The sequence below is a fragment of the Fukomys damarensis genome, unplaced genomic scaffold (genome assembly GCF_012274545.1).
Source record: "Fukomys damarensis isolate Sample0158 unplaced genomic scaffold, DMR_v1.0_HiC HiC_scaffold_9, whole genome shotgun sequence".
Taxonomy (NCBI): Eukaryota; Metazoa; Chordata; class Mammalia; order Rodentia; family Bathyergidae; genus Fukomys; species Fukomys damarensis.
The window spans coordinates 49,127,680-49,232,084 of NW_022900921.1; the positions used below are offsets into that span (position 1 = coordinate 49,127,680).

The 104,405-nt window shown below is 39.9% G+C and overlaps 2 long non-coding RNA genes across 2 annotated transcripts; both read right to left on the reverse strand.

Annotated features, from left to right (window-relative positions):
- Window positions 1–38,054: 38,054 nt before the first annotated feature.
- Window positions 38,055–63,145, reverse strand: LOC104847809. Its single transcript, XR_776235.1, has 3 exons — window positions 62,967–63,145; window positions 41,791–41,883; window positions 38,055–38,263 (listed from the first exon to the last, which is right to left on the reverse strand). It is a non-coding gene; the product is annotated as an uncharacterized LOC104847809 (long non-coding RNA).
- Window positions 63,146–63,893: 748 nt separating this feature from the next.
- Window positions 63,894–92,538, reverse strand: LOC104847808. The gene is made up of 4 exons (XR_776234.1): window positions 92,509–92,538; window positions 84,356–84,405; window positions 80,179–80,299; window positions 63,894–64,133 (listed from the first exon to the last, which is right to left on the reverse strand). It is a non-coding gene; the product is annotated as an uncharacterized LOC104847808 (long non-coding RNA).
- Between the last annotated feature and the right edge of the window lie 11,867 nt (window positions 92,539–104,405).

Here is a 104,405-nt window from a genome sequence, read left to right on the forward strand (position 1 = left end):
TTTTTTTTTTTTTTTTTTTTCCTTTGTTAGATGGATTCCTAGATATTTCATTTTCTGGATGCTATCGTGAAAGGGATTGTTTTCCCAATTTCACTCTCGGTGAGTCTGTTATTTGTGTACAAGAAAGCTGTTGGTTTTTGAGTGTTACCTTGTATTCAGCTACTTTATTGAATGTGTCAATTAAGTCTAGAAGTCTTTTGGTGGAGTTGTTCAGGTGTTCTATGTAGAGTGTCATATCATCAGCAAATAATGACAAGTTCACTTCTTCCTTTCCTATCTTTATTGCTCTTATTTCTTTCTCTTGTCTAATTGTTGTGGCTAATGTTTCTAAAACTATATTGAACAAGAGTGGTGATCGTAGACATCCTTGTCTTATTCCTGATTTTAGCATGAAGTTTTTCATTTTTTGACCATTTAATATTATGTTAGCCATTGGCTTTTCATAGATAGCCATTATCAAGTTGAGATAAAGACCATCTATTCTAATTTTCTGCAGTTTTTTTAATCATGAATGGGTGCTGAATTTAGACTCAAGCTTTTTCTGCATCTATTGAGATGAACAAATGGGTTTTATCCTTGATTCTGTTAATACAGTGTGTTCCATTTATTTATTTAAGTATGTTGAACTATCCTTGCATTCCTTGGATAAATCCGACTTGGTCAAGATGTATGATCTTCTTAATGACCCTCTGTATCCTGTTTGCCATTATCTTACTGAGGAATTCTTCATCTATGTTCGTTAGGGAGATTGGCCTGTAGTTCTCTTCTTTAGTTTGGTCTTTCCTTGATTTTGGAATAAAGGAACACTTGCTTCCATAAATGAATTTTGGAAGTATTGCTTCTCTTTCAATTTCATTGAAAAGTTTAAAGAGTAGTGGCAATAGTTCTTCCCTAAATGTCTTGTGAATTCAGCAGTTAAGCCATCAGGACCTTGGCTTTTCTTTGTTCATAAATTTTTAATTACATTTTGAATTTCACTGATTGTAATTGGTGTGTTTAGAATTTTTATATCTTATTCATTCAACTTTGGTAATCCATATCTATCTAGAAATCTGTCCATTTCTTCTATGTTCTCCATTTTATTAGAGTGCAGGTTCTCCAAGTAAGGATTGATGATCCTCTGGATTTCTGCTGGCTCTGTTGTAACTTCACATTTTTTTGAAAAACCAACTCTTGGGTTCATTGATTTTTGGGGGGTACCATTCTAATAGTCTCCAATGCATTGATTTATGTTCTGATCTTTATAATTTCCTCCCTTGTATGCACTTTGGGATTCTCTTGTTCTTCTTTTTCTAGGAGCTCAAGATTCACAATTAGGTTGTTTATTTGAGCTTGCTCTGTTTTTCCAGTGTGGGCATTCACTGCTATGAATTTGCAACATAAAACTCCTTTCATTTTATCCTTTAGATTCCTGTATGTTGTTCTGGCATTGTCATTAAATTGTAAAAACTATCTAATTTGTTCTTTACTTTCTGCTGTGACCCATTGGTTGTTCAGGGGAGTGTTTTTCAGTTTCCATGTGTTTATGAAGTTCTTGTGGTTTCTTATGCTATTGATCTCCAGTTTGATTGCACTATGGTCTGATAACATACATGGGATAACTTCAATTCCTTTGCACTTATTTAAACATGGTTAAGTTTTTTTCCTGGGTTCCCCTCACATGGAGAACTGTTTTCCATCCTTTTACTTTCAGTCTATGACTTTCTTTTTCCAGTAGTTATGTTTCTTGCATGCAGCATATTGTTGGATTTTGCTTTTTAATCCATTCTGCCAGTCTATGTCTTTTGATTGGTGAATTGAGGCCATCAACATTGTGGTTATAACTGATATGTATTCACTTATCCTGTAGTTGGTTCTTTTTTATTCTTCTCCCTCTCCCTTTAAATTTTTGCCTGTTGGATTTGCTCTCTGGGCTTCATGGAGTTGTTATCTTCCTTGTCTTTTTCTAAGATAGTTTTAAAAATTATTTGCCGTGCTGGTTTGGTATTTATGAAGTTTCTCATGTGTTCTTGTTATGAAAGTATCTTTATTCTCCATTAATTTTGAAAGACAGTTTTACAGGGTACATCAGCCTAGGTTGGAGGTTGTTTTCTTTTAAAGCTTGAAATACCTCACTCCAGGCTTTGTTTGACTTGAGAGTTTGTGTTGAAAAGTCTGTTGTGATTATGATGGGCTTTCCTTTGCAAGTAATTTGTTTCTTTTCTCTATCTGCTTGTAGTATTTTGTAATGCCATTGGGTTTCTGATATCTTGGTTATATTATGTCTAGGTGTAGATTTTTTTCAGCATAAGTAGTTGGAGTCCTATATGCCTCACTTATCTGTATGTCAAGTTCTTGTGCTCTGTTTCAGAAGTTTTCTATTATTAATTCTGTGAAAATTATTTTATGTTTCTTGTGCTTTCTCCCACTTTTTAGTGGACTCCTATTAATCATATTATTCTTCTTTGTATGATCTAGCAGCTTTTTAATTGATTTCTCATGGTCCTTGAATATTTTTAAGAAATCTCTCTTTTCATGGTCACTGACCACCATCCTCTCTTTTATATCTGATATTCTGTCTTCAGATTGCTTTAGTCTGCTATGTATACTTTTAATAGAGATTTAAACTCCTTCATATCAGTTTGAGTCTGTTTCATGGATTCCATTTCTTTCTTATGTTGGGCCTTCATGGTTTCATATCTTTCCTATGCTGAGCATTCCTAGCTTCCATCACGGTCCTGAATGCATCCCTTTTTCATTTTTTTTTAACCTGATTCTGTTCTAAAGTTTCTAATCATGTTTTTTATAAGGGAAATTATTTCTATTTTGAATATTTCTACAGCCTCATTGACCTTTTTTTTTTTTTTAACTTCCTATGCTATCAGTTGAAATTGTCCAGGTGGTTGATTATCAGACATTTCTTTCTCATTTCCCACAGAATTTTCCTTTGGTAAGCTGGAAGACTGTGTCTTATTTAAATGACTTTTCATTTCTATTCTTTTTGTTAGTATAGTTCTTAGTTTAAATCCTGAGTTCATACTTCAATAATATTACTTATTATAAGTATCTCTGTTTCTTGTATTTAGAACCCTTATGGAATGATTGCTTCTCAGAGTTGTCTTCCAGATATAGTGGTCTTTAGGATTTGAGTCTCTTAATAACTCTGGGGCAATCTCACTTTCATAATACCGGGAAAGATAACTGATTATATCAATCACAACACTACCCCAAGTTATATAATCAACAACAACAATAGAATCAAACACAGTTTAGAAAATGACAATTTGTGGTAGTTAGTAATTTATCACCTTAAATTGTGTGATTAAAATAAAACCAAAGACTAGATCAATATAGTAACTTTACTCTTTAGGATGGGGATCTAGAAGTAGTAAGGCCCTGTTAGTATTATTCACTTCTGTTCCAGCTCAAAGCAATGGCCTTTAAGACCTCCTGTGTCTCTGAAATATAGATGAGGAACAGGCATAGCCAGGAAAGCAGAAGCTGATGGGGGGGTGGTTTGGGTTGGGTTGCTTGAAGCACCCCTGCAGCCCTGATCCTCACTGGTCTGCTGGTGGTGGGGAGGCTGGTCTGTTGGTCCATGTTTTCCATTTCTTCCTGATTTATTGAGTTAACTTTTGGAAAACTATCATGTTTGTTTCATTTCTTTCCTTCTTTCTGCATGTGGCTGTAAAGCTCTTCTGGAGTCATTTTTGAAGTTCCCTTCCTCTCCTTGGTCTGCCTTGCTCCTTCTCAGACCCTGAGGGTAGTATCTGTGGGCAGGTTTCAATTCCCAGGGAGCCAAAGCCCTTTCTTCCATGACACAGTGACTTTCCAGTGGGGCCTCAGTCTGTGTTATAAGACACGACACTGCAGAGGGATTGTGCCACTGCCCCACTGGGCTGGCTGTCCTCCTTTCCCCTGCCCTGTTAGATGTGCAGCAGCCTTAGCATCTGAGCTCCTGGAAAAGGTGACCAGTTCATCTTTCAAGGTAGAGAATACAGCTCTGACCTTTCCTCCAGGTCAGGAAGTTTCCATGGAAGTCCTGAATTCTAGCGTTTCAGGAAATGTTGCCAGCTCTGTGTTTACCAAAGCTGCCGCTAAGTCAGAGGCCAGAGAGCATCCTGTCTTTCCTGGAAAGCTGCCCAAATCTGGTGCTGTGCATGTATCTGGGCTTCCAAGTGGGCTGACTACAAATGCTACAAATGAGCAGAGTCTGGGAGGAGGTGTGACTACTGGGGTGCAGCCCCCAGACCAGAGCTCTCCTATCCACCATGGAGAGGCCTCAAGGGTAGGGTGGCAGGTCAGTGCTGGTGTTTCCTTCATGACTCAGTCTAGCCAGTGTCCACAGGCTACCTGCCACCACTTCTGAGTGACACCTAATCTAGAAAGAAAATAGAGTCTGGGACCTTCTTTCAGGCCACTGTGGTTAAAGGCTCAGGTGTATCTGCAAATGTTTTTGAAGAAGAGCCTGCATAAGTGAATGTTTGTGATGCTCTGAAAGGGCAGAGGTGACAAGGAATCAAGCCTGGGCTCATGAGACAAGCATTGGCCCAGCCTAGTCCAGTTCCCCCTAAAGACACTGCCTCTGCCCATAAGGTCACTGCCACTTGTGTACTGTGTGGCAAGCTTCTGGCTGCATTTTTTTTCCTATTCAAGGAGGCCTGTTCATCTGCACTACAGGGTGCTTGGGTCGCTGCCTTCGTGTGAGACTCCATCCCTGTGCCCCATGCTTGGTGAGCAGCTGTGAGGGGCCAACCTCTGTGGAAAAGGTGTTTGCATATTGTGGGGAGTGCTGGGACCAGGCTGCAGCTCAGGTGAAGCTGTCTTAATGCAGTGTGGTGGCCTCTCAGAAAGAGTAAAGATGGCATGACAGCATTCAGTCTCAGAACACACAGGCATGCACGGGTGTGCACTTGCACACACACACACACACACAGTTTGACTGAATTTATTTATTTTTTAAAGCGTTATTGCTTCTATGCTTAGGAGGAATATTGGTCTCTCATCTTCTTTCATTATGGTCTCTGTCTAGATTTGGCATCTAGACAATACTGGTCTTGTAAATTGAGACAAACAAATGCTTCTTCTCCTCTTACCTTCCATAAATGCAGTCCTATAAAGTTAGTATTATTTCTTCCTTAAGTACTTGGTAGAATTCACCGGTAAAACCATGGATAGTTCTTTCTAGGAATAATTCTACCTATAAAGGCAATTTCTTTACAAAAGGTTTTCAAATTATCTATTTTTTCTTTGTTAACTTTTGGAATATATATATATATATTTCAACCATATGTTCACTTCATTTAAGTTGTGAAACATTAAATTTCATAATACCCTTTATTATCTGCTAAAAGTCTGTAAAACGAGTAGTGATGTCTTCTCTTTTATTTCTGATATGAGAGAATTATGTTTTTAACTTGTTTTCCTGATTATGCTAGCTAGATGTTTTCATTTTTACAATGGAGACCTGAAATTCATAGGGGTTACATTCCCAGAGCACCTGCAAACTGTGAAGAACTTCGAATTTCAGATGTGGTAAAAAAAAATGCCTGTTTTTATAGTTTAACCTCTAAATATGCTAAGACCCCACAGTTATGAAATTCAATTTGATAAAATACTGTATTAATAAAACCTTAGTAGGTGCAAGGTGTTTTGGTAGCATCTTAGAGATCTTAGGGCTTTAAGGAGAGCAAAGCTGAGAATACTGGAGATGGCTACATGATGTACAACAACTTGTTATGATGTGGGAATGCTGGTGCATCTGCCAGAGAGGGATTACAGAAGAGCAGCCAATCAGCAGCAAGGAGAACTGAATAATGCTCTCAGATTGGATACTTGCAAGCTTCTCTCAAAAAAAAAAAGTTGCAGAGGTTATTTGTGGCTTCCATGAAATTTTGGAGATTTCCACAAAGAATTAGTAGGGAAAATCCTTGAATAACTGAGGCTGCAAACTAAACTTTTCTGTGAGAAAGCTTTAATTTCCTTTCCTTTCTGGAAGATATTTCTTATTAAGAATGCAGTCCTAGCTTGACCTCATTTGGGTTTTTCTTTCAGAGCATTAAAGACATTTTCCCACTGCCTCTGACTTGATTTTGTTTCCCAATCAGAAATGGACATTTTATGTTTGTTTCTCAGCACATTTAAGGTTTTGTCATTGTGCTCTTTAGATTTTTCCTTTATTAATACTTTTTAAGCAATTTTCTTATATGGAGACTTGGTGGAGATTTTTTTATATTCCTCTTACTTGGAGGTGGGTGATGACCATGGGTCATAGGTGTCTTAGTCCATTCTTACCTCTGTAACAGAATAATTATCAGTTAGGTGGAAATATATTTGTCACAATTCCTAATAAAATCCCAAGAAATGCCATTCCCCATATCTGTTGACATTCTGTGTGATCTATGGATCCGCCTATATGTTCTTCCCCACCATTAGTTGGTGTAAATAGTTTCAGGAAGGGACCATAGTGGGCTGGGGTAAATGGCACATACAGGCTGCACCAAGTGACTGATCCAAACCAAAAGGGATACATATGTGGGTTAAGGTGGAGCCAAATCACTTGTAATGGCAATTCCATCAGAATAACAGCAGATTTCTTGATAAAAACTCTAAAGGCCAGGAGGGTATGAAGGAGTATATTTCAAACCCTGAAAGACACTAACTGCTAATATAGGTACAATGGTCAGTAAAGTTATCCTTCAGAATTAAAAGAGAAATATTTTGCAAGATAAGTAGAAACTAAAGGACATTATGAACAGTAAGCCAGTACCAGAGGAGATCCCTAAAGGAATATGACACAATGAAGAAGAGAAGACAAATAATAGAGTGTTAGAAAGAAATCAAACAGAAAACCAACAAAATAACAGGAAATAGCACATATCTCTCAGTAATAATCTCTCAATAATAATCCTGAATTATTATTATTAATTATTATTATTGTTAATAATAATTATTATTATTATTATGGTTTTAATTCTCCAATTAAAAGACACTGGTAGACTGGATTAAAAAACAAGAGGATATCAGAAAATGGAAAGCCATTCCCTTGTTCCTGGATAGGAAAAATCAACATCGTGAAAATGGTCATGCTTCCAAAACTGCTATGCAGATTCAACCCAATCCCAATTGAAATCCCAACAGTATATTTCATGGAACTAGACATAGCAATACAAATATTCATTTGGAACCAGAAGAGACCTAGACTAGTAAAAGAATTCTAGGCAACACAAACATGACAGGGGGTATTTCACTCCCCAACTTGAAACTATACTACAAAGCTACTGTGTTTAAAAACAGCATGGTTCTGGCAAAGGAACAGACCCGAGGATCAGTGAAACAGATTGGAACATGCAGAAAAATCTCCTGACATACTCAGCTACCTCACCTTTGACAAAGGAGCCAAACACTCTCACTGGAGGAAAGACAGCTTCTTTAATAAATGGTGGTGGAAAAACTGGAGTTCACTTTGTCAAAGATTAAAACCAGACCCTTATCCTTCACCATGCCCTAAACTCAAATCCAAGTGGATAAAAGACACAAATATTAAAACAGAAGCACCAAACTTGCTGGAAGATAAGTTAGGTAGAACTCTTGAGAATGCTGGAATAGGAAAAGACTTTATGTACAAATTCTCAGTAGCACAGGAACTCACACAAAGAATCAAAATTGGGATCTCATTTTTTAAAAAGTCTCTGCAATGCCATAGAAATCACAAGCAGAGCTAAGAGACAACACACCATGTGGGAAAACAAAATTTACCAGCTCTTCCTCAGACAAAGTTCCAGTATCTAGAATATATAGAGAACTCAAAAAAATCACCCCCCCCCAGTTTTAAAGACACATTTCAAAAATGGGCATCAGAAGTGAACAGACATTTCTCAGACAAAGAGTTAAAAGCAGCAAAGAATCATGAAAAAAATGTTTAGCATCCCTGGTCATTCAAGAGATGTAGATGAAGATGACACTGAGATTCCAGCTCACCCCAGAAAGAATGGCTCATATCAAGAAATCAGCCAATGAATGACAAATGTTAGAGGAGTTGTGGGGAGATAGGAACCCTTCTTCATTGTTGGTGGGAGTACAGCCTGGTGCAACCACTGTAGAAATCAATATGGAGATGCCTCAAAGAACTAAGATTAGAGGTTCCATTTGACCCAGCTATTTCCCTGCTGAGTATCTTTCCAAAAGAATTAAAAGAATCATACCACAGTGATATATGCACACCCATGTTTGTAATAGCAGCATACTTTGTATTAGCTAAAATTTGGAAACAGCCTAATTGCTCATCAACTGGAGACTGGATAAAGAAGATGTGTTTTTTAATAAAATGGAGCACTCTTCAGCCATAAAGAATGAGAAGCTAGACAGATTTATAGCTTAGTGGATGCATATTGAGTTCATACTTTTTAAGTGAAAGTAATATGTCACACATGTGTAAATACCAAATAGTTTCTCTGGTGTGAAAACTAAATGTGTAAATAAGGATCAAAATGTATAATTGATATTGTGTAATAAGAAGACTGGTCTAAAAGAGTAGAGGAAGTGTGAGGGGTAGGGAAAGGTTAAAAAGGGAGTGGAAAAATATGTAAAAAGGAAAAACATGGAAACAATGTCTTTGTAAACAGAGAGGGGTGGAGGGGTGAAGGGAAGGTTGGAACCAAGTTAAGTCTTATAAAGGTACAAGATCCCAATGATGAATGCAACTGCATTATATACCTAAAATTTACCAATAAACTTAATAAATATTTTTAAAATAGTAGTTAAAAATGGATAAAAATAACCTGGTTTGGCCTCTAGTTATTGTTTGTGTAAATACTGAAGCTTTCTTTGTTTGTTCATTGGCAATGTTGAAGATTAAATTCAGAGGCTTATGCCTACTAGGCAAGAGCTCAGGCATTTTTATACCTCCACTTTCTAATTACCAACATTTGAAAACAAGCTTTCTATTTCTTGAATTTTTTGGCACATTATTTGAAAAATCAAGTGACTGTAAACATTTGTGTCTATTTCTGTAAACATTCTGTGTCTATACCATTGACTTGTTTAAAAACCCTCATGGCTGAATCTCATTACCTTGATTAATGTGGCTTTGTGTTAGTTTTTGAAATTAGCTAGCATTGGTTCTCTAGCTTAGTTCTTCCTTATTTAGTATATATATATTGGTACACATTAATTGTAAAATTTATATATATATATTAATTTCTATTCATTTTCTTTGGGTATTAAAACCGTTTATTGATCTCCATGAACATATGGTTGAATTAAGCTTGCATGCAATTAATGTAATAAATCAATTTAGCCAGAATTAACAATCTGACTGTATTGATTCTTTCAAATAGTGAACACAATGTACTTCTTCATTTACTTAGATCTCCCTTAAGTTATTAAAACCAATTTTTCCCAGTGTTGAATTCTCATTTATTTGTTATAAAATGTATTCCTAAATATATGTTTACCTATCAACTATTAAAATTGGAATTTAAAGATTGTATTTTCAATTATCTGCTGATAAAATACAGAAACATATTTACTGATTCACTTGGTGTCAGGCATCAACCTCAACCTCTACTTGATTGAATATATAGATATATAAGAATGCTTAGACACAGATAATACATATGTAGGCATGCCTAGTTGTAGATATATATAGGTATATCTAGATATAAATATAGAGGTATGTTAGATGTAAATATAAAGTATGTTGAGATGTAGATATATAGGTATGCCTGGATGGAGATATGGAGATATACTTAGATATAGGTATAGATATATAAATATGCTTAGATGTAGATATACAGGTATGTCTATAGGAAGATATATAAGTATGCCTAGTTGGAGATATACAGGTAGGCTTAGATGTAGATATGTAAGTATGATTTAATCAGCTTAGTTTTTGATGTTCCTATTATAGTTTCCTGTCACCCATTTTATCTAAAGTCTATACATTTTACAATAACCACTTGAATTTATTTAGGATAGGGCTAGAATCATTCTTGGTCCCCTGCTCCTCATCATGTTTTGTTTCACTCCTTCCCTTCAACCCACTTTACATTAATTTATGCTCTAGCTTATGTCCTATTTACCTTACTTCTCTGGAACTACTTGAAGACACAATACCTACAAGCCCATTTTTTTACATGTGAGTACTATGGGTAGTGTTTTTAATATAATAGAGACTTGATAAACATTTGGAGAAGGACAGAGGAAAGTGCAAAAGAAATATTATTTTTACAATAATGGTTTCCAAGTTAAATATGTTTTCTCCAGCTATATCTTATACCTGAAAATATGGTTAAATGTTTCTGCGTAGCAATTCCTTCAAAATTTTCTGTAAGGTTTATGTTTTGCCAAGTCACACAGCCCATGAAAAATCATTTGATAAACCAGGAAGACAATAACAGTACTATGCACAACATGAGAATTAGAGCCAAGGAATATCCAAAGGGAGCTCACCAGCTCCAGCGACCCTACTGACATAAAGTCAGGGAGCAACATGGGAGAACCAGGTGAGAAGTCCTAGTTAGGGACAGCACTTCTGTGAACCAGGACAGGAGAGGGGAGGACAGGAGAAGGGAGGACAGGAACCATCATATTCAAGTTAGTCCCTCTTGTCATGGTGACCATTTTATGGGTCTTTTCTTGGCTTAGTGAGCTGCTAATGGCAAGCCATTTCTGCCCCCCAAAATTAATAAAATTAAATGCACAGTGCACTTTATACATCTCCTGTGATGTATGAAGTAGCGTGCTAAAAGATAGCAAACTTCAAAGCAAAAACGCACACTTTTTAACCTTGCTAGCTATTGGGTACAGTTCTCTGTAAATACTTTCACAAAAGAAATGCAAAAAACATAATAATATGGGGACACCAAGTTTCAAGCTGATTTAACAACTAAATAAGAAGAACAAAAAAGGGTCTAAGCAAAAACATCAACAAAAGTACTAAAGTAAGCTAGCAAAGTACACGCATGAAATGACCGTGTGCCTTACCACCTAAAACAAAATCCAGCTGCAACAACAACAAAAACTGATCTATACCTATATAGAATGATTTATACCTATATTTTCTATTAAATAAAGATCAAAACTGTGTGATAAGGTAGTTATTTCATTGAGCTTTTATATTTTTATTTTTACCATAAAATTTTGGGGCTGAGTGAGGATGTAGCTCAGTGGTAAGCACCTGCTTATTTTCTAGCCTAGGTCCTATCTCTTCCCTGCCCCCCTCAAAATGGATAATATCTAACACCAAACACTGTAGTATTTTAAACTACATTTTATTTTATTTTATTTTATCTCATTCTCTCCTCAAGTCCCTCCCCTCCCTATAGACAAAAGCTTTGTTTCCTTTTTTTTCTTCTATTTTCACTTTCTTCTCATTTCCTTCCTTTCTCCCTCTCTCCTCCCTTGTTTCCTTCCCCTTTGGACACTTTCTTCTCATTTCCAAATATGAATTATGTATCTCAGACCTTTTCCACATTCATTTTCTCACACCAGACAATGTGGTATTTAAGTGTATGTGTCCAATTTATTTCACTCAAGGGTATGGTCTCAAGGTCCATCCATTTAGTTATAAATGTCTGAAGCTCATCCTTCTTTATGGCAGAGTAGCATTCCATTGTATGAAAAAAACACACATCTTCTTTATCTACTCATCAGTTAATAGGTATATAGGCTGTTTCCAAGATTTACCTATTACAAACTGCTGCTACAAACATGGGTGCTCATATATCTCTGTAGTATGATTTTTTTTTTTTGGAACCAGGGATCAAACTTGGGACCTTGCACTTACAAAGCAGGTGGTAGAACCACTGAGCTAAATCCCAGCCCCCACCCAACATTTTTGGTACCAGGGATCAAACTCTGGACCTTGCACTTGCAATGCATGCAATGATGTTTTTAATTCTTTCAGAAAGACACCAAAAAGAGGTATAGCGGTCAAAAGGAACCTCTAGGTTTAATTCTTTAAGAAATCTCCACACTGATTTCCACAGTGGTTGCACCAGTCTGTACTCCCACCAGTAGTAGAAAAGGATTCCTTTTTCCCCACAGCCCCTCCAGGGTTTTTTTTTCTTTTATTGAGTTTATTGGTACATTTTAGGTATACAGTACAGTTACATTCATTATTGGGATTTGTACCTTTACATGACAGGTCTTGGTTCTCATTTTTTCCCTTTGTCCATGTCCTCCCTTCACCCCCTTCTCTCCTCCCCATTTATAAGCACTTTATTTCCATTTTTTCATTTTCTCATATTTTTTTCTTTTCCCTTATTAACTTTCCTCTACCCTTCCCACTTTCCCTACACCTTTAGCCCTTTTCTTCCTATTTCACATTGTCAATTATTTCATTAGGACTTATGTACTATTATAGCTTTTCATAACAGAGAAACTATTCAGTATTTACACATGTATGACTTATTTCACTTAGGAGTATATCCTCAATATGAATTCATTTTCCTATGAATGAATCTAATTTCTCATTCTTTATGGCTGAGTAGTATTCCATTTTATAGAAAAACCACATCTTCTTTATCCAGTTTCCAACTGAGGGGCAAATGGGCTGTTTCCAAGTTTTAGCTATTACAAACTGTACTGCTATAAACTTTGGTGAGCATATATCACTGTGGTATGATTATTTTAATTCTTTTGGAAAGATACCCAGCAGAGGGATGGCTGTGTCAAATGGAACCTCCAGTCCCAGCTCTTTGAGGTATCTCCGTATTGCCTCCAGGGTTTTTTATTGTTATTCATTCTCTTAGTCTCAGCTACATTAAATTCTGCTTTGATTTTCTAATTTCCTCCCTTGTATGAGCTTTGGGCTTGATTTGCTCTTCTTTTTCTAGAAGCTTGAGGTTCAACATTAGGTTGTTCAAGCCCACCCTATTTTCCTGATGTGGGAATTCATCACTAGACATTTCTCTCATAGGACTGCTTTCATTGAGCCCCATAAGTTCTAATATGTTGTATTGTCATTATTATTTAATTGTAGAAATTGTCTGATTTCTTTGATTTCATCTGTGACCCATTGGTTGTTCTGGAGGCTGTTATTTAATTTCCATGTGTTTATAAAGTTCTTCTGATTTCTTTTTTTATTATTCAGCTTATTGGTGCATTTTAGGTATACAATATGATGACGTTCATCATTGGGAATTTGTACTTTATATGATTTATCTTGGTTCTTATCTTCCCCATTCTTGTGCCCTCCCTTCAATGCCTCCACTCGTCCCTATTTACAAATACTTTGTTTCCCTTTTTTACATTTACACTTTCAGTTTCTCAAACAATCAAAACTATTCTATGTTTACACATGTGCATCCTATTTATTTCACTTGAGTATGGCCTCAAGGTGCATCTATTTAGCTATAAATGTCTTTAGTTTCTCATTCTTTATAGCTGAGTATATTCCTTTTTAAAAAAAAAAAAAAAGCCACATCTTCTGTATCCAGTCTCCAGTTGATGGGCATCTGGGCTATTTCCAGGTTTTAGCTATTACAAACTTTGCTGCTATAAATATGGGTAAGCATATGTGTATGTCCTATGATTCTTTTAATTATTTTGGAAAGATACCCAGCAGGGGAAGAGCTGGGTCAAATGGGACCTTTAACCCTAGTTTTCTGAGATATCTCCATATTGATTTCTACCCTGGTTACACCAGGGTAGTCTGCATTCCCACCAACAGTGAAGAGGGGTTACTTTCTCCCCACAACCCCACCAGTAGTTTTTTGTTGGTTGATTTGATAGAAGGCATTCTTTCTGGAGTAAGGTGGATCTCAGTGTTGTTTAACAACCACTGATGTTGAACATTTTTCATGTTTATTTTCTACTATGACTTCTCTGTCTGAGAAATGTCTGTTCATTTCAGATGCCCTTTGAATTGGGTCTTTAAAATTAGGGGGTCTGATTATTTTAAGTTCTTTATATATTCTAGATAACAGACTATGTCTGATGAACAACTGTTAATTTTTTCCCCATGTTGTAGGTTGTCTCTGAGCTCTGTTGGTTGTTTCTCCTGCAGAGCAGAAGGTTTTTCATAGATGAGATCTCAGTTGTTTCTTTGTATGAGTTCCCATTCTACTGAGGTTTTGTTCATAAAGTCTTTTCCTATTCCAGTGTCCTCAAGAGTTCTACCTAACCTATTTTCCAGAAAGTTTAGCGTTCCTGTTTTAATATTTATATCTTTGATTGGCTTCATTTTAGTTTACTAAATGTGGAAAATGTGGGTCTAGTTTTAGGATTTAGCAGGTTTAAATCTGGGGGTTTTTTTCCATTTATTAAAGAGTCTACCTTTCCTCCAGTGTGGATGGTTTACTCCTTTGTCAAAGATGAGGTGGTTGAGTGTGTCTGGAGTTGTTTATTCATCTTCTAACCTGTTCAACTAATCCTTGGATCTGTTTCTTTGCCAGTACTCTATTGTTTTTCTCACAGTAACTTTGTATGGTTTCAAGTTGGGGATTGTGATTCCTCTACTTTGTCTGTGTTCTCTAGAATTATCTTTGCTATTCTATGTCTCTTCTGGTTCCAAATGAATTTTTAAATTATTTTGTTAAGTTTGGGAAGCATGCTGTTGGAATTTCAACTGGGATTGCACTGAATCTAGATAGCAGCTTTGGAAATATGGCCATTTTCACTACATTGGTTCTTCCTGCCCAGGAGCAAGGGCTCTCTTTCCATTTTCTTATATACTCTTTAATCTCTTTTTTCAGAGTGCTAAAATTTTCAAAGCATGGTCTTTGATTTCTTTCATTAGGTTTATTCCTAGGTTTGTTTGTTTGTTTGTTTTTTGGATGCTATTGTGATAGGATTTTTGTTCCAGTTCCTTTTTCAGTGAGTCTGTTGTTCATGTACAGGAAAGCTATTAGTTTTTGTATGTTGACCTTCTTTCCAGAAACTCTGCTGAATTTGGTTATTAAGTCTAGAAGACTTTTGGTGAAGTTTTTGATGTCCTCTATATATACCATCACATCATTTGCAAATAATGAAAATTTAACTTCATTTCCTGTCTTTATTCTTTTTATTTCTTTGTCTTGTCTAATTACTGTGGTTAATGTTTTCAGAACTATATTAAACAGGAGGTGGTGATAGTGAACATCCTTGTCTTGCTCCTGGTTTTACCATAAAAGATTTTAGTTTCTCATCATTTAGTATGATGTTGGCTGTTGGGTTTTCATAGATAGCCTTTATCAGGTTGAGATAAAGACCATGTATTTAAATTTTCTGCAGAGTTTTTATCATGAATATGTGTTGCATTTTGTCCAAGACCTTTTCTCCATTTATTGAGATAATCATGTGGTTTTGTCCTTGACTCTGTTAATGTAGTGTATTTTTTTTAAATTTATGTACATTGAACCATCCTTGCATCCCTGGGAGAAATCCAACTTAGTCAGGATCTTCTTGATGACCCTCTGTATTCTGTTTGCCATTATCTTATTGAGGATTTTTGTATTTATGTTCATTAAGCAGATTGGACTATAGTTCTCTTTTTTGGTTTGGTCTTTCTCTGCTTTTGGAACCAAAGTAATACTTGCTTCCAGGAAGGAATTTGGGAGGATTGCTTCCCTTTCAATTTCATTAAAATGTTTGAGAAGTAGTGACATCAGTTCTTCACTAAATGTCTTGTAGAATTCAGCAGTAAAGCCATCAGGGCCTGGGCTTTGGTTTGTTAATAAATTTTTTAATTACATTTTCAATTTCACTGATTAAAAGTATTTATGATTTTATATCTTCTTCATTCAACTTTGGTAATTTATGTGCATCTTAAAATCTGTCCTTTTCTTCTGTGTTTTCTATTTTATTGGAGTGCAGTTTCTCAAAGTAGTAATTGATGATTCTGTGGATTTTCTGGCAGATCTATTGTGATTTCACCCTGTTCATTCCTAATTGCATAGGTTTAAGCCTTTATTTTTCTTTTCGTGATAAGGTTGGCTAACTGTCCTTTTTATTTATTCTTTTAAAGAATCAACTCTTTGATTCATTGATTTTTCTGAATCATTCTCTTAGTCTTTGCTGAATTGATTACTACTCTGATCTTTATAACTTCCTCCCTTGTTCAAGCTTTGGGCTTGTCTTGCTCTTCTTTTTCTAGGAGTTTGAGGTTCAGCATTGGTTTATTCATTTGAGCTCATTTGGTTTTCCTAGTATGGGCATTCACTGCTATGAATTGCCCTCATAGAACTTTCACTGTGTACCATAGATTCCTATATATTTTATTGGCATTATCATGTAATTGTAGAAACTGTCTAATTTCTCTTTTAATGTCCTTTGTGACCTCTTGGTTATTCAGGAGAGTGTTATTCAGTTTCCATGTGTTTATGAAGTTCTCATGGTTTCTTATGCTATTAATCTCCAATTTAATTTTACTATGGTCCAATACTATACAGGGGATAATTTCAATTCCTTTGCATTTACTTAAACATGTTCTATGAGTAGTATGTTGTCTATTTTGAAAAATGACCCATGTGCTGCTGGACATCTACTAAATCCATTTGTTCATAAGTTTGATACATTTCTAGTGTTTCACTGTTAATTTTATAGTGTTTCCTTGTTAATTTTCTATCTAAATTATCTCTCTATTTACAACAGTGGGTTATTGAGGTCCTCCACTACAATTGTATTAGTGCTTATTTGGTTTTTTTTGTGTCCATTAACATTTGTTTTGTATAGTTGGGGGAATTAGTATTTGGTGCATATATATTTTAATGACATCTCTTCCTTTTGGATTGTTCCCTTTGCATGGATGTAGTTACCTTCTTTGTCTTTCTTAATTAGTTTTGGTTTATAATCTACTTTGTTTACAAATAATATAGCTACCTCTGCTATTTTTTGGGTTCCTCTTGCATGGAGAACTGTTTTCCTTCCTTTTACTTTCAGCCTATGAATTTCTTTTTGCATTATGTATGTTTTTTCTAAGAGCATATTGTTGGATTTTGCTTCTTAATCCATTCTACTAGTTTATTTCTTTTGACTGGTGAATTGAAGCCATTAACATGGATGGTTATGACTTATATATATTGACTTATCCTTGTCATGATATTTTCCTATTGTTGGCTCTTATGGCTGTTACCCCCCACCCCCCAGTTTCCTTTCATTTATTGCCTTGCCTGATGGCTTCTCTCTGTTGGGCCTCATGGAGTTGTGATGCCCATTGTTTCTTTTCAACAGTATTGTTTAGAATTGTTTGGAATGCTGGCTGGTATTCGTGAAGTTTCTCAAGTGTTCTTTGCCTTGGAAGTTTCTTGTTTCCCCATCAATTTTCAAAGGTAGTTTTGCAGGAAAAATCAGCCTAGGTTGGAGGTAGTTTTCTTTTAAAGCTTGAAATACCTCACTCCAGGATCTCCTTGATTTGAGGGTTTGTGTTGAAAACTCTGCTGTGATTCTGATCAGCTTTCTTTGTATGTGATTTCTTTCTTTTCTCTGACTGTTGATAGTATTTTGTTCTTCTGCTACTTTTCTAGGATCTTTACTATTATATATCTAGGTGTAGAATTTTTTATGGCTAGTTGGAATCCTATATGTCTTATTTATCTGTATGTCAAATTATTTTCCTTTGCTTGGGAGTTTTCTGCCTTTACTTCTGTGAACAATTTTTTTATGTCATTTGTAATTTTTCCTTTTTTTCATGGACTCCTATCAGTCTTATGTTATTCATCTTATGTTAACTAGCAGCTTCTGGATCAATTTCCCTTGGTCCCTTACTATTTTCAAGAGGTGTCTTTTCATGTTCACTAACCATAATCCTGTCTTCTATATCTGATAGTCTGTCTGATGGATTCCATTTCTTTCATATGTTGAGCATTCATGGTTTCCATTTCTTTTCTATGCAGGGCATTCATGGCTTCCATCATGGTCCTGAACTCATCTATTTTTTAATCTGTTTCTGTTCTATAGTCTCTAATCATGTCTTGCATTCTGTTTGCTGCATCTGTAGTTATCTGGGAAATTATTTCTGTTTTGAATTTTTCTAGAGCCTCACTCATCTCTTTGGTTACTTTCCATGTGCTCAGTTCAGGGTATCCAGGTGGTTGATTATCAGATTTTTCCCACTCATTGTCCCAAGAATTCGCTTTTGGTGAGCTGGGAGTCTGGCTTTGCTCCTAGTGTAGGTGTCTTCTCATTTCTATTTTTGTTGGTGGTGCCATTTTTGGTCTAATTCCTGGGTTGATACTTCAATGTTGTTTATTGTGAGTATCTTTATTGCTTGCATTTAGAACCCTTATGGAATGATTGTTTCCCAGAGGTGTCTTCCAGGAATAGATTTTTAGGCTTTGGGTCTCTAATGACTCTTAGCAATCTCCTTTTCATTATATCAAAAAGGACAGCTGATTAGATCAATCAAGACACCTTAGACCCCAGCAACAGCAAACCAGGTGAGATCCAGAGAAAGCAACTCGGAGGGGACATCACAACTCCCTCCAGCCACCTGGACCCAGCCCACTGGTCCCAGTAGCCATGCCATTTGTTGCGGGTGCCACCATCACTGCCCCAGTGCCAGCCAACAAGGTGAGACCTGGAGAAAGTGGCTCGGCGGGGACATGGCATCACCTTCCACCCACCTGGATCCAGCCCACAGGTCCGGGTAGCCATGCCCTTTGTTGCAGGCACCAACATCGCTGCCCCAGCCCCAGGAGGGTAGCTGTGTGGGCGCTGCTAAGCAACCTCTCCCCACTGCTCTCAGATCCACTAACTGTGCCAGTCCTTGGATCTAAACTGCAGAGACATGCCTGGTTATAAAGGGTGATTTTCTGAGCTCCCAAATTCAAACATCTGTAAAGAAAGGGAAGGGAAAACCTGTGATAGAACTGTCTGGAGTTCAACTCTGTAGGAGGTCAGGGAGCTCAAGTTGGTCCTTGTGGCCTGAGGTCAGTCTGAGTCACAGGATTCTGCCTTATACTAGATGAGATAGGGGAATATGGTTCTGCACATGGATGCACATGATGTGTATTATGACAGCAGAGATATAGTCTGAAAGAGGCCCTTCAAAGTCATTGTTTTGTTCTTTTCTTTCTGTTCCTCATTCCACTCTGTAAATTCCTTTTTCTGTCCTCTTTCAACAACTAAGTCTCTTCCTCCACCATATAGGTCCTCATCTCCTTTTCTTTTCCTGCTCCTGCCCTAATTCAGAATTCTTCTTTTACCTTTTTTTTTTTTTTTTTTTTTTTGAATGTTTTTTTTTTTCCATCATTGAGCCTCACTCAAAGGTCAGTAGTTTCAAGGGAAAGTGAGCCCCTATAGCTGTTAAGGGGATATATTCTTGTCCTTATACTTGTACTCTGTCTATCCCTTTTGATTTTTACAGTTTCCTAAAGATCGTGTCGTCATTCTATAACCTCTGGCTTCACTTGAAACCTTCTCCAGTTCTTTTAATTGTTTACTCTTCTCATCCTAATTAGGTCTAGGCCCCATCCTAAATAGTAAGTATACCATGTTGAGGAGTTTGTCCACTGCAAACATGTTTTGGGCTGCTTCTTGATTTTAATTCAGTTCGCATGGTTGGGGGGTGATGGATTGATTACCACCACAAGTGGTCACTTTGCAGGAGGTGATTGATCCTGTTGTGTTGCTGATTATATCAATTGGGATAAGGGATAGGGATTGATTGGATGAGTTGTTTTCTCTGATATTGTGAAAGTTAGAATGTCTATGAGTCATAAGAGAGTCAGGGGCTGAAGTGCAATGATATCAGGAAGATTTAATAACCCAGAGATTGAATCAAGGACAACCCAAAAGCAAAAATAAAAATGAGAAAACACTTAACCAAGACACAAAGACAAACTACCAGTTCACCAATGGCAGACAGTATGGCAAAGCAGGATGAAAAGTCTGATAGTGAACCACCAGGACACTCAGAACTCACAGCACAGGAAGTAACAAAACAGGTCGATCAGGCTCTAGAAAAATTCAAAACAGAAATAATTTCTCAGATAACCATAGAGATGGTGAGCAAAATGAAAGTCATGATTCGAGACTCTAGAACAGAAGCTGACAAAAAAAATAGATGACCTCAGGACCATAGTAGAAGTCATGAAGGCCCAGCATAAAAAAAGAAATGGAAACAATGAATGTCCAACATAGGAAGAAAATGGAATCCATAAAACATATTCAAACAGATATCCAGGAGATTTAAAAACTCTATTGAAAGTGTACACAACAGAATAAAAGATTACAAAGATATAATATCAGATATAGAAAATAGGATAGCAGTCAGTGGCCATGAAAAGAGAGGTCTCTTAAAAACAGTAAAGGATCATGAGACATTGATCCATCAACTCCTAGATGATACAAAGAAGAATAACATAAGACTGATAGAAATACTTGAAGTACCAGGAAAAAATGAACATGACTTTAAAAAGCTGTTCACAGAATTAATGACAGAAAACTTCCCAAACAGAGAGGAAGAATTTGACATGCAGATAAGTGAGGCATATAGGACCCCAACTAGCCACAATCAAAAAAAATCTACACCTAGACATATAATAATCAAGATTTCAGAAACACAACAGAAGAACAAAATACTACCAGCAGTAAGAGAAAAGAAACAAATCACATGCAAAGGAAAGCCCATCAGAATTACAGCAGACTATTCAACACAAACCCTCAGGTCAAGGAGAGCCTGGAGTGAGGTATTTCAAGTCCTAAAAGAAAACAACCTACAACCAAGACTGATGTATCCTGCAAAACTCTCTTTCAAAATGGATAGTGAAATAAGATACTTCCATGACAAAGAACACCTGAGAAAATTCATGAATACCAAACCAGCACTACAAGGAATTCTAAACAATATCCTAGAAAAAGACAACAAAGATCACAAAATCATGAGGACCAACAGAGCAAACAAAAGAGTCAAGGCAAGAAACTAAAAGGGGAAGACAAAAAATTAAAAAGAGTCAACAAAAAGGCCATAACAGGACAATAAAAAGTCAGTACATATCAGTTATAACCATCAATGTCAATGGCCTCAACTCCCCAATCAAGAGAAATAGACTGGTAGATTGGATTAAGAAGCTAAATCCAGAAATATGTTTTATACAAGAAAAACACCTAATGCAAAAAGAAGCCCATAGACTTAAAGTGAAAGGGTGGAAACAATTCTCCATGTGACAGGAGCCCAGAAAAAAGCAGGGGTAGAAAAGTTACTCAAACACAAAGTAAATTTCAAGTCAAAACTGATCAAGAGAGTCAAAGAAGGCCACTACATTCTTGTAAAGGGAATAATTCAAGAGGATGACAATCACAAACATATATGCACCAAATATAAATGCCCCCAACTACACAAAACAAATATTAAGTAACATGAAAAACCAAATAAGCACTAATAAAATTGTAGTGAGGGATCTAAATGCCCCACCATCACAAATAGACAGATCATCTAGGCAAAAAATCAACAATGAAATACTAGAACTGAACCAAGCTTTTGAATTCAAGGACTTATTAGACATCTATAGAGTGTTCCACCCCACAAAATCAGAATATACATTCTTTTCAGATGCACATGGGTCATTCTCCAAGATAGATAACATACTAGCTCACAAAACAGGATTTAATAAATGCAAAATAATCAAAGTTATCCCCTGTACATTACCAGATCACAGTGCAAGAAAGATGGAGGTCAATAGCATAAGAGACTGTAGGAACTTCACAAACACAAGGAAATTGAACAACACTCTCCTGAACATCACTGGATCACAGAGGAAATTAAAAAAGAAATCAGACAGTTTTTAAAAATAAATGAAAATGCCAATACAACACACAGGAATTTATGGGACAAAATGAAAGCAGTTCTACATGGAAAATTCATAGCACTGAATGCTCATTCTAGGAAAATAGAACAAGTTAAAATAAACAAGCTAACAATGAATCATAGACTCCTAGAAGAACAAGAGCAAGAAAAACGCACAGCTCAAACAAGAGAGGAAATTATAAAGAATAGAGCAGAAATCAATGCAATGGAAACTAAGAAAATTATACAAAAAGTAAATGAATAGAACAGTTGGTATTTTGAAAGAATAGATAAAATTGATAAACCCTTAGCAAACCTTATCAAAAGAAGGAAAGAAAAGGCTCAGATCCATGCAATCAGAAATGAAAAAGGCAAAGTCATAACAGATCCAACAGAAATCCAGAGGATCATTAATACCTACTTTGAGAACCTGTACTCTAATAAAATGGAAAACACAGAAGAAATGGACTGATTTCTAGATACTTATGAATTACCATAGTTGAACAAAGAAGATAAAAACATTTTAAACACTCTAATTACAGTCAGTGAAATTGAACATGTAATTAAAAACTTACCAATAAAGAAAAGCCAAGGTCCTGATGGATTCACTGCTGAATTTTACAAGACATTTAGAGAAGAACTAATGCCATTAATCTTCAAATTTTTCAATGAAATTGAAAGGGAAGCAATACTTCCAAATTCATTCCAGGAAGCAAATATCACTTTGATTCCCAAACCGGGGAAAGACGCAAATAAAAAACAGAACTACAGGCCAATCTCCTTAACGAACATAGATGCAAAAATCCTTAATAAGATATTACCAAACAGAATACAAAGAATCTTCAAGAAGATCATACATCCTGACCAAGTCGGATTTATTCCAGGGATGCAAGGATGATACAACATAGGTAAATCAATAAATGTAATACACTATATTAACAAAGTCAAAGACAAAAAAACACATGATCTTCTCAACAGATGCAGAAAAAGCATTTGACAAAATTCAACACCCATTCATGATAAAAACCCTACAAAAAATTAGAATAGATGGTCTATATCTCAATTTAATAAAGGCTATCTATGAAAAACTAAAAGCCAACATCATTTTAAATGGCGAAAAACTGAAAAACTTCACATTAAAATCAGGAACAAGACAAGGATGCCCACTATCACCACTCCTCTTTGATAAAGTTCTGGAAACATTAGCCATAGTAATTAGACAAGAAAAAGAAATTAAAGCAATAAAGATAGGAAAGGAAGACGTTAAACTGTCATTATTGGCTGATGATATGATACTCTACATTGAAGTCCCAAAAAACTTCACCAAAAGACTTCTAGGCTTAATTGACACTTTTAGCAGAGTAGCAGGATACAAGGTCAACACACAAAAAACAATAGCCTTCTTGTACACAAATGACAGATTCACTGAGAGAGAAATTAGTGAAACAATTCCTTTCAAAATAGCAGCCAAAAAAAGAAAGTATCTGGGAATCAACCTAACAAAAGAAGCAAAAGACTTCTACACTGAAAACTACAGCACTCTGAAAAAAGAGTTCAAAGAGGATATAAGAAAATGGAAAGACATCCCCTGCTCTTGGGCAGGAAGAATCAACATAGTGAAAATGGCCATAATACCAAAGCTGCTATACAGATTCAATGCAATGCCAATTGAAATCCCAATACTGTACTTCACAGAACTAGAAAAAGAATCCAAAAATTCATTTGGAGCTATAAGAGACCTAGAATAGCACAGACCATTCTAGGCAGCAGACACATGGCAGGGAGTATAACAATTCCCAATTTGAAATTATACTACAAAGCCACTGTGATAAAAAAAAAGCATGGTACTGGCAAAGAAATAGATCTGAGGATCAGTGGCACAGACTGGAAGACACAAAATCAACTCCAGGTGTACTCAGCTATCTCATCTTTGACAAAGGGGTTGACTGTCCCCACTGGAGGAAAGATAGCCTCTTTAATAATTGGTGTTGTAAAAACTGGATCTCAACTTGCCAAAGATTAAAATTAAACCCTTATCTTTCACCATGAATTAAATTAAAGTCCAAGTGGATTAAAGATTTAAATATAAAAACAAAAACACTAAACTTGCTGAAAGATAAGTGAGGAAGAACTCTGGAAGACATTGGCATAGAAAAAGACTATGAACAAATCCTCAGTAGCACTGGATCTAGCAGAAAGAATCAACAAGTGGGATCTCATATTATTAAAAAGCTTCTGCACTACAAAAGAAACCATCAACAGAACTAAAATACAACCTACAATGCGGGAAAAACTTTTTACCAGCTGCTCCTCAAAGGACTATTATCTAGAATGTATAAAGAACTCAAAATAATCAGCTCCCCCAAATATAAAGACCTAATTAAAAAATGGGCATCTGAAATGAACAGACATTTCTCAGACAAAGAAGTAATGCAGCAAGTAAATATATGAAAAAATGTTCCACATCAGTGGTCATTCTAGAGATGCAGATGAATACAACACTGAGATTCCACCTCACCCCACAAAGAATTGCTGCTATCAAGAAATCACACAATAACTAATGTTGGTGGGGTTGCGGGGAGAAAGGAACCCTTCTCTATTGTTGGTTGGAGTGCAGACTGGTGCAACCACTATGGAAATCAATATGGAGATACCTCAAAGAGGTAGGACTAGAGGTTCAATTTGACCCAGCCATCCCTCTGCAGGGTATATTTCCAAAGGAATTAAAAGAACCATATCACAGTGACATATGCACACCTATGTTTATAGCAGCACAGTTTGTAATAGCTAAAACTTTGAAACAGCCCATTTGCCCATCAGTTGGAAACTGGATAAAGAATATGTGATTTTTCTATAAAATGAAATACTACTCAGCCATAAAGAATGAGAAAGTAAATTCATTCATAGGAATATGGATACATTTTGAGGACATACTCCTAAGTGAAATAAATAAGTCAAACATGTGTAAATACCAAATAGTTTCTCTGGAGTTGAAAACTAAAATAGTACTCAAGATCCTAATGGGATAATCAGCAATGTAAAATAGGAAGAAAAGGGCTAAAGGTGTAGGGACAGTTAGAAGGGTAGGGGAAGGGGACTAAGGGAAAGGAAAAAATGTGAGAAAATGTAAAGATGGAATTAAAGTGTTTGTAGGTGGGGAAGGGAGGAGGGGGTGAATGGAGGGTGGAGACAAGGGGAAAAAATGAGAACCAAGACCTGTCATGTAAAGGTACAAGATCCCAGTAATGAATGTAACTGTACTGTCTACCTAGAATGTACCTATAAATTCAATTAAAAAAAAAGACTCCTTAGCCCAAGTTATACAATCAGCATCAACAATAGCATCAAACAAAGCTTAGGAAATGACAATTTTTTGTAGTTATTCATCTGTCACCTTTAACTGCATGAACTAGATCAAAATCATGGGCAAGCCCAAAACGTGCTTGTAATAAATAAAACCTTCAACTTAGCAAATTTACCCTTTAGAATGAGGAAGTAGAAGGAGTTGGGGAGTAGGAATAGAGAGGTAGCAGAAAAGGGAAAGGTTAGATGTGAGGCTAGAGGACACAGGAAGATCACACAACCTTTGGGAAATTGTTGAAGACAAGAGGAAAAGACAGAGTGAAGAAAGAACAATGACAAGGACAGAATAAACTACTAGCAATAGGGAAGCTAGAGGCTGTATTCACCTTAATGACAATTGAAAGAAAGAATAAATCTGAAATAGGACAGGAACAAGAGCAAAAAGGGAGAGAAATGAAGAACAAGAAGGGAGAGAGAGAGAAAAAGGAAAAGAAAGGGGGAAAAATCTCCCTTCAGAGTATGACTCTGGGGCCAGAATAGTAAATGTGGGGAGCAGTGTGCAGATATGTCAATTAGTCTCAGCAAGCCAGCTGTAGTCCAATGAGATTCATGCTGATTTCTGACTGCAAGGCCCAAGTTGAGCTTCCTGACCTCCTGCAGGATTGAACTCTGCAAGGTTCTACTGCAGGTTTCAGGTGCCCTTCCCCCAACATGAGTCTGGGATCTGATGCAAGATGCTGATCACACCAGTTTACCAATCTTGGTGGTCCAGTGTGTCTTTACTGCAAATATTTTATTCACTTTTCCAGTGAGCTTCAGTTTTCATCGAGGAGCATCAGAGAGACCCTCTCCATTGTCCACTTCTGCTCTATCTTCTGGAGCTCATAACCATGGCCTTTACGGCCCTGGGAACCTCTTTAGTGCAGATTAAGATACTGGCACAGCTGTTGTCGTAGTCCAGGGAAAGAATTCCCCACATGACAGTGAGGTGGTGGTGGTCCTGGGCCTCTGCATGATGATTCCTGGTGCCAGGGCAGTCTCTTGTGGTTTTCATTGATGTTATTTCCAATTTCATTGCAGTATGGTCTGATAATATGCATGGGGTTATTTCAATTCCTTTGCATTTACTTAAATGTGTTCTATGAGCTAGTATATGGTCTATTTTGGAGAATGACCCATGTGCAATTGAGAAGAATGTATATTCTGATGTTATGGGGTGGAATGCTTTGTAGACATCTACTAAGTCCATTTGTTCAAAAGTTTGACTAAATTCTAAAATTTCATTGTTGATTTTTGTCTAGTTTATTCATCTATTTGTGAGAGTGGGGTACTAAAGTTCCCTGTTACAACTGTATTAGTATTTATATGATTTTACATGTCTGTTAATATTCCTTTTGTATATTTGGTGTGCTGCTATTTGATGCATATATATTTAGGATTGTTATCTCTCCCTCTTGGGTTATTCCCTTTACCAGGATGTCGTAATCTTCTTTGTCTCTCTTAATCAGTCTTGGCTTCAAGTTCACTTTGTCTGCAAACAGAAAAGCTACCCCTTTTTCTGGTTTTCTGTCACATGGAATATTGTTTTCACCTGTTGAATTTCAGTCTGTAAATTTGTTTTTCAATTAAATGCATTTTTGTATGCAGCATATAGTTGGATCTTGCTTCTTTATCCATTCTGCTAGTCTGTTTCTTTTGATTGGTGAATAAATGTATATATTTATACCTGATTTTTATTGTCTTATCTTTGTTGTGTTATTTTCCTGCTGTTGGCTTCCTTCTTTCATTTTCTGTTTAACTTCTTGCCTTCCCTAGTGGGCTCATTCTTTTGGCATTAATGGAGTTGTGATCCTTATTGTCGCACTCTACAATACCCTTCAGAACACTTTGGAGTACTGGTTTGGTGATCATAAATTTTTTCAGGTGTTCTTTGTCATGGAAGTATATTTTTAAGGATAGTTTTGCAAGGTACATCAATCTAAGCTAGAGCTTTTTTCCTTTAAGGCTTGAAATACTTCACTCCAAGCTCTCCTTGACTTGAGAGTTTGTATTAAGAAGTCTGCTGTCATTCTGACAGGCCTTCCTTTTTAGGCAATTTGTTTCTTTTCTCTAAGAGCTTTTAATATTCTGTCCTTGTGTTGAATTTTTGGAATCCTGAATATTATTTGCTGAGGGGGTCACACTGTAGACATGTTTTCCTTCCAGTCCATTCCTCATAAAATCATCAAAGCATGATTTTCTGCACACCTTAGCTATTTTCCTGGTTCTGGTTACAGGCCAGCCCCTTTCACCTCCCCCTGCACTTCCCTTATCATTACCACTATAAATAAATATGTCAGAGTTCCTAGGAAGATCTTTTCTCCCATCAGGGGGAAGAATCCACCTGGCCTCAGCTTTTTTTTTTTTTTAATCTTTTTGTGCTGCCTTTTCTTTATCCCCCACCATTCTCTTTCCATGGACCCTTCAGCAGTGCAGGCCTTGGCAATTATATGCCTTGGGAAGATTTTTTTTTTTTTGTCATGATGAATTAAAGTTCTATATGCCTCACTTATCTGTATGTCACATTCTTCTTCCATGTTTAGGAAGTTTTCTCCCATTACTTCTGAGAAGAGGTGCTTTATGTCATTTGCCCTATCTCGTTTATTCATTGATTCCAATCAATCTTTTGTTATTATTCTTTGCATCATCTAGCAGCTGCTGGATTGATTTTTCATGGTACCTTACTATTTTGGAGAAATTTCTCTTTTCATGATTGCTAACTGCAATCCTGTCTTCTATTTCTGTTATTCTGTCCTCATGTTAGCTCATTCTGCAGAGTATATCTTCAGTGGAGTTTTTAACCTCCTAGATATCTACTTGAATCTGTTTCATGGATTCCATTTCTCTTCTGTACTGGGCACTTGTGGCTTCCATCACATTCCTGAGCTCTGCTATTTCTTTTATCTGTATCTGTTATTCTTGTCACCATCTCTGTAGTTATCTGGGAAATTATTTCTGCTTTGATTTTTTTTCTAGAGCCTCGTTCATCTGCTTTGTTAATTCTTCTGCTACCACTTTAGAAAGTCCAGGTGAGTGGCTTTTGGATTGTTTCACTTCATTGCCCTCCAGGTTTGTTTCTGGTGAGCTGAAAGTCTGTGTGGTTTGCATCTTGTTTAAGTGTCTTCTCATTTTCTTTTTAAAAAGGTTGACACCTGAGTTGATGCTTGTAAATTTCTTAGGGCAAGTAGCTTTATTGCAACTATTAGAACCCTGAGCAAATGACTATTTCTCAGAAGCAACTTCCAGGTGTAACTTTTGGGTTTTGATTCTATTTGCAAGATCTTACCTCTTCAATTTATTAGGGATGAGAAGTTTCTTCCATTCTTGGCCGTTTCCAGTTCTTTGGCACTGGCCTGTAGGGTTTTTTTTACAAGACCCTTAGGCAATCTCAGTCATCATATAATGTAATCAGTCCAAGAGGAACAACTGATTAGCACAATCATGTCACCTTGGTTAAAGTAGTACAATCAATGATAACAATAGCGTTAAATGCAACCTAGAAAATGACAAATTATAGCCTTTAATATGGCTTTTTTACCCTGAGGGGACAATATTTTAAATGGTTTAGGGGTAGAAAACATAAATAAAAGAAGAGGAAGAAGTCAGAAGCAAGGCTGGAGGACAAACTTTAGGAAACTGGTGAAGACAGGTGGGAAAGAGAAAGGGAAAAATAAAAACAAGAACAGAATAGAACAACAAGAAACTAGAAACTGTATTCAATCAAGAAAAAACTAAACAAAAAAAGAACTAGAAAGAAGGAAAAAAGACAGAGAAAAGAAAAAAAGATAAACTCAAAAATGTCCAATTCAAGATGTGTCTCTGCTGTCACTGTCAGGCAATGTGGGCAAACAGAGTCCAGAGCCAAATTGATTAATCCCAGTGGGCTAGCTGCAGCTTCACAGTGGGATAGTGAATAGTCCCAGCCAGCCAGCCTGCCCCTTTAGTTCCTCTGAATTTCAGGCTAGTTTCTAGCTATGAGGCTGGAACTGGATTCTTTGAGCCTATAATAGTTTATATGTCGCCTGCTGGCTTAAACTCTGCTCCCTGACCACTTGCTGACTTGAACTTGGCACCCTCACCAAGGCACCAGAAGTCAGCAGATAGGGTCAGCCCACAGATGTTCTGAGTTCCAAGCTCAATTGGCTCCTCTCCAAGATGGCTACTAGCCAATCACTCTCTTCTGGGTGAGGTCCAAATCCAGATAACTCACCAGCTGCTGCAGGCCATTTCATCCACTGCCCCATTCCACTGGTGTGTTTCTCTGTGGAGGCCTCTGGATCATCAGTAGTCATTGTGCATCTGCAGTTTTAGTCCAACATTCCCTCTCAGAGAGTCCAGGCTCTGGGAGAGAGTGCTTCTTGTTACCTCCCTCCTCTTTGTTAAAACCTCTCTCTTCACTCTTCCTGTAGACTTCAAGTCTCACCTCAGATCCCTCCTGGGTTCCAGGCATCCACTTCCTTCCTCCTTCTGCTCCTCACACTGCTATATTCCAGTGTCAGGCCACCAAATCTCAGAGAAGCTCTTTCTCTGCTGCTCACCACTCCACCATCTTGTTTGTAAGTATTATCTTTTTTTCTCATTCACTGGCTTGCTTTTTATTTATTTATGGTTATAGACATGAACAACATTATAGAAAAATACAATGAATAATAAATTTCAGCTGTTTATATTGTTCTATAAATTTCAGTTGAATGCCTATTAATTTGTTTTCCTTTCTCTGATTACTGTTTTGAATTCATATTTCTTTTTTAATTAATTTTATTGGTACATTTAATTTATACAATATCACATTCATTGTTGGAAATTTGTACCTTTGCATAATTAATCTTGGTTTTTAGTTTTTGTCTATTTGTCCTCCCTTCAACCCCTCCCTCCATCACTATCTACAAAGACTTTGTTTCCATTATTTTTCATTTTCTCATATTAATTCCATTCCCTTTCCTCCTTTTCCCTACTCCTCCCATTTCCTCTTCCCCTTTGTTCCTTTTCTTCCTATTTTACATAGGACACATATGTGTAAATACCAAATAGTTTCTCTAGTGTGAGAATCTGCAAGTGTATGTGAGTATTATCTTTCAAATTTTACAAGAATTTCTTTGGTCTGTTTCCTTCTCTTCATGTTTTTATTGTCAAATATCATTATCAGATAGAAATTATTTTCTATGGTTTTGAAATAGCAAAATATATTTGTTAATAAATGAACCACTCATTTATTATGTACATATACATATATTTACATAAACACACGTCATTTTTTAAAGAAAGCATATAAAACCTCTAATGAAATTCTATCATACCAACATAGTATGATGTTGAGTTGTATAGTCACTTGTTATGTTAAAAGCAGAGAAAATGTTATCAAAAGTGGAGAGTAATTTTAATATAAGGAATTCCTATGAATTATGGTAATTTTAATTGCTTTTCCCTGAATCCTCAAATTTAAATTTAGACATTTGGAAATACTAACTGTAATTGTTGAATCACCTTTTATGTTTCCAAAATTATTTAGTTGTAGACTCCTCTGAGACTAAAGTCTAGTTTATCCATTTTTTTGAGCCATTCCTTTGGGGTTCTATCAATCACAAAAGCAACAAAGACCATACACAACATACGTTGGTTCTGAGCTATCACTTTATCCCCATTGAATTGTTCTAAGTTAGTAACTTATAAGATTCTGTCTTTAGAGCTTGCTGTGTACAGAAGTCACTCAGGCTGAATGGCTGCTCTATACAGTGCTAGTGCAAGGCACTCACTTAACAAGACAGTGATGGAATTCCACAGCCAAGTCTGAAAACAATGGAGGTGAGTTAGTTGTTTCATAATTTTTTTCTTCTTTATTAATACATGATTGCAGTACAAGTAGTTTACAATCATCTTGGGGAGTGGGTATATGTTCATAACATAGCTTGGTTCTTTAAAAAAAAAACTTTCCTTCCCTCCTCCTCTAAGTCTTCTTTATCCATTTTATTTTTTCCTTTTTCCATTAAGTTTATTGGTACATGTAAGGTATACATTATGATCACATTCACCATTAGGAAGTTGTACCTGTCATGATATATCTTGTTTCTTATTTTTTCCCCATTCCCCTTCCTTCTCCTATACCCCTCCCTTTTATCCAGTCATCTGTTGATAGGTATGCAGGCTGTTTCCAGAATTTAGCTTTTATAAATTATGTTGCTATAAACACTGGTATACATCTAACACAGTAGTATGATGTATTCAGCTCATTGGGAAAGATACCTAGAAAGGGAATATCTGAGTCACACGCAATTTCCCATTTTAGATCTTTGAGAAAATGCCATACTGATTTTCATTATGATTATACTAGTTTACATTCTCATCAACAATGTAGGAAGGTTCCTTTTCACCACAACCACACCAGCATTTGTTATTTTGATGTCTTGATGATTTCCATTATTTCCTGAGTAAGTTGGAATCTTAGGGTTGATTTAATTTGCATTTTCCTAATAGTCAAAAATGTTGACCATTTTTTCATGTATTTATTGGTCATTTGTATTTCTTCCTCTATGAAGGGTCTGGGTTTTTTTTTTGCCCATTTCTAGACTGGGTCTTTAATTGTAGGTGGTCTAATTCTTTTTTAGTTCTTTATATATCCTAGATATTAGTCCTCTGTCTGAGGGTAGCTCATAATTTTTCCCTATTCTGTAGTTTGTCACTTCACTCTACTATTTGATTCTTTTGCTGTACAGAAACTGTCCAATATAATCCCATTTGTTGATTGTTGCTGTTATTTCTTGTGCAATTGAAGTTCTGTTTAGAAAATCCTTTCCTATGCCTATGGCTTCTTTTTACCTGTCTTATCTTACAGTAGCCTTAATGTTTCTGTTTCAAAGTTTAGATCTTTGATCTATTCTAATTTTAATTTAGTACATGTGAAAGATATGAGTCCAATTTCAATCTTTTGCAAACAGACAACCAGTTTTCCCAGAGCCATGTGTTAAATAGGCTATCTTTCCTTCAACATATGCTTTTGGCCCATTTGTTGAGGCCCAAATAGCAGAACATATCTGGGAATGTTTCTATGTCCTCTATTCTGTTCTATTGATCTACATATCTGTTTTTATTCTAATATCATGCCCTTTTATCACTATCGCTTAATTTTAATAACAGTTGTGCTTCTTTCCTTACAATAGATCCCTTTTAAATTACCATCTTGGCACATGCTTCATTCTCAGTCACATGTACACAATCAATGACTATCGTTAAAAGTATAGCTTTGAATGTAAATATAAGTGGACCAAGATAGTCTGAGATTATGCATTAATAGCTGCAATACTTATTTCATCTTTAGTTTGTCTTTGGTGCAACTCTATTTCCTGCCTTGCCTTTAAGGGAGTCCACATATTTTAAGTAATGTTGTTCATAGCTGATACTTCTGGAGTCCTGTGGAGAGTGAGGAGACAGATGAGATGGGAAAGAGAAGGATATGAAGTTTAGGAAAGCAGAACAAGAAGCAACTTGCAAATAATGGAACCATGATGAAAAGAATGTATTTCCAGAAAGACAAAGTGGTCAACAATGCCCATCATCTGGAGTGGTGTTGGATCAAGGACTGAGAAGAAACTCTTTGGTGGCCCAAATGGCAGTGCCCTGGGAACTTGAGTTCCAGGGGATGATGGCAGTGGATGAGCAGCTGCCACAGGCTGATCACTGATGGAGCAGGCTTGAGGAGGTGAACACAGTACACATGGGGTTGGCTAGGAAGGGAGGTAACAGGGCTTTTAGAAGAGTGGAGAAGGCTCTGGCAATGCCCCAATCCTGCACACCCTCACCTAGAGATACATTGTTAGGATCACATTCTCCACATGGTTTCTATGGGAAAAGAGTGCGACAATCCTTTTATCCTCTTTACTCCAATATTCTTTTACATAGCAAGCACTTAATAAATATGAAATATTATTATCCTGAATTTTTAACAGTGTGGGTATGAAAAGTACCATTTTATTACTTTTTACATGGTTTGTGTCTTTGGTTATTAATTTACTATTGGTTTGTTGGCCTTTCAGGTTGCTTCTTTGAAGTGAGTTCATACCATCTGCCAGCACTTTCTGTTGTTTTCCTTTTGCCTATTACCTTAAAACATTTTAGAAATATGTTTGTCTCCTCCTTTGTGTCTCCTGCTGCAGGACACTATTTTTGGCATGCTTTTACCTTTCCTCCCAACTTCACTACCACCTGTGCTTTCTTAAAATAAAATGGAATTTTAGTTCCAGATGATAATTATTTTTACATTAGGCTTCCAAGTACTTAGAAATAATTTTTTAGCAACCAAGAGATTTTGTAATCCTATTATCCACCACACATTAGACTGTAGAAGTGAAAAATTCATCAGTATGCCCACACCCTGTTGTCCCTTCCATTCTTAAGGTAAAATTACTACCTTTATGCTGGGCTATGTCCTTTCTAAAACATTTCCCCACTAACTCCACTTTTTGTATGTCTCTCATCACCCCCATTGTAGAACTCTCATTAGATGGGTGTTAGAACACCTAGATTTGATTTCAATATTCTTCTTTTAATAATCATCTTTTGTTTCCTTCACCTGTTTCTACCTGAAATTATATTATCACTAAGAATCTCAATTATTCTTCACACCTAATGCTTGATTTTCAGTTTCTACACAGTAGTTTAGAACTTTTGAGTTTCCTTTCCTGTTGTTGACTTCCTCTCCGTAACTCTCTTTCTTTCCTTTCCTTCCTCCACATTTTGCTTCTGCTCTTTCCCATCCTCCCCCTCTTCTTCCACTTCTTTTTAAATAGGTTAGATTTCAATTCTTGATGAGAATTGTTTCTTTCAAGGTTTTCCTTTATTCCACTCTATTAACCATTTTTCAAAGTAATCCTTGGAAAGACCAGAAGCTTCACAGTGAGAATACTCCATCTGGTGACTGGAGGAGCCCAGGGCAATGCAAATTAAGCTGCAATTCACAGATAGTCCATCTTCTAGCTTTGTATCCCCATCACTTCCCTAGTGCTATCTCTGGCCAGGCAGCCTCATCCAGATTTCCTGCTTTCAAGAGCTGAGAGCAAACACTGATTTGGGCAAGCGATCTTCCTAGTGTCTGTGATGCTGGAGACTGACTCAATTCTCTGCCTATGAGACAGGGGAACCAGAGTGAGCACCCAGATGAGAGACACACTATAGCAACACAAGCGGTGTGATGATCTCAGATAGAACACAAGGATACAGACCTGTAGCTGGAGCAAGAGTGTGTGCATGTGTTTGGGGCAGGGGAAGAAAGGCTGTGCAGGGAGAGTGTGTGGGTGGAACCCATGAGATACATTGCTGGGCCAAAGAGAAACTTAACAGGAACAGAAAATGGAAAGTCCTTCTATTAAGATAAAGGAATCAGGAGAAAACTGGTGATCATGGTGGACACAGAGAAAGAATGGTCATAAAATGAGTGGAAAGTGGGTTACCCATCTGGAGGCTATACATGCAGGAATGGAGGACTCTGAGTAAGTGACATTTGACCTTTCAAACACCAGCTGAAAACAAAACCTGAATTACAATATAGAAATATTTGACTCTCTGCTTCCAACATAGGCACATTCTGTCTTAGCTTTAGGATTCCTGTTCTTTAAGAATTTGTTCCTCTCACCTTTGGTGTAAATTTAATCTTTCTTGTGTGAAGAAGGACCAACAAAATAAGTAAACCTATGGTTGGTAAATACATGCTGAGTTACCCAGTGCTTGCTAGAGAAACATATTTAATGCAAGATATACAAATACATAAGAATGTACAAGACAGGCTTATAACTGCAGCCCACAGAATCAGGTTTGGAAGAGTACAAAAGGCTGTCTGCATGCCTGTTGGCTGGAGCTAAAGGATCCAGTCAAAGGTCAGAGGTCTGGAGCACACTGTACTGTCCTGTGCAAATCTGTACTGGGAGACTGTAGGGGCTCTGCTGGAAGCCAGGAGATGATGTCTGAGGTGAAAAGAAGACTGGAGCTTCTCCAAAGAAGCAGAAATGAGACAACCTTCTTTCCCTTTACACCATTCAGTCAGAAGCCTATTGGTTGGTGCCATTCATAGCCAGGGTGCATTTTCTTTCTTCAGTAAATTCCCTCAGCCATACCCAGAACTATGCTGATTAAACTTAGTTGGGTATTTCTTACTCAAGTTGACAGTCAGTTAACTATCACACCTGGGACACTTGTTTTCATCACAAGAAAATAGAAGAGTCTAAATACTGTGAGCATTTGGTAGATACTCAGATAAACAAAGGTACTCAAATCCTTCATCAAGATTAGAATGAGCACAGACAGCATTAGAGGTGTCAGAAGCTTGTGTTGTGAGCAGGGAAGTGTCTTGTTCTTATTGTAATGAGAACCAAAGATTTAAGGTGGAAATACAATGCGGAATATTGAGTGAAACATAGATACAATAAGGAAAACCACAAAGATACACTGAAGTCAAAACAAGGGGTGAGGAAGGTGACATCAAGACAGATAGTAATGATGACAGAAAATGTGCAAGACCAGGGAAAAACAGATCTATGATTGAAAAGCCCTGTGCATAAAATAAATAATGCAAGATTCTTTTCTTAACAGCTAGATATTTCTGTTTATTTTGAGTTATGGAACATTTGATCTTCTCTGAAAGACCCTGCCTCTGGCTCATAGTTTCTTTCTGAAGCTCAGTAAATCCTACCATGATCTGAAAGACAAACAACATACAAAAATGATGACACCATTATTCTTCCCTTCCTTATTTGTGAAGATGCCTTAGTTATCTAATTCAACCATAGGCAAACTTAAATTTCATCTTGGCAGATTAATTTCAATGCATGGAAAATCCATCCCAGAGCTGAAAATTGTGTGATGTAGGAAGCAGTATTTTTTCCTCCAGAGTTTCTCCCAGCAATCCCTGGTTTTCTCATTCACCTCTGCTCCTCTGTCCTCCATTGGGCCTCCAGACCATGAGGCCAAGGAAGACACAGGGTCATGACCAGCAGCCAGCAAAAGAGGAAGGTGGTGCTGCTCTGCCCTTGCCTTTTTTTCCAGATTAATTTCCTCCCAGGGATTCAGGGAGAGCTGGGAAGGAGTTCTCATCAAAAATAAAATTAACCTTTGCTAAGACCTCACCTGGTAAGAGGTTGGGATATTAATCCACCCAGGAGCTGCTTCAGGTTCAAAGCATGGATGGATAGAGTACATGTTTATGACATGCTCTTGAAATATTCTGTTGGCAGAACCTTGCTCTCTGCCCTCTCACCTCAGCTGACAGATATGTGCTTTCTACAGCAAGCCAAGGGCTTTCCCTTTAAAGACCATAACACTGAAAACTATGAGTTTTGTTTGTTTGTCTGTGTGTGTGTGTGCACATGTGTGTGTGCATGTGTGATGTATGTATTTAGGAGTCATTTTGTTTTATTTTCAAAGAAACTACAACCACACATTTAGCCCTGAATATTAAACTCAGCTCCATTAGAATGCTTTTTAGGAAAAGTCCTACCTGTTCTCATCTTGGGCGTTTCTTTTCTCTCTGCTGTTTGTTAGCTCCTTGGCTGAATTCCTAGCACCTTTTGAGCTTTGTGCCTTAAATATCTGAGACCTTCAATTCCTCCTGAGGGTATTTTCTCTGCTCTGCCTTGCGTTTGGTCTTCAGATGCAGTGATCCTGGTCAACTCTTCTGAGGGATCTGATTCCCATGGCTGAGGGCATATCCTCGAACTAGTGCACCTGCTCAACTCCTGTTTCTCCAACCTCCTGCCTTTCTACCAGAATAGAATTTCTACTACCCTTCTCATTAACATTGACTAGAAGTCAGCTTAGGTCACCCTTCAAAAGATGTGACTACATTGCTTCTCTCTGTTGTTTCTTGAGTGAAGTTCTGGTGGGCCTTGTCCCCCTCTACACCCTAAACACCTCACACTTACCAGTCAAAGCCCATGGCCTGGCTTCGGGTCCCACCTCTCTGGTCAAAGCAGCCTAGTCCCCCTGCTGTGCCTGTTCCCACTGGAATGTCCACCACTCCTGCCACCCCTTCTCCCTTATTCCTCCTCCAGAGGGACCTCCTCACCTCCTTCACAGGCTGCTCCTTACATCTACACTCCCAGCACCAAATGTTCCACACTTCCTCTCTTCCTTACATCGTTCTTATTTTAAGATGCTTTCTCTCAGTCTCCTGTCTATAGATGGTGTTTATATACCAGCATCTCTTAAGTCTGTGTCCACAGCCTGAAACTTATGCCTCAAATTGCCTGTATATGCTCTCTGTGTGACTCCAGTAAAAATCTCCAAATTAGTATTAATAAGTGGTCCGATGTTATTGTAGTATTAAACACTGGATGTTGTAATCTGTCACACTTCAGGAGCAGACACACCAACATGGTTCCCAGCCAGCACCTCAGGATTTGGTCCCCGCCCTGTTTTGAGGATGCTCCAGCTATTGGTTAGCCCGTTAGCTCTTAGCAAGGTCATTCCTGCCTCAGCAGGGCGGGTGGGAAGCCCTGGAAATTCTCCCTGTTGGGGTTGAAGACAAAATAAGGAAACAATAACAAAAATAGCCTGGTAGATATTTTTTTAAAGTTCTGGGACTACACTCTAATTCATTTTCATCATGACTCTCATCCTTCCTCCTATTATGCACTACTCATACACACACCTACACCCACATTCAGCTGGTGGTCACACCCACACTGATGTCCAATCCACAGTCACACTCACACTGTGGTCACGAACACCTCACCTGCACTTCAGCAGTGCCCACTCACTGAGGGCAGTTGGTACCTCTGACTCATGTCCAATACAAACAATAAAGTGAAAAGGGTCTCCGCGGTTCCATTTTTCTTTCTCTTTAATATCATTTCTGCCCACAGAGATGTCAGTCATCTTTCTGTTTAATTGTCTTTCTCTCATTTTAACTCACAGTTCCAGTGGGTTCAATCTAGGGCTGATCAGCTCTGTGGCTCAGGGTATGGATAGAATGCATCACATGCAGTATGTGAGAGAGAATCTATTCACTTCTTGTCTGAGTGTGAGATGGCAGGGAGATGAAGAGAGATGGGTCCCACCACCTCCAACCACCACAACCCCAAACATACACAGGTACCTTTTGGGTCCTCCATCTTAAAGGCTCCACCACATCTCAGCAATACCAGGCTTAAGACAGTCTTGCAATCATGGGCCAGGGGCCACATCCCAGACCCAAGTTACAGCAGGTGGCCAGTAGCTGCAGTCTTTTCTTCAAAGGTATAATCTTTAGTGCTGTTCGTGATATGGACAGTGGTATTAGGAAAGTGTCCCATTTTCCATAGGCAAAGACATTGTCTGACACCACTGGCTCATCTCTAATTTAATCTAGCATCAATAAAAATATTACTGATGAACCCAGAATGAAAAGTTTCAGGAAACTGTCAGATAACAAAAGGTATTTGTCATGTATTTCATTTTGACAAAACAGAATATTGAATACTGTGTTTTATTACTGTCAGGACAAAATATTCTTGCCAAGGACCAGGACCCCTGGATCCCAAAATGGGGCAATGCTGCTGAGTGTCTACCCTTTTGCAGTGATCAATGTGACAGCAAAGTGCTAAAGGATCTGAATCTCATCTTCCTGGAGAGACAGAAACAATGCTCTGTGGGAAGCAATTCCATATCTGGAAGCTCCGTATTTACTACCTTTCACAGGGATGTAATGAGCACAAAGGGATGATGACAGCAGTTATCCTGAGTGGAAGGTTGTACTGGATAGCACCCCAAGGGAGCATAGCTGGTTCCCAGGCAAGCAAGTGACTGCACAAACTGTCCCTGCCCTACAGCACACTGTAGTGCTAATGTCCCCATCATCCAGCCAGCTCCAGGTTTCCTAGGACATCAAGAAGGGCACAAGCATTTGAGGCTGGGATGTCAAGTAAAGTAAATCAGACACACAAGCTTAGCTATTTCATGATTCTCTTATAGGAGAAAACCACAGTATAAATACATGAAAGAGCAAAATAAAAGATAATAGGAAAGAGAAAGGTAGATCTTGTGCAAATGGAAAAGAGACCAAGCGATGAAGGGAGATGGAAGGAAGGAAGAGTAAGGGAATGGAGAAAAAAGTAAATATGTTATGTGTGTGTGTGTGCTAACTCTACACAATGAATGTGATCATTGTGTACTACAAACATAGACTAGAAAAACTAAAGTGATGCTTTTTATTATCAAAGCACAGAGACCTAATAGGTTTAAAGATAAATTACTATCTGATTTTCATGGACAACATGACCCCAACTCTCGGGAGCTAAGCCAGCTCTGTACCAGACAATAGCCCATACTAAAGACCTGGAAATAGATGCTGCTTGCAAGGAGAGCTACCACTAGGCAGACCCACATATGCAAAGGCAGTCAAGGCCACCTCTCAGTTGCTAAAGAACTTTAATCAGTTTGACGGGGTACAGAAAACAAAAAGTACTGTAGCAGTGTAGATGCTTTTCTCTTCTATGGGTCTGGAAAAGTAATTATTTGTTACTGGCTGAGCTGACCACCTGTAAATTAATTTCAACTTATTTCTTGTATAGAAATGAAGTGGAGCTAGGGTCTATCTGGGACGTCACTATTAAAAACCTGTGGCCTGGGAATTGAGTTGCATCTGTTGATGTCATTTAAAAGATGCTTAGCAACTTCCACCTTTTTCTTTTCAAAGTCTAGTGCCCAAAGCTTTTCAGGCATGTACCTGCTTCTGAGGCATTTCCACAACTGAGGCAAGGACAAAACTCCAGCAGGAACCATATTTGCATGTTCTTGTTAGCCAGTAACTTACCTCAGCTGGCCTGAAATGGCACACACTATTTCAGCAAAGTCAAGAAAAGGAAATCACTTGAAATAGCACTTGGCTGGGCATTGCTTGAAGCTGCTTGGGGTCTGGTTCCCAGGTGTCCATTGCTCTCTGTTTCCCTAAACAGGGGTATTGTGCATCACTTGCTCAACAACTCAGGCAATTTCTTGAAATGTCTGCTAACAAAAATAAAACTACCAGAATTTTACTTTTCTCTTACAGAATACAGAATGGAGCTTAACATATAGCAGATGTTTTATAAGTTTTCATTTTAAAAATTTAATGAACAGATGTGGGATTATTAGAGAATTGTTGCTCTTTTATACTCCAATGTTAGGTTTTATCTCCCCAGTGTTCTAGTGAGGACCTGTTTTAACTGCATTTGGAGAGGAGCTACAGCAGGAGACAGACCTCTGACTGTGTGCTATTTGGGGAATGAGATGAATTCCAAAGAGTTCTCCTCAGAGTTTAAATTGGCCACATTTGTGAATTTGAATGTGGGGAGATACGAAATTATTTTGACTGGGTGGCCTGATTCCTGCAAAAGTTCAGTTTCATAGCAGCTCTCCATATTAATAGAGGAATGCATCACACAATGGATTGGCCATGGCTGTGACATGACTGGGAGGAACACTGCCTCTCTCCTTCCTCTTCCACTGCCTGTGATTTGTCTTCTCCAGGACTAGAAGGCTCCTCCCTTCCTGCAGGGTGATGTCATCACTGTCTCTACTGGTGGCCCTGCATTCCTGTGACTTCCCATGGCCTCCACTTAGAAGGTGAGCTGTAATGGCTTCAGGGGAGCAGGGCCAGGTTTTCACATCAACCTCCTCATGACCCCTGCATCCTCTGGACACACAGATGTGAGGTACTTAACTTACCCACAGACTGCCACATGTGTGACCTCACAGAACTGCTGTCTACTGCCTGCAACAAACCTACAGATGAGGATCCAGACAGGAAGGCTTCTGGATGCCACCCTGGAGACCAAGAAAGGTGCCACCCGAAGGACTGTTGCTCTGTGCTTCCACCTACAGGAGAAGTGTGTGTGTCTGGGACAACTTTACCTTTCCTTCAGCCTTGCAAGGTGTGCCCCTCTTTCATGCCAGTGTTGACGTTTCATGCTTTAATCTATCAGGCTGACTCAAGAGAGGGAACCTGACCTGAGAATCCACTTGTGACTGTGAGCTTCTTTTACCTCATTTAGGGTTTTGAATTTTGAATTTACTTTACATGCCCTGTCAGAGCCTGCCCTGGACTGAGAGACACTGCACCCCGTCTCACACTGAGATCCCACATACAGAGGCCAGATATGGTGATATTTCGTTCTGTCACATGTAAACACACACACACACACACACACACACACACACACACACACTCAAAAAGGAAACACCACAGGACTAAGGAAAGAAATAGCAGCAGTGCCTGAGGAGTTCCATCTTTGGAATTGCAAAGATATTACAAAAAAGTACTATGTATTTATTCATTTCTGTATCTAAACTGACAGACTCAATTGCTTCTTGAAGTATTCTCTGTCTAAATAAAATTTGAATTAAGATGCTGTCTAGCTCCCATGATGAATTAATTTTCTTGAATTATGTATTTTATTTTTAAAACTTTTTAAAATTAAACTTTTTGATTAATAATACAAACTTACAAGTTGTGTTAACTAGTGAGTACCATGTGGTTTTCATACATACATATATTGTATAATGTTTAAATCATATTGAACATATCTGTCACCTCAAATGTCTATTATTTCTTTAGCACAAAAACACTCAAACTCCTTTCTTCTAGCCTTTTTGGAATGCACAGTATATTTTCATTTTCAATAATCACCTAAGAGCACCCCATGATGACTTTAAGTCATCCCTAGGTTACCTCATGAAATGTAAATGCTATATAAATAGTTGCTATATTATGTTATTTGGGGAATACTAAGGAAAAAGTCTGTACATAGTAGTACACATACAATTTTTCTTAAAGATTTTTGTCTGATGTTGGTTGAATCTGCAGATGTAGGTAGAATCCTCAAATACAGCAATCATTCACATGCCTTAAATGCCTATTGTGAGAAAAAAACACGTTAAACATTAACACATTAAAAAAGAGTGAGATGGTAAGTTCAAAGAGGGCAGAAGAAATGTCAGTAGAGATTAATGCTATAAAATTCATTTATACTACAGAAGATTGACATGACCAAATGTTTTTTTCTTAAAAATTAGTAAAATAGATGCCTACATTTATAGTAAAAATAGAAATCATGTTGAAGAAGGCTTTCAATCACTGGGATAGCAATGGATTCCTCAAATAAATCATGGAATTGACTAAACACATAGAAAGAAAATTATATCATGATCTCTACAAGGCTGGTAGACAGCAGAGGGGAATGTTGCTATGACTTTAGCACACCAGAGGGTATCATAAATAAGATGTGGTGAAAACAATCAACGAAATGTTGATAAATTCAAGCTGCTTTCTTTAAAACTCGTGTGTCAGAAAAGATCATAAATATAGTAGAAATATAATAAACCACAAATAGCTTATGCATCCATCAATAATAAAAAGGATAAATAAAATATATCTATAAATTGAACACTGTACAAAAATAAAGCAACATACAGAAAAACCCAGCAATCATGAATTTTAAAAATATTGTGCAAGTTTCAGAAACTTATACAGCCATATATATAATTTCATATATGTGAAGTTCAAAATGCATCAAATGTATATAAATATATGCTCATTTATGAATGAGAAGCTCTTGTAACTTGCAAACATGGCAAAGTTCCTCTGCTCCCATGAAGAAAGAGTATACATTTACGCCTTATAAATATCAGTCTGGACATGCATCACAATGGATATGGGGGTAATATCATACATGGTGGGCATAGAGGCTGGGAACAGTGCAGAGAGCCAGGCTGTGTTTTTTTCCTGAAACTAGGTCTGTCAGCTGGATGGACTGGCGGAGATCATTAAGGAAGACTTTTGACCCAGCTGACAGGAGGTCCCCCAGACCCTGGCCCATGCAGTCATGCCATTGAGGCCTCTCCTGCTCCTCCAGCCCCAGCCAGGCTTCTCTGTGGGGAATGATAATTCAGCCTGCTGCACAGAATCACCCATAGACCACAGAAATTTGAGCTCCATCAATTGCTCTTGCCCTCAAGGCATTAAGTTTTGAGATGACTTGTTATTTGGCAAAAGATAATTGATGCAGTCACATATCCACATAACTTCTAAGGCACTGGTGATATTTTATGTCTTCTCTCAGATAACAATTGTATGCATTCATTTTATTACTGTCCTTCAAGTTGCACATGACTACTTTGTACAGTTTAGTGCATGATATACATTACTATAAAGTTTTTCTAAAAAGAAAAAGTTGTTGAATGTTATGTCCACTTTAAGAAAGTCACAAACTGATTAAATAGTTCTTGGTAAATAAATGTTTTTGGCCAAATAAATATTGAGTTAATCACAAGATTCTTACTAAAACCTATTCTTCAAGCATAAGAATTTCCTAAATGGAAATTTTCTGATACACAAAGAAAGGAGAGCAAAGTAATTGAAGATAAATATGAAATATCTTTGAATGTATAAAAGAATAATAGTAACCTCTCAGATTTAAAAATAAACAAAATAGTGTACCAATAGGCAACTCAATCAATTGTATTCTATATGCTAGCAATGCATACTCAGAAACTAAAATTCAAAACAGATTTGTAATAAAACAAAATAATCAAATATTTAAGGATAAATTTAACACATATATCCAAAATTTATCACCAAAAAATCATAAAACACTGCTGAGAGAAATGTTAAAAGATCCTAGCAAATATGGTAATATACAATTTTTATATATTAGAAAAAGGAATATTGTTAAAATCTAAGTTTTTCCAAATTGATTCTGAAACACAATTTCAGTCAAAATCATAGAAAAAAGTGCTTAGAAATTATAAAAATGATTCTAAAGTTTACATGAAAAATAAAAATATACAAAATCTTTAGTAAAGAGCAAGGAGAAATACCAATACCTGACTTAGAATCATGTTATGCAGCTAAGGAGAAAAGTGGATAGCTGGTGTTAGGGGGAAAGTAGAACAGAGCCCAGAGTCAGAGAAGGGCTTCCCTGTTCCATCAACTTCTGGGATAGGGACCAAATGACCCCATGAGAAGGGCATCTTCCCATGTCCCTGGAACTGTTGCATTTCCACATAAATAATAAACACAAACCTTGTTTTTACTTTGCACCATGTGCTAACTGGGAAGGGATCATACACATAAACATAAAAGCTATACTTCCATAAACTTAGAAAAAAATGTGCAAATCTTAGTGACTCTGGGATGCATAAAAACTTCAAAGACAAACAGCAAAATTCATTAGAAAAAATAAAATTGCTTTACCAAATTTCAACATTTACTCCTTAAAAAATTCCATGTTTTTTAAAAAAATCACAGATTGGGAAATATATTTGCAAAGCATAGTATTTCATAAAGGATATACAATGCACTCTTTCAACTCAACTATTTAAAAATTCCAAAGACTTGAACATTCAAACAGAATATTAAATAAACTCATGAATATAAGTGTAATGTCACTAATCAGTAGGGGAAATTCAAATATAAATCACAGTCTGATATCTTGTATATACTCATTAGAGTAGCAAAAATTAAAGTAAAAAAATATTGAAACTTCCAAGTGTGAACAAATATATGAACAATTATAACTCTCATGCATTGGTGGAGGAAATACAAAAGAACACAGTCATTTTGGAAACCAGCCTAGCAGCTTTTATTAAGTTAACCACAGACTGAGAATATGGCCCGCAACTAGCTTTTACCCAAGAGAAAGAGAAACATTTCCGTATGAATGGTTACTGCAGCCTTATGAAATAGTAGTCCCAAACTGGAAACAACTCAAACACTCATCATAGCTGAGTCCAACACTATGACTTATTTCAGTGTAACTCTACAATGTCACCAAGCTTGCATCGTTCTTTCAAATGTAAAGTTTCTCTTCTTGGCTGGTGCAAGCTAGTTCCAGAACACCCAAGGGTATATTAATGTATACATGAAAGTCAATTTATTGTTTCATATTTGTTCTATGCTTTCTGTTCATGTCATTTTACACAGATTTGCTGCAATATGGGGCATTTTTCCCTTATATCCCCCTCTTTAATTGCTTGCTTTGCCTGGTGAATTAATTCTGTTAGGATTCATGAAGTTGTAGTCTTTTTTATCTCTTTCTAGAATATTCTTCAGAATATTTTGGAGTGTTGGTTTGGCGGTCATAATTTTCTTCAAGTGTTTTTTATCATGGAAGTACCTTATTTCTCCATCAATTAGAAAAGATAGTTTTACAAGGTACATCAGTCTGGCTTGGAGGTTGTTTTCTTTTAGGGCTTGAAATACTTTGCTCTAAGCTTTTCTTGACTTGAGGGCTTGTGTTGAGAAGTCTGCTGTGATTCTGATGAGCTTTCCTTTATAGGTTATTTGCTTCTTTTCTCTAACAGCTTTCAATAGTCAGTTCTTGTGTCTTGTCTGGAATATTGAATATTATATGCCTTGATTGTAGATCACAATTAATTGGAGTTCTATATGCCTTACTCATCTGTATTATCAAATTCTCTTAACCTGCATGAGAAGTTTTCTTCCATTACTTCTGCAAACATGTTTTTCATGTCATTTTGTGCTATGCTATCTCCTGATTTTACATTGACTCTGATCAATCTTATATTATTATTCTTTGTATCAACAACTCTTGGATTTTTTTTTATTCCCTTGCTATTTTTTATTCATTAAGTATATTAGTACATTTTAGGCATACAATAGTATGACATTCATCACTGGGGATTTGTACCTTTACATAATATATCTTGATTGCATTTTTCCCCCATTCCTCTGCCTCCCATTTCCTCCACCCCTCCCCATTTATAAATACTTTGCTTCTGTTTTTCCTTATCTCATATTTATTCCTTTTCCTTGTTTTCTTTCACCTTCCTGTTCCAATTCCCCTCTCCTCTTGGACCTTTACCTTCTATTTCACCTTATCTATCATACATTTTGATCCTTATTTACACTTTCAGTTTCTCACACTACAGAAACTATTCAGTATCTACACATGTTTGTCCTATTTAATTCACTTAAGAGTATCACCTCAATATGCATCCATTTAGCTATAAATATCTCTAGTTTCTCATTCTTTATGGCTAAGTAGTACTCCACTTTATTTTTTTAAAATGTTTTCATTACCTAGTCTTCAGTGGTTGAGTAATTGGGCTATTTCCAACTTTTAGCTATTACAAACTGTGCAACTTACGTAAGCATAGGTGCACATATATCTCTGTGGTATGATTCTCTTAATTGTTTCGGGAAGATACCCATCAGGGAAATAGCTGGGTCAAATGAGACCTCTAAACCTAGATTTCCACAGTGATTGCACCAGTCTACACTACCATCAACAGTGGAGAAGGGTTCCTTTATCCCCATAACCCCACCAGCATTTGTGATTGGTTGACTTCATAATAGTATCCTTTCTTTCTGGAGTGAGGTGGAATCTCAGCATTGTTTTCACTCACATCTCTCCGTGATGTTGAACATTTTTTCATGTATTTGTTTGTTGCTTTTACTTCTTTGTCTGAGAAATGTCTGTTCATTTCAGATGCCCAATTTTGCATTGGGTCTTTAAATTTGAGACATCTGATTTTAAATTCTTTATATATTCTAGATAGTCGACCTTTGTCTGAGGAATAACTGGTAAAAAAATTTTTCCCACATTGTGCTCTTCATTCTCTTGGTAATTTCTCTTGCTGTGCAGAAGAGATCTCAGTTGTTGATTATGTGTGCTAGTTTACATGTGACTGAGGTTTTGTTCATGAAATCTTTTCCTACAACAATGTCTTGAAGAATTTTACCTAACCTCTCTTCCAGCCAGTTTAGTGTTTCTGTTTTAATATGCAGATCTTTGATCCATTTCAATTTTAGTTTAGTGCATGATGAGAGATATAGGTCTAGTTTTAATCTTTGGCAAGTTGAAACCCAATTTGTCCAGCACCATTTATTAAAGAGATTATCTTTCCTCCAGTGAGGGTGTTTGTCTCCTTTGTCAAAGATGAGGTAGTTGAGTATGTCTGGAGTTGTTTCTGCATCTTCTAATCTGTTCTACTGATCCTTGGGGCTGTTTCTTTGGCATTATCATGCTGTTTTTTATCATAGTACCTTTGTATTATATTTTCAAGTTGGGGATTGTAATATTCCCTACCTTGTCTTTGTTGCCTAGAATTGCTTTGGCTATTCTTGATCTCTTCCAGTTCCAAATGAATTTTTGGATTGTTTTCTCAAATTCTATGAAGTATACTCTTCAGTTGGGATTGCACTGAATCTATGTAGCAGTTTTGGAAGTATGGCCATTTTCACAATATTTGTTCTTCTTACCCAGGAGGAAGGGGTGTCTTTCCACATCCCCTTTAATCTCTTTTTTCAGAGTGCTGTAATTTTCAGAGTAGAAGTCTTTTATTTCTTTCATTAGGTTAATTCCTAGGATTTAATTTTTTGGATGATATTGTGAAAGGAGTTGTTTCTCCAGTTCCTCTCTCAGTGAGTCTATTGTTCATGACAGAAAGTCTATTGATTTTTGTGTGTTAATTGTGTATCCAGCTATGGTTCCTTGCTATTTTTAAAAAAATATTTATTTTCATGATTGCTAACTACAATTCTGTCTTCTATATCTGATATTCTGTCCACACATTGGCTCATTCTGCTATATACACCTACAGTGGAGGTGTTAGTCTATTTGAACCTTATTGTGAATTCCATTTCTTTCCTATGTTGAGTGCTCCATCATTTTCCTAAGCTCTTCTATTTTATCTATATCTGTTCTAGAGTCAGTAACCATGTCTTTCATAATGGTCACCCTCTCTGTAGTTATATGAAAAACTATTTCTGATTTGATTTTTTTCTAGACCCTCAGATAGCTTTCTTGTTACTTCCATTTTTACCACTTCAGAAACTCCAGGTGGGTGGGTTTCAATTGTTCCACTTAGTCACCCCTTGGATTTGCCTTTGGTGAGCTGGATGTTTGGGGCCACGTCTTGCTTAACTGTCTTCTCAATTTTTTTTAGTTTAATTCCTGGGTTGATGCTCGTAAATTGTGTATAACAAGTAGCTTTGTTGCCAGTGTTTAAAATGCTTAATAAATGACTACTTCTCAGAGATGTCTTCCAGGTATAGCTCGCTTTTGGGTTTTGAGTCTGTTACAAGTTTCTTCCTCTTTGATTTATTGGGAATGAGAAGTTGCTGCCTATTTGTCCTAACCCCTAGTTCTTTGGCAATGGCCTATAGTATTGTTTATGACCCTTAAGCAGTCTCAATCTTGGCTTACCAAGAAGAACAACTGACTAGAACAATTATGTCACCTTGGCCAAAGCAGTACAATCATCAATAACAGTAGCATCAAACACACTGTAGAAAATAAATAACCATGGTAAATATTAATTTGCAAACTTTAACTATATTAATTAGATTTCTGCTTATATAACAAAATCTAAAACAAACCAGAAAAGTGTATACAGTAAATATCCCCTTAGCATGGTGATTTTACTCTAAGAGAAAAAAATTTAAAAGGGGTTAGAGGAAAAAATAAAGAAATAGAAAAAGAGAAAAGGATTAGAAGCAAAGATATAGCACAAAGGACAATAGAAAACTTTGGGAAACTGGTGAAGACAGGCAAGAAAGAGAGAAGGAAGAAATAGAAAGAACAAAACAACCACAAAAAAACTAGAAACAATGTTCACACATTAAAAAAGAACAAACTAGAAAACAAAACAAAAAAAAAACAAGAAAAGAAATAAGAAAAAAAATGCATTTCAAGGTGTATCTCTGCTGTCACTAGTAGACAAAGTGGGCAGACAGAGACCAGATCTGTGTTGATTAATCCCAATAAAATAGCCCTAGATTTGTAGTGGAGTAGTGGATAATCCCAGCAAGCCTGCATCTTTATTTCTGAAGTTCAGGCTTGTTTCTGGTTGTGAAACTGGAACCCATTTTTTTCAGCCTGCAACATTCTGTGTTACCGCTGCTGGCTTGAACTTGGCTCCTTGACCTCCTGAAGACTTGAACCTGGTTCCATCTTACCATGATGGAGCCAGCTGCCCTGAATTCCAACCTCAGTTGGCCCCTTTCCAAGATGGTAATGCTGAGTTCATTGTTTCATTGCACTAGTGGAGGCCTCTCTGTGAAGGCCTCTGTATAGTCTCCATTCATCTGAAGGTCTGAGACACCCTTCCCACAAAGTGAGTCAGGGCTCAGGGAGAAAGTGCTGCTTTCCACCTCCTTCTTCTTCATTGAAGTCTGTCTCTTTGCTCTCCTTGTGGGCTTCAATTCTCCCTTCAGATCCTTGCTGAGTCCTGAGGACCCATTTCCCTCCTTCTCTTCCTCACATTGCTATATTCCAGTGTCTGCACACCAAATGTCACAGAAGCTGTTCCTCTGTTGTTCATGACTCTATCATTTTCCCAGGAGTCTCTAGATGGGCTATTTTTATTTGTTGACAAATGAGGCAATTAAAACTCAGAGAGTATAATGACATGTATCAGAAAAGATGACCTTGACAGTCAAAAAACTCTTTACCTAAACTGACTTAAACATAAGGAATCTGATATTTTCCATGGTTGGGAGGTCTTGGGAAGACAAGGTTTCAAAAATGTTTATGTGGCTGGTGCTTCATTTCATTCCTCGTGTCTTCCCCCTCTGTGTTCTGGTATTCTTATTGTTTGCTGGGTTCTCAGCCTGGATTTCCAAGCATCCTAGGTACACTTGACAGTGTCTGGTGCTGAGGCAGAGATTCTCTTCCCCCAGGACCCACAACTTGGACTCTAAAACCTTCCCCAGACTGACCTCCTTTCTTTCTAGCCCACCTGAGGCAGCTTGCTCATGGCTAGAGCACTGCAGAGTCAGAGGACAAGATGTGTCACCAGACTTACTACCTGGGACTGGGGGTCTGTCACACTTCTTTAAGATGCTAGAAGAAATGTGGACTTCCATACACATTTTATACTCCACTGGAGAGGAAGTGATGGTGTGGAGACAAACTGGCCATGTATGTGATCCTGTCAAGACACAGACTAACCATGAGAAGTCAATCTTTACAACCAGGGACCCCACCTACTCAAAGGTGAGCCAGCTCCTCCAAAAATATGTTGGCAAAAATCATGGTGCTCCTCTTGGTACTGCTAAAAGAGTTCCTACCCTTGAACTGTTATTATCTTTGTCTGTTTATTAGTTCAACAAGATTGTATAGGTTCACAGCTGCATCTCTGGTTCTACTTATAGAGGATTCATACTTTACACTGTCACAATGGTTTTCATGGAAAAGGAGTAAACTCAATCTTATGTATATTTCATACACACAAGAAGAGTCTGCTGTGGATTGTATGTGCCCCCAAATTCATATGCTGTGAACTTCTTTCTCAGGGTCACAGTGTTGGGCCACCTCTCTGCCATTTGGACAAGATCCAGGTAACCAGTGTTGAGGCTCTAGAGCTTCATATGAAGGGATGAGATCTCATGGCTTCTCAGCCTTCTCTGGCTCTCTGGTCTCTTATCCTATTCCAGCTCCCATGGGATGATAAGGCATAAAGTTTCCTGCCAGGTGCTAGCACCTCGACATTGAGATTCCCAGCCTCCAAATCAGAAATAAATCCCTTTTCTTTGTGAGTTACCTAGGATGCTAATCTGTTAAAGCAACATGAAACAATTGTAAAAGAAAACTAATTTTTTAGGCTTTCCCTTTACTGGAATTTTTGAACTGTATTTCCTCAGACTTTCAGTATTATTCACAAACAATAGAGACAGACTTTAAGAGTTAGAGGCCTAAATGAAAATTTTCCTGAAGAGTATTGCAAGCAATAGAAAATAAAGAGTTTCAGCCTAAAATTTGTTTCAGTTGTAACTCTAGTGTTCACTGCCATGATTACTATAATATGCCATGTGGCACAATTACTGTTGCCATGGGAACAATAAATTTGATTTTCTGGGGTTTTGTGCCCATGAAATCTCAACTAAAATGCTGCCTTCATATACTGTCTTTTTCATCTGCTATACATGTACTTGAGTCGAAAGTAGGCTGCCTGAACTGAAGACAGAAATGTTGGTTACTTTCTTTAAAAATGTCTCATACCTCAGTGGTATCAGAATTAATTCTGAAAATGAGTGTATAAAAATCATTTTTGATCTTACTTCAAACACAATAGATTGATCTCTTCCAACCCGTCACACCATTGCTTGGAATTAAAATCCCTTCTATAATTTCAAATTTTGATCTATCCACTTTTAAAATATTTGTTTGAGTTGGTGCTATTCAATGTGGATGGCAAATTATTGATGTTTTGTTTGGTTACCTTTTGTTTTCTAATCAATACTTTATACAGTCTCTCTAAGCAGCTTTATTACTGCCTCCGGTCTTTTAATAGAACAATACTCATCTGGTTTCCTGAATAAAACACATTAGTTAATGTCCATGACACACAAACCCCAGTTATGTCAACAATTGACCTCTTCTGTTCCTTCTTTCTGTTTCCATGTGAGTTTAAAACATGTCTTTGTGACTTCAATGAGAAGAAAGTGTGAATCGCTATGGTTATCACATTCTGGTAGACTCTAGACTTAGTCTTTACTCCCTGTTACAGATCTGTCTTAATATAGCAGAAATGTTAACCTTCTCATTCACTATAGTAACCCACAAAGAAGTCTAAGTCAGTTTGGCTCCAGTGAATCACAGGATTGCTTTCGTTTGTTTTTCCTTTTGCCCTGCTTTGGCATGGGTAACAGCAGCAGCTCAGGGGATCAAGCTGTTTCTTCCACATCTCATGTTATGCTTAAGGAATGTGCACACCTGTTTGCTCTTAAACCATAGACAGTATGTCATTTTGCCTTAAAGACTTTCATTGTTAGTACACAAAATCTAAATTCTACCACTCTCTAGAGAGCCCTAGGGTTTTTGAAAAAAAACTTTGCTTGATGAAAAGTCTTTGTGAATATAACTGTTGGAATAAAGCTTAGAAAGGAGTATGATAGCTCCAATTCTGCCTGTTTCAACAAGGAATTAGCATGTGGTGTGAGACATTGTGCTAACTACAACCACATCAGAACTCAGAGTTGGGATGCATATTTAAAAGGCTCAGCTGTTCCATAATGATACCCTGACAACTTAACACCAGCCAGTGAAGGAGAAAGAGATGGCAGGGCACCCACAGGTCTGTGGGCAGTTTAGGTCCCAGATGGCCTCAGATTTCTCCAAACTGCACGTGTAATGCACCTGATAGTCTTCAGAGGCTGAGTGCTACAGACATGTTTAAAGCTCTCATTTTTAAACAAAGAGCAGAAGAAAGAAGATTTAAATTAAGCACATCCATAATACCAGACCTTTACTCTTTTTTTTTTGATTGGGATATCCAGCAAACACTCACTGGTGAGCTTTCGGAGAGCTGCACACCATATGAGTAGCAAATGTCCTTGACATTTGAGCAGAGTGACCTCATCAACATATAATGACATGGACAGTGAGGATTGGCCCTGTGAAATGGCCTGAGCATAGGCTGAGTGGTTGAAAGATCCAAGAGAGGGGAGCCAGGTGCTAAGCCAGGCTAAGGGTAATGAGAGGCCACCACCAAAGCACACTACATCCTGGTCAGGGGTAAAACGTACTTCTATGCATGAAAAGAAAAATCACCTCAATAGCAGTTGCTCATTTAATTCTCATCAAATGTTGTGTATCAGTTAGGGTCCACTACTGGAACAAATACATGAAGGATTTACTAAGTAATCTCACAGTGGCTGTTTGTGGAGTCAGGGGTGGAAGAATGCAAATCTTCATGTTGTAGAGCTGCAGAATCCAGTCAAAAGTCTGGAGCTAACTACAAAGTCCAGTGGAAGTCTATGTGAGAAAGCCAAAGGGTTTGTGTTGGAAAGATGAAGAGTCTACATTGGAGGTCTGAAGGATTGGAGACCAATATCAATGGTGATGGCAAAGACCAGATCTCTTCCAAATAATAGAACCACTTCCCTCTTCTTTCCCATCTAGGCCACACATTTATTGGTTGGTTCCTCTCATATCCAGGGCAGATCTCCCCCTGCTCAGTGTCCAGCCTATGCATCAATCATCCAGACACACCCAGAGGTCTATTCTACTAATCTGCTAGGCATTTTTTAATCCAGTCAGGATGATATTGCAATGAAGAATAACAATGAAATGACCTTGTATTCCTATTAGAATGGCTGACTCCTGACACTGACACCATCAGGTGCTAAAGAGAATGTGCAGCCCCATGAGCTCATGTTCCTGGCTGGTGGGGAGCAGGACTACAAGGCCACACTGGAAACTTTCGCAGGTTCTCACAATCCAATCATGGCACTGCCATGTGACCCAGCATGATAATGGCACATGAGCCAGATATTTCATAAACTCAGGACCACACAAAAATCTTTCTGCAAATGTTCATGAATGTAAAAATCAGAGTCTGTCTAAGTTATTCAGTTTTTTTCTAAGTTATTCTATGGACAGGTAGAACCCACATCTTGGAATGTTATTTACCAACAAGAAAAAACAACCTATCAGCATGCATACAAAAATGAAAGAACCAGTCTTGGTGGCACATGCCTGCAACCCTAACACTTGAGAGGCTGAGGCAAGAGAATGAAAGTGAGTTTGAGGCTAACCTGGGCTATATAGTGAGTTCAACACCAGTATGAGCTGCATAGCAAGACCCCATCTCAAAAACAAACAAACATGCAAAAACAAAATGAAACAAAGCAGAAGTTAACACAGAAGCTTATGTCCAGCAGGGCTAAGGTGAAAAACAAAAGTGTGATAAAGCTAAATTTGACTAGCTGTGTGAGATGCTAAAAAAATAAAAATAAATAAAGCAATAGAGCCTGAAAATACATCAACAAAGAGTTAAGAAAATGAAGCACAGGAAATTTTATTTAATAATTTCATTTATTTATTCTCCTAAAAATTTAAAGGTTTTATAATTGGGTAGTTCCTTTAGAAATGGCTTGCCAATTAAAAGTATTACAGGTCCTTCTTGCCTCCAACAAAGAATTGAATGAAACAAGCCAAAAATGGTGCCAAAAGTTTACTAGAAATGTGAGGGGTGACCCTCACTTTGATTTGAAAGTGAGGGGAGAACTACCTTTGCAGAGCAAACCTGGACTAAACAGAGAGGAAAGGATAAAAGCAAAAATAAAAGTGCACTCTAGGAGATGCAAGTGTACTACTGTGAGGAGTCAGGATCAGGAGCTCCTCTGGTATCTCAGCTCTTTTATGCCATCCACATCTCAGAGCCCAAGAGGAGTTCCCCATAACAGAGTCCTAGAAATGATTTAACATTGTCCTGGGATTTTGTAATTGACAGATGCCCCTTATTTTCCCAGCCAGCTTTGCCACATGCAGTTTTAGGCTGCATCAATTTTAGGCTTCACAGAAACTGAAAAGAATATAAGGGGTTTCTACATGCTGATGCCCCATTTCTTTTGTGATTTACACTTTACATGAGTGTGGATACATTGTCACAACTGATGAACCAGTACCAGCCCATTATTATTGACAAAAACTGATGCTTTTGAAGTTTCCTTAGCTGTTACCTCATGTTCTGTTTTTGTCCTGAGATCTGATCTTGGATACCACAGTACCCTAAACACAGCCTCAGGCAGGTGACCAAGGTCATGTCATCTTAACAGTGTACACCCATGATGATGCAATGTGATAATAATAAAAGTTTATCTCTATAGATTTTCTCCCAGACTCCTAAAACAGCCATCTAATCATGAGAAATATATCAACAAAACCCAAAACAGAGAGACACTCCAAAACACCTGACTGGCACTCTGAACTCTGATGTTTACCAAAAACAAGCAGAGTTATAAACTGTCACAGTAGAGTTGGAGGAAGTGGTGTCTGGGGAGGGGAGTCCTGCCCTGAATAGAAGGAAGTCCTAAAATGAGATACTCAAAATCGGAGAAACCATATAGGGCATAAAGGAATATTATACACTGTGGTGCCAACTCGTCTCTAACCTAAAGTGCACTGCAAAAAGAAAGGCTCTATGACTGCCATGATGAACAAGCTTAAGTGTAGAATTATTAACTAAAATGTCCAAAATATATAGATAAATAGAAGAACCAGAATTCAAGCATAAAAATGATATTCTGATCTTAAAGCACTTCTCGTTATAGTATTTTTCAGTATAGCTATACTCAGATATATAAATAGATGGGCATATGGCTAGATAGATGATTAGATAGATAGATAGACAGACAGACAGACAGACAGACAGATAGACAGATAATTTCAGGTACCAAAACAAAAAAAGAAAGCAAGGCCAATTAAATGTACAGGGTACCCATGGCACTCAGACCTACCAGCTGGCTGCTGTTTGGAGTTTGGTGCTGATATGGTGATGTAGGATGGCTCTGATCACAAGACCCCAGCCCCAGAGCAGAGGGATCCACACAAAGCTGGGAGCCTGCAGAGCTGAGCTGCTCTATGAGAGCAGCTAGAGAGGCACCGGCCTTGCCCTAGGCTGCAGGGAAACTTTCCAACTAGCAACAGTCTTAGACCCACCATCCTATAAAGACTCAAAGTTTCCCAAAAGCCCCAAGTTTAATTCTGATCAGTGAATGTTTTATGACTTGAGGTTTTAGATAAGAAAAGGAAAATACAAAACCTCTGCTGATCTGCTGTCAGACTAATGGCCTTCAGCTGACCTGAAGCTGAAGCTGGACTCACCCAGCTATGTCCCATGCTCATAATGACATGCACTAATGGTGATTGGATGGTGAGCTGACAACAGATCTGATGGAATTTGAGTGAGGGAAATGACTGAAAGGTCACTCTGGAAATTCTGATGGGCTAGCGATCTTTTAAATCACTGATTATGGAGTCCCACCTAGGGTTGCTTTGCCAACAAGCTTGGGAGTCAGAAATTTAACCTAGCTTTCTGCCAGATATACCACTGCTCTTTGACTTACAGTGGGTCTACATTCCCAGTAAACCCATTCCAAGTTGCAAATGTCCTCAGCTGAAAGAGCACTGCATACACGTGAACTACTCAGAACCACAGCTCAGCCTCAGCTGAGTTTAAATGTGCTCCAAGGTGACTTTAGCAGAGATTTGGGCAAAGCCATCTAACATAACACCTGTTTCCTCATCACAGGTTGAATGCTTCCTGTAATTTATCGAATACCTGTCTTCAATACCTATATCTTAAATACCTGGATTCAAATCCCTGGCAACCAAGTTGTGCTTGCTGACCTGCCTAGCATTGTGAGAGGATCAACTGCACATCAACCACTATCCAGGAAAAGATACAAGCTCCTGATCTGAAGACCATTTCTACTGAATGGGTAGAATCATCTAGTGTCAGGACAACCACACAAAGACACTGAACACCAGGCAGTGACCAGTGAGTCCTGACTCACTGAGATGAGCAGGGAGTTCTGCAAAAAAAAACCCTCTGCTCCTTAGAGGGCAGGTCACCAGAGTCAGAACATCTCACCTCACAAGGCCCACGCATCTGCATGCCTACAGCAAGCAGGCTCAACCAGACTCTTCCTCTTGCTCAGAGCTCAGGCTCCCTGTGTCCCTGGAAGATGTTGGCTCTGGAGGAATTTCAGTGCTGCTCCTCCTGGAGAGGCTTTTGCCAGCTAGGCTTTGTCCCTCCTGCACCACGCGGATCCTAAGTCAAGGTGCTCAGCGAAAGTGTCTGTCCTGCTGAGGTCGCTCAGCCAAGGATCTCTGCCAAAGTGCTCCTGTTCATATCTGGAGGAGCAGTTGGACCCTGGGCCACTAATGTGCATTTTGGTCACCTCTTATAGAAAGCCTGGACCAGCGGTCGGGGGCCACAGTCAATGATGGGCACCATCTGCCAGGGTCCTCACATTTCAGACCTAGGTGCTTCTGAAAGATGCCCATTTTAACCTGTGCTCCATCCTTGCACCTATGTGATCACCATCCTGGAGACCTCACTGAGCAGAGCTCACTTGAGTTGCTGAGGATGAGGACCAGCTTGCTAGATACCCAGTGATCAGTGGGTCTCATACACAGTGGAAACTTCCCTGGTGGGGAGCCTTCCTGCAGGACCCCAAACCTATGTCCTGTGCCCTCCTAGGCCTCTGTATAAGTATTTAGTCTAGGATCATCTCCCAAAGTCCCCACTCTTCATTCTTTACAATCAGAGAGACAAAATGGCCCCTCTGAAATTTGCCTCAACCTCCACTCAAGGGATTCTGGTGAGTCCTTGTCCTTTCTCTACTTCAGGCCTGCATCCCAGCCTCAGCTTCCAGTTCAGAGCCTAACCATAAGCATTCTTATGGCTCTTTTCTCTATTGCACAGTTTTCAACCTGCAGGAGAGCAGAAAATCACTTGAAGAGCTTGTGTCAGGACACCTCTACTGAATCAAGCTCTAGCGCTGAGACCAAATCCCCCCATGTGACTGTAACTGATGGTCCCCAGAAAGGGACTGCTCTATGTGAGCCTGCACACCTCCCTCCTTTCCATCGCCTTTCCATTTTAATTGTGCACCAACTCAGTGAACCTTCATCTCTGCAGATGGTTTTTAACAACCAAAAAGTCAAAGAACAAGCTTTTGGATGGCTCCATTTCCAAGTGTGAGATGGATTGTGGAATTATACGTGCCACTTTCTTGCCTAAGAGAGAGCTTGTGAGTATGCTGTGCTTAGGTTTATAAAGTACTTTAAACCTTGAATATGAAAAGCGAGTTATGAAATATTGATGACCCATCTGTTTCATAAGCCTTAGCTGTGTTTAGTCAAGAGATTTTCCCCTCTTGATGTTCAAAGACAGTATTATTTCTAGGCAGAAGAATTTGTCTTATGGTAATTATAAACATTCTGAATTTATAAGCAAAATACATACAGCAATTTCTCCAAAAGTTTCCCCAAGTATCTCATCATAAAACAGCAGAACTTGAGAATTCTGCATAGGAAATCTAACCCATCTCTCTAAATCAGCCAGAGCTGTTCCTAAGTCATTTGGGAAGAGATTAATATCCTTTGAATATGTTTTTTGTTCCAGTTAGGAGCAAATTTTTTCTTTACTTATAAAAAGGGCCCAGAGTTGCCACCACATCTTAGAAAATTTGACATCTTTTAGATAATCAGCAAAGGGGAATTAATTTCAAAGGTGGCAAAATGTTTTACACTGATGTTCCAGCAATGAACCCTCATAGCACGGGTTGTCATGGAGCGTGAACATTAAATACAGCAGGGTTCCATGGGACAATCTGGAAAGCATAGGGTTAAATCTATGAAATGAGAATTTTTTTTTTATAAATCAGCCAGAGCTGTTCCTAAGTCATTTGGGAAGAGATTAATATCCTTTGAATATGTTTTTTGCTCCAGTTAGGAGCAAATTTTTTCTTTACTTATAAAAAGGGCCCAGAGTTGCCACCACATCTTAGAAAATTTGACATCTTTTAGATAATCAGCAAAGGGGAATTAATTTCAAAGGTGGCAAAATGTTTTACACTGATGTTCCAGCAATGAACCCTCATAGCACGGGTTGTCATGGAGCGTGAACATTAAATACAGCAGGGTTCCATGGGACAATCTGGAAAGCATAGGGTTAAATCTATGAAATGAGTTTTTTTTTTTGTAAATTCCCCAGAGGCTATAATATTGGACATGTGTGTCCCGATGTCAAATACAAGGTTGTATGTAAATACTGTATGTCAGTGGTCTTGGGAGTCCTCGAGAGAGACGTGATTAGGGTTTGATGGTATCAGGAGGTGCTTTGTCAGAAGCAGCAGAGAACAGAGCTGACATTCTTGCTCTGCCAGGCCATATGATGATGGGGCTGCCCTGGGACTCTGCACTGAGTCCCCCAACACAGAAAAGACCACCAGGTGCGAAGCACACTCCAGTGCCATGTTCTTGGGCTTCCAGAGCCATCAGCTAAACTTCTTTTCTTAACAAGTTACCCAGTTTGTGGTGCTCAGCAATAGCAACAACATACAGACTAAGGCATAGCTCTTTCCCAAACTGTTTTCCCGAGAACACGGCTACATAAGATGTTTCTTGGATAAAGAATTTGGAAAACCTGCCTTGTAACTGATTCAAAAACTTTGCATAATTTGGCAGAAGGTGCTCCTTCCTCAGTGCACCTTGCTAGTGTGCTCCAGGATGATGCCAAAGCCTGTGGTCTGCAGGGCTGTGTGGTGTCTGATGTGCTGGAAATGCCAATGATGCTGCCTTCCATAGCTGCAAAGCAGTCACTTCCTGAATCATGGTTCTGGTCCACAGTGGACAGTGTGAGTCTGAGAATCCTTCTCACAAAACCATCTGTTCCCATATACCCAGTTGCCTAATTCCCGGACTTACTAATGATGAGTCTACTTTTCCATTTTAAATTTGCAGAGACTTGGGAAAATGAGATTTTTTTCCTGGGCCCTTTGGAGAACCTCAACCACCAAAAAAGACATTTGGAAGATGAAACAGTAGAAGCCTTCAAACATAAGCTTGAAGAACAGCAGGTGACCTGCAGGCAAGATCTGATGAGGCACATGTGTCGTCTTCATGAAGTTAGAGGACCCTAGCTGGCTGGCAGAAAACAGATGTAGAAGTGAGTCTCACTTCAGAGACAGGGAGACTGAGAATGTCACAGGGAGAGACAATGGAAAGAGAAGCTGAGAAGATAGCTCAGAGGCAGTGCAACAGGCATGATTGGAAGAGGAGATGGTAGACAGCTTGGTACCACCTGTGTCAGGAACCTGCAGCAGAGGAAATGAGCACTGCCAAGAAACAAAAGACAATCCAAACTCAGCAGTTCCCACAAGCATCCACATCTAGCTCCAACCTCAGAAGCAATATTTACACTGCCCGCGAGCATTACTGGGCTGCAGTGGTAAGTGCCAAGGTGACTTTCTGCCTATGGCCCTGGGAATGTCCAGGTCTGGGGACTTGGGAACGCTATATCCCAGGAAACTCCCCAGAGGCTGGTCACCCTGATTAGCACTAATTCAAAATACACCGTAGCTTGGGGACAACCTACAAGCATCCTCTCCTCATGGTGCCTGAAGTTCTGTACATTTCATTCCTATCTCACAAACCACTTCAGAACTCTCATAACTGACAGTGGCAGCAAGTGCAGTTCTTCCTGCTCAGTAGTCTGTGAGTGAGGCGCAGTACATTAAGACCTAGTCCTGAGTGGATGCAAAGAATGATTCTTCTACATCTACAAAAGGTGAACTTTCTCCCATTTGTTAGTGTACAGGGTGGCCCATTTGAGGGGAAATCAATAAAAAATCTTAAAAGTTTCCATGTTTACAAAGTCTTTATTTTCATTTATGGGCAAATTAATTTGTATAGAAAGGTGCATTTTCTGATAATGCTGCATAAGCAGTGTTGCTAGATGAATATGTAATGTTCAAATGTATTGATATACTTTCCAACCAAACTTTCTAGTTGTGTTTTGAGGTTGAACACTGAGATTGAGTTGCACTCCTTAATCACTTGCTAATTCAGATTTTGCAATGACAGCCTCCACATGTGCTGAGTAATATGGAGAAGCATGGCTAGGTTGACAGCAAGCCACAGAGAGCCCATCACTCATCCCCTGTATCTTAGACCAAGAGAAGATTTAGGCGCAAAGTCTGGCTGTATTCTGCATGCCTACAGCAGCCAGGAGAAAAATAACTCATGGGTGGAAAGAGTGATATTTGCTTCCTGGCCTCAGGCAGGAAGTGCTGCCTCTCCTTTCCAGAAGGAGTAACACTTATATACTTCCTCCTCTGCTATATTCAAGCCTGTGTCACTTAGAAAAGGGAGACATGCCAGGTTGGGGAACAGTCAGAGGCAAAATTCCTACTTCCCGGCCATGTTCTATGCGGGAGATAAAGAGGGGTCAGTGGTGGGTAAGATACATGCACTGCCTAGTTGCAGTTTTAGGGATCCAGATTCCCTCTCTCCTGACCTCCCCAGGGATGGAATACACTGAGCCCCTGAAATCTCCTGCAGACTGTAATCTTCATTTCCTTTCCACTGTCACAGAGCTTTTTTCCAGAGACGGATTTGAGAAAAACAAACAAACAAAAAAACAAGACTCTGGGGGAAATGGCTAGAAGTTTGGAAACTCCTTATCACTCAGAAACCAGCATTTTTGAGAATCTCAGAAAAACACACTCCGATTAACACACTTCTAACTTTCCATGCAAAAGTGATAGTTAATGTCTTTAAGTTAAAATTATGCTCTAAAGCATATTTTAATCAATTATAGGTAGCTCATTTTATAAACAATAAAATTATCCAGTTAAAAACTAGAAAGATGAAAATATAAATCCCACACAGTTTCACCACTCATAAATAGCCAAGTTGTCAATAATAAACGTTCATCAACAGCAGTGAAGACTTCCGTTCTACTGACTGTGTCTTTACAGATTATATAATTACTAGAATGTTGTAGAATATTTAGAGAAAATGGTGAAACAATAAAAACAAAATATAATCACCTAACCCTATCACTCAGATAATTATTTTCAACAATTTGTTTATATTATTTTAGTCAGCACTCTTGAATACACAAACTCTGTCACTTAGTTTTATAAAATTGCAATTATTCTATTCTCTGTAATGAGCTTTTTTGTTATCGACTATTGCACAATTTAGTCTTCTTTGGGAAGTTTGGCAATATGCAAGACTATAATTGGCTTTACGTTTTATTACACTCATATAATAGTCTAAATTGATTCTGAAAATCTTTCCAGAATTAGTAATGCCATAGTGATTTTCAGCCTTGGTGACACTCAAGCAATTCCATTCTTTGGAGCATGTCAGAGGCTGCTCTGGGGTTGGCACCAGCAGACTACAACCAGGAGGCCGAATCAGGAGTGGCTATGAAGCTTGAAACTAGGGAAGGGAATGGACAGGCTGGGGGACAAGGAACCCACGATAGGCCAGGAGAGGGTCCCAGCATCAATGGTGGAAACATAATCTTCAGGGAAACAGAGTAGAACAGAGGATTCTCCCCAACCTGCACTCAAACAAGTTTCTTCAAGCACACTCCCAGTAACTCCTCGTGAGAAGAGGTTCCTGTACTGCTGGGTGGGGCCAGCTCCTAGAATGTCTCCTCAGAGCTGTCTAGAAGAGGGGACAGCATGATCAGATACATATTTTATGAAGAACTCAATGGCAGGAAGGTGGCAAATGCCAGTGCGGAGTGTCGATTATAGGACATAAGTTAGAAGAGTCCTCTGTCGTTGTCTGGCTCTGGGAGAAGCAAAGACTTTGGTTCATCTTGATGACAATTAACTTAGAGCAAGCATCCAGTACACATGGCCTGTGGTTAGCTCTTCGATCTGAGTGACAGTACTGGAGCTGACTGTTTTAATCTGTGCAGGATCTCACCTTGCAGCTCATCTTCCACTCTCTGAGCTCAGTCACTCCAAGTGCACTGGGTGCTTAGAGTGAGTGACATCCTAGAGAACAACTCCTGTCTCCACGAGCCCGCCGTCGCTCCTATTCTTCCTCATGTTGCCTGAGGTGGTAAATCCTCCTGTGTCCACCTTCCCAGGAACACTCAATGGTCTACCAGTCCTCGTTAGAGCAAACAAACAAAGTCCTTCTCAGCACTTTATCCTTGCTCCTTCTGGAGCAGCCAGGGCTCCCTCCTTGTCTCCTCCCCTTCCCCGCTGCATTGGGCTCTCAGGGAGCAGGATCCATTGGGGAACTCCCTCACGGGAGCACAGGCATATCTCCCTAACTCCAGGGGAGAGGCCAGGCCTGTCAGTCCTGCAGTGGATTTCATCACGGACAGTTGCTCTGCACTCTGGAGAGAGACCAGGACAGGTGTATGCTGCAGGGATTGGAGGAGCCTTAACTGGAGAAGCCTGAATAGCACATAGTGTTGGGTGCAGCATCTGAGATGAAAAGGGCAACTTGGCTCTTGCAAGCAGTGATAGCACAGTGGCCTCCACCCTGGCAGTGCTAAGGGTCAGGATGGAAAGGATTGTGTAGGGCAGGCCTAGCTCTCAGAAGTTCTGGCAGCAGGCAGGTGTGGCCAAGTGGCTGTGTACTGTTTCCAGGATGTGTGTGTGTGTGTGCACACCGCACACCCCCACTCCACTGGATATACCTACCCCCTGAGGGCTGCTGTGAGCCATGGTGGCCATGCCAGCAAGGCCAGCATCGCATCCTCCAGCAGCAAGGGGAGATGGATTTCCTGGGCTGCTGTGAACTCTGCTCAGGGTCCTGGGGCTGCCACAGTGCTCATCCAGGCTCTTCTTAGTCCCCTGGCAGTCATCACACAGCATGCTGTAGCTTAGTCCCAGTCTGTGAGAAGGGGAGGACAGAACACGCAGCCTGAGCTGTGAGAACCAACGGGGAATCCATGCCCACACAGGGTCCTTGGGCTCCAAGCCCCAGCAGCCACTTCTGCCTCCTGGGGCAGTGCTGCTGCTGCTGCAACATCACACAGCACTGCTTGTGCCTTAGTCCTTGGAGCTATGGAACAACATGCAGGCTACATCTGGTGGGCAACAGCCCTGCTAGTCAAAAGTGCACCCCCTGTTAGTGCCTGGCAAATGCCCAGCCAGAGCCCCTCTCCCACTGCTGGACCAGCCCTGCCTGCCTCTGCTTCAGGTTCCCTGGCAAGGGCTGCTTTGCCCCAGACTGAGAGAATGAAGAAGGGCAAGGACAAGCCCAGGACCCCTGTCTCAGGTATAGGAGACCCTTCTGTCTCTGGGGGACCCAGGAGGTGCCCAAAGATCTGAGTTCTGGCTGTATCTCCACTGAATCTTTGCCTCAGTGCCCTGGCTGACATCCCTCCAACACTGCATCATCTTCCTCATCCCTGCCAGTGGCTTCTATAGAGCAGAGCCTCTTGAAGAATCCTAGCATGACACAAGATCCAGCTTCCCTTACCACTTCCAGGGCAGCTGCCCCAGGTAGCCAGATGGGAGCCTTATCCAGAGCCTCTGCCCCACCCCTGCCCAGTTCTCTGCCCCAGGCACACTTGGCTGTGTCCCAGGGTCTTCCAGCTGGCTGTGTTCTGCCCACCTGTCGTTTGGGCTCCCTGCTGAAGCTCCACAGCTGAAACCTCCCATGCCAGTGCTGAGCCAGGATGCTGCCTCTGAACTCCTTCAGGCTGGGCCTGAGCCGAGGTCACTGACTGTCGGATCAAAGAACTCTCCCTCCCAGGCCAAACAGGGGTTCATGGAAGCAGGAAACTGCTGAGGATCTGCCGAGAGTCTTCCTAGCTGCTCCGCCCACTGATGAGGAAAGGGCTGGCTGGTCTTTGTCTGAAGCTTGGTGAGGTGGGTAAATCATGCATACAAGTGAGGTGCAGACAGATTTAGGGTTATACATGAGTTGTTTTTCTGAACCCAAAGTGCAGACCAAAGGCAGGTAACGGTAAAATAAAATCAAACTTCACAAATAAATTGAACAAATAAAATAAAACATATAATTTCATAAAACATGATATATATGGATTTATGTGGGTATTAATCAAAAGCTCCATCTCAGCAGCCAATCTCAGTTAAATGGACAGCTTGGTCTGGAAGCCTCTGCAAAGCTTTTGCAAGGTGAACAGAGTGGATGGAAAATACCCAGCGGAGATATTTGCAGAGGGTGGACACTGGAGGAGGAAAGAACCCTGAGTTGGCACTCTTGGCTGCTGCAGGCCCCTCTCCGAGGAGTGGTAGCATCAGAGGCCACACAACGTCAAGGCCATGGGCCAGGATCCAGTTCTGCCAAAGGTGCCAGGGGTCAGGATGGTGTGGTGTTATCCCGAAGCTCCCAGCTCACCTGATATGAAGTCAAAGAACAGTGTGGTTCTGGGGCTTCTTCTGACATGGGCTAACTCCCAGCCCCCCAGCTCCCTGGACCCCAGTGAGTGCCCCATAGTTCCTTAGCACCAAGTGACTACCCAGAGTCAACAGCACCTGGCTCAGCCCAGTGTCCTGGGGCATACCACCCGCTGCCTGCTGATGTGCTCACCAGTCCAGAAACTCCCCAGATCTCAGGCAGTGTTGTTTCTGGTCTCAAGTCCCACTCTCAAGGTTGATGGTCAGGAGGAAACTTCCAACTATCTGAGTCAACCATCTGGAGCCAGCCCGGTCCTGTGGAAGTCTAAAATTTGGGGTTCCCACCCTGAATCACCTCTTTAACAAACACTGGCACAGCTGTCCCCCTCACCTGTGGTCATCAGGGCTCTTTAGGAATGACAACTCCTCTCTCAGGTAATTCCAGGGGCTCTGTGCCAGGACCTAGAATGAAGTCTCTTCCCTGCTCTGTGCACCATCCCTGCAATCTTCCTGCCTTGGCAGGGTGGTCCATGATGGTCAGGGATGGAATGTAGGGGCTTCACCTGAAATATACCTGTCGCCCTGCCTGGGCACCGTCATGTCCTGGGAAGGCCCATAGAAATGGGAACATGATTAAACCAAGGTGTCCTTGTCACTGAATCTCTACCCAGCTTCCTTCCTCTCCTGCCTTGGTCTGTCTATAAGAGCAGCAAGCTCCCAGGCATCCACACACCAGCTTCAGATGAGCCATCCTTGCTACACAACAGGAGTAGGTTGGTGAGTTGAAATAGGGCTTCTTTCTTCATGAACTAGTTGTTGACTTAAAAAGCATGTAGATTATCCACTAATTAAAAGGTCAGCACAGCTGGAGCTGTGCGTGATGTGAAGCAGTCTTTCAGGTTTCTTCCCTTTTCTAGCACAATTGGTAAGGACCCTCCTCCAGTCCAAGGCCCAGGTAAAGCCATGAGAAACATCAGCCAATCAGATCAGGGCAACTGTTTTATTGTGCAGCCCTCAGTATCCTAGTGAGCAAATAGAATAATAATGGGTCCCAGAGTTGCTGGCATAACCCTAAAACCACTCAACAAACACCAGGCAGCATCCTCCTACAGTCATCACTGCTGGGGCCACTCCTGGTCCCCAGGGGCCTCCCTGGAGAGCCCATGGTCTGTGTTGCTCTATAATCACCATGGAGGGATTTGGCTCTGGGCCCGGTGCTGCTCAAGGATGGTGATGCATCACTGTGGCAACAGCTTGCTCCTCACTCCTGTTAAGTGGTCAGCAGCAGCACACTGGGTTGATGACATGGCTCATTTTCTCCAGAACTCTTCAGCCTCACACTTAAAAACCACCCATCTCAGCCAGGTGTCATGGCACATAATCCCAGCATTGTGGGATGTTGAGGCAGGAGAATTGCAAGTTCAAGCCCAACTTGTGCAGCTCAGTGACTTAGAGAGACCCTGAGTCATGATTTCAGAAAGAGGGGGAGACTGGTAATAGCTCAGTGCAAAGGCCCCAGGTTCAATCATCAGTATCAAAAACCAAAATCAAAACCATCACTCATCTCTCTATCAACAATACATAGTCTTCCATTTGATCCATGATGGTTTTAATTTATAATGACATAAGATTCTTCTAAACAGTGACTTTGGCACCTGTGGCATTTCCTTCTGTACTATTGCCTTACTAAAAGCCCTAAGAATGAAGTACGTTCACTTGAAGAGTAAAAATGGAAACAATGGGCAATAACTTTCCTTGGTGACCTCTTCCCACCTAGCAGGAACCTGTCACTGTGCAAAAGCCAATAGTGTCTCTCAGACAAGCAGAGGCATAAGGGTGGCAGGAGAGAAAACAAATATCCATCTCTTAACTGTCTCTGGCACTCCAAGGGACCAGGATGGTGCAGCCCCATCTTGATGACAAAGTTGTAGCCTAAGGTCTCTCCACGGTCATCAGACACCAGCTGGCCCTCAAATTCAGGACAAAGAGGGGAGGGGGAAAGAAGGAGGGAGGGAGAGAGAAAAAGAGGGAGGAGGAGGGAAAGGGACAGAGGAGGGGGTCAGCCCAGGGGTCATGTGAGACAAATCAATGGGCTGGAGGTCCCCAAACCCTGTGCAGTGTGTCTCTGTGAATCTGTGACATGTAGACATGTGTCTTTTCCACTGGGCAGCCAGACACTCAGGTCTGCTACATGCCCCCCACCCTGGTCTGCTCAGCATCCCCTGTGAGGCTCAAGACATGGGAGACAGAAACAGTTCTAGGTGCCTGGTTACGTGTTTCATCCACTTCCTTGGGCTTGGGTTCCTCAGCAGAGTCCCTTTCTCCTTCCTGAGCTCAGCAGGATCATTCAGGTTTCACCCCTCACCTATCAGCTACAATTCTGTTCCAAGTTTTCTGGGTGTCTCATCACTGATCACTGGTTGCATTTTGATCAGATGACATTTCACCCACCCAGGTGGAGAAGAGCTGAAGTCCCTGGAGCCAGTGTTTGGAGAAACCCTTGCCAGAGATCATTTCCTGCTTAGAAACAACTTGCTCCAGCCTGTGCAGTGAACCCCAACTATTACAGTCAGCTCCTCTCCAGGCCAAGGCTCCTCGTGCTGGCATGAACTCTCTTAGCTGAGTTGACAGAACCAAGTGATCAACGGACACATTCTACTCCTGGGACTCCTCTTTTCATCCAAATCTCAATGCCTTAATTGGGGCTGCCTGATTTAGCAAGCAGAAACACCAACGTACCCAGTTACATTTGGTTCAAGCAAATAGCAAAAGAAAGTGATGCTTACACTGTGCCCCTTGCAGTATCTGGGGTACACTGACATTAAACAATCATCTAAAATTTGAAATGTAACTGAACGCCCTGTGCGCTATCTGGTAATGTGTACTGTACTTGTTCTTCATAATACCAAGTGCTCATGTTCCTTCACACTAACCTGGGCCCTACCCCAAAGGAATGGTTTGCTTTCATACCTCCTTCACCTTCCCAGTCACCAGACTGAAAACCATTCCTCACTGGCCCTTCCTTTGCCTCTCATCTGACACTGATACCTGAGTTACCTTTACTCATCTGTAGGCCTAAGAGTGTGAGTTACACAGGGAAGAGCTCATCCTGCTCGACGACTCAATCTCTCTGGCTGGGTGTGGTAAGAAGCAAAAGAGTGTGAGCAGGGAGAGTGGGTGGAGGGACATGCAATGGCATCTGCGGACCAGAAGCAGACAGTCCTCCCCTCCATGCAGGACTCTTCAGGCATGAGCCCTGGGCCAGGCAAATGCACAGCATTTAAGCCTTTCAGGTATACAAAGTTAACTAGCACAATAAGAAAAAAAGACAGGGGATGGCAAGTTTTCCTCCTTGATTTATAATATGTAGCAGCCTGGAATTTACTTCTCATTCACTTGTGTTGAAGTCATTTGCTGTGATCTATTCCCATAGCACACAATTAAGAGTGTTAATATTTAATCAAAGAACTACCTTGTTCTCAAGAAGACAATCTTGAAATATCTTGAAATACTGCGAATGTGAAACAGAAATGGTTCTCATAGATTTGTTTTACTTTCGTGGGGAAGATGTCACCTCAGGAACATTCCAGTGTGGCTCCTAATGCTGCATACTCTATTTTCTGGTATAGGTGAGAGCAGAACTGTCAGATGCCAACAGTCACTATGCCACCAACTCTAACCTCAAGTGGACCACTTAGGGCAGGCATTCATCAGAATGTCCCACAACATGGACAGCATAGGCACAGAATATGCTGCTAAGGTCAAGAAAAACCCAAGATCCTCATTATCAAGGGTCTGTGAAAACATGGGAGGGCAGCTTTATCAGCAAGCAACGGGGCTGCCATGGCTGCATCTGGGCAGAACCTTGTTATGGTATTTTTTCCCCAAAAAATTTAAAAATCAAAACCTTCATGGCTCAGGTATTAGCATTTATCTTGGTTCCTTAAGGAAGCAGAGATGTGCTAATAACAGAACAGAGCAGCATTTGAGAGAGCAGAATCTGAGGACCCAAACCAGCGCGACAGTCCTAAATCCAGGGCAACACCAGGCCCTGACAGACAGGAAGACTTGATAGAAAAAGTACTCCCTCTGCTGTCCTGGAGACACAATCATCCCACTGCACACATTATTAAAACAATAGTGCTATCCCATTCATACCTTGTTGGCAATTCTCCTTTCACAATGAGACCTGATTGCTTAAGGACTGAGGATTCTGGGATAGACAATGAGGGGTCACTCAAGTCTCTTTCTAAGGCTGTGACAAAGAAGAGATGGGCAGCTGACAAGATCTGTGCAGATCAAGAGGGCATCATGGGTTTCCCTGCATTTCTCTGCCCACTCAAACACTGTGCCTAAGCCTACATCATCTCAGAAAATATATACTCCCTGGGGGTGCCAGGCCTTGGCTGATTCGAAAGTCAGGCTCGATGCTGAACAGTCCTGGCCATCAGAAACCTCTCAGAACTGACCACCTGTTGCACATCTGCATGGAGCCCATTTAGGCTTAACTCAGGGAAAGCATTACAAGCTTGTTGAGATCCAGGAGCATCCTGGTGCTGCAAGGACACAGAGGCATGGAAAGGAGAGATGGTGGCACCGGTGTAAGATGACAGGGAAGGCAAACACAGCACAGCATACGACAGGGGATGGGCCATACAGGGTCACTTCTCAAGAGCTTCTTCCAGGCACCGGCTCTCCAGACTTCTGTCCTTGAAGCAGGAGGAGATGCGGTAAAGGCTGAGCACAGCTATCCTGCACACTGAGTGACAGATAGACTGTCACAGTGAATTTGTTCAACCACAGAGGCATAGCGTCCTCTCCTTTGCCCAATGTTTGCACAGGTTAGGAGCCTAATATGATTTTTTTGATGAAATGAATGTGGCCCTCTGATGTCCCATCCCTACCCAGAAAATTAAGTGATGCTGAGGCCTAGGGACCTCAGGATTCCCCTCAGAAAACAGGGTGCCACTGGGGCAGTGCAGGGGAAGAGAGGGGGTGGCCTTGGAGTTTGATAATCTGGTGCACTCTCAGCCTCACACTAGGCTAACTGCATGGGCATTTTATCTCCTCACTGCACATGAGGAAGCAGGAACTCTTGATGTTAAGTAAGTTTCCCTGACCATGGAGCTGATCACAAAAAGTGATCAGAATCCAGGCTTGGGAGTTTTTCTTCCTGTGCAGAAGGGCAGGTGGCCCACTCAGCCTGTGCACAGCACAGCTCTCAGCTCCTCCTTCCATTGGAATGGGCAGCTGTCAGTGAAGAGGGAAGAACAGAGGGTGGAGGGGTAGCTTCCTATCCTTGGGCCTGGGGTTGGGGTTACTCACCTTCCACCGCTCGTGGGTAACCCGAAATTTCACCAGGGAGCGGAGAGGGTTCCATGAGCCCCTTAGACCCAGCATATTTCTGGTAAGATGTTGGTTTCATACTTACTGGCTCTTTCATTTTATGTAGTTAACTTCAGTTCTAACTCTGCTTTTCCTCGTATATTAAATGGATCATAAAACATCTGAGACTTCAGTAAGTATCCACTACACTAGTGTAGGGGGTAAAGATTTATAATATGAAGTGACTTGGAAATGTGACATGTTACTAACAATAATAAGACATTTACCTGAACTAAATGACATCAAAGCCAGGAAGCCTGTCACCACATCAATAGTCTCCTTCCACAGGGCAGCCAGCTTTGTGGGCCCACTACCTGGTAAATCATTTTGAATATGAAAAGGAGTTTCAGAGCAGAAAATGTCTTTGGTCCTACGGAGATGAGCAATGCATGTTCCTGATTCTGAAGGCAAAATATTGTATCACAGCTTCCCCTTTTATGACTCCAACAGCTACCAAACCATGGCCTCTCTCCCAGGTGAGATTCAGTTTCCTTCATTTGTTTGCCTTTTCTCATCTTCCCCTCAAAAATTTCTAAACCTATTTATTCTCGAGACTCAAACTCACTCTGCAGTGGGCACATGGCAACAAGCTCAGCCTGTGTTTGTGACCTTGCATTTTAGCTTAATTATAATTCATGATCCTCACTGCCTCCAAGGGTCCTCTAGCAAGTGGATGAGAAGCAGATTGCATAACTGCCCTGCTGTCGTGCTGCGGGGTAGCTCTTCACAGGAGATGCAATCACTCTGTCTACTTCTGCATTCCATAAAACCATTAATGGAAGTCTCCAGTAATTAGGAAAGAGTAAGAGAAGTAAGTGCCAACCTCAGACTCTCAATGTTTCTCAACATTAAAATTTTCTTGCTATAGACTCTTCAAATAAAACCATCCAATTATGGCTTTAAACCAGTTACTACCTCTGGAAGGTTAGCTTTGACTTAGTTACAATGTCCTTCTTCCTTTTTAGTAGTAGATAGCACCTGTTGATAAAGGTAGAACTCAACATTGATTCCTTGGTAGAGGAGGTGAAAGGGAGAACTGTGTTATTTACTTCAGGTAGGAAATTTTGTTTCTGGATAGTGTTACCAATGACACAGTCTTTTACCTCCTGGGGGGCAAGCCAGGGGCACATGGGGAAAACTGATCACATTCTTTTCTCATCTGCCTACACACAGAGTTGGGGATCCCAAAAGGACTTCCATGTTTAATTGTCAAGGAGGATGATTCTAATGAGCCATTAGATAGATTACATTACATTGATTAAACCGTAGATTTATGGAACCTTAGATTTAGATGTGATTTAGATGAGAATGGAATCAAATTTCCCCATAAACTCAACATTGAACCTAAACATCAGACTCATCTGGTTCTCGTACAACTCTGTTTGGGACCAGAATCTTGCAAAAAATTAAGTTCACGAACTGATGTACCACTGTACTACCTTTACAGGGAGCATTCGCTCACATATTCTGGAGAACACACAAAGCTTTTGCAGCTTAGCAGTGTTTTATAATGCTTAATTAACTAATCTGTGTGCTCACAGAGATTATTTCAAATTGAGAGATTATTTCAAATCACTCTGTGTGGGGCCAGGGATTTAACTCAGCAGTTCAGTGGCCTGCCTCAAATCACTCTGTGTGATGGCAGAGGTTATGGAGAAGGATTCCTTGACCTCAGGGAACTTGGAGTCTAGTTGGGTGGTTGGCATGAGCATCACTCTCCCCCAGGATGGGTTCCATCAGTGGCATCTAGGGCAGATGCGTTGGGAGGCTGGGGAGCAGCACTTGCTCAACCTCAAGGTGAATATTCCTTCTTTCTCATGTGACAAGCAGAGCAAAATCTCTGCTGGAGGGTCACTTGTTTTGCCTGTGTGGTCAGTGCTTTTGCCATACACTGCTAGTCATCAGAATGCCACAGTGATGTGAGAAAGAGCCTGCCAGGGGAAGAGGTAGTTTATTCATTCAGCAACACACACTTGAGTACCTCTATTCACTAGGCAAGATTGTAGGACCTGGTAACAATAAAAATAAATAAATGAACAAGTTCTTCCTCCAGGTATTTAATTCTAGTGAGGGAGAAAAGATAATCAACATTTTTGAAAACCCTAGAATAGTGTTGGGCAGTGGTGTTTAGGAGGAAAACTCAGGGGCCAGGGATTTAGCTCAATGGTTCCACTGTCTGACTTGAAAGCACAAGGTACTGAGTTCAATCCCTGGTACCAAAATAAAAAAGAAGAAGAAAAAGAAAAACTCAAAAAGTGAGGAGCAGACAGTGACCGGCCACCAGGAAAGGATTCCAAAGGAGAACTGAGGAGACAGAACCAGGCAGAGACAGAGGCAGCCATTCACTGCGCTATTCAATAAATTCACATTACTTCCAAAAATATGTGTTAAATAAGATCTATCTCCTGACTTCAAAAGGCTCACTGAGCAACAGTGAAAGCAGAATTCTGTAAATAACAAATAAATCTAAGTAGGAACATAACAGAAATCGCAACCCAAACACTGTGGTCCTCAGTGTCTGCTGAGGTTTGGGTTCCACAACCCCCACAGATACTAAAGTCTGCAGACACAGAAGTCCCTGTGTAAAATGGCACAGCATTTGTGTGTCCTCCTGGACCATCCCTAGATAGCTCATAATACCTTACTCAATGTATACTGTATGCACATAGTGCACTATGTTGTTTAGGAAGCAGTGACAAAGAAAACAATCCACACAAATTCAGTATAGATGCAACCATTTTCCATATTCCCCATTTTCCTCTTTAGCTATACTCAGTTTCCAATGTAAAAATAATTCTATAGATTTTGTGGGATATACATTTTCTCTCAAGTTCTTTTTCATATCAGATACCATCATTTCTTACTGCAATCAAGTTTTACTGTTCATTCTCTTTAGCAATGAAAAATTATTGCTTGCCATATTTAGTATCAGTGTTAGCCATCTCTCCTTCATTGTGACAAAACACCTGAGATAAATTATAAGGTAGAAAGCTTTGTTTTGGCTCACGGTTTGGGCCTTGGGGCACCCCGTGACGATATGGCAGGATCAAAGCTTCTTCCTTTGTAGGGACTGGGAAGGAGGGCCTGCAGTCCCCAATATCACTACAAAATGACATCACTTCCTTCCATCAGGCTCCTCTGTTAAATTACCCCCACCTCCCAGTAATGCCATGATGGGCACCAAGACATTCATGCATGAGCCCAGGGGTCATTTTATGTTCAAACTACAGCAATATTCTTTCTAGACCACGGAGAACCCATGTATTTCCACATCCAGGAGAGGCCTCCCCTTGCACAGCCCCTTAGTCCCCTCTGTCAGTCCTATCCATCCTCAGCTCACTGACTTTGGACTTCTCCTCCAGGTCATGTTCATGGGTTCTGAGGGAGTAAAAAGTTCTAAACCATTACTTCTGTGCCAAGAGATTTCTGTTCTCTACCACTTCTTATTATGCTCAACTTGTTTGTGGGAAAGCTCAGAGTCCCACAGCTAATAATTCAGATCAGGTCAGGGATCAAAGCTTACCAGGTGACCCCAGAGCCCATGCTGTGGATCAGCACCAAGGCACATTGTGCAGGGCCACGTGGTTGGTGGATGGGTTGGCTGGTTGTTCGGTTCACTCTTCTCTTTCTCTTTTGCCCATCTGCCCATGCCCACACGATTGGACTTCTCCTCTGATCACCTCCAGCCTTTCTAGGTCATGAGCAGCTGTCTTTTGTGTGTCATTGGACAAATAAAGCTGTTCAATGTGACCTTCCACTGGAACCATTCTCAGAGTAAGGTTAGTATAACACAACACTCACACCTACATCATTGCCCTGGGCTCAGGACACAGACCTCAGCTGGCACCTGTGGGGAAGGATTCTGTCCTCATGGTCTCAGGCTCTACACACCATGCACCTCTCTGCCAACTGTTCCCACATTTCCCTTTCTTCCATCTTCTTCCAGTCCTTCTTCAAATGACATCACCTAAACTTTCTACTCTTTAAAATCTACTCAAAGTATTTGCTTTCATATATATTTCCCTCCGCAACATTCTGAAAACATCACTGTACAGGGCCAGCTCTCCATCTCCATGGTTCTGTGTCCATGGATTCCACCAGCCTTGATGGGATATAGTTTTTATTTTTTTAATTGCATCTATACTGGACATGTACAGACTTTTTCTTATCATTATTCCCTAAACAACATAATAAAACAGCTAATGGCTCAGATCCTACTGCCACTGCGCTAGATACACAAGGACCCTAGAGAGAACCCAAAGTGCTCAGGAGGATTGTGGATTGGACACAAATGCTATACTGTTTTGTATGAGAGACTTAGACTTTTCAAATTCAGGTCTCCAGGGGTCGTGGTGCAGGCTCCCCATGGATGCAGAGGACCAGCTGTCTTGCTATTCCATTTCTTATAAAGATTTTCTACTTAATTAGAATTGCCATTCAAAGCTGATGCTCTGCACTGCCTTTGTAGTGGAATTGGTTCTACCAGCATGACCTGCTCCTGGGCCTCTCCCTGCCTCCCTGCTCTCCTCCTCCAGATGCTCTGTCAGCATCCTCTGGACTTCCGCTCCCTTTACCATTCTCCCCCAACTCTCTCCCCGCAGGAGTGTGGAACTGGTTTCCTCTTTTCCCAAGGATCTGCCATACTGGTGATGTCCACATCTTCCCACTTCCTCCTTCCTGAGCCCAGACCTAGATGTCACCTGCGTCACCTCCTCTGGACAGTGCTCATGGGGAGGCCCTCCTCTTCTCTGTTCTTCCTCATCATCTTGACCCCCATGCCATGTTCCCCTTTTCTTTTGCCAGCAGAACCATGGACTTGGTCTTTTCTGCTATCCATCCTACCTGGACTATAGTGCCTTATTCTCCATTCCCTGGAAACTCCTCCATGGCCAACACAGATTTACTTCCTCTCCACCATTTCCCAGACACTTTCAGCCTCTGTTGGCTCAGTCCTCAGCAGTGACTCAGGCGAGGGGTAGCCCCAGGGTGGCCATCAGGTTCTGTTCCCAGGCCCAGCTGGTTCTGTCCTGTGCCCAGGCTGAGAGCTGCTCTCCTTGCTAAGTGCACCTGTTACCAAGAACCCATCACATAGCAGGTGCTGCCATCCCTGCCTGCGTGAGTACCCACTCTTGTCACACCGTGGCTGTGGGCCCAAACTTCACCGTCACATCATACCTCACTGTTTCTTCCACTCTGAGACCACAGGATTCCAGGGGGTTTCAGAAATCTTGGCCAGCTCTCTGTGGCCTTCAGAACCAGACACAAGCAGGTCCACTGAGATGAGGAAGAATAATTATCCCTGGTCACACACAGTTCAGTCAGGGCTCCCACTCCCTCTGGCCTTGGATGCTGCAAACATTTCCTGTCCAGTAGGTGGTGCCCTGGGTCTCTGGCCACTGCCAAGGTGTGTTACATCTCCACTGCTCAATTCCACCTCCTGAGCGCATCCTCTCAGAGAGTTAGAGAAATGCTGTCTTGAATGGAGAACCACCACATCAAGTCCCAAGATTTACCAGCCATTATTAAATGAGGAAGTCAGGGGAACTGCTATTTTCCCACCAGTTATGGAAAAACACACATCAGCACCACAGTCCAGTGATCACGGATTTCAGAACACAGCCTGTTTCAAGATAGCAGCAGTGTCCTCCTACAAATCCCATAAAAGCCCCTCAGCTTATTAGAGAGGCACCACTTGGTCCTCAGTCCCTCTTAGCTTTTATTCCAATAAATTCCATCCTCTTTTGTGGAGCTCAGTTTCCTCTCCTTTTTTTCTAACACCCTCCATAGCCCAGCTGGACATCACCTCTGCGAGCAACCTTCATCACTACCCTTGCTAGGACATGTGACCTCCTTGCCTAGTCACAGGACCTACTCTGCTATGGTGCTTACATAGTGATTGGGTTATGATTTCCATTGATGCTGGTTTATGTGCCAGTCATCGAATTCAGTCTTTATTGCTGGTAACCAAGCCCTTAGAAGTAAAGAGATAGGTAGATTTGTTTTTGAAACATTTGGTGAAAAGTAATAAATACTAGGACATGTCTACCATTAATTTGATTAGCAAGGAACTGCAGTTTTAGATATGATGATAAAGCCAAGAATCAGCACTTGCCCATGTAAATCACTCTTCTCTGTTAGCTTTCCCAGGCTTTATGTTTAAAAAACAAGACATTAAAAATACTCTAGCAGAGTCTCTGCTCTGTGATTGAAAATACAATCTTCTTTTCTCTTCAGATAGAAGGAAAATAAAAATGAAAGCAATGTGGTTGCAGCACACAGTGTGGTGGCAGCTGTCACCTTCCCTGTCCCTGATGCTAATTGGATCAGTACTGAAGGGGAAGGGGAAGCGATGAGAGATAATGCTGGGACAGAAGTGGACACCCTGTGTCCCCACAGCTACAGAGGAACAAGTGAAAGGTCCTCACCCATGTCTACAATGACATGCACTGCAGACCCCAGTTCCTTTGCTCACCGTGGAGTCTTGGGACCACCTAGAGAAATCAGAAATGAAAATCTCAACGCAAGGACACCTCCTGGGGTGAGCTACTAGGTTAAAAGCAATTATAAACTGATTCTAGACCTCTGCCTGCTGTTTTCTTAAATGACCTGCTATATAAGAAGAATGTTATGATGCAAGAATGGCCAAACACTAGAAAAATGTGTTCCTCATTGCTGGTTTCACTAGTTATAAAAGAAAACATCTTTAAAAACAGCACAAGTAGAAAGCCACATTCATGGATTATATCCCCTCCACTACTGCGGGAGAAAATAAATGCTGAAATAAATTTCTCTTCATACGTATGCAATTGTATTAGAGGAAAAAGAACTAAAACTTTCCACCCAACTCTTTATGTGAGATGATGTAGAAAAGGAGGATGGAAACAAGGTAGTTAAATGATAAAAATAAAAAAGATGGTGTTCAAATCCTACAGAGCAACCAAAGTCAATATGCTATGTGTTGTATTCTTCTCTCACGTACAACTTCAGCTGATCTCATTAGAAAGAGACCTTGCCAGGCAAACACCTATCTCAGTTCCCACTGCCAGAGGAGCCCATACCTTGGGCAAATACTTCCCACTGACATGAGGGACAGTCTGGTTTGGTTCCTGGACATGGAGCCCAGAGTCAGAGAGAGAGAGGAGAGGGAGGGGCATGCATGCAAGGTGTGCAAGAGGCAACACTGTTCTCTTAGGAAAAGGCCCAAAGAGAAGAGTTACATGCCAGGAGGATGTGGATGGAAAAGGGCTGGTAGTCCCGGGACCAGGGTAGGTACTTTTGAGAAAGAGAGGTGTGACTTAACCGATGACGTGACTCCTTCCACTTTTCTCAGGGTAATTCAGATGGAGATTGGCAGAAGTGTCATGTTATTCTTTTGCATTTACTCAACTGTGTTATTCCTGTTCAATTCCTTGTGCAGACAGAATTCTTGGCATTTACAGGTCTTCTAAGGCACAATATGCAGTTTCTAGGTTTTTGAGAAGGGCTTTTCCCCTTTAAATATATGTTTCTAACATCATTACATCTTAATGTTATCTGCATCACGGCACAGGCAAAAAGATTTACTGCACCCCTCATTTTGTTTGTTTGTTTGTTTTTTGAGACAGGGTCTCACTATGTAATTGACACTGACCTGGAACTCACTATGGAGCCCAGGCTGATCTCGAACTCGCAGCAATCCTCCTGCCTCAGCCTCCCGAGTGCTGGGATTACAGGTGTGCACCACCACTCCCGGCTTCACCCCTCATTTTGGAGGAGATTTTTCCAATGAATTGCTGCTTCCTACAACTCAATCACATTATTAACTTAATGAGTGGACATTCCCTCCTGCTCCACATCAGATACCTTAGGCATTGGCATAGCAGGTAATGATCAGCTCAGCCCAGGGCTACATGGAAACAATTTAGGCAAGAAAACCATGATAAGCCAAACAGTACCAGTGTGGGCAAGGGATCCCTGAAGTTTCTAGACCTGCAGAAAGCAGATAGCCTCACCCAGAAGGGAAGCAAGACCCAGCCACTGAGCCAGGGCTGACACAGAGGCACAGCTGGGTTACGGGGTGACACACACAGCCCAGAGAGGAGTCCTGCATGGGAAGTGTAGAGATGCCCTTGAGGGAAGGGAGATGCCAGGAGACTAGCAGGGCTGTGCTTGTCCTTCCTCAGGGGAGTCACACCCAGGTGCAGGATGAGAGAGGACAGAGTGTGCAGAGGGAGAGTGGAGGCTAAGTCCAGCTCCAGCACGGCTGCAACAGCCTAGAAGAGAACAGCTCAGAGCCCTGGCCCAGCCAGCGACCCTGCGGGGTCTGCTGCCCAGCACTCCTGAAGGAAAGAGGATAGAGCCGCTCTTCACAGTGACTGAGAGAACAGCCAAGTGGCAGCTGCCAGAGACTGAAGACAGCAAGGGCTGCAGGATGGGGGCTGACTTCACATGAACAAAAGAGGACAACCTCAGAAAGCACCCCAGAGCTAAACACTAACAGACTCTGTGTTATCTGGGGATCCTCAGAGGATCTACAGTTTCAGAGGGAAAGTAAACCAAACAGAGTTTGCAAGTTTTGAAACACCAGTTTCCTTTCCTCTATACTGATATTTCCTATATGGCTTAAGAACTTCCAGAGCAATGCACAAAACCCAATCTTCATCATGCTAGATGTCCATGAAATGCTTTCAGTGTGATTCCATTAGACTCTGAGATTCCCGACAGCTAGATTCTCTCTAGCAGTGTAAAGGTGAGGAATACAATCTCCTCTGCTTTCAGGGCCCTTAGTGGGTAAAATCCCCTGATGTGTGTGTCCCTAATATAAAATGGTGCAACGTTCCCACAGAAACTACCCATATCCTCCATGCACTTTAACCCATGTCTAAGTCACAACACCCGTTACATTGTCAATACTCTGTAAATAACATTTGTACTGTGTATTTTAGGGTACAGGACAAGGTAAAAGCAGATGTTTGATACAGATTCATTTCTCCTTCCTGGATGTTGGATCCTCGGTGCAGAAGCAATGGGCACAGAGGGTGACTGAGTCTCTTGGGAGGAGCGCTCACCTGGAAGAGAACACTGAACTAAGGGATGGTGTGCATGGCAGAGAGGGCCGAGCAGCGGGACTGGCTGAAGAGTGAGTGGAAGGGTGAGGAGGTGTGGGGAGGAGTGGGGAGGAGGGGTAGGTGACACAACAGTGGAACAGGAGGCCAGGTGAGGGGACAGAGCAAGGCAGAGCCATGGTTCCCTGGGCTGGGTCCATACCCACACCCTGTGGCTCAGGGCAAAGCCCAATTGGTACCCATCCTTCCTTAGGGCAACTTTGCCTTGTCCTGTCCTCTGTGGCTCTCCAGGGAAGACTGATGTCCAGCGCTCCAGGCACAGGTGGCTCAGTCCACAAGGCAAGGTGGGGGCCTGCACCTGACCCACAAAGGCAGGGCATGGTGACTCTGTAACCACCCTGGGATTGGGGTACGCGAGGCTGTGTGATCCCAACAGAAACACTGGGCCAATTCCAAGGACCTAAAACAAACCAGTCCTGCATGAGGTGAGCCAGTGTGGAACACTCGTTACAAAACTGCAGGAGTCCCTGAGGGAGGCAATGAGGTGCCAGTCCAGAGTCAGCAGGTGGGACAGGGGACAGGTGAGCTGCACTGCTGCCATCAGAGACAGGAAGAGCATGGCTTGCCTGAAAGGGTACCAGCCAGATACTACCTGAGTCCCTCACACCAACTCCTTATCTACAACACAAAAATAAGTCACTAAAGTGTGTTCACTGAGAAGAAAGTTAATGAATTACACAACAGTGCTTCCTAGCACGTGTCCTTGCCAAGGTCAGGCAACATCCCTGGACACCCTTTGCTTCCTCCACCCTTGGCACCCTGTGCGTGAGGCATCAAGAACTCTCGTGGGTCCTGAGCACTCTGAGCTCTTCCTTCACCAAGGGCGATGTGCTTTACTGAGTGCCAAGACCCCTGCCACGGGCCACGAGCAGTGACATTCCTGTCAGTCATAAAGTGAAAGCACGGCTCCTCCTTTCTTTCCTCCTCCTTTCCTCCACAGTGTTTACAGTGCCTTTGGAGCATGCCCTTCCTCTTACCTGGAGGAAAGCACTGTTCTTAAATCAGCAGTAAAAATGCCTCTGTGGTGTACAGAAACACTCGGTGCTGTCACTTACCTCACCACTTCTGGAGAGCTCTGTTCTCTGCTCCTTTCCCTGGATGATGCACACAGCAAGAGGTAGCAACACAGGCTCACCCGCAGGCGCCCTTGATGCTCTCAGAAAAAATCAAAATTTTCTTAAAAGGAAAAAATTTAAAAGCCTTGTGTGTGAAGGAAATGATAACTAACACTTGAAAATATATTTTTGGTCTTTCTTAAAATATTAGTGGACTATTTTTTATCTCAAAATGGATTTTGAGACAGTACTTAGCAGGGAGGTTCACTATGTCTCCTCAGAGTTATCCACAGAGGGTAACGTGAAGGAATATCCTGAACTCTTGGGTCTCACACCCCACCCTGTGAAAAAGAACCCACAGCCACCCCTAAGTCCCTGAAGTCCTCTGTGTGCATCCTCCATCATGAACTGGTGACCCATTCCATGTGAAGAGCCCGACACCATTGCTGTGAGCCATGTTCTCTGCTGGGTCATTCAGTTACAGGGAAAGCTTTGTGTCATTGCTCATGTAAATTTAAAATTTCCTGTGCAAACTCTCAGGTTGAAAGACCAAAATCAAGCACCAACAACTTCCCAAAGACGTTAACCCATGCCTGACTCTGGGAGGTGCAGGGTGACAGGAATGGAAATCTGTCAAAGCCCTGGGCTGTGGCAGGATATGAGTGACTGTAAGAGAGTAGGAGACCCAAATCTGGCTTCCCACAGGAGAATCATGAGCTGTTCAGGAGGGAACCTCTAGGGGCAAATGTATGGAATGCAAGTCCAGTCCGTGCTCTTCCACTCACTCCATAGTCCTGTCCCAGCTCCTCCAGACACTGCGTGCAACTTGGTCTGTGTTCATCCGTGCACCCCACGATGCTGTGTGGCTTCTCCAGACACTGTGGCAGTGTCTTCACCAGCTGGGGTTACTGGAGCACATTATTTATGGTGGAAGGAAAGAAAACTCACAGAGACCCCTTTGTCCAGCAGAAAACAGGTGGTCACATAACACAAGGGAGGCAGCTGAAAGAGGGATTGGTGCTGACCATAGTGTGGGATCTTTTTCATGATTTTCCTGGCCCAGCCACCCTGGACTTAGGAGGAGTGGCAATTTGGTTGCTTTTTGTCTGCAGTGTTAAAGGCTATTTTCATTACTTCTTAAAACAGTCATTAATGCATCAGTTTACTCACTGAAAGCTTATAAGATGCTTCATACTTGGAGCAATACAAACAGCCAGCACGTATTCCTTTAAGGCAGATTGTGAAGAAAATATTTGGAACATGTGTGAGCAGATCAATTAGCAGAGCATGTCTAATGACAAATATCCATTAGCCCACTACTGGCAAGAGTGATAATCCTGATTTTAAAATTGGGAACATAAAATTCATCTGCAGAGCCATCTGCTTCTTCCTAAGTCTTCAAAATAGTGCCATTTCATCATTAAGGAAGTCATTTGGTGGCATTATTCCCATTAGCTACTTTGTAAGAGTTGTTACTGAAAGACATAAAGAAATAACTGCTACAGAGAGGGAAGGAGGTTGTGAGGAGAAGCTGTTGGCTTGGCATGGGTGGGAATGAGTGCCCCTTAGCATGTTCTGGTCTGATGGATGTGCTTCTTGGGGGCAGTGTTTCATTCCTACCACCCAGGGGACAGATGGGTATTTTAGACCTAAAGCACATACTTGCTTCTTAAGAAGCTAATTGTTTCCAAGCTTGTTTAATGTTGACTATTTTTCAGTGTCTGTGAAGAGTCTGAAGTTATTTAATTTTAGTTTTAAAGGATATGTTTCTAAGAATAAAACTGCAGCAGAATCTGAATGTCCTGAAAACTTACTACAAAAATCAAGTTCTGATAGTATAGAACCATATCTTCAAAGTAATATATTTTTCCTGGACCTCTTTATATTTTTGGTTTTTAATTTTAATTTTTATTAGTACATGTTTGTAGTACATAATGGTTTCATTCATGCAGGGAGTCACTTCATGTACATAACATATCCTATTCTTTTTTTTTTCCCATTAAACTTATTGGTACATTTAGGCATACAATACAATTACATTCATCACTAGAAACTTGTGCCTTTACATGATGTATCTTTCTTCTTATTTTTCCCCATTCCCCTGCCCTCACTTCAACCACTCCACCATCCCTTTTTACAGATACTTGGTATCCATATTTTCCTTTTCTCATATTTTTTCCTTTCCCTCTTCCTTTTCCCTCCCGCTCCCACTTTAGCTACTGCTTTAGACCTTTTCTTCCCGTTTCTCATTATCAGTTATACATTTTAGTCCTTATTTACACTTTTACTTTCTCACACCAGAGAAACTATTTGATGTTTACATGTACGTCCTGTTTATTTCACTTGAGTATGGTCTCATTGTGCATCCATTTAGCTATAAATGTATTTCCTTCTTTATGACTGAGTAGTAGTCCACTTTATATATTTATAAAACTCCATTTTATATAAATATAAAAAATGTTCTTTATCCAGTCTCCAGCTGATGGGCAATTGGGCTGTTTCCAAGCTTTAGCTATTAAAAACTCTGCTGTTATAAACATGGGTGTGCATATATAGCTGTGTTATGATTCTTTTAATTCTTTTGGGGAGACACCCAGCAGAGGAATAACTGGGCCAAATTAGTTGTTTGAGGTATCTCCATATTGATTTCCACAATCGTTGCACCAGTATGCACTCACACCAACAATGAAGAAGGGTTCCTTTCTCCCCACAATCCCACCAGTATTTGGTATTGATATCTTGATAGCAGCCATTCTTTCTGGGGTGAGGTGGAATCTCAGTGGTATTTTCATCTGCATCTCAAATGACCAGTGATGTTGAATATTTCTTCATATGTTTATTTGATGCTTTTACTTCTTTGTCTGAGAGGTGTCTGTTCATTTCAGATACCCATTTTTGAATTGGGTACTTATATGTGGGGTGTATGAACTAAAATCCCAAAAGTATATTTCACAGAACTAGAGAAAATAAAATCATTTGGAACCAGAAGAGATATACAGTAGCAAAAGTAATTCTAAGCAACAGAGAAATGACAGGGGGTATCACGATCCCCAACTTGAAACTAAACCACAAAGCTACTGTGATAAAAACAGCATAGTAGTGCCAAAGAGACCCAAGGATTACTGGAATGGACTAGACGGTTCAGAAACAACTCTGGACATACTCAGCCACCTCTTCTTTGACAAAGGAGCCAACCATCCTCACTGGAGGAATGATAGCCTCCTTAATAAAAGGTGCTAGAAAAACTGGATTTCAACCTGCCAAACATTAATACTAGACCTGTATCTTTCACCATGCACTAAACTAAAATTGAAGTGGATTAAAGATCTAAATATTAAAACAGAAACACTAAACTTTCTGGAAGATAGGTAGAACTCTTGAAGACACTGGTGTAGGAAAAGGTTTCTGAATGAAACCTCAGTAGCACAGGAACTAGCACAAAGAACCAACACCTGGAATCTCATCTTACTAAAAAGCTTCTGCTGCAAGAGAAACCACCAATGAAACATTTTTAAAATGATGTAACACTGAGTACTTTCTCACTCGGCTAAAGTCATTATTTGCTTTATTACAGAATGAGGTTGTTTTTAATACATAATATCTTTAGACTAAAGGCACAGAATTACTACAAACCTAAATCAGTTTACTCCCATGTTTCCTTTCTCCTTTTCAAGCCATGTTATTTTTTTAAAAGATGGAAATCTGTCATACCTGTGTCTGCAGGAGCCACTCACCTGGATGTTGCTCACATCTCCACCAACAGAAAATTCTCAGCAGTGTGAAAACAGAAACTAAACTTTCTGGAAGATAGGTAGAACTCTTGAAGACACTGGTGTAGGAAAAGGTTTCTGAATGAAACCTCAGTAGCACAGGAACTAGCACAAAGAACCAACACCTGGAATCTCATCTTACTAAAAAGCTTCTGCTGCAAGAGAAACCACCAATGAAACATTTTTAAAATGATGTAACACTGAGTACTTTCTCACTCGGCTAAAGTCATTATTTGCTTTATTACAGAATGAGGTTGTTTTTAATACATAATATCTTTAGACTAAAGGCACAGAATTACTACAAACCTAAATCAGTTTACTCCCATGTTTCCTTTCTCCTTTTCAAGCCATGTTATTTTTTTAAAAGATGGAAATCTGTCATACCTGTGTCTGCAGGAGCCACTCACCTGGATGTTGCTCACATCTCCACCAACAGAAAATTCTCAGCAGTGTGTGCCTTGAGGGTAGCAGGAAACACAGCCATGAGCAATGACTCTTAGCCCTGCTACAGGATACCTTTATCTCTCCAAACCACATGCATAAAATGAAGCAGAAGACAGGTTTGTTCATACTATATTTTTACAGAGAGTAATGTTAGTGCAGGACAGGCACAAGCAGGTTACTTCTCTGCTGAAACACCCTCAAGCAGACCCTTAGCATGTTCCCACTGAGAAACAGAAGCTCCCAGAGCTGCACCCCAACAAATCTCCCTGCACAAGCCATCACCCTACTTGTTTCTCCAATGCTACCTCCTCTACAGCCCTTTCCTGATCTTTCCTTTTCTCCCCTTTTATGTCCCTCTCTTGGAAATTTGGTCTTTCCAGTGAACTTACTAGGTTATTTTTCAGTTCTCTATAAGCTATAAGTTTCTGTAGGACAGGAGTGATGACCATTTGTCACTTTCTTTCCTGAAACATTGTGCACACACCTGAACATATGGGGCTGAAAATGAATTAGCTATGTTCCCAGCAGTAGCCCCAAGGACTGATGCAACAGTAGGCTGACCTACTTTCCTTCAGTCTCTGCAATTTTGAATTTAAAGTACGTATTTTATAGACCACATATAGTTGGTCATATTGTTAAAGCAAATCTAGCAATCACTCTCTCTTGATTGCATCTCTAACCCATGTATGTTATTTTTCTTGAAGTTACTGTTTTTACATTTGCCATCTTATATCATGGCTTTTTTTCTTTTCTTTTTTTCCTCTTTGTTTTGTTTTGCATTTGGTGAATATTTTCAATGTTGATTTTAATTTTATTAGGGACGTTATACTATATGTTTAACAGGTTTTAGGGTTTATCGTATATATCATACTATACCTGAATTAACTTCAGATTTGCATTAGTTTAACTCTGCTGATAGCGAAACATTAAATCTATACAATTCAATTTCATTTTCTTCTTTTGGTGTGACTCTTATACATATTATATCTCTTAATGTCCCAAACTCAAAAATACATTTGTATAATCATCACTTTGTCATTGATAGTCATTTTCTTAGCCCAATACAGGTCTTCTACTACACACTTCCCCAGTGCTAGTTTTGGCAAAGTATACATGTTCATTTCTATGTTATAGACTAAACATTATATTACATAAATATTATTCTCTAAAATTATTTTAGTCAGTTATGATTAGAAGCAAGAATATATATCATTGTCACTGAGATATAATACCAGACATCCACACCTTAAAGGTTTAAATTGGCTCATGATTTTAGGGGATTTAGTCCATGGTCAGGTGGCTCTAAGAAACATCATGGCAGAAGGGCATGATGGAGGAAAGCTGCTTAGTTTATGATGACTAGGAGGCATAGCAGAGGAACAGAACCAGAGAGGAAGGAGCCAGGGACCATATATACTACACAAGCTAATGTCTCCATGACCTACCCAGACACACCAGAAGAATGCTTAACTAATCACCTTGGTGGCTCTCATGACAATCTAGTTGACATCATTAAGCTTAAATGTCACATTCCATCCCTTGTCAACTAAACATCACATTCCACCCCTTGTCAAAGACATCTCTCTAAACCATAGTTAATCTCCAAGTAAACAATACTAAATGAATAATTTCACCCCACAGGATACAATGATCTTGTGTTCAACCAGAAATGAAATAGGCCCTTCTCCAAAGTCTCAACAGTTTTAACCTTTTTAAAAGTTCAAATCTTTTTTTGAGACAGAAGCTAATTCTTAGCTGTAAACCTTTGTATAAAATAAAAAACAAATTACATAATTCCAAGGTATGATGGCACAAGATCACATCTTTATTTTTAAAAAAAGAGATGAATGTGAGAATAGAAAAGAATGAGACCAAAGCAAGGCCCAAACCCCAACAAGGCAAATATGTCCTGTACCTCCATGTCCAGCACCTGGGGCACAAAGTGGTAAGATGTGAGTTTGAGTCCTTGGGCAGTCCCACCCCTTTGGTCTTGTTGGTTGTAGCCCACATGGTCTCTTCTTGGGCTGACTTCATCCACTCCCTGCACCTTTCCTTAGGAGATGCTTTATGTTTGGGGCATCTTCAACTTCCTGGGATCTCTACTGTACCTTCAGCTTTATTTTTATAGCTTTATGAACTGCCCTCTCAGGGTCACTTTGCCTGGCAGTCCAAGCCTTTTTTTTTCAAAGACAAGTGGGAGCTTCACTGACCTCACAACTCTTGCTTTCTGCAGGCCAGTAAGATGAACATTATGTGGACAATGCCACAGTCTACCAAGCAGTAGCTAAGCCCCTTGAAACATGGCTGTGGTGGCCTCTGAGTTCCCAGCTGGCTGGGCACAGTAACATACTTTTTAGCCTGGAATCAGGGGGATATTGCCAATTTTTTAGATGCCTTTAAGGCATATTTTTTGTCCCTGAAGTACTTCTATTTTTAAAATGTCATCAGTCTCTTTAAGAACCATATTCATCACTTCTTTGGGGCTAAAGTTTGTTTGTAAATGTTTTGCTCTCTTTAAAAATAATCTTTAATACAAATCTTTCCAAAAGCACCTAGTGGTACCCACATCACAGGCTCACCTAGCTATTGGGCTGCATTGATATTTTTCTCTGCCAGACCAATTAGTCTACACAATAGTCCTCAAAGTCTTCAAACATGGGCAAAATTCAGACAAGTTCTTTGCCAGAAGGTTGGCATAAAACAAAAGGACATACATGGCCTTTTGTTCAACTACTAATGAAAACCTGTGCTTATCTAAAACTTCCTGATCCTGGTCTTTACTCTTTGCTTGTTTATCAGAATTCTAGTCTTCTGAGCTATGACCATTATTGCATATCAAATACTGATCACAACATTCTGGGCATCTCTAGCCTTCAGCTTCAATCCTTAAAAATATCTCCCACAAGTCAGTTTTAATGGCATTATAATCATAGAATTCAGTATCAACTTTTGTATTAGATTTTTGCCACCGAAACAAAATATCCAACACCCACAATTTAAAGGAATTTTCAGTTTGACTCATGATTTCAGGGGATTTAATCCATTGTTAGTTGGCTCCTAGCAGAAACATCAAGGCAGAAGAATATGGCAAATCAAAGATAGTTCATGGCAGCCAGGAAGCAGAGCAGAAGAACAGTACCTGAGAGGTAGAGACCAGGATCCAGACATGATACCCAATGTCTCCATGAACCACCCCAACACATGGAGAAGTGTGTTTTATTAATCCCCTAGGTGGCTCCCAAGCCAATCCAGTTGACACAATTCAGCTTAACTGTCATTCTACACATCTTTCTGGGGCTCTTTGTCATGTTCTCTGAATTACTACCTGTGCTCACTTATTTTCAGCTTGCAGAAAGTGTTTTAGTATTTCTGGTAAGGCACATTGACTAGCAAAAACTTCAGTGTTTATCATGTTTATCATGGTAAGTCAGTGTTTCACCTTCATTTTTAGAAGACAGCTCTGGTGGATAGAGGGCTCTTGGTTGCCTATCTTTTGAGACTTTCCACATTTTTACCAGAATTTATCAATTTATGAGTCCTTATATTTGTCCTACATAAAAGCTCATTAGTCTTCCTGGACATGTAAGGTATTATTTTTCAATAAATTTTGAAAGTTTACTGCCATTACTTATTCTAGTGTTCTTTATGCTACTTTTCTTTCTCTTCTCACTGCTCCTATTCTGTAAATCTTGGTGTGGTGTCCTACATTCCTCTGTATCTTGGTTCACTGTTTTTAAATTCTCTTTTTTCTCTGTATTTCAAGTTGTATAATTCTTACCAATTCATATTCTAATTAGTTAATTCTTTCATCTGTCTATTTAAATCTACTTTTGAGTCCCTAGACTGACATCGTTGTTGTTGTTGCTGTTATTATACTTTTTAATTCAAAAATTTTCACTGGGTTCTTTTCGTAATTTCTATTTCTTTATTAGTACTTTCTATTTAGCAAAACACTGTCAACACACCACCATTTGCTTCTATAAATATGTTTTTCTTTTGTTCTGTGACTCTGCTTACTTATTTTTCTACAAATCTGACATTTGCTTAATTGATATCTGCTTAATTTAAACTCACAGGTGTTTTTCTCCCTATTATATGCTACCTAATTTCTGGGTTTTATGCATCCCTTTCAATTTTGTTGTTGTTGTTGCTGCTGTTGTAAATAGGACCTTTCAGGCTACATATTGTGGAAGCTGGATGCTATACTCAATACTTAGGGCTTGCTATTATTTACTTTTTTTTTAACTGGTTAGGTTAATTTCATAGTGTCTATTTCCCAGCTTAACCTCTGACATGGCTTCTCAGGGATGTGCGTCTTCCACTATACCCAGAGTAGCCCTTAGATGGCAGTGACTTTACTAGGTCTGACTTTCTCTTTTTTCCTGGCCACTCTTAGCTGTTAAACTCCATTAATTGCTGACTGGTTGCACTCTTGTTTTCAGAAATACCTTGCAGTTTAAATTGATCTATAAATTAATCAATGGTGCCTTTTTGAAAAGTCTATGATTTTGTTGCTACTGCAGGAAAGCTATTCCCAGTGCGGTATCCTTGCTCATCTACTCTAAACTACCCAGTTGGCAGCCTGGGCTATATCTTTATCATCTCCACAAATGTTCCCCTCAGCTTCACCAGACTCCACTGCTCTTGAGAGCATCCTAATGATTGAACTTCTCTGTGCTTGGCTGCAAATAGAGTCAGTTCCTTTTGGGAAAAAAAATCAGAAGTTTATCAGTTTTATAACCAGCTCACCCTCTACCTCACTGCAGGCAGACACTATGAGCCAGGACTTTGGAGTGAGGTGGAGACAAGGGCAAACTTCTTTCTAGGTACATCACTCTTCGCAGAGATATGTGGTCAGCAGTGGGCAGGGGAAAGAGTTTGGGGTCCTCCTGGTCTTCTGCATCTTGGCACTTCCACCCTACAAGCAGGAAGGCTCAGCTGGACAGAGCCACTTTCTCAGGGACAGGCTCAGGGCACAGCCTCTGTCTGATGGATGGGTCTGGGCAGAAGGAGGGAATCCCTGTCCTTACCACCCTGTCTACCATGAACTATTTGTCCTCTATGATGCCCCTCGGCCATGCTACCTTGCCTTGGAGCCAACCATGAACTGAAACTTTTATGAACTGTGAACCACAATAAACCTTTCCTCTCTTGACTTGGGTGTCAAGTATTTTGTCTTGGCAATAAGAAAATTAACTAGACACTGAGTTAGTGCAGAGAGCTGGTGCAGCCAGCATTGTCTGGGATACTGCTACGGGAAGGGGCCATCTGGTTAGTAGCACCAGCCCATGTCTGTGGTATACACACTCCCACCCCTATCAATCCCAGGTGACTCATCAAAGGCAGTGAACACAGAGCTGGGAGGAGATACACAGAGGCAGCTGCTAGCAAAGCCAGCTCACAGCCCACCAGGTTCAGCCAGGCTCCTAACCGAGGCTCTTTGCTGAGCAGGACAAGATACTCCCATGGTAGGCATGGCCTCCTTCCATTCTCTAATGCAGACAGCCAGCCATTTCAGTAAATGATAAAAATATGCTTCTTTTCACAGCAGGTGAACCCAGGAAGGAAATAGAAACACAGGTGTAGCTAACCCATGTCACTAGCAGAGGAGATCAAATCAGACCAGGAAAGGGCTTTGCTTTTCATCAATACAGAGTTGAAAACACAAGTCAAGGACCTCTACATGCCCAGATGCAAAGCAAAAACAGCAAATGAGACTTGGTGTGGTAAACTAAGACCAATACCAAATGTGAGGGCAATATTACTTCTTGAAGGTGCTTTGTGCAATGTGGCACTAAAAAGAGCCATTTCCTAATTTACTATCACTTTGCTTTCAGGAATTTTATCCATCCCTATTTAATGCATATTTCTGTACTGGAGAACATCTGCCTGGTGACGTGTTCTGTCATTTTCCAGGTAATGGTGGCATATACCTGTGATTTAAATTTTTCATCACTGTAGCAAGTGCTTGAGACAATCACCTTTTGGAGGGAAAAGTTATTCCAGCTCAAAGGTTTGGAAGGTCCAGTTTGTGTGTGGTTGGCTCATTGCTTCTGGGCTGTGGGGTGCAGCACATTATGGCAGGGAGCCTATGGGGTTAAAAAAGCTGCTCAATTCACAGCAGCCTGGAAGCAAAAGTGCTAGAGAGGAAGCAGTCAGGGTCCCCAACCTCTCTAAGCATGTGCTCTTAAAGAATGGAGCACTGCATATAGACCACACCTCCTAGAGATCCCACCTCCTCCCAGCAGGGCCAAGATTTGAACCAATCTGCTAACACAGAGCCTTGGGGAACATCCATGCCCCAACCTTCAACCATCACAAAACACTACAAGTTCACTCTTTAAACAAGTGGCTCACAAATGAAGTCTTTCTTCGTTTTTCCAAAACTGATTGGCATAGAACAGATCATTTTTGAAATAGAACAAGGTGAGCCATGTTCCTGAAATATGGCTACAGACCTTGAAAATTTCATTTTATCTTTCTTTTAAAAACCACATCCTGATGCTTTTGATGACACAGAAATGAAAAAAATATCATCTTGCAGTCCTTTGCTGAAAGGGAAAGCAAAGACTGCTTTCTAGGACCTTTGCCATAGAGATGGACCTGTAGGTTTATGTGCAAAATGCATCCTTCCTCTCCTATTTCAGCCTCCTCTCTCCCCCTCAGACTCCCTGGTGAACTCAGTTAAGTCTTCCCTCTTATCTGCTATTTTCTCACTTCTTTCCCAATCATTGAACATTTCTCACCTCTGTAGGGGAAGAGGCAAAATGACAGATATCTGGTTAGATATTTTCCATTCCAACTTCACAGTTGTTTAAAAAACCCAGAGATAAAAGTGGTTGTCATTTAGTTCAGAGAAAGGAAGACTAGGCCTCAGCACACCACGTACTTTAAAGGATAGATTTCCACTTAAATAGAGCATTCAGTGAATTATCCTGACTTTATGAACTTCTCAAAAAAATGACTTGCATAAAGGGTAAGAATAGCGTCTCATGCTCCAGGCTTTTACATCAATGGGAACACTCTAAATTTCCTATTGGCACATTTGAGAAAAAAAAAAAGAAGAAGAAGAAACCAACCAGCCATGAAAATACATCTCAGCATTTCTTCCTGGTTCCATGCCTCCAGGTATTAAAGGCTATTTCTGTACATCTCTGGCTTCATTAAGAAACTTCTCTACAGGACTCTTTTGGATCTAGTAAAATCTTGCTGTTCAGAGCGTGACCAGGGGAGTACAAGAAGGGTGTAAAAGGCTTAAATAGCCTGTCTGTGCTTAAGAAGAGCTCAAGCAGGAGGATTTGCACCCCATTAAAAGCACCAGGGATGATCCAGAAAGAGGGGAGTTCTCACTAATGACACAGAGGCTTCCACTGGGGACACTGGGGAACAGAAATTCTTCTGGTCCTTAGCTGCCCTGTGCCCCTTTGTGGAAAGATGACTCTGTAGCTTTGTCTATACTTCATTTACCTGATTAAAGTTTGACAGGAATCAGCTAAGGCAACTTCCAGGCTACTCACAAAGCAATATCACCAGGGCTTTCTTTCCACCAAGTCTGTGCTGTGCCCTCTTCTCACTCCTATGGCCAAGTGTCTTCCTGTAACTCAGTGCCAGCTGTGGGACCCCCATGCCAGCTGCTTCTCTGGGCATAGAGTGGCCTCTGAGACTCAGCAGCAGTTTCTACCCCAGTGGACAACATGGAATGTTAACTATTCAGAACATGAGTGTTTCCATTTACTTAAGTTTAAATAAATGGTGATAGCCACACCCGCAAAGGAAAGGACAGCAGAGTCCAAGTGGTAAAGTCCATGCCACTAACCCAGAAATTGCAGTAACCTCCTATAAGATCCAACCATCACAGGAATCAGGAGAGGGATGTAGCCAAATCTCAGTAGCTAGCGTGGTCTCATCACATCCATGTGGAAAGTGGTCTGTGCAAGACTCAGCTGCCCCCAGTCCTCTGTCTTTCCTCTCTCTCCTGCAGACATCTCCCTGTCCCTGTCCAGCGCTCTAGAGCTCCTTCCCATCAGGCAGCCCAGAGTCACCAGTTTATGAGTCTCCAACAAGAGACAGTCAAGTCTTCAAAGTCAGCTAGTCAAAATTCTATCCAAACACGTACCTCAGTGTAGATCTGAAGAGACCTCTCCTCCAGATAAGAAAGTGACTGTCACAAAACTCAAGGAGTTACATGCCAGAGAGAGGCACTGTGATCTCAGAGGAAGAAATGAGGTAATGCAGGCTGCTTAGAGACAGGCTCACAGAGTGGGGAGAGGGAGCAAGAGGAGAACTTGGAAATCTGAGGTAAGGCTTCAGAAAATGTCTTCTCATGATATGCAAGTTAGATTCTATTTTGTTAAATTTTAAAACCTTAAATTGTGATTCTCACATAGAATGATGTATTTGAAAGGTTGTAATTCAGTGACAAGGAAACTCTGAAAGTTCCTTCCTGATCTAAAATGTGAGTAAACTTGTGGAAAGACTTCCAAAGTAGGAGAATGGAATTTGGGCTGTAAAGGAAGGAAAAATAAGTTTCCCTCTGCTTTCTAAATTCTGCAATGCCCTGTAACCAGAGAAGAGAAAAGAAGCAGAATTTTATTAACACATATACTTCATACACACAGGGCAGGAAACTCAAGGGAAAAAATTCTCTCAAAGAAGTGGCTCAAAACTCTGCCTCATGTGGCTTTGCTAACAAACAACACAGGTGACAGACAAGGCCACAGATAACAGGAAAAGAAACCCATTGGAAACCAGGGTAGACAAAGGGCAGCTGGTGAAAGGGGTTATGTGGACTCCTCTGGGACTGTTCCAGGGCTCCTATGGGTCTCAGGCTGACACCAGTACAGTAATCAACTTTGACCCTTGCTGAAGGGAGCAGAGGAGGAACACCTTTTGAAATGAAGCCCTGCTTTTAGGCAAATAGGCAGACAGTATGTCTAGTGTGCTTTTTTTGCAGTTGCCTCCAGTAAAAAATGTTCTTCATCTTATGGCACACTTTTGGTGGCATATTCTGCTACCTTCAGGGCTCAGACTCTGTATGCAATAGCAGTTCATCTGCTCTCTTCCTTCCATGAGTTTGGACAAGTTATTGTGTAGCCCTCCAGCCTCAGTTTCTCACTTCATGTACAAAGTTGGGTTGTATCAACTGGAATAAAGCCAATGGGAATTCCATGACTCATATACAGCAGGAGCTTGAGAAAACCATCATGCCCCAAAGTTGGTGTGAAGCTCTGTGTGTGTGTGTGTGTGTGTGTGTGTATGTGTTTAGATTATGCGTTTGTATACTTTAGAGAGCTTGTTGAGATGGACGGACACAGGAACAGATGAGGCTCCAAACTTCCCTTGGTTTTCCCAAGAAATAAGAAAACATGCCACAGCACCAAAACATGTTTTTCATATGATAAAAATGTATAAGTCTATACTGTTAGGCATAGTATTTTCTAAAGGAATAACAGTCATCATGGGATTAGTAGCCAAAATGCTGATTATTTTCAAAGACTATGCACACCCATGTTCAAGTATGTTGTTTTGTGTAAAGTTACAGTGTTGTGGTTTTTATCCCCCTTGTCATGCAGGATAAAGGTTTGTCCTCCATGTTTCTCTGTGGACTGGGTTTACAGAAGTGAAGTAGAAGGTGAACAAAAACTTTTACACTAAGTCCCAAATCCCTGGAATTCTCCAGCTTCCTGGGGTTTGCACTGCAACTTTAACTTCAATTTTATAACTCAGGGTTTTTTGTTGCATACCTTGGGTTTTAACTCAATACACGTGTATATATTTTATGGAAAAAATGTTGCCTTTTTGGACCTTGGAAGCTGTTTCACTTGGAACCCATCCCTTTGATGTACTTCTACCCTGGTGTTTTTACTTGCTCATTTATTTGTTTGAATTAAAATATCTATTTATCAATTTACAAAGCTAGTAATATGAAAAGACAAAACTTTAATGAGTGTTTTTCTTTACAAAGTATGTTTGATTTTTACTTAATTTTGATGAACACATACTTGTACATGTTATGGAATGTGTGCATACAATGACTAAAAGACTTAGCATGTTTTAGGACCTCCTCATTCTGGCACTACAAACTGCTCAAGCTCAGTTTGTATGTTTTCTGTACCTCCCATAGAATGAGTCATTACTCACAGGATCCCTGGTTGCTACTGTTGTCTTTATTGTTGTTATTATAATATGGTATTAGAAGCCCAGACATGCACATGGGTGTTCACAGGGTTTATTATTATTATTGTGCTTTCAAGACCTCATCTGATTGAACACAGAACCATGTGCACATGATTTCTGCATTATTTCTGCATGCCACTGTCTGAATCTACATGATGCCAGGTGTGAGCTTTCACTCTCTGCCATTGGCTCATGGTTTGTTCAGGTCCAGTGCAAGTGGAGAGTGTACAGAATCATCTGCCCTAGCTCATGGCAGCACTCTACAGAGCTCACTTCTGGTTAATGTGACCTTTGGTTTCTTTTTCCACTGAGTTTATTGGTATTTTTTAAGTATACAGTACAGATACATTCATTATTGGGATCTTGTACATTTACATTACAGATCTTGGTTCTCATTTTTTCCCCATACCCCTGACCTCCCTTCACCTCCTCCTCCCCTCCCCATTTACAAACACTTTATTTCCATATTTTCATTTTCTCATATTTTTTTCTTTTCCCTAATTCCCTTCCCCTGCCCTTCCTACTTCCCTATACCTTTAGCCCTTTTCTTCCTATTTCACATTGTCAGCTATATAATTTGGATCTTATTTACATTTTTAGTTTTTACTCCAGAGAAACTATTCAGTATTGTTGGTGGGAGTGCAGACTGGTGCAACCACTGTAGAAATCAATATGCACATACCTCAGAGAACTAGGATTAGACGTCCCATTTGACCCAGCTATCCCTCTGTTGGGTATCTTTCCAAAAGAATTAAAAGAACTATACCACAGTGATATATGCACACCTATGTTTATAGTGGCACACTTTGTAATAACTTGGAAACAGCCCAATTGCCCATCAATTGGAGAGTGTATAAAGAAGATGTGGGTTTTCTATAAATAGAGTACTACTCAGACTTAAAGAAACTAGAGTCATTCATAGGAAAATGGATGCATATTGAGGCCGTACTCTTACGTGAAATAAATAAGATCTTTAGTTTCTTGAGCCACTTCCTTTCCAAGTCTCCTAAGGCCAGAGGCTTCTTGCCTGTACTCTCAATGTGATTCTGCTACACATCTGTGGTATAGATAGTTTGTTTTGTCTCATTCTACACTCAAGCCTGGGATCATTGAACGCTTAAGAGCAAGAATTTTCATATTTGTATATTTCAAGCTTCTCTCTGTATGTTGTAAAGTACTATAAATTCTGAAAAATGCATAGTGATACATGTCCAAGAATACAACCTCATATATGTTAAGTAAAATCACATGTTTCATCTTTTAACTCCCACCTCTTTCCCCCAAACCCATGGGAGCCACTGACATTTTTGCTATCTATATTGCATTTTCTTTCCAGAGTGATATGTAATTGGAATCAGACAGTATGCAGACTCCAGATTTATTTCACATAGCAATATGCATTGAAGACTTAACTCTGTCTTTTCATGGCTAATAACTTTAGCCTCTTTTAAAAATTGAATAATGTTCCATAAAGTGTGCCAAGCTTTGTTTACTTGTACACTATTGAGGAATATCTTTCTTATTTCCAGTTTGGGGGGATTGTGAGAAAACCTGTTAAATACTCATGTTTAGGTTTCAGATGGACTTGCATTTTCTAATCACTTGAAGATGTGCACAACTACAATTTTGAAATGTAAGACTCTGCTCAGCTTCATGCAGAACTGCTACAGTGGCCTCAAAAGTGGATGGGTTGGGCTGGGATTTGCCTCAGTGGTTCTGCCACCTGCCTTGTAAGCATAAAGTCCTGAATTTAATCCCCAGTGTCACAAAAATAAAAGTGGATGTGCTGTTTAAGATTCCTATCAGTGAGGAATGAGAGATTCCAATGCTGGCCATCTTCTCCAGTAGTTGAAATTACTGTTTTTTAGATTTTACCGATTCTAACAGTAATGATGTGATCTCATATTTTTGTCCTAATTTCCAATTGTCTAGTGAAAAGGAGAGTTGAGCATTCTTACATTTGTTTATTAGTATCTGGACCTCTTGACTATATTGTAGGAGAAGCATAAGTTCAGATTTTTACCCATTTTTTAAATTTGGAATTTGCTCTCTTATTGCTAACTTTTAAGGATTCTTTGTATGTGATGACTTTAAATCTGTCAGTTATGTGTTTTGTAAATGATTTGTACCACTCTGTTGCTTACTTTTCAATGTTCTCATCAGTGTATTTCACAGCACAGTTTTTAAAAACATTTTAATAAAGTCTAACATAGTAATTTTTAAATCAATTGCATTTTTGTGCTTTTTTTCTAAAAATTCATCAACAAACTAAAAGTAGCCCAGATTTCTCCTATTTTGTCTCTCAAAGCTTTATGGTCTTACATTTCACACTTAGGTCCATAATTATTTTGAGTTGATATTTGTGAAAGATGTCAAGTCTGTGACTGATTATGAGAACATGAAAAGAGGACTTGTTCTTTATCTGAGGAGAAAATGTCCAGTGCTGCCATGAAACAGGGTGTTAGCTACAGGTTTTCTTGTCAATGCTTTTTGTCGCATTCAGGAAGTTCCTTCTCTCTTCTTAGCTTTAGGAAGTATCTATCCTCATAGTAAATTATATTTTTGTCAAAAAAATTTAGTGCACAAATTTATGTACTCACAGGAATTTCTTCCTCAACCTGTTAATTCTGTAGATTACATAAACTGATTTTTATGTCTTGTACCATCCCCACATACCTGGAATGAGTCCCTATGGTTATGGTGTGTAGTGCTTTGATGCATCATTAGATTGTATGTGCTAGTAATTCACTGAGGAACTTCACATCTACATCATGAGAAACGCAGTTTGGAATTTCCTTTGTCACAATGTATTTATATGCTTGTTTAATAGAGTATTGATGGAAGCAGAGAATGCATTAGGAAATGTCCCTTTTCTTATATATTCTGAGAGAATTTGCAGAGATTTGAATCATTTCTGTCTGCATTTAAAGATAGAATTCAGCAATAGAATCATCTGGGTCTCTGCTTCCACCTGGGGGAAGTCAGTAGTTAGCAACTAGATTTTAGAATAGGTCTTCACCTGTATTCATTTCCTAGGGTTGTCATAGCAAAGTGCCACAAGCTGGGGGCTTCAAGCTACACAAATGTCTTCTCTTGCAATTCTGGAGATTAGAATTCTGAAATCAAGGTGTGGAAGGATCATGTTCTCTCTAAAGCTTCCAGAAGAGGACCCAGCATGGCCTCTTACAGTTCTGTGTTCCCCAGATGTCCCTCAACTGTGGCTGCATCATCCTAATCTCTGTATCTGACTCCTCCCGGCTGCTCCCCTCTGATTGTTCCTTCATGGCTCTCTATACCTCTGTGTGTGTCTACTGATCCTCGTCCTTATTTTATAAGGATACCACGTATATGGATAAAAGTCCACACTAAGGACTTCATCTGTTACATTTGCAAAAACCTTTTTTACCAATAGGCCTATTTGTAGGACCTGGGTTTAGGACTTCAACCCTTCTCTCTGGGGCAAAATACAACATATTAGTGAGGACTCGCTAGATTATCTATTTCTCCTTGTGTGAATTTTAGTACTTTGTGTTTTTCAAGGAATTTTTCTATTTTGTCTAAGTGATGAAAGTTCTGGGTTTAAAGATGTTCACAGTGTTCCTTTATTTTCTGTTTAGTATCTGTAAAACCAGTAGTGATGAAATCTTATACACTTCTGACATTAATAATTGAGACTCCTCTTTTAGTTAGCCTGGCTGATGGGGTTTTGTTGATTTCAGTTCTTGTTTCATTATTTTGTTTCTTCCACATGCTTCAGGCTTTAGGTGTTCATCTTTAATACCCCAATGTAAATTATTGATTTTAGATTTTTCTACTTTTGCATTTTAAGGTATCTACTTGACAAGCAAAGGTTGCGTATATCCTTGGTATACAACATGAGGATTTGATCTGAATGCATACTATAGATCTTTCTTTTTTAACCTAACATACGCATTTCATGTTATAAATTCCCCATTATGCACTATTTTCAACACATCTCACAAAATTGGATTAGTTGTTTTTTATGTTTCTTTTGTAAGAAATATTTTAAATTTCCTATTGAGACATCTTATTCGACCCACATGTCACTTAGGGATATGCTGAATACTTGGGGAGTTTCATTATCTTTCTGTTATGGATTTCTAGTTCATTTCCACTGTGGCCTGAGAACATACAATTCCTACTTTCCTCATTTGTAGACAGGTTTTTTACTCAAATTTTGCTCCATCTTAATGGAGGCTTACTGGAAGCATGAGAAGAATGTGCAATCTGTTGTTGCTGGATGAACTCTTCTATAAATCTCAGATTATGGAGTGGGTCAAGCCAACTGTACTCTCTGGTTTTCTGCCTATTTGACCTATGAAGTATGAAACCTAGAGTGTTAGTGTCTCAAGCTCTAATAATGGGTTTGTCTAGATCTCCTCTAAATTTTTCATATTTTATCACACATCTTGGTGCTTTATTAGGCATATACACAGGATTACTATGGTTTCTTTGAAAAAATGACCTTTTTCTCATTATGTAGTTATTTTCTCTTTGTTTTGGTCTGACTGAAAGTGATGTAATTATTTCAGCTTTCTTTCTATTATTGTTAGCATAGCATAATGCTCTCCATTCCTTAATTTTTAATTTATCTTCATCTTTGAAGTGTGTTTCTTGAGAACATCAGTTTGCTCTTTTCTGTTGATTTATCCTGTTATTCTGTGTCCTTCATTTAATGCATTGAGATCATTATATTCAAAATGATGACTGGTACAGTGAGATTAGTGTCAACCATATCTGCAACCATTCTGTTCATTGCAGTTTTATTCCTATCTCCTTTTTATGTCTTTTTCAATTTTCATTGCAGCATTTCATTGTTTCATTTTATGGCCTCTCAACATATCAATTATCTTTTAAATTTTTTCTTAGTAGTAACTTTACAGTTTCCAATATATGTTTTAAACTGAGCTGTGATTACCTTCAAGCACCATGATTACCTTATGTGTGTCATTGCTGTCATAGAATATTCCCAATCATTCCTTCTCATCCTTGTGTCATTCCTGATATTTAGGCCATTTGTTCAGATTCTAAAATTGCTCAATATATTGTTACTATCATTAAATAACTGTCTTCCAGATCAATAAAGAATAATGTAAACAAAAGATTTCACTTTGCCTTCATTTACTCTTTTTGTGTTCTTTTTTTAAAACATAAATCTCAATTCTGGCCTATTTCATTTTCCTTTTCCCTTTTTTTTTCATTTTAAATAATAATAATTAAATACCTGTGTTTTGAGAAACACATCTGAGAAAGTATTCATTTCTCCTTTTAAAATAATTCTATTGAGTATGGAAGTCTAGCTTAATGTCTTTGTTTTGTTTTGTTCTGGCAATAACTTAAATATTTAATTTTACTCTCTGCTTTCTTACAAGATTTCTGATGATAACTCTCATGAATTTCTCATTTCTTTCCTGTAAAGTAAGCTTTATTTCCCCTCCACCTTCATGGATATTTTCAGGATTTTTCTTTATTAGATTTCCTTCCATTGTTTGTCTAGGTAAACTTTTTGCATTTTATGTTTTATTGTGTAGTGTAGAAGAGTTATTTATTTTGTCTTTTTTTTTTTTTAGATTCTGGTTCTAGGAGTTGATGTTTGTTATCTACCCACTTTAAAGCCTTCTAGGCTACCATTATTTCAAAGATTTATTCCATTTCATTCTCTCTAGCAATTATGCATGTTATGATTTGGAACTTATCTCAGAGTTCTGAGTGCTTTTGTTATTTCTTCTTGTTATTTTTCACTTTGTGTTTCAGTTTGAGGTAATCCCATTGACATATCTGAGTTCTTGGTTTTTCTCATGAGCCATATGTACCCAAGGTATTCTTCAATTCTACTTCAATGGTTTTTACTTATAGCAATGCTTTTTTATTAATCCTTGAAGTTTCCATTGCATTGCTTGAATTTTCAATTTGTTCTTTCATATTGTCTACTGTTTTCATTAACATATTTATCACAGTTACTTTAAATTTTCTGTTTAATTTCAACAGCTGTATCTTCTCTGTCTGATTCTGATTCTTTCTTTGTCAATTCAGACTGCAGTATCAATTTCCTCCTGCCCCAGTGTCTTGTCCTCAGCCTTCAGAGCTGGACTAGAGTTTACACCATTATAGCTCCAACTCTCAGGTCTTCAAACAACTCTGGCTTCCCTGGCTCTCCACTCCTACACAGAAAATTATGCAACTTTTTAGCCTCCAGTCACATGAGCTGATTCCTTACCATGAACCCCAATAAAGTTTTAGCATCTTTACACATACATTTGTATACACTCGCACACACCACTGTTCTCTAGGGAACCTGACTGTGTAAGCTCTACATAGATGTTAGAGCTAAAAGGTAACTAACTTTGGATAACCTGAACATGTCCTCATCTTTTCTTCACAGCTTCAGATGTTGTTGCTGAAAGCCAGCCTTCCCCACTGTTAATATTGTCACTGTCCCCCTGCCTTTCACACTCCTACATATCTCAACAATTTACTCCCCAACATTTGCATTTATACCTGCATCTTCTTGCTTATACTTTCATGCCAGCGTGAGTTTTTAGGACTGGGACCCCAGAGTTGTTACCAAGCTGCTCATTGGCAGCAATGGTCTGCCATCTGCATGAACCCACAAATCTCACCTTGAAGCCATGCTGTCTAGGACAGGCTCTGATAGCAAGTCTTTTAGGCTGTTTTCTCAGAAAATGCAAATGCTTCCATGCTGCTGTGGAATGAAATGATGGAGATATAAGAATGATAGAAGTTGAGTAAAGTCTATTTTAACAGAAGAAGATAGCAAACATAAGAAGCACTACTGAGCTGGCCAGTGCTTGGAAGGAAGAACAGATGGTATAATCTTATGGTACATCTTGAAGAGGCCTCATGAACTTCTGCATCTTGGTACCATCCTCTTGCCACAGAGAGGTAAAGTGAAGATTCATTGCCTGATTCAGGTTCCCATTCAAAGTCTTGATCTTTAGCAGTAACTCCTAAAATAATCAGGTTACTATTTTTCATAATGTAGATGATATAAAATATTCTAAAGTAAAACTTTATAGAATATGGTAGTTGCTGTCATGTTTTGTTACTCTGAAAAACACTAAAAATTAAAATCCATTGTGAAAGGTGCAATAAAAATGCAAAATTATCAATTAGCCTGTCATAATGTAAGAAGTAGGCTTTTTATTTTCTCTCAAATAAGGCAAAAGCAACCCCATTTTGGAAGTTTAAATGATCCAGCCAACTACTCACTATCCACCCACCAACTCTGTATTAATATCTGGAGCTCTGAGAAATGGTGACTATGTACTTTTTTTACCAGAATAAACCAATTCCCAAGATAAGAACAAAGAATTTTTCATTCCAAACCCCACACCGCCTCTCTAATTTACTAACACATTAACCTCCTCCCTTGTGCCCCTCGAGTTAATCAGCCATGATAGATTGTAAACCTTTGAATTCAGCCAATAAATTTAAAGAACAGCTGCTTCTCCTGCCTTAGGGGTACAAGGGGCAACCTGCCTTTGTCCTGTGTGCCTGCTACTTCATGCTTGCACCCTTCTGCAGAAGTAAAATACCTTGTCAAAAATTCTTAATACCTAAGTGCTTTATTATCTGCACCAACAAATTGAGTCTGAAGCTTTATTTCCAACAATTTTGGCACCCAATGTGGGGTTTGAGGGTCTCTGAGATTTATTACTCTCACTAGGAGAGATATTCCCATAGCCTTGTTGCAGTGGCCTCCAGGATAAGGATTTATGCTTTAGATCTCCAGACCTAGCAAAGATCTCCTGACAATGCTAAAAGGGGCCCAGAGACAAGTAACTGAGGTGACCAGGCAACTTTATTCATGAACCAAGGTAAGAAAAATCATGGGGGTGACTAAGTACTGCTGTAGTGGTTGAAGTTATTCTGTCCCTGCCCCAGGAGGACTCAGTTGAAGTCAGAAAAATCAAAAGTAACAGATGGCAAAATATCTCAAGCAGAGTGAGAAATAAATGTTCCTTGTAGTCAGGACAGTGAGGAAATTAAGGGGCTCAATAAGCAAAATATCCCATGATAGTCCCATCAGACTGATGTTAAGGACTTAGAATGACAACCCACAGATAAAAAAATCTCAGATGATAAAACATTATTGTTTCATTTGGCATCAACTCTCTATCCTCACTATATTCTTCTTCTAGCCAAAGTTCAGATTGGACAAGGACTGGGTATATCAATTATTGATTAAATTTGTTAATGATAAAAGGTCTCAGGAGGAGATAGATTATGCCTTTTGTTGGTGACAAGAACCAATTGTCCTCTTTCCCCTAAAAAACTTGGGTAGTTAATAAGAAATAAAAAGATTTACCTCCAGTCCCTTCCTCCACATGAGACCCTCTGGAGTCCCTGCCCCAACCTGCAGTACCCAGCACTCTGGACTGGCAGATCTACCTCAACAGGAGTCAGCACCAGCCAAAGAGGACACAGTCAGTCCCTGATGCTGCAGACACAGTGGCACAAGAGAAAAAAAAGATAGAACTTATCCTCAATTCAAGAGAAAATTAAATGATGCCAAAAAGATGTTGAGAATCTTCTGTTCCCCAAAGACCAAGAAAGGGGACAAGAAGGGGCTCATTCCCTTTTTCCCTTGAGGAAAGTTAACCTGGGCAGGGAATGAATCAAGTTATAAATCTTAGCTAATTGATAAATTCATTTTTGGCATCCAATTTAAGTTGTTTTTTCTTTAATTACTATGGTTAAAACATTTCTTGTGTTTTATAAATCCTCAGACTACAATACAGGGTTAACTTGTTCTTCTCTGCTTTTTGCTGGTGATAAGAGTACTAACTCAAAGTTACTTGGGGGTCTGTTGGCAGCCAGTTGGATTTTAAAATATAACAATCTGAGTCCAAAAGAAAAAAAAAAGAGAAAACTAGCCACAGCCAAGTTTGTTATGAGAAGTTTATAATAAATGGGATGGAGAAAAATACATAAAGAAGGCTATAAGTATGAGATATATTTTGATAGGACAAGATTTTGTATGATAAAAATTTTGCCCTACTAGAGAGATAAAGAGATAATGCCAGAACTAGAAACCTCAAATACATCAAGGAAGAGCTTATGGAGGGTGCAGTTTATTGAAAGAAATATGTATGTTTGCTTGTTGGTTTGGTGGACCCACCACTATTCCTCTTTGTTGTTCAAAAAGACTAGGGAAATTATAACTCTGACTCTCATCAGTCACTCCTCCAGTCTCAGCTTTCCTCTGTTTAACTTGATCTTTTAACACCCAAAGAAAAAATATAACCAAAATTATAAAATAATAATTTTAAATCAAAAGCTGGGATACACATAAAAAGGGGACAACTCATACCCTTTTAACTTTTTCTGTTTGTTAACAAAAAGATAGACACCTAGAAAATAAAGAAGCTTACTGCCTCCACCACATGGAAGGGAGAAAGAAAGAGCATGGCCTTTGTTATCCTCGATATATGATCTATGGTTATGTTAAAAGGTTTTTTTTCCTCCAAAGGTAAATATTTCTTTAAGGATAAAATGACAAAACCTCAAATCTCTTTCCTCACCCTCTCAATTCTTTCTGGTAATTCACATGGGACTTACAAATAAGTCTTAAAGTTTGGCAACATAAAGATTATATATGATATACAATGTGTGTTTTTCTATATGGTTCATATAGCTTAACAGTAGACTAAATCAGTTGATAAAAATAATAATATTTTAAAGATTTGTGAAATGTTTCCATATAGGTTGTTAGATAACCAAGAAAATGATCAAAATTATAAATGCAATGCTTATTATTGTCTATGTACAATAAAATAAGAGTTTTTGCTTGGA